This window comes from Phyllopteryx taeniolatus, chromosome 17 (assembly GCF_024500385.1).
Source record: "Phyllopteryx taeniolatus isolate TA_2022b chromosome 17, UOR_Ptae_1.2, whole genome shotgun sequence".
Lineage (NCBI taxonomy): Eukaryota > Metazoa > Chordata > Actinopteri > Syngnathiformes > Syngnathidae > Phyllopteryx > Phyllopteryx taeniolatus.
In genome coordinates, this window is record NC_084518.1 from 21,746,991 (window position 1) to 21,866,634 (window position 119,644).

General features: G+C 43.8%; 5 protein-coding genes and 1 long non-coding RNA gene across 7 annotated transcripts; 3 read left to right on the forward strand and 3 right to left on the reverse strand.

The window, feature by feature from the left end:
* The first annotated feature begins 19,547 nt into the window (after positions 1-19,547).
* On the forward strand, positions 19,548-72,928 carry nlgn2b (neuroligin 2b). The gene is made up of 10 exons (XM_061751394.1): positions 19,548-19,738; positions 36,667-37,399; positions 48,121-48,174; positions 52,027-52,176; positions 62,459-62,644; positions 64,462-64,727; positions 64,818-64,971; positions 65,601-65,967; positions 67,312-67,842; positions 67,880-72,928. Exons 2-10 carry the CDS (start codon positions 36,886-36,888, stop codon positions 68,280-68,282), a joined length of 2,625 nt encoding a protein of 874 aa, XP_061607378.1. The 5' UTR covers positions 19,548-19,738; positions 36,667-36,885; the 3' UTR covers positions 68,283-72,928.
* Positions 72,929-75,481: 2,553 nt separating this feature from the next.
* Positions 75,482-76,817, reverse strand: LOC133467144 (uncharacterized). The gene is made up of 2 exons (XR_009785150.1): positions 76,689-76,817; positions 75,482-76,001 (listed from the first exon to the last, which is right to left on the reverse strand). It is a non-coding gene; the product is annotated as an uncharacterized LOC133467144 (long non-coding RNA).
* Positions 76,423-96,252, forward strand: LOC133467143 (lysine-specific demethylase 6B-like). Of its 2 annotated transcripts, none has more exons than XM_061751654.1 (21): positions 76,423-76,573; positions 81,425-81,461; positions 82,157-82,280; positions 83,135-83,197; positions 83,691-83,910; positions 84,025-84,270; positions 84,846-84,995; positions 85,067-85,345; positions 85,722-87,859; positions 87,942-88,068; positions 88,465-88,570; positions 89,070-89,275; positions 89,743-89,903; positions 89,994-90,062; positions 90,142-90,290; positions 91,235-91,349; positions 91,422-91,609; positions 91,748-91,889; positions 92,319-92,445; positions 92,538-92,708; positions 93,690-96,252. In XM_061751654.1, the coding sequence occupies exons 3-21, from the start codon at positions 82,162-82,164 to the stop codon at positions 93,711-93,713; spliced, it is 4,800 nt and encodes a 1,599-aa protein (XP_061607638.1). In that variant the 5' UTR covers positions 76,423-76,573; positions 81,425-81,461; positions 82,157-82,161; the 3' UTR covers positions 93,714-96,252. The 2 variants fall into 2 exon arrangements, with proteins under 2 accessions (XP_061607638.1, XP_061607640.1); XM_061751656.1 differs by lacking the exon at positions 76,423-76,573 and adding an exon at positions 77,069-78,093.
* A 1,284-nt stretch (positions 96,253-97,536) lies between these two features.
* tmem88a (transmembrane protein 88 a) lies at positions 97,537-100,418 on the forward strand. The gene is made up of 3 exons (XM_061752650.1): positions 97,537-98,004; positions 98,870-99,187; positions 99,954-100,418. Exons 2-3 carry the CDS (start codon positions 98,885-98,887, stop codon positions 100,239-100,241), a joined length of 591 nt encoding a protein of 196 aa, XP_061608634.1. The 5' UTR covers positions 97,537-98,004; positions 98,870-98,884; the 3' UTR covers positions 100,242-100,418.
* A 1,478-nt stretch (positions 100,419-101,896) lies between these two features.
* pcolcea (procollagen C-endopeptidase enhancer a) lies at positions 101,897-106,739 on the reverse strand. The gene is made up of 9 exons (XM_061750806.1): positions 106,501-106,739; positions 105,335-105,443; positions 104,993-105,251; positions 104,471-104,595; positions 104,259-104,395; positions 103,817-104,175; positions 103,670-103,747; positions 102,284-102,454; positions 101,897-102,207 (listed from the first exon to the last, which is right to left on the reverse strand). Exons 1-9 carry the CDS (start codon positions 106,590-106,592, stop codon positions 102,077-102,079), a joined length of 1,461 nt encoding a protein of 486 aa, XP_061606790.1. The 5' UTR covers positions 106,593-106,739; the 3' UTR covers positions 101,897-102,076.
* A 3,479-nt stretch (positions 106,740-110,218) lies between these two features.
* vamp2 (vesicle-associated membrane protein 2) lies at positions 110,219-119,167 on the reverse strand. The gene is made up of 5 exons (XM_061750810.1): positions 118,930-119,167; positions 115,444-115,543; positions 115,180-115,338; positions 114,290-114,341; positions 110,219-114,177 (listed from the first exon to the last, which is right to left on the reverse strand). Coding segments are annotated over exons 1-5 (330 nt in total). The 5' UTR covers positions 118,932-119,167; the 3' UTR covers positions 110,219-114,160.
* Positions 119,168-119,644: the final 477 nt, after the last annotated feature.

A 119,644-nucleotide genomic window follows, 5' to 3' on the forward strand; every position in this document is an offset into this window, starting at 1 on the left:
CCTCGCGATTTATTTCATTCATCTTGCATACCAAATCAAAGCAATACAGCAATATATATCGATTCCGATATGTTCTACTCCTGATACTGGCAATTGGTCTTTGCATACACCTCTTCGTCAAATAATTGCGCAATCATTTTTCCCAATGATATGCTTCCAACAAGGGCGGTTATTGTGTTTCCTGCTGTTCTCTTTTGTTTCTTTATCCCTTCAGCTGCCTGATCATCTCTCTCAAGTCGCTGTCATAGGTCAGGACGTTGAGGTGTCATTTTGCTTTTATTTGTTGTGCACTACATGGACAAAATACTCTTAGCATCTTACCAAGATCAATTGGAACATTCTGTCCTGTAAACGGTCCGAGTAAGAACCTGGTACAGAAACTCTTGATTGTGCCACTCATTGTCCTGACCTTTGGGATCAACTCGAAACAAAATTGTGAGACAGGCCATCAGCGACCGTGAACCTCACAAATGTTCTGGACGACCGGACAGAAACAGTTACACATACACTCTCCAAAATGTCTTCCCAGAAGACTGAAAAGCTGTTAGGGCTGAAAAAGGGGAGACCATGTCCAGATTTTATCTCATGTCTCAGTTCCTGTAAGTGTACACAATGGTGTTGCAGATCCTTTATTCAATTCAGATGCAGATAGGCTGCTGTGGTTTCAAACAAGCTATGTATTTGATTTATTTTCCCTTTGCAAAGCAGTCTGCCTGAAAGCAAATATGAAATTTGGATCAATATGATCTTAATGACCTCTGTTAAAACCAAACATTTTCTGGCTCTCTCATGAACAGAAATGACCATATACCTGTATGACAGTTTCAGCGGTATATATGAGAATATCATTTTTGGAAATAAATGTTTGTTGTAGCTGGTTAAATCATGAGCATGTGCATGATACAAACGGTATCATGAGGTTCGGTGATACTAATCGGAGGGCTAATCCATCTTGCATTTTTTTTCTTTTGCAAGCCAATTTTCCCAGGAAAACCAGGAGCAGAAGCAAAAAGCAAGGTCAATTGAAATCGTTTCTAACAATGCCAAGCAAGGTCACCGTACGTCACGACTTGATTGACAGTTGACAGTGGGTGTTTGGTCTCGGCGGAGGGACGAGGGCGGAGCGCGGCTCAGGCGCGGATTAGATAATGCAGTTTGTATTGACAAGTAAAGAGAAGTAAACATTTTCTCCTCATTCCGAAAATATTTCACCATTCTGAAGTGCACTCTTATAGTCTGGGTTAGGAATCAATCTCCTAATGGACATGATGGTCGTTGCCAAAGGTTGGTCTATGTGTTGCTTGCGTCGCTACTATACGCCAAAAAAGGCTTCCCGTGTATTCTTGGGATGTTTTGCTTTCTTGAGCTTATTGAAAATACCACATTGTCATATTGCATTTTGTAGTCGAAATTACTGAAAGAGACTCTCTAGTTGATAAAGTGATGTGGTCTGATTTCAGGGTCTGAAATTTCAAGTCCACTTTGGGGATGGAAGACGAAAACATTTCAATTCTTACTTTGAGCCAATGAAGTATTATCGCTTTAGTTTTTTTACTTTTGGCTTTCCACACTGCAACTTTTGAAAACATTTTTTAATGACTACACATTCCTGAATATCAGCTACCTTGAATGAATTTCAACTTGAAATCGAATTATTTTCAAGCATTTCTGGAGAGCAAACCTCCACCCTCTGATTTTGGGTAGTATGAGTCCATCAAATGGCCCATTTTCAACTGTTCTCAGTGTAGTGACTCAGAAGGAGCAAACACCTCCCAGTAGGCCAGAAGGTTCGGCTCATCTATTATTATCACTGGTAAAGACTCAGTAACCTAGATGGAATCCCACTGCCAGGTTCCACAAACACTCCCCTCCAAAAATATTGGAACAGTGAGACCAATTCATTTATTTTCGTTGTACACTGAAATGTGCTTTGACATCAATATATAGAATATGAGACAAAAGATAAGCTTTTTTTTTTTTTGTGTGCAACTAACTCCAAAACCTTCCAAGAATAACGTTGGTGGACATCCAAAAGCCAATTGTCAAGTGGGGCGTGGGGGGCTGGGGAAGCCCCTCGGAGATCGCCGCCCATATCAAAACCCGCCACTGCGTAAAAATGTTCTCCAAATAAAATTGAACACAATTGAAATTGGCTATATCCTCAGATTTGAATCAAGCCTCTTCAAGTATGGATACAAATGTAATATTATTCGGGAATTGACAATGTAACTGCAGAGCAAATGGACAGATTGGATCTCCCCTGTGAATGCAATCCTCAAGTCAACAAAATATGGTGACCACTGATGTGCAAACATCTACCCAAACAACAAGAATAATGCAGCAAATCAAAATCACAGTCAAAGCAAGCACGTTCTGAATATTATACCTTAGAGTACACAGACCATTAGTGTGAAGTACATGTACAACTGAGAGGTGCACTAAATTGGAATTGGGCAATTAGTGTAAATCCTGCCTAAGTGCCATTTAGTTCCGAGGACAAAAGATCTCTACTCAACCTAAATGATGTTTGTCAGGAATTTCCGATAAGTATTACATCCTCTTAATCAAGTTAATTGAAATAATTGGCAGATTGAACAATTAACACAGGTTCGTTTACATACGGTATATACTGAAACTGCATGTCACTCCAGCTCAGAGAGCCGGATAATGAGCATCCCGATGCTTTGTACTATGATACACAATGGCCGTGGTGACGTATAAGTATGTTTACATAAGAATACAAACGCATGCACAAACACACACGCAAAGCCAGAAAGAGTTAAGCGCATCAAAACAATTGGCCTAGTTCTGTCTTTGTCTCCCTCCTCCCGTTATCGCGCTCGCTCTCCTTCAATCCCCCTCAGCTCATCACGCTGTCCGCAGATGACAGGAGGCATTCTTCGCTAATCCCCCTCCATTATGCATCCATGTGGAATCTGAAGCTTGCTTCTTGCATACTGAAATGATATTTTCAATGTCCGCGACCCATGGGTGGGTTGCTCATTAACTCTGAGCTGCACATATCGGTCTCCATTTCGCGCTTTACTTTGCTCGTTTCCGATCATTATATGGGAATTGAAGGAGACTTTCTCGCCACATGGGATGCATGTTTTCCCTTATTTGGGACCCTCAACTATCACAATGAGCCTCATTCACCAATCCAAGAAATTGAAATCAGATATAGGTCACTTGAAAGTCGAAAGCAGTAGACGGGTAGAAATCGAATATGCAGTCGGCGCTTAATCGAAATTGGGTATTGTAGTCCATCCAGATCTAATCCAGCCTAATTTAAGTTTTTAGTGAAAGATTCCGAGTGATATTTGTCAGTGGTTTCTGATAAGCATTACATCATCATAATAAAGTTATTTTCTCACTTACCTCCATTTTCACTTTTGCCTCAGGTTAAAGTCTCAGCAGGTAAATCTGTAGGATTAACTTCGCCTTTCACTAAGAAAGTAAAGATTGCTTGATGCATGCAAATTCGAGAACGCGCCTCCCAAACCCAACCTCATCAGATTCTGCCAACAATCAAATATCTTGCTGACTGAAGACAGGATAATTGCATCTTCGCAAGCGTCATCAAAACTTTACCTGTCTTCATTTTAGAATTCTCGGTAGAACTAGCTCATACAATAAATAAATGTGTGTGATCATAACCCTCTAAGTAATGTCTTTTTGAAATGATCCCCAATTTTAATATTACGAAGATCACATTCATGGACTAAAAAGACAACAACAAAAAGACAAGTTCTCTCCAGTTTTCCTCTTCTGCTGTGGATAAAGACACTTTCACAATAAAAGACAGCAACATTACAGTAATTGAATGACTTTGTAAGTTACGCTATGGAGGAATTGTCGAGTCTTTGTGTGTCTCCTGTCCAATTCTGGACATGAACACATTTAATCTTAATTTAGAAATATCTGAATTGAACAACAGATTTATCAATATACCGCCCGCCTGCTTCAAAGAACATCACAATTCAGGGTGTACAGGGTAAAGAAGACAGAAGAAGATTTGGGCAGTAGATGTGGTTCTGTAGCTGAAAGCTGTGGAGTCCTTCGGGATATCAGACGAGCACCTCCCATCGCAGATGTTCTGCTGATTTATCATCATAACATCTCTAAGAGGCTCAAAGCTAACTTCTGGCACCCGAACGACCGCGAGATGTCCTGTGACATCACAGCTGTGGCTGTTGATCCTGAGCCAAGCAATTCATTGATGCATTTTTTTAAATGACAGTAACAGGGTTTGTTTTAGAATACAGTGGACCCCCGCTATTCGCTTGGGATAAGGTCCGGCCCCGACCTCGACTCGCGAAAATCTGCGGATAAATTGATGCCCATTATACTGTAATTGCATTGCAAACAAAATATTGTATTAAACAGGGATATATGAGTTTCCACAAAAAAAATGAGGGTTGGTCCCCCCCCTCCAAAAATAATATAAAATAAATTGGAAAAAAAAAAATCTGCAAATAGGTGAATCTGCAGGTGCCAAACCGCAAATATGTGGGGGTCCACGATACAGAATGTTTTCATGTTTTAATACAATAATTTGTCAGCCGGAAAAAAATAAATCATTGGAAGGTTTGACTCGACGTCAACATCTTTAGCATGAACTCTCTTACTGAGCATGAATTTTTATTTTTTGTATAAATCCTGTTAGCTTTGTAGTTTCTTGCTGCATACTGTTGTTTCACATTTGAGTACAAAAGGTATCAAAATGCTAATGATCAGTTGCGCTCAAATAGGGGGACGTCTTCAACACGTCAACGTGCTTTATGTGAAAACCCGTGACAATTATGTGGCTCAGTGAATCAATTAAATGAGAAACAGAGTTCCATCGGTTCTCCTATGAGATGAGATGTGAAAAATATTTGGAACGTTTGTCTCTCTTTTAATGTTCAAATGTAAATATTGTGAGATACATTTTGAAGTAACCAAATATGCGGTTACTCTGAAACTATATATTGTCAGTCGTCTACCAGGGTTTGAATGAAATATTGCCTATGACATGAACCTGACAGATTTCCGCTTCGCATGTTCACTCCGGCTCTAACACACATTGAGACGGTACCCTTGCCAAAGGTGACTTTGCTTGTGAAAATGTATTTTATTGTTGTCAATAAGGTCTTCAATCACCGTGAAACTTAGCATGTGGTCTTCCGCACGGTGCAGTCTGTTCCAATCGTGGCAAGGGTTGATTTGTTATTGCTCATCTGGTTGCAAGGTGCACAAAATGTACGTGCCATTGAGCTTGCATGCTTTTCTGTTTATAGGCATCATCCATTTCCAGCTGTCAGACATACCAGGTGGTCGTACCGGGGCGCCGTTCTGCCCGTTCACATTCACAGCTGCATACACGGACGGGACAGTCGGGGGTGGGGGTATTGGCGGGATTTATGTATTTATGTGTGCTTTTTCCTCAAAATGCATGGAGAGCTTTACAGCGAATGAGAGCGTGGTTGCCAGGTTTCAACCAGTGGACATTTTTAGTCAGATTACAGCTGGAGACATAATGTGTTTACACCGAGACGGCCGAGTACCGTCAACAGATTAAAAAGCTCAAGATCTTCAGTAGCGCCAACATGACCTTTACAGATGTGGAGGCGTGTAATGGGTGATGAAAATCACCGCGATCCACCTATGAAGTCGTATTCTCACATTATTTCTTTGTCTTAGGATGAAGCCATACTGTGCCTTGGCCTTTTTTCCTCAATGAAGTGTTCCCTGGCAGGGGTGTAAAGATATTTAAGGACATACCAAGAACGTGCTAGTTTACAATGATGACGTTTTTCTTTTGGCCCGAATTCTAATTGCTGGTAATGCAATGCTGTAAGTCTGCCTGCCTTGGTAAAGGTCTTGCCCTTTACTAGTTTTTCTAGTTTTCAAATTGACATTGCTAATATGATGGTGCTAGTTACACAAAAAAATGCACAATATACAGTACGTGTGGGATATCTGATATGATCTGTACGCTCATCTGTCTATGGACAGGCCTCTTGAATGAAAGTATTCTCAATTTTGCCTCATAGTAAATATCTGAGCTACTGTTGCAGTATGCGTAGTTCATCTGAAGCTTCCACATTCCACTGTCCCCTTCAAGTGAGTTTGTTTGATGTTGCACAGCTCTGCTGCAGGACAGTCTTTGAACCACAGGGAAACTGCAATGGATTACTGTAATGGGTTCTGCAGTCAAGTCTCTCTGGGTTTGCTTGTACTACTTTGAGAAGAGCTTCCAGATCTAAGATGTTTTCGATGTGCCAGAAGACTCACAGATAGTTTGCCTAAGGCCCAGTCAGGGGTAATGCCTTGGACTCTCATGTATGTTTTCAGATGTTGGAATGGCTACATTAAAGTAGTACGATAGAAAGGTGCAGATGAAGGCTGACACTAGGTTTTGTAGCGATGTCCCCAAATGAAAATTAGGAATAAGTTCAATACAAATGCAGAGGAAGCAGGGAAGTTCAGGTGTGTCAGATTTTAAATCCGGCTTTAGGTGTATTGAGGTATGCCAGGGGGAAAATTGAAACTGTGTGTGCGCGCCAATCTCTGTTGTGAAACCCAAGTCGGCCAAGGGAATGCATCTTGGATGATTCAGACCTGGGACTGCAGAGGACACAAGGTTCAGTCAGAAAGACACAATGATTCACACCCAACAAGAATAAAAGGTTTATTCAGTCTGATAAGGTTTTTACATTTTTTTCATGAAATGTAAACTTGATATCATGATTTCATTTTGCCCTAGAAGTTAATTCATAGTCTGTGAATGAGACCATTTCCACCTTTGGTAATATTTCAATGCTAGTTTATGCAATCACTGAAATGTTCAGTGTGATGAACAATGACATTCCGGTCATGTTTACTTTACCGCTAATATTTGGCTGGCTACTTACGAAGATGCTAGTGTGTTCCTCCTGCTAATCACGCAATAAAGCTTCCATATTACATTAGGTATGTGAAAAAAAATGAGAGATGCACAATGTGACAAACCTGATCGAGTAGAAATGGTACACAGAATGAAAGTTATTTCCGCGTGACTACGACTTTGCTTCGTTTGGCTCACCTCTTCTTTTTGCTGATTGTAAAAGGTGATTGCAAAGATGCCCTTAAATGGTCAAACAGATAACGTTTTGGCAAAAGGTTGCCTTGGAGTTGACATTGTGGTGAGTCAGTGTGTCCTCAGTAATTACACATGACCGTGCATTCGAGTTATCTTTGTAAATGCAAAATTGGAAATATCGCTCTTGCGTCGGATTTGATTTGACCTTTTTGGTGTACCGAATGTGGTGGCTAGTGGGTGTACCAATACTGCGGATTAGAAAGCAATAATGGTGTACTGGACAGAAACTACACTATATAACAATGATTTACGAAGATGCAAAAGTTGTCAAACTTTACAAAACAACAAGCACCTCTTCTAATAATACTCATTATATTGGAGGAAGGCGGTGCAACAAGTGATGACACACGCAGCAGAGTTCCCGAACCTAGTATGTGAGGGCTGGAAACGAGTAAATCATCTTCAGATGGCACATTTTCCAAAACCTGCGTAGAAAGTCCAGACTGAGCTTTTGATTTGATGGCAAATCAGCAGCTCGGCCACTGAACAAAAGAGCGGGAGAAAAGTCATTATATTCAAAGCCATACGTGGTTATTAAAAAGGGTTTTGTGGTGGCACTTAACCCCTCCAATCATCCTGTATTAATCACACATGGTGTGCAAATAGGATAAACCGTGACAGAAAATATCGGAGATCACATGTCAACCGTTACGTGGAGTCCAATACTCATGTCCATGGTCGGTTGTCCTTGTATGTGCAGCTATGGCCACGGCAGGCGAGCTGATTTTCCAGCCAAAACTGCTTGCATTAATCCACCAACTCTGTCCTCTCCGTTCCCTGGGAGGAGAGCCAAATCCTTGTTTACTCCAAACCCTCATCTGTTGCCACGTTAAGCCTGCCGCTCAACCAGGGCCCTGACTCTGTCTGCAATTAAATTAATAGGATATCGTTTTTCTCCCACCGTGCAGAAATATCTCAACAGATGCCACTCAATTGGTCCGACAGTGTCGGAGCGCACAGATGTGCTCTCGTGCGCACGTGCAGGTCTGGGCTTCCGTCCTCTTCAATGCAGACTTTACATGATTCATTATTGATGTCATACTATTGCGGCTTCTTCGTTACGGGTTTTTGCGCCAGTTTGAAACTTTCGCTGTGCTCCTCGTTGTCTGATCATGAATTGTAACCCATTGGATTTCTAAGAACTGAATACTTTTATTGAGAACACTAACACATTTTGGCTTTCTAACAGTCAACATTTGTATATTCCCAAAAAACTGAAGCTGTCATTTACTAACTTCCTGCAATTCCTCTCCAATTGTGCTTTTGCTGTGAGTGATTTATACCTTGAGTGTACATCGAATTTCATCTGGACCTGTTGTCCTTTCCCAACCAGCCAATTTTGTGCCTTTGTGTTCTACTAGTTTCGAACCCGCATCTATTTATTTCACCCGTTCCTGTTCAGTCTTGGGTAAACTTCCTTCCCGTCAGTCTATTTCTGATTTTTGCTTTGTTGCTCCCTTACTGTTCTGGCGGTCGCTGCCTCCCAACATTTCTCTGTTTCCCGCCTGCTTGCACTCATTTTGTCTTTCCGCATTGTTCCGCACATTTCCAAAGCATTTCTATTCCTTTGCCACCTTCTTACAATCCTTTCGCTGAATATATTATTCCTGTATGTATGTATGTATGTATGTTTATTCATGTGCGGTGCTTAACAAACGACCACCACCCAATTGATTTGTCCTCTGGGCCGCAATAAATGATTATTTTATTTGATAATGTATGTCGCAAGTAGTCTGAATGCCGTCCCCTTCGAATGACTTGTACATTGTCAGCTGTTCTAGGCTCCATCTCACCTGCAACCCAGGAGAAGCGATACAGAAAGTGGATGGATGTATAATACAAACAAACCAGAAAAAAAACATTTCAACTTTCTTCATTGCTTCTTCATTGTTGTTGGACGAAGCCGTCGTAGCTGCAAAAGACTTTTCCCGCTTTGCTTAATGCGGCTTGCGCGGTTCGAGAACGTGTCTAATTTTTAGACTGTAGCCCATCTCGTGCCATCATTTGTCACACCCTGCTAGAAGTCGATTTCTTCTCTATTAAGTGCACTGGCTTTCTCTTCCTGCCTTTCCATTCATCATTCCCCCTGCTACGGTTTCTTTGGACCACTTTCAGCTGCATCATTTATTTGTCATTTGTTCCGGGAATTATTCTTCATCTCCCTTCTTTTAAACTCCTACACCATTTCAAGTACTAGAAACAGTTAGGTACTACAGTAGTGACTAATTACTTAGGACTAGTAGTCATTTTGCTCACCGGGAAGATATCAATATTTTTTTTCTGGTTGTAGTCTTCAGTTAAAAATGTATAGGTGAGAGAAAAAGTTGATGTTACATCACTCCACGCAAAACACTATAATACAGACGATTAAGAGGTAATTAAGGGCACGGGTGAAGAAGCAAGAAGTTGGAAGCTCTTTTCATGCAGGGCAAGAAAAAAAAATGTCAAAGATGATAGAGAATAAGAATGATTACTTATTACCCCCTTGACTCCTAATCCAGTTTACAATAGTCCTCTTCGCTGAAGCAATTTTACTTCAAAGCTTCTGTAGCGCGGCCAATTATGATGCATCCAAGAGTTCCTTTCCAAACTGAAACAAAAAAAGTTGTCAAAGAGAATTCTCATTTCAAGTTGGACCCAGAAAAATACATGTTTTAACTACGTAGTTAGTCAACTTGGACATGTTCCATTCAACATCAGCTTCTTTCGCAACAATATGAGGAGGTTGTGTCAATGACCACCAATTAAAGATCACATCATCCGCATGGTATGTGGTAGAGAGTGTGACACATTGTATTTGGTGACGGGAGAACGGCCAGCCTTGGACTTTGTTCGTCACGCAGCGGGGCCTTGATTATGTCAGATATATTTACAATCTGTTTTCCAGAATGTACGCTAGCTACAATATTAGCGACAGCTGCACATTCCAAGAGCTGTGTCAAAAGGTGCTGGAACACCTACTTCCTATGCGTGCGTTTTGTTCAATCTGACAGTGACATTCAAAGGGAAGCATCATTGAGCATATTTTTGGATGCAGATTTTGTATTGGCTACCACTGGTTTGTACATGTTTACCAAAGGAAGTCTCTGCTAAGAGTAAGTTTATGCGGTTTAATTTTCTGTTTTCAAAATCCAAATTCTGTTTCCACGGTGTTGCTGCTATTTCGTGGCAAGCAAATAACTCCAGTGCAAACCCCACCAGGAGAAACGGCGAGGCTGAGGATAGGGACAATTTTGACGCCAATCATTCCCTCTGTCGCTATAATTGTTCTTTCACGTAGCGAGGGAAAGAAACATTGTGTTCGCTGAGGCGAAAAGACACATTTCCCCGAGAATTACACATTGCTGTTGTCCCTTGCGTTGAATGGAGAGCTTCACTCTAGACACAATTGTCGCATACCAGAAAGATACTCCCGTGGGATACAATAGCTTTATTGTCATTGGAGATTGTTTGTGCGGCCTATAAAAGAACTCAACATATTTACTCCTCACACTCGCGTACACATACGTCCAAACGCCACTACGATAAGTCACAAAACCTGAAAGACATGAATTGAATGGTCTGCCATCAACTCTCAACACAACTGCATCATATGAAATCAAATATCACGTTATGATATGACGCTGTCGTGTTAAAGAGATACGCAGCAGACGACTCGTGTTCATTTAGCTCAGTGATGGTGATAGATATAGAACGTAGTTGCTTCGGAAAGGTGCGACGCATTTCTCATTTGCATTGAAAAGTGACTGCGGACTGGACACACTTGAAACTATGTTTGGCTGATGGTAACGTTTCCATACAGTGGCCTGCATTAGGGACCGACGGTGGTGCTGAGCTCATGTAACTGTGGAGAATCGGAGCATCCGGGCCCCTTCCGTGTCCAAGGTGCATCCCCGCGAAGCGACAGTGTTTGGTGCGGATGGAGCACAGCAGAGAACATTCCGGGAAACTCGGCAGGATAATCTTCTTCTTCGTGGCCGATTGGTTCAGCGCGTGATGTGTTTGTGTGTGACTTTACAGTGTGTCTTGTGCACAATCGCTTTGACTGTCACGACTGCTCCACCTCCTCCTCTCCATCCTTCACCTGCCATCTCTGCATTCGACCCTCACCTTCCCCTCAAAGTCTCTTCGCCCCAAACTACACTGCACTGCCGTTTCGCCCTCATTAGCGCTTCTTTCCTGCAAATTCTCCCCCTCCGTGTCGGGCCAGAGATCTGAAGATGAAAGTGACCTCATGTGGAAGGCACAACCAAGGGAGGGATGGGAGCTTTCTCACTGAGACTGCTGAGGTTTCTCTGCCCCTGGCCATGAGAGGAGATCTGTGTGTGTGTGTGTGTGTGTGTGTGTTGCCGGGTGCTCTGAACCAGATTCTGCTGATTGTGGGAAATTATACCCTCGAATTTCACCTGGGACTCCCAGAACAAAGGCTGCGGCGAAGGAGTGTTTCAGTGGGTGATAAGAGGAAGGATGATGGCGAAGAGCGTTGGAGATGGACACTTTGGAGGGGGAGGAGGCTATGACAAGAAGACAAGCAGGTTGAAGACAGTCCTTCAGGAAAAAAAAGACAAAAAGAAAGTTGTTGTGCTAAAGCCCAGTACTGTCCGTCCACAAGGATTACACAGACAAACAAAATCCTGCACCTATTTTCCCTCTCCTCTATCTTTACAGCCGACTAGCGAGCCCCCATTTGCCGAGCTGGCCCACATGTATCCTTCCTCTTCCATCCTGGTTTCCCTCTCCTTCTTGATAGTCTTAGCCGCACACCGTGACTATCTCTCATTCACAGCAGAACCACTACAGGATTACAGAAAAACGGTTGTGGGGGGTGGGGTGGAGGGGGGAGGGAACTGAAAGCAGTCAACTATCGCCACCTGCAGTATAAAGAGTGGAACAGACTCACAAATCTGCGGCATCCTTGAAAAGAAGACAGCAAGGACATTGGTTTTGTCATTTGTCAGACATCATGAGGAAAAGATGGCAGAGGGAGAAAATAAACCCTGGCTGCTGCCATTTGGGCCTGCCCGAAACAAACTATCCACTTAACAACCGTATGAGGGTAAACATCATAATGTTACTCGTGATTGAGATATTTGCTTGGGTTACTCCAAATAATAATAATAACTTCATTTTTTGACCAAAATTGTTGGGCAGAACACATAATGAATGACAAGTGGGGTTTTTGGGGGGTCATATTTGATTTCTTTTTTGTCAAACTTTTTGTTTTTTGTTCTATATATATATATATATATATATATATTAGTTTTCGGATGACCTTATGAACTAATTTATAGCTACTATAAGCTCTTATAGCCACTGACTTTATAATGGCCAAAATGATCTTAAATGATTTGAATGAAGCAAAGACGTAAGCTATAGTTAATGTCATTTACATAAGTTAGTAAAGAGGGCCAATTGTATTCACTGCACTATTTTGAATCCCTTGCAGAGCATCGCATTGTCACGTGATTCCAGTTTCCATATTTGATCCAATCTAATTGCATTGCAGCTAATGCAAAAGGCCTTCGGCCGATTTGGTCACGGTGAAGAAAGTGGGACGCAACAGCGCATCCACTTGTCTGCGTTCCACATTTGAATCCCTACAGCAGCCTCCTTGTTCGCTCGCCCACAGAGTTTCCCTTCCTGCTTCGGCGCTGTCTTGCCTAGCAACCCGTTACTCCATTCGGCATGGCTGGTCCATCAAAGTGAGGAAACTTCCCGACACATGTGCTCACGCACACTTTCACTATTGCACTTTTCTTTTCCCTCCACTCCACAAATGAGCCGGAGCCGGCGGGTGTGAGCATTGTGAGCCGGCGCTAAGTAACTCCAAAAAGAGGAGAGCAGTTTAGTGCACGCCAAGAATGAGAAGCTGAACGACACCGATCGAGCTTGGCACATCGACACCGTTTCACTGCAGACGTTCAAAAGCCTTTAACGTGATTTCCCTCATCCTATTAAGCACGTAGCTATGGGTCGTGAGACTGTTAAGTGTTGGAGGGAGGGGGACTGAGTGTGAAAGATAGAATGGGAAAATGAGAGGGAGAGATTAGGAGGATGTTGAATGTGGGGAACAAATCCTCATTCCGTTCTCATTTCTATCTGTCGGGCCTCTCGCGACTTCTGTCCGTCATCTCTTGCAGAGTGGACCGGACGACCTTTGATTGTTTGGCCAGATCAAAAATCCTAACAGAGACGGACAGACGGACACGCACGCACGCACGCATATTAGAGCAAAGCCTTGTCCCTCGCAGGAAATGAGGGGGAAGCTCTGTACCCACCGGAAGCGACCGCATGGGCGAGGGGGAAGTGCTGACTATTAACCGTTGAATGTCAATCCACATGTGAATTGAACTGAGCAAATAGCCTTCCGTTTGGTCATCATGTCTTGAAGCTTAACTGTTTCAGTGAGAAGCTGATTATTTCCTGAACAGCCGTCGGTTAAGACACACGATGTGGAAAATTGTCCTTTTGCAGACATGGCCTTTCTATGGCCTAAACAGTTTGAAATGAAACTGTGATGTGATTTAAACATGCACCTTCGACTTGTAATGAAGAAGTTTCCCAAAATGTGGCATTTACTATTCGCAATTACTGTACAAGCGTTAAAACTGCAGGTTTGCAGGTTCTCAAAGGTACACAGAGTAGAATATTGAAAGGTCCTTCTTGATACTAGGATGGGAATACTTACTTTCTTGAAAATATAGGTCGTAAACGTGGCTGGCGTAGCATAAATCCAAGCTAATGTCACTAAGAACTGAGAATAATCCACTGAGTAAAGGAAGAGTCGATCGATTGATCGCTTGTATTGGCCCTGGTGATCGGTGAGCGCGTCGTTCTTTTATCGCATCTTTTATAGGCTCGCATGGCCGAGTGCGGTTGTCTGGCAATCACAGCCGCTATCTCTCCCTCTTGTTGTTTCCCTAGCAACTCAACTCAACTCAACACAGTGTCGCTACCCTTGAGAAAGATCCTGACTCCCCACTGCTCCCGGTGCATGTGTCATCACTGCGAATCTCTCCGTATTGGGTCTGCACCGTATTATTCTCTTCTTTTTGGCCATCCAAGATGATGTGAAATTTCCTCTGAGTTTCGGCTGTGGAGATCATTTCTCAATTACTTGAGCCATCTTCTGCGTTAAGGTTGTCTGCTAACGTCTCCGCCGCAGTGCCTCTAATTTATTGAACGCTCACTCTTGCAAATCAGTTCTTTTACTTGATCGACTCTTGAAAGCCGGCGGTTGCTTCTCTGTTGTTCACAACCAGCAAAATATAGTCTCTCTCGAGATTGAAGGAGAATTATTAGCACAATAATATCTATTTTCACTTTTCGCGGGTATTTATTAAATGATGATACAGTAAGTAGAGCAATAGAAGTCTGGTAAAAAAAAAAAAAACACCAAAAAAAACGATGATAGGCCCAATAGAATACAACTTTTTAATGTTGTCTAGTTTGCAGACAGTTAAAAATCTCAATCAGTGTGTGAGATTCATTTCTAAAGAAGAATATAAAATACACGAGTTTGCTTGCTGGTCTGTTAAAATGATGCGTTAATGATGCTACCTTTGGTTCTGCAGCATTTATTTATTCATTTATCGTTCTATTTTATCTTTTTTAGGATAGCCTGAATTTGATTACGTCTTTGTTTTATCTGATAATTAATGCAAAGTAAAGACTGAGAATTCAAAGCGGTTTTCGATTTGATGTTGTTGTTTTTTTTTGCACAGTTTTGCACAATTGGTGCTTAATAGCTTCACGATGCAGTAGCAATTGTGTGCAGCAGAGTGCGCTGTTTCCCTGCAACTGGGTGCGGGAAGTGCATTGTGACCTGACGATTGCCTTTCTGAACAGCATCTTGAGGCTCATCTTAAATCTCTTGCGTGTTGCAATCATTCGCTTCTTCTCAATTCTGTTATTGTCTGATTCAAACTCATTTGCCGGATTCACGAAACATTCGTGACATGCATCTTCTATGCGGTGTAGTTGTATCTGCTTCGTAGTGACTGAGGGCCTTGTCACAAGGGCCTGGTGCCCATGGTTACCACATCAATCTCTCATCACATCTATGCTGGAGATGGGGTTGCGCTTGCAGATGAGACAGTCTCGAGGCTCGTTTGTGGAATTTTCTCGATTTTGAAACAGGCTGTTGGAAGATGCACCATTTTAGACAAACGTTCTGGGACACCAGGCCATTACTAAGCAACTAATGAAGGAATTTTGAGCCGCTCCACCCTCGGCTCCTATAAAAACGTTCAACTCTTCTGGCAATACTTTCGACATCATTTTAGAGACTGTGTGTTGTTGTGTTGGAAAATGTGTAGAGGGCTTCAACGAGTGACTTTTGAAAAACGTGTATCTCTCCGCTGTTTGGAAGAATCATCGGTGCCTATTTAATCCCCTTAAGTGAGGTCATGCATAACTATAACAATAAGTGTAAGAAGAATGACAAATATGATTGACTGAGCAGAAGCGCTTGGAATATTAATGAGATGAGGCTACGTAATGCACGCGGTGTGAGGGGGGTTTCATCGTTTTAGCAGGGATTCTGCAAGAATGAAACTATTTTGGAAAAACATCATCAACAACAACAATAAGAAAATCAGACCGACTGTGCTCATTTTTAGGAAAGAATAGCTTTGGAAGAAAAATGAGCCTGCACTAACAAAACTAACATAACCATTCCAAAAAATATCTTATGACGTCAATGTCATGTGTCGGCATTTCCAGGGTCAATGGAGAAAGCGACCGCCCTGTAAACACCATGAAAATGCAAATGTTCTCTTTCTTTTTTTGCTTTCATCCTCAATCTCCCTTTTTGAATTCCCTGAGAGTGATATTGTCTCTTCTCAATTGTTCATGAGACCATCCTATGATTCTTCAAGACTCCTTCCCCAGTCCCGTGGGTACCAGGTGCTCAGATAACAATGCGGTGAGCCTGCTCGGAATGCTGAGTGCACCCCACCCAAATTGACACTCTTGTCAATTAAATTCGCAAAGAAAACAGCTGGTTGACGGAGATAAGAAAACCTCCATAGGCTCTGGCGTTTCGTCCGTGAGGGTTACAAAATGCTGTGAGGACCGCGCGATCCTCGTGGACAACTGCCCATTTCCCAGAATCTTGTCCTTGCATTCTTAAGGACTCTGGAAAAGAACTCCATGGTACATTTTTCTGAAAATATTTTGACTCCAACTGTTGCCCAACATAAAGTATCGGCTATTGTTTATTGCTTTTTATTTATTTTTATTATTATTATTTATTTTTTTTTGCTCTAAGAGGCCCAGAATTTGCATGTTAAGTGATTTTATATTTGTTTCAGATGAGACCAAACCAGAAAAATGCAGCAATTCTACTTTGGTGATTATTTAAAAACAATTATTAATAATAATAATAATAATAATAATAATAATAGCAAATCAAATAAAAGCAAAATATTTGATTTAATGTAGTCATCGTCCTTGCACTGTCTTCATGGCTTTGTTGGAAATACATTTCATCTTTAGTGGGTCTTAATCAACATTTTATGATATAATTATCTTTCAAATGGCTCCAGCTTAATAGCTGTCATTTGTGACGATACACTTTGACACGGATTTGATGAGTATCATTTCCCATGATCCATCCATCCATCCATTTTCTGAGCCGCGTCTCCTCACGCGGGTCGCGGGAGCGCGCAGGAGCCTATCCCGGCTATCACCGGGCAGGAGGCGGGGTACGCCCTGAACCGGTTGCCAGCCAATCGCAGGGCACATACAAACGAACAATGTCAATGAACCTAGCACGCACGTTTTTTGGGATGTGGGAGGAAAGCGGAGTGCCCGGAGAAAAGCCACGCGGGCACGGGGAGAACATGCAAAGTCCACACCGGCGGGGCCGGTGCCGGGGATCGAACCCCGCTCCTCAGAACTGTGAGGCGGACGCTCACTGTGCCGCCCATTTTTGATGACCAATCCGATCCGATTCAAGGACTAGAAATTGATTGAGGGACTCTCAGAGCAAGCGAAGATTCTGTTGCGAATCTACGATAGATGAATTATTGATACGAATGACAAATGTATGTATTTCAATGTATTTAAGTTTATTAAAGAGCAAATTCGGAAGCTGCTGTAATATTGAACCAAATTGTCACATCCACCTTATATTCAAATTGAATAAGTATTGGTTTTATCCGCCATTCCTATGCTACTGCAATTATATTTAAAAAGCATTTCAGTGCGAGTACCTTTAAGGAAAACAAAGTTTTTGTGTGTTTTTTCAACGCACACTCTTGATTGTAACTGAAGTGTACAGTTGTACATTATTACTGGATGATATTTTCTGTACGCTCTCTAAACTATGATTGCAACAAGAGGCACTGTTGCGTTGGAGTGCAAAGAAAAAAAGGGAAGTATAATAATCGCCTTTTGGAACGTCAATGCCGCTTGAAAATCTCCAGTTCACAGTCGCTTCAGCTGTGACTCGCGTTTATTTATTATTAAACGTGCTAAAAAGGACATTTATACAGTGTGCTGTCTTTGTAAGTTTGCTCGCTTACAAAGAAATCCACTTTTGTTATGGTTGTTTATTGATTATGGAATGCGTGACAATCACATAGCACGAAATTGAGAAAATGTAAACGATGTATTTGATCCCCGAGCAAAACATCGCAGTCGGTGGGGACGCTTGATTCGGCAAGGACAGCGATGAGATGTTTTTGCGGTCGTTGGTCGCCAGCTTCACACGCTTTTGGCCCCACGCTCTCTGCGGAACTCTCAAAATCGCTGAACGTTTCCTGGCTGCCACTCGGAAACTGGTTTTCTAATGGCTTCCGGTCCAGAGACCGACTAGGCCACTCCGAGACTTGAATATGTTTCTTCTTGAGCCACTCCTTTGTTGCCCCGCCAGTACGATTCGGGTTATTCTCGTGAGGACAGAGCCACCCACGACCCATCTTTAGAGCGTTCACTGAGGAAAGGAGGTTTTAATCTGAAATCTGCCACTTTCATTTCGTCTGCATGTGACAGAGGTCTGCATTTCGTGGGTGGAGCAAGAATTCAAAAGCTGCAAAATTCCCTGACCGCCTCTTCTCTGCCAGAGATGCAGCAGGTCGTGACCGGATTGAAAGAGAAAGGTCGACGAATAACAAAGTAATAAACGAATAACAAAGTAATAAACTGTTGGTGTCAGAAAATGGATACATGGCAGATTGACCATGGCCACGCTCCTTAGTTACTGTCGCCGAATGCAATAAGCTTTCAAAATGAAAATGTGACGCTCTGCGCGCCTTTGTTGTCTTTGTGGTCAGGCCGAAGGAACTCAACTATATTGACGTGACTTGAGTGGTGCTTCGCTGCCATCTCGTTGCATTTTGGTGTCAAGGAACTATGTTGAAGTGATCGAGGAACTTCATTCAGACACAAATATTCCTTTGCCGCTATCTTGTGGCATCTTTGGGAAAGATATAACAAAGATGGATTTGCTCTTTCCCGCAGGCTCGGTCTCAATTGAAGTAAGGCAGGTCTGCAGTGACGTCATTGCAACAGCTTCATTTAAGTAAGTCAACAAGTCCCAAATTTTGGAAACCAAAAGGTGGCATTTTGAGCCACCTTCAATTGCATTGAAATAATCAAATCGCATTTTGTGCAGAACACCCCCCCCCCCCGCCCCCCCGTCCCCCCGTCCCCACACATTGCCTGAGATGATGACTTTGTTTGTTTTTTTGTTTTTTCTTCACGTGATGACGTCAGCACCATGTCACCGAGTTATGCGTCGGACCTCCTCGTCATGACAACGAGCTTGAGATATTGAAGCGGTGTCCCTGTGAGCGCGTGCGCGCGAGAGGCGCGTGCGCGTCGATTGCGAGCCTCTTCGTCGCATGCAGCAACTGACCGCTGCCTCCTCAGATGTGCATTCGAAAGCCACGAACAGCACAGCGTTGTCACACTGATCCAGTATTGTTGAGGATCCGGTACCTCGGAAGGGAGGAAGAGAGGGAGAGAGAGAGAGAGGGAGAGAGAGAGAGAGAGAGAGACCCACGCAAGCGCGTCAAAAGGAAAAAGAAAAAAGGAGCTTGGAGCTTTTTTTGCGGGGTGTCTATTTCACATATGTGAGTTATTATAATTATTATTTTTTGTCGGTCCGGTGCACGGAGCAGATGTTCTGGATCATGATTGGACCAGAGAGGACACACAGAACCCCGCGTTGACTGCAAACAACGCGCTGTTTCGACTCTTATTGCATTGCGCCTCCATTTGGGTTGTTTTGTTTTTGTTTTGTTTTTTTTCTTTTTCTTTTTTTTACGAATCATTCACTCGTCTGAATTTCAACATTCAAGTAATAATAATAATAATGCGCTAGCTTAAAGCAGATCAGCGTGTTGTGTGAGAGGAATGAGAGGAGGAGGGGGAAGAAGGGGCTGCTGTGCTTTTTCTGGGGGGGGTGGTGGGGGTGGGGGGGGGGGGAGGACGCCGGACGGAACCGGGGAAGGTGTGCTGGTGTGCGAATGCCTGTGACTCTCCTGAGAAATAATCACGTCCGCGCAAGAAATGGCCTAGTTCCCAACAGCAGAGGATACTAAAGGGACTTTTGCACGCTTGGGACCGCCGCCATCCTCGGAAAGGCGCCGCCGCTGTCTTCTGAAGGTAAGACGTATGTTGAGCACCGTCAAGCTCCCGGTGAGATATCTTGGATATGTTCATGCTCTGCTGGCGACTTTGCACATTGCGCACGTAGTCCATCTTGACGCACTGGCACCATTTGGCGGGGGGGGGGGGGGGGGGGGGGGGGGGGGGAATGGGAATTGTGACTTTGTTGTCACGTCGCGTGTCGTTTCCCGCGGGAGCCTCAGCTCTGCCTCGCCTGTTGATAAAGTGTCACATCTGAGCAGCAGCCCGCTATGCTTGCATGCATCCGCTACCCGGTCGCGGTCACGATAGACTGCGAAAAAAAAAGGCGATGCCTGCTCATTCCACCCCCCCCCCCCCCCCCCCCCCCCCCCCCCCCCCAAAAAAAATAAAATAAAATAAAATAAAATCAATAAATCAATCCAAATCTTTCCAACTCCATTGTGCGGCTATGCAACTATTATGCTCGTGATTTAATCATTGCGAAAGATCTCGATCATCTCAATCAGAAGCTGTCAAGATGATCTCACTTGTGATGGTGATGTCTTCTCCGGTGGAAAACATCCAACACAGTGGAAACACACATTGACATGCACAGACACACAAAGCCAGTGTCCTACAAGATCCAGACAGGGAATTAAATGCACACTCGCCGACGACCCAGGGGGGGGCCCCGTTAATATTCAGAGGTGGTCGGCCAGAGCTCGGTTGACGCTAGACAACAAGACCTCTGTTCTGACAGGTCACTGATGAAAATGGCGTATTTCCAATTTCAGATGTTTTCTCTCAATCAGAAAGATGGGCTACTTGTTTCAATGCAAGAGGTTGCTTTCTTCAACTCACCTTGCATCCATCAACTTCTTATTTGCTCCAGAGTCAGCACCTTCATAATTACAAATTACATATACAACCAAAAAACCCTTGAGGCAGTTTGACAACCAAACCAAAAGCCCCGGAACTATTAGCATCTCCGTGATTTCTTTACATCCAGGAAGCATCTTCTTTACCCTCAAGGTTCTCAAAGCAGTGCTGCTAATAATATAATGTGTCCTTTCGAAGAAATGAAAAAAAATTAAACAAACAGCGTGACAACATGAAGACAAGTCATGTGATCCGAAATTCCTTTGGATGATATGTGGCAAGTGTCTGGAAAATGACGTGTGCGCGATCTGCCCTCCCACATCACGAGTTGAGAGTTTCTTGTATTATTGATTGACTAACAGTGATTATTTACACAGACGAGAGCGCAACCTTGTCAGATGTCAAGGTTTGAATTCCATTCCCACGCTTCAAATGTTGTTTAAATGTACAAAACAAACCAGCGAACACGACACCGACTTGAAATTTTCATCAGCTCGCTTGCTTTGCGCTCCATACTTTTGCCTTGCACTGCTATTGATTGTAGAATGCCACGAATTTCCCAAAACAAGGCACAGATCCTAGATTTGGCCGTAGATGAAATGGGCCCGTTACGTATCTGCTCTCCGATGCTGCATGACTGCGCGGTTTAATGGGAATTTTCAATTTTAGGACCAACGAGCCTTGTTACGAGACAAAAATGTACCGGTATAAAAAAAAAATATACTGCCCTAGCTCCTTGCCCTGCTGGCTGTTATGCGCTGAATGTCCATAAAACACACACAAAAAAGGGTATCCATTGATCAGTTTGTTTGTTAAAATGGTTGCTATGTATGAGAGGAAGAAAATGAAACAAAGCTATTTGTTATGAAAAGGATATTCCCGAAAATGCTAAACGAGTGTACCTAAATGACGGCAAACCGTAAAGTCGTAAATGCCAATCGCAACTAACAGAGTAGGACCTCCAAATGTCCCCAACCAAAATTAGCTCGTATTTACTTTGTAGAAAAGTATATTTTTGGCAGGCTTTTTTTACCAACTAGCTTGATGCAGCATAATATCCAAACCTCGTTTTCCCAAACGAATCGTCAATCCTGCATAGTTTGTACTATTTTGATGCGTATGTATTTTTACTGCTTCTTCTTGGACACGACCATTGGTAGTTGATGTCAGTCGACCGCATCAAGTAACAATATCTCGCTTTGCCCCGAGCTCACTCCAAAGCATTTTTTACAAAGCACCCTGGGCGCCACCATTTTGGAGCGTGTTATTGTAGGATGTTTGTAACTTTTAGGGAATTTGCACGAGGGCAGCGATACCCCTGTTGCTAGAAAATCGTACAATTCAAACAAACGTCACTTTGCCTAGGAAGAGAAGATGATGTTTGTCACATAGTCCAAGAGGAGACATTTGCGTGGATAATTGCTTATTTCGAGTAAACATTGTTACACATTTCATGATGCCAATGTATCAGACTTACAATTCTGGACGACATTTTCTTCTTCTTCACAATTTTCTGTATTTGCTGTACCTTTTTGACACGAGTCATTTTGTCATAAACTACTGGTGGGACAGATCCAGGATTCAACAATCAGGATTCTATTCCATTTAGGTCAAAAAGAGTTGGGTTCTCGCAAATTCTTTCATGAGAAGAGAAGGATGCAGTTTTACCCGCTAATCTTGCCTTGTCCAGTGTTGTGATACAGCGACTGCGAGACTGGATGATAGCAATGCTGTTTTTGTCCGTGCTGGTGGGTGCACCCCCTCCTCCCATCATCCCTGAAGTAAATGTCACATCACTCTGAGTTGCGGGCCAGTCACTCAACGACACGTCTGCGGGATTGTGCGCACGTAGTGCCGGTCAAGAATTGAGAAAGTCTACGAGAGTCCTCGTCTGACCACTTGTTGGGCTGTCAAGAACATTTTTAAAAATATTACAGTTTGTTTGTGTGTACCTAATTATCAATGAATGCAAAATAAGTTCCTTCCACATGCTTGAATGTATTTGACTTGCGTCATCTCCCCGTCTCTGCCAGCTACTGTATGTTGCATGATCTTTTTAAAAGCAAACTATATATGCTGAATTCATGGTGCAGACTCTGCGATGGGGATTTGGAAATGTACATTTCTGTGTGAAGATGCACAGGTTAGAATGGCCCAGCTCTCAGTCAAGCCACGACCAAGGAGAAGAAAAGTAGGAGCGCTTGACCTGACCCGTTATGTGCGAGCAAAGTGAAGCCGGAGAAGCATCAGTGCAAACGCCATGGTAACCGCGTTGCGTAACCTGTTTTCAACAACATCACAGAACAAACATCCATGAGGTAAAACCAGAACCAATGATGCCTGGAAAGAAAATCGCACCAAACACCTGCAAAATAATGAAAGCTTTTTGGGGGCAGTTATCACAATCTCGATAAGGCATTCAGATGGAACAGTCAGTGCTGTTTGTTTTGATAGGAAACCGATAGTGGGAACCCACCACTTATCGACATACCAGGAAACAATCGTCTTGATATTCTTTTTTCTTTGTTCCATTTAAAAAAAAAAAAAAAAAAAAAAAAAATCAGGCAAATTAGACATAAAAGAAAAGTTTGTGATTTGTTATAAAGCTTTACAATGAAAACGTTTTTTTAAGTGTCTTTCTCACGATGGATCAAGAGAACTGGTGAAATGATTTTACTCGGTCAGGTCACAGGCAAAGTTCAAAGGGCACCAACAACAAGTGCATAATTACGTCATGGCCACGAGGCTCGATGAAAAACAAATGATTCAGACCGACACGAATGTGCTCGCACTACTCTGCATTAAATATAAATGGAGTACATTTGATCTCTTCCGTGAGGTCTGGACACAGGCAGCAATGTATGTTCTACGTGATACTACGGGGTAAAATAACTATCCATTTTTTATTCTCATTTCAAAAATGATGTGAATTTTAGAAGAAAAGATCATAAGGAATGGGCATTCTTTTTTGTTTACGGCACATTTTCAAACAAAGAGCTGAAACTCAATTTTGCCTCAATTGCTTCAAGACATGATTAGTCACGATCAATTCCACAGAGAATTCTTCTTAAAAAAGGAATCAATCAATTATTATGCCCAAGCCCAATACGCATACAGGACAATTTGTTTTAAGCTTGTAATTGTTCTAATTATCACGCAGGGGGGGGGTTGACTCGTTACAAATGAACTGGTTTCTGTTAGACATGTGACCATAATCTGCTTTTGACAGAATTGATTGTGGTATGTATTGTACTAGTTGGCATTCAACCCTCCCTTCATTTTGTGTCCTATGTTGACTCTGTAGTAAATAGGACAAATGAATGCTCTTTCCCCAGTTGTGCACATTTGGTAGATGAGTCAATGACAAATGTAAAGCTAGATCACATTGATGCCGAGCCACCTGAAAAGTGCTTTAACCACACAATAATTGAAGTGAAACACAGAGTCCCATATCTTGTTAAAAAGAAAGAAATATTCCTCCCACATACAACCGGGCACTTTTACAATATTACCTCTGATCTGCTAAGCAAAATCAATTTCTTCTAATTGGGGGTGAAATGTGTTATAGATGATTATATTAGAGAGGCAGCTTGGGATTTGCTGAGTGTAATTCAGGGGGCTTGAATGATTGGTACGTCCGCTACAGTATAGAAGACAAGACGCAATCGGGCACATTACGGCAAAGGCAACTCAGCAAACACAATTAGTGTAATTGTTAAGACTGACGATATTGAAAGAGCTTCCAAACAAACCCATGAAAACAATAGTACAAGAAATACAAGCACCAACCAGATACAAGCAGTTGTTTTTTTTTATGTTAAATAAATGTCAACAAAAAGTGGACGTCACCATTTTCAAATCTGTTTGAGTTGAACGGTAGTCACATTTGAGTTTGCTAGTCAGCTTCACTGTCTCTTGGAGATTAACCCTGTCACCAGATGTGCCACTTGACCGACTCCTCCTCATAGTAGTGTGTGTGTGTGTGTGTGTGTGTGTGTGTGTGTTATTTCTTCTCGTCTTCCATACAGTTCCTCCGGTAACTAGTAAGCAAAGCTCTTGCACAAAGTTGTATTTCAGCTCAACGCCTACAACAAATGAGATGGCCTGATGCTCTAGATTTTATGGGGCAGGGAAATTTTGCGCATGTATATACAAGCCATAACAGAAGCAGTAATATCAATTGGCAGATCATGCAGACCCCTTGAATGACACAGCTTCAGAGTGACTTGATATCATTAAGAAACCCAGCGCTAGCTCTCAACAACCTTGATACTTACAGTCATGGCTAAAAATACTGCCAATGTTTTTAGCCATGGCTGTATTGTCTATTAGTTATAGCCTATATTTGTCTAAAAAAAATAATAATAATAATAATAAATCCTTCTCTCATTATTCTGGCATTTAGCAAATAGAAATCATTTTGGTAATCCTAATTGACCTAAAACAGGAAACGTTTAGTCTCATAACAGTCAGGGGGGGAAAAAAGTGTGTCTTTTTATACATTCATGCATGACTGTACACGTATAGTGCTTTAAACCAGAATCTATTTCAAAACCTTAAGAGATTTCCCATTTTGGGGTCCGTTACCTTTACCTTTACCGCTTTTGAAAACTGTTGTTTGCTCACTCATTTCCACAACAACAACGGTGATTTGGAGATGGCAAACACGAAACTGTTGTTGTCGAAAGCAGGTCTCCGAGTGAAACCTTTACTGTCTAACCACAGTGAAAAGAGACGTGTGCATTAATGAGTCGTTCATGATTGGTGGAACACAATGCTATTGTTTTGTGTGTGCCGCTAAGCCACAAAATCCATCTATTTATTTTTATTTTTCTGTTGCTGTTTGTCAGAACAACAGTTCTACAGGATATGTTTGAGCTCCAGTCTGATTTTCTAAAAAATATTTTTTGGATTGTCTGACTCAAAGATACTTGGCTTCTCTTTCCAACAATATCAGTGTGCTGCGTGTATTTGAAGCAGTGCAAGCAGTCGCACCAAATGTCATGTTAAAATATCATGCCATCTTATTCAACTCCCCTCAAGAGTGGTAGGAGGAAAAAAAAAAACCTGCCACATTTGGTATCCAAATCATCTAAGCAGAATACATCACACGCAAGTTTTGGTGCTCTACTTCTACTTCTACTCATCATCAAGGCAGCAAGCTCATCCCATCTTTCAAGGTATGCTCTCGGTTCAACATGACAGGCCTCTTAAGGCAACATTGAAATTTCAGAAGCTGCTTGTTTTGTGGTTGCTGGAATAGTTTTGCACATGAAGATGCCTCTTCTGAAATGGAATGTCGGTCAAAAGTGCTTGGGTATGACGCAGTTAAGCAGGAGTCATCTTTAATACATGCTGTTCCAAATGATTAGGCATATGCTGTTTTTATTCCATTTCGGAGTTAGGGTGTTTTACTGAGAATACAACATAGTGACCATTCGTAATTATATTAGCACCTGTAATATTTGGAATGTTTATTTTTGCCCCAAATGTACTTTTTGTGTGTGCAAAATGACTGAAAATACAGTGTTCCAAATCGTTCTGAACGACTGTTTAAAAAAACAATGACATGGAGATGATATTTTAAAAAACAAAAATCAACAGACGTTGGTGATCAAGTGACATTAACATAGGGACCTTTCTATGATATCACTTTAGCAACTTCCATGATCCATTAAAAGTGCTTTCCGACACTGAGGTGCTGATTGGAGGTGACCTGCTGTGCACCCTCATAGATTTTCCTTTGAAAAATGCTCTCCAGGTTCTCAAAAGGGTTGAGGTCAAGAGATGACGGTGGCCACACCATGGGGTTTTTCTCCTTCATACCCACAGCATGCACAGATTTCACATTTCTTCCTGTTAGACATTTTGGAAGCCGAGAGCCGTAATTCAATTTCTTGCTTTGGAAGGGGAACCACCTCGAAATATTTTCCCAAAAGTGGGTGTCCAGGATCAAAGGCAAAGTACAAGAGCCTGCTTTGAGTGACCTCCGTGACAAGCAAAGGAGGTGCCAACCATCTTCGGCCATTAATCCCGGGGAATAGTGCTGGGGTCTGCCATGACCCTCAACCCGTACACATTTTGGAAACTTTTTGAAAATGTTGAGTGGTGGTTCACCTTCCAAAGCACGGAATGTAATCACAGCTCTCTCTGCTTCTGACGGGCAACCAACAAAGACGTTATTTCCAAAATGGCTGACAGGAAGAGAACATGCCTAAAAGTAACTTAAAAAAAAAACAAAAACCTTCAATCGAGTATTTATAAGTAAATACAAACTCAAAATTTCGGGGGAAAAAAAATCAATTCATCAAGTTGGGCTCGTTACTTTTTGAGCGCATGGTAGGAAGCGTATTTTGTCAGGCACCCAAAATGACTTTTTCATCAGCTGCAGGGGCCTTATTTTCCCTCCTTATGCATAAAATATGTGACTTGCTAATTAATGGGAAGGCTCACCTGGCAAACTCATTATTAAACTTGTTTGATTGATCTAAAGAGACCGGAGAAACAACATAATGAAAAACATAATGTCATGTGTTTATTTCACTGAAATTCTTTACACATAATAATTGAATAACAGTGTAGATGAAAAACGAGTCAACTTTGGACCCTAAGTATTAAACAAAGTGCATTGACCGCACACGCGATGCAGATAAAATACCTCCCTTATTCAAAGATGCAAGTGTAATTATGATTTGTTTGGTTTATTTTGTTATTACGATGCGAAATCAATAAATCATCATCTTGATGTTGTTGAGCATTGTTAAATAAATAACAGGGCTCGAACACATTCATTGAATTTGTCATTACGGTCAGGGACAGCAAGATTTTATGAAGGTTGAGAAGGCACTGCGGACCGGGTTATGTCACTTGTTATGCTGCTCTCATTGTCACACCACAGTCAGAACTATGAGGGGGGGGGGAAATAATGGCATCCGACAAACAGTTAATAAGTGCTCAATGCACGCCATAGCTGCAGACTTGGTGAACACGAGACAAAGACATTGTGTGTGGGGCTTTCTTCCCAATTATTATTCTTTTTCTTTTCAGTCATCTGAGCTCAATGACATTGATCAAGCTGGAGAACGTCTTTCAAATTGAAATCTTGAAAAGTGAGGCCGATCCCAATGAGATAAAGTTGTGTTGAATTACATTCCGAGAATGAAACGACTGATGCGCCGAGGTGATTTGTTTCGGCAATGACATCATAAAAAGTGCTGACCATTCATGCTGTGAAAAATATGTTTGAGTTTCATCAAAAATATCCATAAAAGTTTTGAGAGCATGCATATCTAAAGATAATAAAAAGGAAAAGGTCATGTCCTTATTGTTTAATGTTATAGTTGATCCTAATTCAGAGAATTAAAGAGCACTAAAGAGCATAATGCAATCACAGAAATGTGTATTTCTAGTCAAGATATGTGTGCATTGCAAGAGAAGAAAAATATGAACATATTTCTTACACTTCACTGAATTAGTTTGCTTGGAGCGTACTTAATAAAGTGCAGCGTAATTCATGGAGTGCATCTGCAAGGGGTACAGTAACATCATGTGAGTATCATTTGTTCTCGCCATCGTCAATTGGCAATCTGAAATCAAAAAATGAAAAAGGAAAAGGTACTGCTTATATTTGGATTAGTTTTGGGATCAAGCAGACCCGTCTCGAAGACTCGTAGGATTCCGGAAGAATCCTTCTAGGGGTGCACGAAAGCGGAACAGAGAAGGCGTTCATTTGCTGGATCACAGTGGTGGTCCGCTCTGATTGTGACAGCGGACAGGCTAACCAATCGTTACCAAACCTCTGGTTCACTCAATCAATTCAATATCGAAATCAAACTCAGTCCTTGGTCCTGCGAGCCATTTTTCAATTTGGTATTTTTGTTGTTGTGTTAGATTATGAAAGAAAGAACAACATAATCATCGCCTTTTTCATTTTTGCCATTTTGGATTGCCAATGGAAATTGGAACGAATGAAGGATCCACACATTTCACCTGTCGGCCAAAAATCACACAAAGCTTTTCACTCCCCCTCACAATTTGTTCAACTCAGTGGTTATGCATCTAAATTCTGTCATGCATGATATCTTTTATAAATGGACTATTCATTATTAAAAGTTCCAAAACGGGACAAACCAGTGCATGAATTTGAAGTCCTGTCTGGTTTGGTGTATGTTCTTTATTGCCAATAACTTCCATTTTAACGTCATTAAAATGTACCGTATAAACTCTACTGGCGTTCATTTGAAAAATGATTCGAATCATCTGTCCGACTGAAACGCATTTGGTCAAGCAACATGTTTGCACTGGCTTTTCTTGCTCTATGGTGCAGATAAACAATAGAACTTGTCAAGCGACATTCAATATTCAACAAGGGAAAATGCAAATTCTCTCTAAAAATTGTGCAATCAACAATTCCTATTTAGCTTACGGTATTTGTGTTGTTTATTTACCTTTGTCAAGCTTATCTGAGGCCGTGGGAGGTGTTGGCCAATATCACGAGAGGGCGTCTGAATGGCTCGTGTCGAACGGCCACACAAGGGAATTGCTTTCCATATTTACACAATACTGCACCACAGTTACACAGAAAAATACCCGTATGATGCATTTTTCTTTATCTGCCTCCTTATTAGTATCATACAAAAAGACTTGGCAGCCATATTTTGAGGTGTTTCTTAACATATAAACAAATAAATAATGAGTCACCATGAGTCACTTAGGCACCTTGATGTGTGACGAAGGAGCTGAAAATATACAATAAGAAAACATACAAAGGAGGAACATTTTTAGATCTCAAAAAAAACAAAACCTGACTGACAGGTTCAGGTTATTAAAGGCTGCAGTGGTTTGTTTTTTGTTCAAATGGATTTGTGATGGAAAAAGAACAACTCTTGTCGACTTAATTGCTACTTGGATCTGTTTGTTTGAATCAAGTTTGATATCTTAAAGAAAATGTATTCCCAAATGCCAGCAGAGCCATGCTGGATATTACTCCATGTGTCATTTGCTCTTATAAAAAGTCTGCACACCCCTGTTCTAATGCCTGGTTGTTGTTGTTTTTTTTTGTCATCTTAAAAATAAGACCAAGATAAGTCATTTGAAAACTTTTTGTGGCCTAAAATCTGTCAAACTGAATTGGGGAAAACAAAGTTGTGGTTGCGCAACTGCGCACACCCCTTTTATAACTGGGACGTGGCTGCGTTCAGAATTGACCAATCACATTCAATGCGGCGGTTCTCCAAGTGTGGTAGGAGTACCACTAGTGGTGCACAGGTCCCCTCTCGTGATATGCGAAAGAATCACTGAGTTAAATGTTCAAAGACTGCGCAATGTTACATTGGCCTCAACTTGGTGAGTAGACGTTTTGCGTCCGCTGTATTTACAAAAGACAATTGGTATGGTGGAGGGCAGCAGGGCTGTAACTTGACGTTCAGCAAACCACTTAACCATGCGTGCCGACCTCATTCCTGCACACACGTCCATTTAGCCTGTTTTTTCCTCTCGCTTTCCCGCTGACATCTGCTCCTACTCCTCTTTTTTTGTAGCGAGCCTCGCCTCTCTCCTCATTTGACCTCACACTCGCGCTGCATTTCTTTGCCTCTGACCTCACCACTGTAAGTCTCTTTCCTCCTTGTTAGGACAGACGCTCCGTTTAGATGTCAGCGTGCTGAGTTTAGAGCAGCACTGTAACTAAAATATTCTCAAAATCAATATCTCTCTGAACGTGTTTATTAAAAAAAAAAAAGAGCATTATTAACTTTGCAAAGATAGAATCTTTGATAAGCATCATTGGATTGTTATATGTCTGCGGTTCCATTGAAATGCACGGTTCTCTTACTGCATATACATTCACTCCACTACAGTTATGATTTTGTGCTTTTCTTTTCAGAGGGGGGGAGGGCATTGTACATTGGCATATTTATATCAAATGTTGGTGTGTCAGTGCATGTACGGTTGGAAAAGTAAATATTTGGTTTCCTTTGAACTCTGAACAGTTGACTTCACTGACACAAATGCTAATGAGAGTGTTGCTAATTTGCTTTTGTCTCACTTGCTTTTCGGCGCACTCTTGCACAACCCCGTCGTCAGTCGCAGTTCACGTTGACGTCAATGACTTGAAAAATGGACGCTCCGGACGCTTGATTTATATTTTGGTGCTACATTTCCGAATTAGGGCGTTTTGACTTTTTCTCGTTTGCGTTACACTCACACCGAGTGCATGCCGATGGTGGCAGAAATTGCCCGGAGCTACAACGCGGTCGGGCCAAACAAACCCAATATGGTGTTTGACGATTGCGTTCGCTTTAGTTAACAGTTTGACCCTGGGTGAAGTCTGCCTGCTGCAGAATGCTCTTCTCGTTAGACTTATTTGACGTAGCTTCTCCACTGGGTCTCAATGGATTCAACTGATGTTGTAGGCATCGAGTGTTCTTTGTCCTATTTGACCTCCAAAATGGAAAGAAGACAGAGCTTTAGTATGTCAACGCATCTCTGTGCTTCAAGCCAGAGATTAGATCAAGTATGGTGCAATTTTGGGAGGGGATTGGGGGCCTCTCGCTCGGTGTTGCCACATTATAATGGTCATGTGTAAAGTAGGCCAGTGTCGGGCACGTCGCTACATACAGACTTATCAATTTCCAATCAGCCAGAGATCCTAAGTCTCTTTTTGACTTTCCTTTAGTCGACACTGAAGAATAAAAGCTGATTGCAGTTTTGCTCGGGGGGCTTAGCATTGAACATGCCTGCCCGAGGATCGTAAGCTAGTTAATTCAATGTCATCCTGTAAATCTCCTTTTAAATTGCACCCCTCCAGACATGCCAATATGGACTGCCTTTATCGCCTCACTGTGTTTCTCCAGTGTTTTCCCTTGCCCGCATTTTGGTGCCGAGTGTGAAAAAAGATTAGCATCTCCGTCATTATCGTTATTTGGAATAAGGAGCAACAGCGCGACTCAAACATCATCGTCATCGTGGCCGGGCCGTGTTATCGAGTCCTCAAGATGCCTTCGAGCATGAGATGATGCGATCGAACCGCTCACTCGAACTACGAGTGTTGTGACAGACAAGCGGCACAGCTAACCATTTTTATATGGCGCTTCATGAATTAGTGTGGCACGAGACTGTACACACGCGCACATGCACACACACTCATTTTGATCACTAGAAAGCCATTCTCATGATCACATTCATGCTAGCCCCACGCCAAAAGATAGAGATAATGATGGGTCCGACTGTGTGAGCGTGCCTGACTTGAGGCTTCTTGGAACGATTTCCATAAATGATCCTGGAGTGAGTCCTGTGTCTAATGAGCACAATCTCACCTCCAGCTCTTCCACTGCAAAATGGATTAGCCACTGAGATCTCAGCACATTTACTGTAAGTTTACCCAGTTGATACCTGGAGTGAAAAGCATGTAGCTCCACTATTTTACGATTGCTTTTATCCAGATTTGTATTGGAAGAGCGACAGTGCGCTTGTTTTTCCTTTCATCATTTTTTCGTGGATGTTACCGCAGGCACTCGACTGGAGCGCAAATGGTGGCGCGTCGTCGTGTTTGTGCCAGAGCCATTGGAATTTACAAACCCAAAATCCAAAAGTAACAGGACAATGTAACGTGCTATTGGCAAACTACGCCATTCTCTCACCATCCATCCGCGTATCCTGTGAGGGGATCATGTGGTTTACAGGGGTCAGCTGTAAATATACTGAACAGAAATATGAATGCAAACCCTTTTGTTTTTGATCCCATTTTTCTGGAGTTGAACTTGGAGATGCAAGATTTTTTGTCCCCTTGTACACAAACAAGAGGCCTAGTTCTCTCAAAAACTGCTCACAAATCGGTCTCAATGTGTGTTAGTGAGCACCTCTCCTTGCATCCACCACACAAGTGTTGCATGTCAAGCTGCTGATTAGACAGCATGATTATCGCACAGGTTTGCCTGAGGCTGCCGACAATAAAAGTCCGCTCTAAAATGTGCAGTTTTATCACACAGCACAATGTCCCGAGTTTCTAACAAGCATGCAACTGGCATTCTGACACCAGAGCTGCCGCCCTCCAATTGAATCTTGGGTTTTCTACCATAAGCCGCCTCCGAAGCTGTTTCAAAGAATTGGCCAATACATCCAACCGGAGAGCGTGTGTAACCACACCGAGGCGTGACCCCGCAAGCGGCATCTGAGACCCAAAACATCCAAACACCTGCTGGTACGATCAGCTTGCGTAACCAAAGAGCCCCTTCCCACGTTCAAGAGCGGCCTTTTATTGTGGGCAGCCTAACGCACACCTGTGCAATAATCAGCATCTCGATGTGCCGCACCTGCGCGGTGGATGGATTACCTCGCCACAGGCACAGGCACAGGTTTAGACAGACTTGTGAATGATATTTGAGAGAAAAGGTCTTTTGTCTCCCTAGAAAAAGTCTTGGGTTGTTCTGAGTTCAGCTCATGAGAAAATAAGAGCAAAAACAAAGGTGTATAATATTCATATTTCTCATATTTTGACTGCTTTTAACAGAACACAACAGAGGAGGCATCCACTTTGATTCAGTTAAAACAACTTGCAAGGCACGTGGGAAGACTTCGGTCAATTATTTCGAGTGTGCATGTGGGGATTCTTTTGGTCCACCTATCCAGAAGCACACAAAGTCCGGACTTGCAGTTGCTGGTCGACTTCAGAGCAAATGCGTTTGACACTGTTGAGGTCAGGGCTCTCAGTTTCTTGCACGACGACGTTTTAGTCGCACAAAGTTGAAAGCGTGCTGTTGTCTTGTTATTCTGAATAATTCAATAATAATAATACTTCTCAATTGAATTGTGTGACACTCCTTTTGCCTGTATAGTGTACAGCGTGTTTTCCCCCCCGTCGAATCCCTTCATTTTTTCAAAGTTGCGTTTTAAGTCGCTCTGTGTGCGTGCAGCGACCTTAATCATTCTGTTGACTCATTGTTTTTATAACCTCATCTTGAAAGAAAATATGACTGCGTATCTCCAGTATCCTCTCAGCAGGGATCAAACGAAGTTATGTTTACAAGCTAAATGAATCAAGTCTGCCAAATCTTTGCCTATTAGCCCCTGCAGCCCCTTCCCTTGCCTTCAAGGACTTCAGTCTCCGTGCTGCATAATTTCGATCATAAATGATACCATAACCTTTTATTTGTGGGCTTAAAGAATCTAATAGGCGAATAGCCACTTTTTGGGGTTCTCACATTATTATCCATTTATCAAAACATGAGTCATTTCAAGGAGTGTTGCAAGTGCACTGTAACCTTTATCCTTATGCTTGTACAGTGCATTTTGCCTGAATAATGTCATCGTTGTATTGACAGCTGGGAACTGTGCATGTTTTGCACAATGCACATTGTGTCTCCCGTAAGTCTTCAATCAATACAGTCTGACGCAGACAAATACCACACTTCACATCAAGCTAAAACACGTTTTCAGTCATTTTGAATGTCAAGCAAAATTGGGGCTCTTTCGGGATAAGCAAACTGGCTAAAGCCGGGATAGGAAGTCCCATTTAAAAGAAATCTTTTTTTTTAGAACGTATCTGACATGTTATTCAGCCACCGCTGTCCTGCTCTCCCGCTGGTCTTGCACCTACCTGCCTGAAAAGCTTCTTCAAACTTTATGATGTTGCCCAAGAGCACTCCTTCAAGTCTAAAATATTAGGGCTCCATGTCACAAAACTTCAAGATGTAGCTTTTGGGAATATAAAATATGATGTCACGCTGCACTTCTCCATACTCGAAGCCATTTTCTTGCTCAACATTGTTTGACGAGGAGAACAAAGCCGCTGTGACAACAGTGCGTGCGGTTTGACCATTCGTTGCAGAAACAAAGCAATTTTCACGTGACACTCCCGTTCTGCAAAGTTGTTCCCAAACTACTTTGACTGTTCCATTTATACACGGGCATAAAAGTGTCCCAGTCACCGGGAGATATTACCCTCTCGCGCAGCTTCAGCTGACAGCGCCACCATTTCTATAAAGCAGTACCAGAGAATCTTACAGCAGTCAGGGGATTTGGGTGTCCGCTTATTCCATTTAATGTGCAAAGATGGAAGTTTAGTGCCAGTTCAGCCCACGGACGGTTGACAAAAACGGATGTTCGGAATGGAAAGTGACTGCCATTCAAAGCGGCACGGAAAAGGTTGCGAATACACCAATTTGGGATGACAATAGACTTTGCCATCATGGAACATCAATGCCTTGTTGAAATGTGTGCCCCATCATTGCCAGTCCATTTCGGGAACACAACAGGAAACAATCAGACATTCGACGCTATCAAATGTTGTAAATGTGCAGCTAGCGTTGAAATCCTACTGGAATTATTAAAGGTGCTCTGACCTTGACCTAAATTGTATTTGTTCAGTAGATTATGCTGAGGGGGGGGAACGGTGTATGTAGGCTACAATGATAATGTAGATAATGTAACGCTAAACGCAGTACAAGAAAAAGGTTAAACATTGGTTTGATGCAACTACTTATTTAAAAATCTCGGATGCGTTCAATTGTTCAGCATGCCGATTGCGTGCTCGGCATTTTGTTCACAAGCATCCAAAGAACAAAATCATGTTCAGGTGACATCCATTTCTTGTCATTGCATACGTGATTGTTCTAAAGTAGGTTAACGTGCGGAACTAGAATTCCTCGATTTGCACAGTGACCTTTGAGAAGTCAGGTTGCTGATATTGCAGAATTGTGTATTTTGTTGTTCATTTATTTTTTCATTTCATGCAATTGTTGCATTTTCCTTTAGTCATTTATTCAGGTTCCTCAAGAACATTCAATTAGTGGATTTTCTTTTTGGAAGAATCCATTTTTAAAAGATATTGTTAGTTAGCCTTGTACGAACTAAAAGAGGTTCCTGGTTGTCTTGACAACCACCGAGGGTCCATGACAGTAACTCAAGTGGCCTTTAGTCCACTAAATATATATATATATATTTTTTTCCCAGAAAGCTCGTTTCTGGTTTTCCTAATGAGACGGATTTGCAGTCACATCACTAATTCGAGCCTCCTGTAGCGCTGCGCGCCATCTTTCGGCTTGATTTCACTGCCATCCCTCGTGTGTGCGGCATGGCAGGGGAAAAGGGGATATTGTGGTGTTGAACAGGATGGACGTATCATGTGGCGTTCAAGCAAATGTGAGTACCGCATAAAGCCTTTATCGCACCTAAACGGCTCTGTCTCCGAAGCCAGAGTGAGATAAGCGCTGCCCATTCGTCTGTAATAATGTGTGAGCAAGAACCAACTGAACTGAGTTGTGAGGGAAAGGAACCGACACGGGCTGTATTTATATGCTTTTATTTGTTCGACTTGTTTCTTTTCTTTTCGATTGGCTGGCAACCGGTCCGGGGCGCAGACCGCCTCTCTCCTGGAGTCCGCTCGGATAGACTGCGGCACAACTGCAAGCCGTGTAAGGATAAGCTTATGGAAGAATTCATTTCTTTGGATTGGAGTCGCTGCTCTGAAGAATAGCATTCATCAGATTTGAATTGTGCTGCAACTGATCAGGTTATTTAGCAATTCTTCTATTGGTCATTTTTCCCCACCATCATTTTGGAGACTTAAAACAATATTATAAAATCACATGTAATGGTGGTAAGTGCACGTAAACATCCAAAAGATAATGTCCTCTGGCTGTTCACATCCATCCATTTTTCATAGTTTTGATCCCGGTCAGCATCATAAATAACTGGAGCCTTTGGGTGAAAGGCAGACCAGACCTTGGACCGGTCCGCCGTCAGTCGCAGGCAACATATCGAGACAGACGACCACGCGCGCTCACGTGAACACACACTGCCTAGCACGGAGGGAAGCGCTCAAAACAGGACAAACGGCAACTTGAAAAGTCTTTTGCAAATGTGGCCGATTTGTCTCGGAGCAGACGTTTTCACATTAGAACATTCCTGCTCGCCTGGCACAACATCCTGCGAGTTCCTGTTGGCTTGTGGTTATTGCTCTTCACCTAACACGCAACGACAGGTTTCGGGCCAAATTGTCCTTTTCACAAAGATTGCTCTGATTCGCGTTTTCCAAATGTTTGCGTGACTCTCATGCGCTGACTCCTTGAACCCTTCCTGTCTCGTAGGTGCAATTGGCTTCCCGACCGCAGCGTCGGACCCATCGAGAGATCCAAAGAGGGAGACAGACGAGCCTACCGGCTCAAACGAGAATGCTACCAAGAGCACCTCAGCACCGTGCCAGCCAAGGAAAACGATGAACCCGTCCCCTCACAAACATCCTCTTTTTGCCTTGGCTCTCCTTTACGACTGTGAATCTGTAATCATCGAGCCGATGTCTTATTGAGATGACTAAAGGAGCTTTTATTTTGGACATGTTGTTTTTTCCTCTCAATGCTGCCAGCCACCAAGGCTTTGGTGGGAATGGTCCACGTAGCCCTCAGAGGAATGCTAAGCCCTGTCGGGTTTGGCTCTTGGGGCTCGTACTACACCTGACCCTCTCCTCGTGTCAGCGAGTGGACAAAACCCCGATAGTATCCACAGGCTATGGAAAAATACGTGGCGTCAGAAAGGAGCTCAACAACGAGATCTTGGGTCCCGTGGAACAATACTTGGGAGTACCCTACGCCACCGCGCCCATCGGCGAGCGCCGCTTCCAGCCGCCCGAGGCTCCGGGCTCCTGGCAGGAGATCCGTAACGCCACCCACTTTGCCCCCGTGTGTCCCCAAAATGTGCACGGGGTCTTACCTGAGATCATGCTGCCCGTGTGGTTCACAGACAATCTGGATGCCGCAGCCACCTACGTTCAGAACCAGAGCGAGGACTGCCTCTACCTCAACATCTACGTACCAACAGAGGAGGGTGAGTGAGCACAACGCAATGTCTGGCTGTGGGTACAGCTGGAGTACATTTCTGCGTCACAAGGTCAAATGTACACGAATGGAGCTCATTATTTTGGGTTTCTACTCCTACTCCGTTCCGTTTCCAGGTCCCAAAAGTGTACAAATGTTCCCGGGCTGTAGTTAGTTAGGTGTCAGGTGTCGAGTCTCATCGCTGTTCCACCCGCAGCACCGTGCTGTCCTGCCCTCCTTTTTTTCAACATATAAGATGAAATGAACCCGAGCCAGTTCAACTCCTCTTTGCATTTTGAATAATTCCCCCCAAAAAGAAAAAACAAGTTGATGAAGTGTGAACGTCTCCGTCTCTGTCTCTGTCTCTGTTCGTCACCCCAATCGATGGCGGCTCTTTGCTTCAAAAGAGAAAAGACTCAGTCCCTTCGGTGCACACGGAAAGTCTGTACTTTCTTGGCTGTGTCACATTTGTTTGAATACGTCTCCAGTATGCCCTTGGAGAAGTGTCATTTTGATAATAAGTTAGTCGGGATTTTATTTTCAGGGGGAAAAGACATGAATTTTGTAGCCCAAAGAAATCCCAGGATGTTACTGTAATCCCCTGTGCTGTGTTATTGCCAATCACCATTCGTCATCGAGATGAATGCCTTTGCAGATTCTTAAGCACTCCGAATCTGCCCTGCGCTAATACTCAACTACATTTGACTTATATTGTTCAATTTAATGAATTAGAACATTTGATCAGAAAGCGTATTCGGAGCAGCTTTGAATGAAGGCAAAATTGAGTGCACCGTAAACCGGACTATTTTTCAAATTGAAAGTGTAAAGCAGCCTTGGCGCTACAGAAATGCAAGCTATGATTCTTATTATTATTATTATTTAAAGATCTACGGAGAACTGATCTCAACCCAATAGAACATGATTTCACTTAGTGCACAAATAAGCATCAAGTGCATATTTTGTTTTCATTTCATAATTTCAAATGATCCAGGGAGTATGCTCTGAATTTAGGGATGTTCATGGGCTCCAGATTTCAGGCAGTCATTGACTGCAAAGTCATTTACATACAAGTCTGAAAAAGAATGATTATACAATGTCAAGGTACTCCGCTTAAAAAGATCTCATTCCTTATTGATTAATGTTATATTTTTGTGAAAGATCTACAATGACATTTTCTGCTTGATTTCAAATCCACTGTGGTGGTATATAAAGTATTAAAAAATACTCGCTTTAGCTTTTAGCTGACTTTGTAGCAGTTATGCACGAAACAATATTCTGCACATTAACGAGCCTCAGAGGATTTTATGACTGATATGAATTTCTGACATTTGCTTTCAGATAAACCGAAAGCAAGGTCTTTTAATTTCACTTTTCTTTCAAAGCCTGATTTTCAGACAATAACAAAATGGATGATAGTTCTGTCGAGAGAAATGGGAAAACCTTTTTTTTTTTTTTTTTCCCCCTTTTTTGTCCATTAGTCCATTTTAAGAAGTGAAAATATCCAAATCTTTGATTGATCCCTTATTGATGGGAGGTTGAGCTCAGCGATATGTCTCGAAGGAATAGACTCAACTTCTTAATTTGATTTTTCTTTCCGCTGAGTCGCTCTCATAACAAATATATTCAAATTGTATTCAGTGTAATAACTGTGCTTGACTGAAGGGTTACCACATCAGTACTTTTCTCCATATTAGTTCTTAATAAGGTCAGAAAGAAGTGGTAATTAAGGCTGCTAAGATTAGTGTAGCAGCTAGGTGAGTGGAGAATTCAAATAGAATAGAACACCAAAAAAAACCTTCTTTTGGCCTCTCGGGGTAAAATTAGAAAAAAGAAAAGAACAGCATCATGCAAAACCTGCTTGTTTTAATGGGCTCATTGTTTGTTGTTTATTTAATTGGTCGGTAAAAGAAAACAGGATCAAAGTCCAACTTTAGAAGCAGTTCTAATGAGTATGCTCGACTCATGATAAAAGGTTTTTTTTTAAAAAGCAAGAACAAAAAAACAATGAAAATGTGTATTATTGAAGTATCAAATAATTTGAACATGAGACAACATGAGGTTCACCTGCTCACTGAGACATCATGTCAAAAGTACGAAAATTTGGAAGTATTGATTCACCTTTCATGAGATTGTTTGAATTATTGGGGTTGTAGTTTTTAATGGTGTAGAAATGCATTGCGTTATATTGAGTTTGTTTCTAATATTTTGGCGACCTCATTCAGCTGTGTGTGTGTTGGGGGAACTGTTCTAGACATATTTCAGAATGATACGCAACCACAATAATAAACATACAGCACATACAGAAATCCCTCGGCAATAGGTGAAATCAGTTTGTTTTTATTTAGACATTTTTGGAAAGCTGTATGAACGTCCACAGACTCTTATTAATCTTCCCCACACTCTTATTAAGCGCAACAATACTCTTATAAACACTTTCGACACTCTTAAACATACAGGAATTCACAGTAGCTCTGTACACAATCTACTTTTTATTCCTTGTAATGTGTTTTTTACATTTTTATGTTTAAGGCGCAGAAGCGAGTATTTTACAACTTTTTTTTTTTTTTTTTACATCATACAGTCAAAATCCCGTGAAGTGGTAAATTATGTGCAATATGAATGTGGGGGGGGGGATCTGCAATGCGCTGAATCCGCAATAGGTGCACCGCAATATAACGAGGGAACGCTGTATTGTTAAATGAACGCCTCTTTTGGGTCAGTCAAAACTGAACCTATTTGGCAAAATGTTGTTCGAACTTGAGAATGGATCTCGTCAGGTTGGAGTTTGTGCATGTGTGCTCTTTTTTCACTAATAACAATAGCGGAGGATTCAGAATATGCGGCGCTCGTCCCAGCAGAATAGGTGTACAAATGAGGCAAAGAATTTGACATGCAGCCCTTCTGCTTGTCACAATCTGTCACTTACAGTCAGGGGTCACCGCTCACAAAGCTGATGCAGTCCCTGAGGATGCGCGCAAAAGAGAAATAGAGCTTAGAGGAAGATAATTCAAACGTGTCCCCTTCTTTCCGTATGTAACCGCCACGATCCCCCGATTTGTTTACGTTGCCCACGGCAGACACGTCTTTAGCTGTGCCGATTTGCTGCGAATGCTTTCACGCGTGGCCGACTCTGACACATGATGCTGCCTGGAACCGCTCGGGAACCTCATCGCACGCCTCTCACTGGAGGTGCAACCGGAACAGTCGCTCATTAATCACGTCGAACCATATGCCGGCCTTTTGAAGCTTCATTCATTTCAAGTCATGGAAACTGCACGGGTTGAAATGCAGGATTTGGCCCCCGAGTTCGCGTCGGAGCGAACTTGCCAAGACATGCGCTCACCTGCATACGCCACGAGGTACACCTGCACAATCCACTGAAATGCAAATAAGAACTACCGTACATTGAACGTTGTAATTCTACCGAGATAGCTAGCTAGTCTAATTCTGTCCCTGGTTGTTATTTAGTAAATTGGTTCATAGGTTCGTTGGTCCTGGGACATTACACGGAAGGATTTTTCAAATCTTAAAAGATGATCCTTTACAGATTCCACACAGGAAGATAAATAATCCGTTTTGGTCGTACTGTGTGTGGTTTGCGCTGATAATCTCAGAACACCACACACATAAAGATTCTCTTCCGCCACCGATCCAGAATCCTGTCCTCCAAGACAGAAATCGTACGTGATCTAACAAAAACGAGGAAGTAAACTCAACTCTACCGAATATGCCGCACCGATGTTTCACGAGTGTTGCCGACGGGACCGGAGGCGGAAGAGTTGGAGACTGGTGATGTCGTCAATGAAGACTTGAGAAGGAGTTGTGTTTATGGCCGCTTCCTTGTTCTTCGCTCAGGTTGCTTGTTGATTGGCTGACATGAAACATTAGGTTTCATGTCACAATTCATGGAGTTGGGACTCTGGATTCTTACTATTATTGCTCGTGAATATTCAACGTTTGATAGTTAGGATTGTTGGGCCGACCCACGTCGGACCCTATTATTGAGACAAATTGACTCTTAACAAGCATCTGATAATCTTATAGGATAATCTTCTAAAACGTAAAATAGTCTGGCATCTGGCATCTGGCGTCCTTGGCTGGAAAAGTGAAAAATCAGGACAAAAACATCTTTGTGCATAGCAGGCCTTCGTTGAATTACAGAGAAACTTCCTGTTAGTGGTTCTGCTCGTGCAAATAAAGCTGCTGATTTAGGGATGTTCTCCTTCTGCTATTTCAATTATTGTGTTTTTGAATGATGATTTTCAGACAGTCCGGTTGACCGAGGCTAAAACGCAAAATCTGGATGCAATGCTGTCACCTGCTAATTTTCATGTACGACAAAGGGTAAAAAATATCCTTCCCTTATTAGCTCAGAGGATTTAAGACATAGTGCAAGTGTGTTTGCGTGCGTGCGTGCGTGTGTGCGTGTAGATGTGATGACATCATGTTGTTGTTTTTCATCAGGCCACAAACTCGTAGCGATGGAATCGACAGAGTCACTGGTGGTTCCAGCCAAGAAGCGCACTCCATTTTGCGCATCCCCAAAATGACATTTGTAACATTTTAGAACATCTTCCACGAACCAAGACGAGGTAATGAACACATGTATTTTTCCTCTCCAGCCTTCTCGAATTTCTATTAGGTCGCTTGTCGTCACTAACGTAGTACTAGTAGTGAGCAGTGTGCTTGTTCTGTGTGGGAGCTAGTTGCAGGAGTCCTAATCCAAGTCATAGATAGCTCGTGTGTTCCAATTCAGAAGCTACTTGTATCAAATTGACTTCCAAATGGGGCCTGCGTGGTTTGGGTTTTGATATATTTCATTTCCAGAGAAAGTTGGCACATGTCCAGTCATGCACTGATCAGCTATTTCTTTTTCATGACCTGAAATAGTCTCCGTGATCACGTTCTTTGTGCTATTCTTTGCACAAAATAGGTCTCTTTTTCTCTCTGCGTCTGTTAAACACACACACACACACCTCCCCCATCATCTGGAACCAGCCCCGCGTCTCTCCTCCATCTTTATATGCAGATGGCGGCAGAATGGGTCAGTGTTCTGAATGCAAATGAACCCAATGCCCTTCTCCGGCCGGCCTATAGCTGTATTGAGCTGCCAGTAACCATCCGCGCTGTGAATATGTAGTATATTTGTGACACGGCCAGACTCTAGCAGCACACCTGCACACTCTGCGACCTTCCCCCCTGGTTCACTTGCGAAGATTCTGACTCTTGTGGGCGGATCCAGCCGCTACGATGTTCCTGATTATAATTGGTCACAGTCCTAATCTTTTATGACAGGCTGTTATGACTGAAGTGGGACGTCAGAGCGGGAGAGCAGCTGGCCGGAAATTCATTGGAAGAAGATGAAGAAGAATGTGTATATTTGAGAAGATTGCCCTGAAGAGGGCATCCAGTCTTCGGGAGAGACAAGATATTTTCTGTTTGATTGCGATGGAAGTATCACGTAAAGATAATTAGGAATCACATCTGCCAGTTTCCACTCATAGTTGTAGAGGGCCACGCCAACATGCTACCCTAACTCTGTTAAATATGAATGTAGGTTTAGAAAGCAATACATTGTATTGTTTTCATAAGCTTGTACTTATGTAGCTATGGTATATGTTGGCATAACTGGGGAATACACATTTTAATACAAACGGTAAAAGACCGATACATTCAAATTGCATCACTATTTAATTCACATTCAGACATTCAAAGAAAATTGTCTCTAATTTTTGTGTGTGCTGACCTTCTGAACACAAACCCTTAACTTCTACTCGTCACGCTTAGTTGGAAGTCCCAAATCGTGACCAGGGCAAAATTCCCCTTTTCCCTCGACTGCGCCCGTTTGATCTTTTTTCTATATCTAAGCGCACAGTGTTGATTTTAAAACTATGAATAATGTTAAAGTGGCTTACGATCATATTCAATATACATTTTAGGAATAAAACCTAGCCCTCTTTTTTTTGGGGGGGATGAACACCACTGTGTTATAACGGTAATCAATCTGGTGGTACTTGGAGAGCAAACATTTTGTTTATGTTGTACTTAAACAAAAAATAATAATTCAGAACCCTTATTATATATTTTTAAAATTTCATTTGATTTGTTTTATGAAGCTGGAGAGTAAAAAAAAACTCCACACCCGTGGGAGGTTTGATCCCATTTGCATGAACACAAATGACCTGAGAGTTAACCTTTCGAAGTCTCACAAAGTGTATGAACGAAGCATTTTAGCGGGCTTCCAAATTGTTTGACTTTCAGGCTTCCACTGCACACGTTGAGCATACTTACAAACAGAATACTTAAATCTGCTTTTCTTGGGAGTTTTTTCTTTTTCTTCCTTAGCTTCTTCCTGCAGTGTCTTGCGCATCTCACTGCCTTATATTTCCTCAGGACACACCTCAACGAGAAGGCCTGAGATCCTTCATTTTTATTGCTGCTGGAGCAGTCATTTACAGTGCTGTGCTCTTTATTAAAACCATATTTCAAGTGAGTAGGGTGTTCAAGAGGCTGCGGGGTACAGTAGAAGAAATGGAGCTCGGGCTCGCGTGCACACGGATCGGCTGGATGCCGGGGTTGCTGTGTCACGCACCTTGTCAAGCAGACAGGCCACCGCAGACATGACATAGCGCAGCTTCCTCCCATTTACTGCAGAGAGCAAATGGAGAGAGACAGAAGACAGCTTGCACCGCGGCCACGAGCTCACTGGAGCGAGCAGAAACGCTACTGAATGAGAGATGAAGCCACGTCAGGTCAGAAAAGAATGCCGGGCAAAAAGGAACGCTTGCGTATTGGCCAGAGCCTTCCTACCGCATCATGTGACACATGTCGGCCTACCAGCAGGCGCTCCTTCTGGGGCGAGATGCTTATGACCCGGAAAAGTATGTTTCTTCTTATTATCCTTTCATGCGCTCAGTTTGTGTTCACTCACCAGTAGCCCCCTCTCAAAAGAACAATTTCATTGAATGCAAAAAAAAAGAAAAGAAAGAAATTCCCTCGGGCACATTCTTGTGTCATTGTGTCTTTTCCTATTGGCCAATTATCTCTGAACAGCCTTATTGTCTGAATACTGAAAGAGTCGACTGTGCACATGACTATAATGATATTCTGCAACAAAAACAAGTGCTAAATGCTTGACATTTGAATGACGGAAAATTGAAAAGACAGCATCATTCTCAGTGGATTCGAAATCTATCGAGTGAAAACAAAATTTGTCTTGTTGGTGGAAAATGGGGGCAATTTTGCAAGTTAGATTTGTTACCTTTGTGACGGCTTTATTTGTGAATGGTACAGAATGACAAACAAAGCAGTGGTGTGGCCTCCAAAGTTCATTTTATTACTACTAGTGCAAGAGATGGAGAAGAATGCACGTTTCAAGCCGAAGCGTGTTTTCGCTTGGGACGGCGCCATCATGTGTGTATTAAATGGGTCTTTTTCTTGTGGATTTTGGTTTTTTTAACTTCCAAACCCCCTAAATGTACACAAATGAAAAGAATGTTAAATGACTGCATAGCTGTGCAGCTCCTAAACAGACAGGAGAAACAACATGCAACAATCTCCCGAGAATAAGTCAAACTAAACTTAAATCCTACATGTATAATAATTTGGAATACCGCTTTTAAAATATACAGTATATACACGCAAGAGAGAAAGTAGTAGATCTCTTCAATACTGAATATAACTCAAACAAACACACACATACTGTACAGTAAGGGAGTTTATTTGCCGGAATCTAATGGAAGAACTTATTGATCGAGGAGGGTCTTTCTCCTGTGACATTAAAGAATGTTTGGGAGCAGTCTTGAAGTACGAGGGAAGAATGACAGCTATGGCCATCGTGTGCCGCTGTGAGAGTCGCCGTTATGTGTTCAACATCAAAAGTGAACTAGACTCACTTCGGCGATAGACCGTAGACCTGAAAGTGGATGATGTTCTTGATATCGTGCCGGAGATCGCGACTCTGGTTTCCTTCCACATCCCAAAAACATGTTTGTGTTTATGTGTTGCGTCGGTATTATATTTACTAATTTTTCGGGTTTTTCTGTGCGTTCAGTTTAACGGAGCAGGAAGCTGACAGGAAACTCATTTGCCGATCACTGGGCGAGATCGGAAGTGCTTCCGGGTTCTCATCCACATAGTCCATTGGAGCGCGTTAGATTGTTCTTGTTAGCATTTTTTTATCGAGTTAAAAAAAGAAAAGATTGAAAGCGTAGGGGTTTTTAACTCATTCACAGTATTTCCAAAGGCCATTTGTTGGGTTGGAATCCCGAAACTCGGTTCCTAATCTCATGCCAATGTTTTTCTTCCATATTGATGAATTCCGGATGCGGCGCTTGTCTAAAATGTCGTGTGTCTCGTTCGAGTGGACCCTATCCTCACAGCCAATGCCGCTCTTCATAGGCATTAGAAAAGGAATGAAATCAGACTCGTTGGCATTAAGAAGAGAGGTGTGGTTTTAGAGTGGTGCTAAGTGGTGGAAAATTGCTGACAAGACGGAGGACTAATGTGCCTTTCTCCCCATTAGCGGTCCGCCTACCTGGCTGTTGTCTATTAGCAGCGTAGCCCGGGACCAAGTGTCCCTTCTCTCTCTCTCTCTCTCTATTGCACTAAGTACTATCTGGATCAAGCGTCTTCGTGGTGGTTTAGGGGAGGATGCAGGAAATCCATTCGGCATTGATCTTTTTTTCCATTGAGAAGGAAGATAAACATTTGATGTCAGGAAGTTGGATTCATATAGACATATGGCATGAACATACTGCATTGCTATGACAGAGTGTCGTTTTAGTGCCTTTATTTCTATTATGAACTGAAACCTTTCATTTTGGTCTTATGTAGACAGTAGACACAAATCACCCTAAATTCTCCCCTTCCTGCGTCAGACATGAAAGCACACAATCGATCAAAGTGTTAAGACAGGAGGCGGCAGTGGCACAATGAGAACGTTGGGAATGTGCTGCTGCTGGGCAGGTGGCAACAGATGTTTAGGATCTTGTTAACATGCTTTGTGCAGCATGTGTGGATTTAATGAGTGTGGGTTTGTGAATTACAGAGTCCTTTAATGGCTTCCTTGAAGACTGGCCCGTACACATAGTGACTTCAAAACAAGCTGAGGGCAGATGACAAAGCAAATGAACGGGATCCTTACCAGGGAAGACTTAGCGGCCTTGACACGCTAAGGTGTTGCTCGGTCACATTGATAAATGCGTGTTGTTGGCTGTGCCCTGTGGAGCGTTTAACTGGCTTTGCCGTGACAACTTAACGTGGGGCTCCTCTTTTTGACCTCGGTGACAGGCGGGTTGTTGTAGTAGTATCTAAAGCGCCCTGACAATAAATGCCGGCAACGCCCACAGTTCGGTGGGCGTTGTACGCAGTATTCAACTGTGCGTACACGGTCAGACGCTGTTGTTGTGTTTTTTCAGTGTTGTTGTGACAGTGGCGCCTCATGCATATCATGCAAAGGCGCAACAGCGTCCTTAGGTGAACTTCAGCGCCGCAGTTTTAGTCGGGTGAATAGATCCGCATGGACGGATCGCGCGGCAAATAAAATGCATATGGCGCATATGGCGGCATGCGGTGCGATTGAGGGGCAGGAAGCCAGACATTCCCATCGCGCAGAATCCTGGAACGAATGTATGACAAACTGTAACATTTGACAACAAATCCATTATTCAGAGGTCTTGCATCACGGGAGAGATAGAAAAGAGATACAGTTAGAGACAACAAATATATGTACAAGCTTTTGAAGAGATGAGAAACACAGGTAGGAAACAACCACGGCAATTCACATTTTCAGAAAAAGCCCCGACGTCGACTTCTGAAACCCTCACCGAGCGAAGTCGTGCGGAGGACAGCCACAGCGGGATTTGGGTGTTTCTTAGCTTCAGCCCGTTGCGCAGCACACCTGTAAATGTCTGTAAATCTGCACAATGAATACACAAACCTACGCAAAGAATTGACGAGCAATATGACAAAGCAAGAAACATTCCCATCCCACATCAGATGCCTACAGAACATACTGTCCAAATATTATGAGAACTAATAACAACAACAAGGTCTGGGGGCTCCTGTTGGTCGGCGGGAAGAAAGAAGCAGACAAAGAAGACGGCGGGCGAGCTGCCAGTGGGCTTTCTCCACTGTCCGCTCATTTTTTGGTTTTGATTTGCAGCTTCCGAATAAATCTTTGTACGACAAAGTTGAGTTTTTCTCCAGGGTTCCCGTGTGCCGCTTGACTTTTGTTCACACCGAGCTGTACAGGCGTTGGATAGAGTCGCTGGAAAGCTAAGCCCCGCTTGTCCTGTTTGAGACCTTTCAGCATAATATAGCATATATTTGCTTCAATAGAACTGCAGGCTTTCTATTTGTGTGGAAAGAGTATATTTTTACACGCTTATTTTGTCCGCTCGTCACAGTCATGGATCGACTTGCTTTTGAGAGTGATTCTTTGAATCTTCTCTTTTTTTTCTTCTTCACAAAGCAGCAGTGTCAGGAATGATTCGGCGAACGATGGAGGAGAAGCGGCCCTCGGGGGTCGTTGATGAGGCAGCCCGTGACAACATGCTAAGCACTTTAAACAGTTGACTTTTAGGTTTTCCCGTCATAAATGCAAGTGTGTAATCCTCAGTAGCAAGTGTATCATTAGCGGTGGATGGGAACACAATGTTTGCCATTATGCTCTTTTTTCCGTGTCTGGCGTGTTTGTGTTGAATTTTGTCTTTTGTCCCTTTTTCTCAGGCCCACTCACGAAAAAACTGGATGAATCTACATCGAACCGACCACGGGATGAAGGTATTTTAGTTGCATTGTGGATATTTTAGTCATTGAGATGTTTTTCAATGTCCTTCACGCATCTTATGCTCAGTCATCACATTGTTCTCCCACGTGCGCAAATGCGTTTTTCCACCGTTATCCATTGTTCTTATTTACGCAGACATCTGCTATGCTTGATTTAGCCAAATGTTGCTTTTGTGCACAGAGCTATTTTATCTTCATTTATTGAAGAGATGCACCACAGGCTGATTCAAATCAGTATTTAGCCATCGTTAACCATCTTATTTATGCAGCTGTCCCTTTTCCACACAGTGTGAACTACAGCAAAATACTCGAAGATGTTTCCTTTCAAAGACAGAATCACTTACTAGCTTGATGATGCAGCCAACTCAGCGCAGGCAGCATGTGCATCTGTTCCCATTCGCGTGCCCAGAAATATTGTACACAACAAAGTATTACGCACACATGACGCGCGTTACCTTTCCATTCGTACGCGCATGCTTGCTTTAGCACTTTGCATGTGCGAAGTTACGCCTGAGCGGATTTGCTCTCATTTGTCGCAATGTGTATATTTGCACCGTCCGGGGAGACAAAAATCCATGCCGGATTACAAAAACTGGAAGCGAGGAAAGGAAAAAATAGACATGAGCTCGAACGACAGGAAAGGAAAAAATAGTCATAATGACGAGATGACATTTCTAGAGCTTTTGGACGTGATAGAGATGTAGAGAAAGGGGGGAGAAGCTCGATGAGCACCGGACTGGTAAAGCTTGACATTTATGTCAACACTTCGGATGGATCAGAAGGGGGAGGGGAGGCCAGAAATTCCGGAGTTAATTGCTTTGCTTTGGAGTGGCCGTTGTACCCCAAAATCCCAAATTCTTTTGATCTTGTTGTGTTAAGTTGTGTGTGCGTGTGTGTGTTCTAATCGTTCAGTGCCGATGATAACACACATGCATCCTTTTTTTTTTTTTTTTTTTTCCATCTCAGCGAGTGAAGGGAACAACCATTTTTGGAGAACATGGACGACATAATATAATATGGCCATTGGCAGACATGAACCAAAACAAAACGATTTATTGCAGACACTCAACGAATGATCAAATTCAATACTGCGGTGGAGAAAAGAAAAAAGTACAGGTGATGATTTTTTTTTCTCCATTAGGATTTCATATTTAAGTCCACTTTGACCTTTTTCTTATCCACCTCTCATTAAGGTATTGTAGCTATGCATGAACATTTGATCTTTTATTTCTCAATGAATGGATTTTTGTTTGTTGCCATTTAGAACACGGTCTTGTGGTTTTCCGTTTTTGTGGCAAGTATTTCGCCCTCAGAATATTAGAGTGAAAAGTTAGAACCAAACACTGACAATACAATAGCAACATTTTTTTTAATAATATTGTACAATTATACAGTAGATAATATGTGCGATTGCAAAATATTGTTGATAAGCTGGAAACTAGCAAAATTCTGTGTCGTTAAAATGTCGTTTCCAAAAACACTTTGGGCCTTGGCATGGCAGCTACATGTCAAGTGATTCGTCGGTGTTTTTCTGAGAATTGAATTTGCAGGCATGTGAGTCTCCGATACTGTCCTGATAAAGCTAGCATAATTGAATTTGTTTACAGATCCTCTGGGAAATCAGCAGAGTTTTAGAATACACCAGAGAAGAGCAGCGCTTCGAGTGTGGCAAAGAAAATTGTGGAACTGTCTGCTTCAGTCACTGGTGTGATCCATAAAATGTTGCAGCTCTTAGTGTCGTGTACCTGTGTGTGTGTGTGTGTGTGTGACTGAGAGTGTCGCACCCAAGACTTTGTGCAACCTGAGATTCAGGTGGTGATGCAGACGGCTGTGCAAAGACGTGAGTTGAATCTGTTACCACGGCAACAAGCATTCAGTGAGTCGGTGCAATGGAATGGCTGGTGCAGTTCTATTAGCGAGAAGCAGTTTCCATAGCGACTCAGCATCGCAGCTGCCGATGCAAGTATTGTGCATGTGTGTGTGTGTGTGTTTGTATGACTGCAGTGTGAATGTGAGTGTTCATTAGCGTATCCCACTGTGTATGACGGGCTTTTTAGCATCTCATGTTTTTTTCATCCTCGCTATCATGATGTTGTTTTTCTGGTGTGAACCTTCCATCCACGTCGTCAGCCCCCGCAACACACATGCACGTAGAAAGACGCGGGCGTGCGCGCCACACACACACACTTGGGCTCTGTCACGCTGTCCTATTTCCATCCTCTTCCTCTCTGTCTTATACTTCTTTATCTCGCTTCCTCTCCTGCTATCTCCGTTGCGGCTCCATCACAGAGTGCTTTGGCTCATCGGGGTAAACAGATGCTGTGGCTGTTATTTATGTTTCCACTTGGTCTGCCTTTCATACAAATTATCCACATGGCCTGCGCGGCGCAGACGCTCATTTTAACCGGGCTGCACCGGCAGAGCTGTCGGAGCCCGGATTCCGAGAGCGGCGAGAGGGGTTTTATTGGCAAAGGGGAGGCGGCGAGGCTGATGGACTCAAAGCCACCCCAAACAGAGAGCGCAGAGGAGATGGCTGCACCATTTCTTCAACACATGATGGGAGGAATTCTAATTTTGGAAGGTGCATCCCTGCTTGGGGCAGCAGATAATTAAATAAAAGCAACACAGTGGAAGCTTGGGCATTTGCACTTACAGGCCACAGCATTAGGTACAGTCAAAAGATGCAATGTCCAGATTTGATTGACACGTCATTCATTTGAACACACTTAGGCTCCATTCACACTGCAGGGCAAGACGCCCAATTCATATTTTTTGTTGTATCCGATCTTTTCATACGGTCGTTCGCATTACAAAAACAAATGCGACTTTTGATACGCCTGCGCACAAAACAGGACATCACGTTGCCCACACGCACAAACACGAGGCGTCGTGTTTAAGGAATTCTATAAATATGGCCCGCGTCCGTCTAGGTCTTTTGTACTGACCAATTCTTCTGGCAATTTTAAGGATGTTGTGCAACCGGAGCCAACGTTGTCAACATGATTTATCAGTTCGAAAGCACCTTCTTTTCGCTGCTTCGTCCGCCATTGCTTTTGTCGCGTCTGTTTTGTCAAACAGTTGTGACGTTTGTCGCCTTATGATGTAGCATTGGTCAGATGAGCGCAACCTTCGTGTCCCCGGGCGCTTCAGCTGCCCCCTGCTCCAGTGTGTTCCACTAACATGTGTATGTGTTCACTGTGATGGGTTCAATGCAGAGAACACATTTCGTGTGCATGCATGCATGTTCATGACAATAAAAGAGGATTCTTCTTCTTCTTCATATTGCACTCGCATCAGGCACATATCCAAGTTAAATCCACATACGAAAAAGGCCCGTGTTGGATATGAAAAAAAGCGGAATTGTACTGCTCACATTGACGTGGAAAAAAAATCACCATGAGCAAAACAAAATTGGAGTTGACCTGCAAGTGAACACAGCTTTACTTTGCATTGAAGTAGAACTGCACTGTGGCCGAGTAAGACTTCAATTGATGTCGGCCATTATTAGATGTGCGTGCAGCTTTCATAACCTTCGTATTTTGCTATTGATTAATGGCAAAACACAATTATGTTTTTGTACCCAGTTACAAAAACTAGAAGAGATCAATTGAATGAATTATGAATTCCCCAATGTATTATTTAGTTTTTTTCCTGTCATCATCTGTTTTCTCTAAACACACTGCACTCAATTTGCACGTGGGATGTCGCTCCTCAAAAGTACTCTAATTACAAGGAGTATCTTATTTTCTAAAGTGGATTTGTTTTTGTTTTTTTTGGTTGTTGTTTTTTGTGTGTGTGTGTGTGTGTGCGTGCGTGCGTGCGTGCGTGTGTGTGTGTCGTCTGCAGATATTCGCGATCGACGTAAGAAGCCGGTGATGTTGTTCATCCATGGCGGCTCCTACATGGAAGGCTCCGGGAATATGTTTGATGGCAGCGTCCTTGCGGCGTATGGAAATGTCATTGTGGTCACCATCAACTATCGACTGGGCGTGCTCGGTAAGTGTGGCGTTACACGTTCTATTCGGCGCGGGACGCTTTTGTCTCTTTGACTTCTCCGAGCCATTTCACCTTGGCCTCGATCCCTGTTTGCCAGAAGTTTCTGTCTCATACTAAAAAAGGCAGAGCGGTCGGTCGCAGTCATAGTTATGGATTTTTGATTTTAGGTTGGACTGGACTTCTCATGAAATGTGTGGAAAATTGTCCATTTGTATGCTGAAACGGACACAACACTTCATAAATGTCCACGGCGGCCATATTCCGTTTGAATGCACAATATTTGGTCCTAATTTCCAAGAAATTGGAGTAGGCGGCTTAGGTTTCATCCATTTTCTGTCGCGCTTCTCCTCACGCGGGTCGCGGGCGTGCCGGAGCCTCTCCCAGCTATCATCGGGCAGGAGGCGGGGTACGCCCTGAACTGATCGCCGGCCAATCGCAGGGCACATACATACAAACAAACAACCATTCGATTTGGAGTCTTCAATTATGGTTTGTTAATAATAGTTTTCATTTATGACATTTAAATTCGGTTTGGTGCAAAACCTTTGTTTCCATGAGAACCTCTTCTTGTCCTTCATCATGTGTCACCTTTCTTATTGCACTTTGGAGACTTCAAATGAAATCAGGTTGGAGTATGTTATACATGATGCTTTTGGTTTTTTTTTGCTCATCACAACGAAAGCGCAGATGATGAGGATCGTTTTTTGCCGTTAAGTCACCAGCTATATATAGTGTTTGCTGATTGTTACTTATTTTTACACGGAATAGATTCCACAATAACCGGTGCTCATCCGAGCTGAAAATGAAACTTGAAAAATCAATTTGTGGTTGTGTTAATGTGAACTCGGGCAGCATAAGAAGACAGCGCCTGCCTTGTCATATGAGTTGGGACATTTCGAACCACAAAGTGACTGCCGTGCATTCCGCCGGGGAAAACTGCGGTGAAATGTGCGTCTGTTGCAATCAGTGCTTTTTTGGGGATAAAGTGGCAAATGTGTCCTTCGTGTCCCCGTTTTGCAGTGGGTTCACGTGTTTACATTCGCCGTCATCTTTTGCACACATTCTCTATGTGCGGCTTCTCAGTTGGGTAATCAGATGTTGTTTGGTGCACCGTGCCTGTTTCAACACTTCTGAGCAATGACAAACATGGCGATGAGAGTAGTTTAGGATGCCGTCCAAGAACGGCATTGCGTATTAACACAGGCTAACCCGATCCAGGCCGGTGGGGAGAGGCCCAGGGACAAGGACAAAGTGAGTTGGAGAACTGCAACCCGCAGCTGTACGCTGCTCACTTCATCAGTACGATCCTTTAAAACATGCTGTCAGACAAAATCCTAACCAGTTGAGCATGCGATTGTGACCGCAACCTTTGGAATGAAAAGTTCTACTCACTCACATTTTGACAGCGATGTCTTCTGTGGTGGGTTTGTTTTGCTCCAGGCTGTACCAACACATCGTATGTTATGTCCTGTGTGAGCGTTCAAGGCGGTGATGTTTGATGTGCACTCATGCATTCTACAGTATGTTTACTGCTCTGCAAGCATCCCATTAAGATGCAGACAAAACACACATTTCAATGGGAATAGGTGAGGAGTGATTGTGAGGCATGATGCAGTGCCCTCGATTTTTGTTGCAATCTGGTTATAATTTCCAGAAGGTCTCGTTCCCACAGATATACTTCAAATAGGTTACTGCGCTGAAGCGATTGTCCTTTCGTTTGTGTGTGCGTGTGCAGCATCAGTGTAAATGTACGTTTTGCCAATTTCCCCATGTGCATGTGATTTAGTGTATATCTGCACACAAGGATTATTTAGTTTGGGTCCCGTGTATGAAATATATAAATAATGAATAATGCGACGTCCATCTACATTTTGAACGGGGTTCCTCTCTGACACTGAGAAAAACCTTAGCCTGCTGTATTTCAATAGTTTTCTGCTCTCATCTTTGGTATTATCCTGTGCTTACATGGCAGCAAACTCGCTCATGCCAACTTCATTTCATGCGACGCCTGCACCTTTAAGAGGCTGACTTGGGATCAGGAATAAGGAGCAGGGAATGGAGGCGGATGAGCAAAGGAGAATCATAGAGAGACACAGAAGGGGGAGATGGCACAGCTCTAAAAATAAACCCTCAGAAGTGCCAAAGTATTCATTCAAAAGGAGGCTGCACCAGTTGGTCTGGTCCGACTGCACCGCTACGTTTGCGCTTGCGCATCCTGCCACATATGGACACGGCGCTTTTTCTCCCAACCAAAAATATGGAACCCTGCATTTTGCGATCAAATAGGAATTACCGTGGGATCAGAGGTGTGGTGATGGTTGAGATCCTTCCTCACCTTCTCCTGCCTTCCTCCTGCTGCAGGCTCAGAGAGCCTTCTGATTTGTGCTGCACAGCCATCTGGTCGCACTAATTAACTAATTAATGAACTCTGCCATCGTGAGCACGTTTTTCACCTCAGGAAGAAGACACGTATTCCTTCTTCTGGATGCCGCCCAAATTCAGCTTTCTCCTCGCGAGCGCCTGTCCTGAAGTATTCTTCTATGACTATCGCAACTTTGACAAGCACACCTTAGAAACAGATTTGTGATTTTAAATATGAATGGGCTTAGGTATTGAGCCACTAGTCCTGTTTAAGCAATTGTGCTTCTTTGATTGTTTGCGGTTTGCCTGACATTGAGTCTCTGTTGAAATGTTTTCCCGCAGATGATGGCGCCTTTGCTACAAGGTGTGTCAGAAAACTTTCAGGGCAAAGAAAAGCGGATAAAAGGGGCTGCAGCAAAAGCGGCGCTTTTTTAAAAAAAAAATATTATTACTATTATTATTATTAATCCAGGGCAAAAGGCCAGGTGCTTGCGAACCACTTGGAGTCTATGTGTGCACATTCCTGATTCAATTGATCGAAAACAAATAACCCCCGGGTTTGTCTGTTTGGCACTAAATTCGCACTGTTCCTGCTTTTCCAGTTAACTATGTTGTCCATTGTGGATAAATAGCTCAGGAACGTTGATTTTGCTTTCGATCAATTTCAATCTGTCGCCTTTTGAAAATTCAGCTGTTCTTCAGCTCCAAAGTTGCCCTCCTCCATCTTCACAAATGGAGCCGCGATGATCCCACTCTGCAAGCGATGGTGGACACGCTCTCAATTCCCTGACAGACCACTCACGCAACCAACATCATTTGGGTAATTGCAAGTGGAAGCACGGGTAAATCAAGACTTTGAAAAGCTACCGTTTTTACTTTTAATCTATTAAATATGTCATGTTGTTTAAGAGTTCTGGCTTGACCAAACCTGTCACATTGCAGACAGACTGTCAGACACTCAGCTGGAACCATCGAGCAAAAATAATGCCGTAAATGCCACATCTCACACTTCTATTTTCATTGTGTGAAAAAGGCCAACTCTCGCATCTACCAACACCAAAAAAAAAACAATACCACAACTCCATTCAGGTGTACTGTATACCATTGGGATCCATATTAGATCACACATCACATCTACTTTTTCTGCTAATTTGTTGCATCATTTGTCAGGCATCCTGAAATCTATTTGCTTACTAAAGGAAAATCGGATACTGTTCATCTTTAAAAAAAAAACCCTCTGATGGGAGCTGTGAGCGTGAACTCCTAATGTAGCATCCACATCGGAATAATTGGACCACTAATGTGTGGTGATGAATGTAAAATTACATTATGAGTCATTCATAAGCACGTGCAGTTGAGAGGATGCATGTAACAGCAAACATGATTAGCGAGTATATTAGGAATTCAGCTGCCATTTGCCTGTAGAATTGGATTTAATAACAACATTTTTGGATTCTTCAAAAAACAGCAACACATATGTTGTTTTGTGAATGGAACACTTCTGGCCAGCTTTCTCTTTTTGCAATCTGACGCTAATAATGCTTTGCTCATTGACGACTCTATTTGAATGCACAGCTCATTGCCACTGGAAAGTGGGAATTCAAACCCCACGTAAGGATCATAAGGAGGAGAAAAACAGCAAACTCAAAACACAATGGCAAAGAGCCTGGCTTGTTGATATTGCAGTCAGAGTGCGTGAAGATTGTCACTACCTCCCCCCTGTGTCGCTCATGCATCCCATCTCTGGAGTCCCTCTCACAAGGGTCACCTACCCCAGGGGTCCATCATCGCCCGGGCATGCGGCCAATAGCCATCCCTCTAATGCCACATGTTGTGCGGAGGGGCACTTTCGCAGCACATCGGAACTTTGTACCGCGTAAACGGTACGGTTCGGTGCAACATCGTCAAAGCAACCCTGCAAAAACATCTGGAAATGTTGTCATGTGCATGCCAGATCTTTGTTCCCAAAATATATTGCTTGTCCTCCTGGCCCCCTTCCAATAATAAGACCCTGCGTTGTGCATGTTTGTCGGAAAAGCGTTATAAGAACAAACAGCCACTGTGCTCCGCCATTGTTGTTTTGGAAATAACGTATTTGTGCATGTCGAGACCGAAATCACACGTGCAAAATATCCTATTCGGCGTTTCGTACTTAATGCTGTCATTTCAAAAACTTTGCTTTTGGAGAAATGACACCAATGAGCGACCATTTTTTGCCATCGGCCCCTTAGGCTTTCATTTGTACTCAGTAAAACAGCACAAACTGTACGTGTTTTGGATTGACATCATTCCCTTTGGGATTCAGAGGTAAGTTAAGTTCAGTTAAGTGAAAGCGGAGGTCAGACGAATTTGTAAGACTCTGGACAAGTTGTGTGGCCATCACTTCATTGCTAGAACAGGAAGACAAATCAACAATACAATAAAGGTCAAAATACGAAGCACTGCAGTAATATTGTTGAGATTAAGAAGAGAGGAAGAAGATGTTCATATTTTCATCAGGTACACGGACAAGGAAAGACTATAGTTATGTGTTCTGTGGGTTTATGTTAATTTGTATGAAATGTATATCAAATTGATATACAAAAATAATAATGCAACCTCTGAATATAGAACAATTCCTTGTCTTGGTCCTTGAAAGAATCATTGATTTAAAACATACTTAAAACAATCAAACATACCGAACTAAAGGAAAATATATCAACCAATGGAAAGAAAATTAAGGAAGATACAAATGAGTTTATTGTCATGGTTCCAGTCTGCGAAGCGTGGCTCATTGGGAAAGGACGAGACTCGAGCGAGGAGCCAATGGCCACTTAAGGTGGCGGCGGTGAAGTCTGCGCTCTCGCCGGCCTCAATTGGAACGGCTGTTGTCGGCACCGAGCTAGTGCAGGGAAAGCTTAAACAGAGCCTGAAGGAAGGAAATACGCGTTTTGACGTGAGCCGGGCCCCGCCGTCGTTCCTCGCGAGCGCGATGGCAACTTCCTTCTGGGGCTGGAACAAATGCCTTTTATTTTCATTCAGTCTATTGGGAAACTTTGCATCAGTCTGTGAAATGAGTTTGTAAACAAATTAAGTTTGTACAATACATTTTCATTTACTTTTGAAAAACGGGGGGACATTTCTTTCGATCGTATTGAATTTTTACAATGTATGCTCAATAGGCCGCAGCCGCCAGCCGCCTCGTTATGGCCGCCGAACCGATCAGCTCAGTGCGCAGTCAACCTATTCTGTTTTTATTTACATTTTACACAATGTCCCAACTTCATTGGAATTGGGCTTTGTATTAGCAAAGGCAGAATATTAGTCATGCATCTCTTTCTTTTGCATATAATCCCTTCTTTTGACTGCCTTCAGCCCTGATTGAAAGGTTAACAACTTTCCCCACATCCGCGCAGGCCATTACCAAAAGCGAGCGTTGAATATGCGTAAACTGCTGCTGTCAGCACTTAAGGAGCGCAGTAAGAAGTCCAACTCAGCAAATGGTAGCGAGAGAGCAAACTCAGTGAATGAAAATGCATAGTTGTTTGGACATCAATGGCGGACAGCAAAGGTAACATTTTCTGTCATGTTCCCATTGAAAAGATGACAGGAGAGCCATGATTTGCATGGAAGTTCACAAAGTGTTTGCGTGCGTGCGTGCGTGCGTGCGTGCTTGTTTGCATGAAGCTGTTTGTGTGCTTGACAGCGTATGTGCTTTAGCAAGTATCCGCCCATACCATTTTGCCTGAAGCGCTGGACAGTTGCCAGGCAACGGCGGCAGGAAGCCACCGAGCAGACACTCAGCCACCGAGCAGACACTCTCTGGTTTTGACAAGAGGCAAAGGTCAGCAACGATACCTCTTCAGGTCAGCGTCGTATTCGGGCGAAAGTGAGTCAATTGCAGGGATGATCTGAGGATAACACTTTTTATTGTGTTAGCACACGCCGCACTTTAATTACTGTACAACTTACATTTGTAATCCTATTAACGCTATGGATCAGTGTAATCGTGCTTCAGTTTCTCGTGACTCTTGTTTTTTTCGATGACCACCGTTTGTGCTTGCAAGGCGATATTTCGATATGCGCAGTGGGGTAGGATAGCGGTTAGCATATCAACCTCGGAGGTTCGAATCTCGGTCCTGGCGTCCCCGTGTGAAGTTGGCATGTTGTCGTCGTGCTTGCATAGGTTTTTCTCCAGGTACTCCGGTTTCCTCCCACGTTCCAAAATCACATTAGTTTAGTTGAAGACTCTAAATTGTCCACAGCTGTGAATGTGTGTGAGAAAGTTTGGGTTTTTTTGTCTGTATGTGCCCTGCAATTGACTGTAGAAAGCGGATGGATGGATGGATGGATGGATGGATGGAAAACGAGATACTCAAAGCTTCTTAATATACATGAACTGTACCAACATGTCTGCCTTTGAAATGATCAATAATAGTTTTGCTTGACAATTGCTTTTGTGGTTGTAGTTTGCATTGGCAACTTTTCATCGGTCATTTTTGGATGAGCTCTCAGTATGATGCAATGGCTTCGACACTACAAAAGTCAATATTGTATTACTCTGACAGTGTCTTTCTACAGTCAGAATGCAGCTGCAGGTGTACCTAATGTTTTGGCCCCCATTGAAGCCCAAAAAGAATCCAGCAACAGTAAGATGTTGACATTTTTAGGAACAGTACCTATGAAGGTAATGAAGATAATGACCTCGAAGTGGAACAGGTTTGACCAATTCAATTAGCATCAAGAGAAAACAGCCCACGGCATGGCAAAGAGCCACACGACAAATGGAGGCCCACGCTAACGCAGCAACAGTAACAAACATCGTCACCTATATAATCTTGCTATTCATAATCATCATTTGAAAAAATACAAATTTACAAATCCTACCATTCTGATGAGATCTTGCAAAAGAAGTACTGTGCTCCTTTTCCAAGACAATTTGTTTGCCTGTCTTGTAACATGGTGCCAATAAAGCTATCGGCACCATGTTGCAATGGAATTGTAAATCAGCTGTTTAAGAAGTTGATCGCAAGAGAGGGAAGAAGCTGTCGGAATGTCTGCTAGTTCTAGTTTGCATTGATCGGTAGCGCCTACCTGAGGGAAGGAGCCGGAAGAGCCGGAATGCGGAGGGTCCGAGAGGATGTGGCACGCTCTTGTCTTAGTTCTGGCAGCGTGCAGGTCCCGACAATCCTTTCAGCAGTTTAGATTTTCCGTTGCAATCGACAGGTTAGGGCAACAAAATCACTCCGGGTTTAAAGTGCTGTCAACAGCAGTGTAAGTACGCTGAAGAGTGTGGATTCAGATGGGAATGTTATGGAGAGGTCAATTTGGGAGATTTGAGTCATCGCTACTCATCGCCACCATCACTTGCATACAATTGTCAACTTTCAGACACTTGCAAACACGCTGCGGTTTTGCACTCGATCGAATGTTATCCCTGCACGCCTGCTCAAATTGTAGGGGGGGGGGGGGGGGGGAAGTCTTTTCAAAGATAACTACAATGGCTCTACGTAACGTAAGACTGCAAGACCTAATACCAGACACGTGCGCAGACATTTTGGGAGGCAAGTGCTCAAGCCAAATAAAAAAGGGCACCCATCACCAAAGTTGTTAATACCATTTTTTTTTTTTAAAGTAGTATCAATTTAAAGTATGTATTTATTTATGTTAACAAGATCAACCAACGAGGTGTCTATTAATAATTTGTGATACACAAAAATGAGAACAAGATCAATGATTGTCTTTGTTTTTGTTTTTTTTTAAATCCACTATTAGTTAACCTATAACCTGTACAACTCAAACAAATATAGAGGGGAAGTAAAACGAAACAACTGAGATGATGTAGTTGCACAAGTGCACACATCCTCCTTTAAATGGGGATGTGGCTGGGTTTAAAATTAAGCACATTCAGACTAATGTTAAATGGGATTCAGCACAAACCTTCTACCACTGAAAGTGCCTCTGATTAACCTCAAATATATTTATTCTCCCAAGGACTCAAATAAATGCCCTTCAAATATCAAAACACTGTGGGTGGAATTGAAGAAGAGAGGCCTCATTTTTTGTTTTTAATATTGATGAAGTAATTAAAAAAAAGATGGGCACTTTTTTTTTTTTTTTTTTATCAAGTGCAAAGGAGCAGGTGCTTGAGCACCACGTTGGGTCTCCGTGTGCACGTGCCTGCTTTGTGCCTGCTTATCCGTGTTGCGGTTAAGTTATAATTATAAGCGTCCGTTTTTTAAGTTTTATTATTTAGCTAGTAGTATTATCACATGGACAATTTAAAAACAATGACATAAAGAGGATCCAGGTGAGGAAATCCCATCTCAATGTGCCCTCTTCACCAAGGAGCAGATCACAGACCGCAGCCGCGGGACACCGACTCCGAGTCCCCAGTGCAGTGACGTAAACAGGAGCTTCGAACTACTAAGCTCCAAACATTCTTGGCATGCTCAGGTGTTCCCCCTCGCAGCTGTAAATTCAGTTCAGATGTCGACGTATCTACAGAAAGACGCAGCACGTTATCCTGCAAGCAGTTGGTTGTACGTCAGACTGAGGGTGCCACATCCTTGTAAGGACCAAGCGCTCAGAAATAGCAGACTCGTGAGCATGCAGCGAGTCAAAGCGGGTCAGGTGCTGTGACGACGAGCTTGGCCCGTTGAACTTTGTTTCCACAATCGTAGCGCATGGCACATTAGATTTTGCTGTTTTGGAACAGCAACAGAGAGATTACACCTAGGTGAGCTGAAAATGAAAGATTGTCAATGTCGGTGGGGGTCATTGGTGGTCTCGAGCAGTCATCCCAAACATTTTTTCACATAAAGCAATATTTTGAAGGAGCGGTCCTTCAAAACAGAAACAAATCGAAAGAAATTCTGAAAAGTACAACTCACCATTACACTGCATGTAGTTGTTGTCATAAGTGGTGGTTCTTGTTTCTCTTCCTGTCTCTGGATAATGGGAGACGATGACAGCCAAAATGTTGATTTTATTTGTGTACACTCTATAATTATTGGGGTCGCCATTATCGCAGATAATCCCCCTTCATAAAGATCGGATGTTGGAAGTGGAAGCGAGGTATTAAGTGCTTTTTTGGGGCACTTTTGAAGGTTTCATTGCCTCCTCTGCGAGCCTGTCACCACATATTACGCACAGCAGGCAGGATGTGTGAGAATCACCGGTAGCGATAAAACCCTATTTTAAGTAGGACTGCTCGTATTGTCTCTTACTTACTGTTAGCATACTTTTTCTTTTCTTCCTTTGTCTGATCATTCTACTCTTCCAGCTTTCCAAAGAGGCTCTCAAAAGACATTCGATTTGTTGTTTCCTCATTTGTGCTAGGTCGTCTTCCTTTTTTACTTCCGTATGACGTGACCGAGAAGAGCTGTTCGATGTGTTCAGACCTGATTTTCAAAACAAAACTTCTTTCTGTCTCTGATGATCAATCAAATTATTATTGTTATTGTTCCGTCTCAGTACCAAATGTCCCACGGACTGGTACCGGTCCGCCGCCCGGTGGTTGGGGACCGCTGACCTAGAAAACATTTTCTCACTGAACAAGACAATTTGTTGGAGCTTTCCATGGGACACATTGAATATTCTGAGCACGCAAACACCAAGAACCAAATGTTTGTTTCAAAAAGACGAAACGAAATGGATGAAATATTCACCTCGCAAAGCCTTTTTGTACGATGAATACATCCGTATCGTCTACTGGCCAACGTATGTGTAAAGCAGCCTGACTATCATTTCGGTATTGTTGCTCTCCTGTGCAACATTGGTATGTTGAAATCACTCAGATTGATGTGATTTTGTTTGTCGAAAATCCCACCAGGCCCATCATTATTTTATACTCTTCCTCTGAATTTCTGTTTGTACACAATCTTTTGAACTGTGTCATTCTCCCCCACTTAGTCTGTGCTTGTTGCAATTTACTTTGCAGGCTTTTTGAGCACAGGGGACCAGTCTGCCAAGGGGAACTACGGTTTGTTGGATCAGATCCAGGCGCTGCGCTGGCTCAATGAAAATATCGGCCACTTTGGAGGAGACCCGGAGAGAATCACCATCTTTGGCTCGGGAGCTGGAGCTACCTGTGTGAACCTTCTTATCCTCTCTCACCACTCTGAAGGCAAGGATCTGGCTTGGGGCGCTTTGAGTCACCCCAACAGAGCTTTGTAGACTGAGGAATGCAGTAGCTTGTCAACAGGCGGTACACTCAAATATACTCACTTGGTTCCTTTTGTTTTCTTTGACGAAGACGCAGACAGTTACTTTGAGTCCCCCCCAAAAAAATAGCTGCATGGGCTACAGAAATGAACAACATGAGGCATACACAGTACACTTGATTGTTGATCACTTCAAATATCTTTTTTCACACGATGTTAATGTGAGGGGACGCGATAATCGGACATCATAATGGCAGCAATAAAGAATCCAAACGTCGCATGAACACAATACTCACCTCGGGGCACAAGCTCGATCATCATTCCAAACGCCACCGTTGCAGGTGGGTGCCGGATCGCAGAAACGCACCGGTCGTGCGTGTCCAATACAATAAGTCTCGCAAAAGAGATATGGCATGTTACAGAGCCCTGAATAATTGACTATCCAGACTTTATGTGAATGGCAGAAATCGAAAACACCCACCAGATGTTTGATCCCTAAATCTGAGGAACTAGCGCTTCATACTTTAGTCTCATAAATCAGATTAATATCAAACTGTTAGCCCTTCGCAGTGACAAGGTGACTTTGAAGATATTTGATTTTAATCTGTATGCATGAGTGCACACATCACTAATAATCCCGACTTGGAAAACAGAGACAGCTGGCTGATGAAGTTCGGTATTGAATTTAAAGCATCATACATTTCTATCAAATGAATCCCTCTTTCATTTGCCCTATGTGAAATGTAATCAATATACACACACCACAGACACTTTAGTAGCTGCAACTACACAGTTTAATGATGTTAAAGTTCAGTTTGTAGTGACACTATCGCTGAGGTTAAATAATATGTATAACTGCACTGCAGCACACTAATTAGCGTCTGTAATATATCGGTTACTTAATTTAGACACATGAGAACGGGAGCGTATTCATGTTCGCAATATCCAATGCAACATGAACATAAGACAGCTTGCACCGATACTACTGACAACGTGAAACCGCTCCGAGGAGCAATTGTGGCGGAGTCCGTTCCCTTCTCCTCCCGAAGCTGGCCTGGCTGATCAAACCCGGGGCCACATTCCTTAGCACTTCCCCACAGCTGCATTATTATTTGGCTTGCGACAATTCTTTTCCGCTGGATCTCGTTAACGTCCCTGCAGGGCTACCTCATGTAAAATGTAAAACCAGTCAGAGTCTATCATGTTTATGCTTCCAACAAAAGTCGCTTTGGAATCGGGCTAGAATTCCGAGCGGATGCAGACAAAGTCGGAGCGCTTTTTAAAGGCGCTGCGTGTGCGGAAGAGAGACGAACCGAGCCGAGATGCTGCTTAATTGATTTCACAGGGAAAGGAGCGGGGGTGGGGCGCGTGCAGAATATGCTGCGTGTATGTGTGTGGGGTTAATTATTAATGACAGAATCTGCAGATAAAAAAGAAGGACAGCAAGCCACTTTATATAACTGGCAGCCGTGCAAGCCGTGTATTTCTCTTTCTCTTCCTCATCCTCCTTTCTGCAGCCCTTTTCTGGCTCCATCCAACTCTGCGTGCAGGCTAGTCATTGTTTACTGTACCTTTTAACGCTGTCTCGTCTCGTGTATCACACAGTTGTCCTAGCCCAATGTGCATAAATATTCTTTCTTGGTTGCAATGAAAGTAGCGGAGTTGCTTCTTCGTCTTGCTTCAACTCGCTGTAAGGCAGAGAATGCGTCTTCTGCCGATAGCAAAAGGGCGGCAGTGTACAAACGTATGTGTTCTTTATGTTTTCCTGCTTTGCGTGTAGGTTTGTTTCAGAGGGCCATTGCGCAGAGTGGCTCCGCCATTTCCAGCTGGTCAGTCAACTACCGACCGGTCATGTACACCAAGATTCTCGCTAAGAAGGTCGGTTGCACTCTGGGGGATATGGCGGAGTTGGTGGGCTGCCTGAGGAGGAAGAGTTTCCGGGAGCTGGTGGACCAAGACATACAGCCCGCACGCTACCACATTGCATTCGGACCTGTAGTCGACGGCGACGTGGTGCCCGATGACCCCGAGATTCTAATGCGGCAGGTCAGCGCGATATACTTGCTTTTGTCTCCATACGTTGTTCTTTTCATCGCATTCCGTGTGTGAACGGTGTGTTGTGAATTTTACGACCAGGGTGAGTTCCTGAACTATGACATATTGCTGGGTGTAAACCAAGGAGAAGGTCTGAAGTTTGTGGATGACAGCGAAGGAGAAGATGGGATATCTGCACCCTCGTTTGACTACACCATCTCCAACTTTGTCGACAATCTTTACGGATACCCGGATGGTCAGCTTCCTTACTTGGCTAAGTAACAAGTCACACGCCTAATTTACAAAATGGTTTGTAAATGGAAAAAAGTTTTTGTTACATTTGTAGTCCTTGTAACAAGCAAATGTGACAATTCCCACACTAAGCTAAACATAAAAGTCTGAAACGAGCATCCGGCGTCTTTGGAAATGTGACGTATTTGTTCTGCTCGGACGTTTGAACAAATTCAAATTTCAGTCTGTGTAGGTCTTTCTTAAAAAAAAAAAGAAAAAAAAAAAGCAGACAAACGCTTACAAATATTCAATTGCTCATACGATATATTGACTATTCAATTGTATGCGAAGCTTCCTTAAGTCACTGATGGTGTGGAAAATATGTACAGTAAACTTTTCTTATAAAATGTGATTTGACTATTTCACGCTCATAATTAATGAATTAGATTGCAACTTTTAACACGACTGTATTATTTGTAGAAAATTCTATTTCAAATCCAAACATTTTCAGTTTCCGGCAAATGAAAGAAAATGCAAAAACTACCCCAATCTCTGCAATTTCTGTTACACACCTGTATCCATTATTTCCCATTCTGTCTCTGTCTCTGTTGACATGTTTGTTTGTTTGTTTGTTTGTTTGTCTTTTCCTCCCAGGTAAAGATATACTGAGGGAAACCATCAAGTTCATGTACACAGACTGGGCTGACCGGGACAACAGCGACATGCGTAGGAAGACCCTGTTGGCGCTCTTCACGGACCATCAATGGGTGGCTCCAGCTGTGGCCACCGCCAAATTGCACGCGGATTTCCAGTCTCCCGTCTTCTTCTACACATTCCACCACCACTGTCAGACAGAGGCGAGACCTGACTGGGCTGACGCAGCCCACGGAGATGAGATCCCCTATGTGTTTGGCATTCCCATGGTTGGAGCCACTGACTTATTCCCATGTAACTTCTCCAAGAACGATGTCATGCTCAGTGCTGTGGTCATGACGTACTGGACCAACTTTGCCAAAACGGGGTAAGAATAGTGCAAAATTAACAGGACGCCTTAAATATTCTTCTATTAAGTAATGCACAAGCTAAACAAACTCAGGCAGGTCAAAGTTGTTCTGTTCCAAACTGGTGGCCATTTATTTCATTGACTCAATGGTTTACAAGTAGTCGCAAAACCCAAACCAAAAAAGTTGCATCGTACGTCTCATTGAAGTTGTATTTTTTTCTTAACTTCAATTGTTAACTCCAGTTCATATTCAGATAGACTAACGAGGAGGGCATTTTTACAGATTTCTTTTTGGGAGGTAGCCTCCCACTCTGAAGTGTATTCTCAACAGTAAACGCACACAATGGCGAAGTCACGTTTGAATTAGAAAATGTCCTGATGACTCATCCACAGTGATGAAACCTGATGACAAATATCTTTGTAGAGTGCACAGAGCTCAGACAGACGAGTTATTCTTTTTGATGATTTTTGTGAGAATCCTGCATTATCTAATCACATGCGCAGCAAGCGAGCCAGTGAGAGCCATATTCTTTGTTATATTGTAACTTTGATCCTTTTTTTTCCCCACATTTGACATGGAAGACTGCACAATATTATGCATAACTATCGAGGTAAAACATTATGTACCAGCACTTTATCTAATGATACCCCACATAAGATCTGTATTTTTTTTTTTTTTTTTTAATCTGCTTGTGAATATTAAATTAAATTGAGAAAAAAACCAATCATCCAACATTGAGATCATTGTTTTTATTTAGTTTGTTGCAATAATTGTTTATTAGAATAGAAGGTCATGTGAGTAGGTCAAGTGCATTTCTACAGTCAGCGTAGTACAAGCACAATAACGCAATGTGATACCGGCTGGATATGTATTGTCAGTGTAGCTAATTATATGTCGCGTGAGCGTGGAGGCAATGTCCTTAGATCACGATCGATGTGTATTTACTCTCGCATGCACTTTCACAGTACTGGTAATAAAAACACTAAATCTATCACATATCGTATTATGTTACTTATCTGGCTTTCGTTGCTGTGGAAATTAATATTGTAACAACTGGATATACTACTGGGCAAATTAAATCCTTCGAATAAAAATCGGCAAGCAAAGTATTATTGTAAAGCCAAAAGGGGAAAATGGATGCATGGACGGAAAAGGGAGTTTTAGAGGTGGCTACGCTATGCCTGTTGAGACTCGTCACTGGTGTGGCAATCTTTGAGGAGTCTGAATATGATTAGTGTTGTAACATCACTGTGCAGAGTGCATCACTTTTTTGTTTTCTTGTTTGTTTGAAGTAGTACCCGTGTCGTGTATACCGCAGTCAAAAAGATACTAAAGGCAATCACCTTCATTCTGTTTTCCAGTGACCCTAACCTCCCAGTTCCTCAGGACACCACGTTCATCCACACCAAGCCGAATCGTTTCGAGGAAGTCATCTGGACCAAGTTCAGCTCCAAAGACAAGCAGTACTTGCACATCGGCCTCAAGCCACGCGTCAGAGACAACTACCGGGCCAACAAGGTGGCCTTCTGGCTGGAGCTGGTGCCGCACCTCCACAGCCTCCACAAGGAAATCATCAGCTCCAACACCACACGACTGCCGGCTGGGGAGAACCCCCACGGTAAGGTCAATCACAACACCGGTACCCACTCCACACCGCACCCCGTAATCTCCGCCTACCCGCCTGAGCCGGACGGTTCCGAGAGACCCCGCAACACTCCCTTCCCTCCTGAGACGAGGGACTATTCCACTGAGCTGAGTGTGACGGTGGCTGTGGGCGCGTCTCTCCTTTTCCTCAACGTGCTGGCCTTTGCTGCCCTTTACTACAAACGAGACAAGCGCCACGAACTCATGCAGAGGCGTCACCGCCGCCTGTCCCCGCAACGCGGCGCGACCATGGGCATGGGCATGGGCATGGGGCATGGGCATGGGCATGGGCATGGGCATGGGCGTCGGCCTCGGAGTCGTAGGGGCCCCGCCGCACAACGACCTGGCCCTGAGCCAGGAAGAGGAGCTGATGTCACTCCAGATGAAGCAGCAAAGAGTGGAGCTCGAGCACGGCACACCTCTCCCCTCCCGCGGCATCCATGGTGACCTGGAACCTTTGCGGCCCCCGGTGTGCCCACCTGACTACACGCTGGCGCTGCGGCGGGCGCCGGAGGATGTGCCGCTCATGACGGCCAACGCCATCACCATGATCCCCAGCACCATCAGCAGTATGCAGCCCCTCCACCCCTTCAACACGTACCCTCCCGTCCCCGCCCCGTCCACGACCCCCGTCCCCAGCCACAGCAACAATGCCTTGCCGCACCAACACTCCACTACTCGTGTATAGGACCCGGCACAACCTCCGCGGGCCCCACTGTGGGCACACGCCGCGCATCGTCACCCCCATCGCCCTCTACTGGTCTTTACTCGGTATTTCTCATGAAGCCCTTAAATAAAGCTGCAGTTTGTAAGATTTTAAGCAGTGAGTGACAAATACCTCTAGAAATGTAATCACTGGTCAAGGTTGGATTGAGCAATTACAAATACCATTGTGCATCAAAATCTTATTCTTCCGCTTGGTTTTACTCACCCGTAATAACAAACACCGAGCTCGAGCTTCCTCAAAGTACAAAATGTTCGGCTGTTCATTTGCTTAGCCCTAATTTGGTCCCAAATCTCCTTCTTTGGTTAGAAACTCCAAGGTGAACTAAGGACACGAAAAGCAGCGGTGTGGCCGCGGTGCCGTGGCATTGCATCGAAGCACTTTAGTAGGCATCCAATCAGATTGCTCCGATGTCAGGCCTGCCTGCACCGCTCACAGCCCGTTGGGGACGTATTTTCATGGTATTTGAGGGTCATTAGGAAGCGCAGTGATATGTCAACTAGGCCTCAGTTCTTTTCTTTCATTGGCAGGTCAGCTCAGTGCATCACACTCTGCAGTTGGTATCCTTCTGCTAATTTCAAACAGAGCTAATGACGACCAGTTCCCGTCACGTTCGAATTAAATCAAAGAACACAATAGAAGGTTAGTTGGATTCTTCTTCAGCTGAAAACTGAATGAAGGTGGAGAACGGTGAGATAGATGGAAATGGCTGCAAGGTTAAAGCACTTGAGAAGCGGAAAATCAGATTGTCACCCACACAACACTTGGGGAGTGTATGGAATGGTATTTGGGGATCGCTATGATGTGGTGTGATGTGTTTTACCAGCGTTACAGTCCTCAATTCGTTATCTTCTTTGTAGCTTCTAATTTAGATTCTTCCAATTACGCGTCATTTCCAAATTCATCATTTCACCAAAAACGCAACATGAGGTTCCAAGACTGAAAAAAGGGAATGATGCGACAAAGTTGCCACGGTGTCGCTGGGAGACCGCAACGCCGTTTGGGACCGAACGTCCAATCGGATTGCTCTGAGGTCATCGTCGACTCCACACAGCCCCTATACAAATATGCTCCATTTTGGTGAAATCTGGGGCTTGCAATTACAGTATATGATGGGATGGGTGAACTACTAGTCCTTAACTTATTTCCTCCCTTATTGCCTGGGTGACGTCTCTGTGCAATGACAAGCGATTTCTGTCTTTGAAAAAAGCTCAACTTAGTTCCGTTACAAGAATCCTCTGTAAACTTGTGACAATTTCTCGGAGAAGGTCTGAGCTAAATAGAATCTGTGACACATTTTGCATAATGTTTAGTTGGTTAGCCCAAGTCTTCAGAAATGTGGGAACGGTCAAAAGAATTCCGTCATTTATTGAAGCTTTGCCGGAAACAATCTACAGTATGCCCAAACATTGCGTCTGTCACGAGCCAGTGGTTTCTTGAAATTTACAAATTGCAGCTTTAAGGCCCAATCTGGAAGTGAGACTCGCTCCCGCGTGGTAAACGACAGCTGGTGCCGCTGTCTGCGTTTTGGTGAAGAAAGACGCAAAATTGACATTGGCTTTAAAATTGGATTTTCTACCTCAGTCTCGGATATGTTGGTTTTTTTTTTTGGGACATTTCCAGATTGGGACTTCAACTTTTGGGTGGTACGGGAAGTAAGCGGATCCTATTTAGTCTGTGGGGCGCAACCTGGATTCTCACGGCATCTCATCCCCGGTGGCTCGGCTCACGGCCATTTGTCGATTTGTTTCTCTCGAATTCCATATGTCTCGACACCGCCGACCCCTTCCTCTCTTTCAGTTTCTCTGCTGCCTCGTCGCATCAGCCCCCTCTTTCATTTGATCAATCCATTCACGTAATCTCATCAAGACTCGTCTTTTATACAAAAAAAAAAACCACAAATGTAAATGATGTATTATTAATAAATTGTAAGGATATGAATGGGGGAAAAAGATATTCTGATATCTCATTTTTACCAGCATTTTTGGTGCCAAGTACTGTGACAAAGTTCCTCTCTCGCTGGCATCCAGTGGACTGCCTGAAGAGGTCAGGTCCGCCCTGACTGTATCTTAACTGAAGGAATTACCATCATAAAAGTGCCAACCTTTTCCTTTTTGTTTTTGACAAACACACGCAACATATCCACTGTCCCACTGTTCCACTGTGGATGGTCTCTTCTTTTAGAGAACATAGATTCCCTATGTCCTCGATTAAGAAAAGAAAATGGAGTTTTCTCAACTACGTTGCATGATATTGTTTCTCCTTAAGGGTGTGGATGGGAACATTTTCTTTGGGTTTTTTTAACGAGTTTGGTTACATGAGTTCATCGATTTTGTTTCTTTGTGAAAGTAATCTTCTTATTTCAAACTCAGCTGCACTTTGTGATACTTCAACTAATATTAAAGTATTAAGAGATGAATATTGTGTAAAACTATAACAGAGTAAATATTTCCTCGTTATTTTATTTGGATTTCTTTTCAAGTCCTAACACAGAGGCTCCGCCCCATGACCACAAAGACTGATCCCTCGAGCCTCTCTTTGTTTATTTTGCTCTTTCTCTTATCTTTTTGTCAACAACGGTGATGTTTGCACAGTTACCGCCTGTGATTGACATGTGAAGAAAACACCTTATGTTACAGCAAGTAAAAAAGAAACCTGACATGGCTGTAGTCTACCTTAGGTTTGTGCAAGTGACCAACATTAGCCACATGCTTTGCGTGTTTGAAGACTGCCTGACACCTCTTTTGTTGCTTTCCTCAACCAAGCGGGAGAATGAGATCTATGTGTGATGGTGACAACCTTGTAAAGTGCATTTCACATCACTTGCACAACTGAACATGGACAGTTCTGAAGAAAACCCAGTGACATTTAGACTGGACTGAATAGTGAGTCCGTGATGTGATTGGTGAATTAGCTTGTCACAGCAATCGATGCACAGAGGATGCATTTTTAAAAACCTGATTTTTAAAAAAAAAAAAAAGGGAAAAAAATTCTTTAATGTCAGGCATTACCGATAGTCCAAAATCAAGGCGAGTGGGATTCTCTCACTGTAAATGTTCTGCATCTTGTGTGCTGAGGATAAGAACGCACGGAAGGAAGCACAGGACTGCCATTCCTTACAGGACTTGAGAGGACACGGAAGGAAGAAAAGAAAAAAAGATACAAAAAACAACACACGGACAAACCTGTACATCTTTTAAGTGTAAGAGGACAAACTGGAATTTGTAAATATTATTTGTCGTTTGGTTTTGATCGACTGGGCCGAACCTTCCGTTTGTGACAACAGGTGCAAAGTTTAGATGATTTCCATGATTTTAGCTCTTGTGTATGTTGAATTTGTCTCTTCTTCTCGAGCTCCTGAGCAAATTCCCGAAGGTTATGGCCACATGAGTAGCCGACCTCAAGGGAAAAATACTTCATAACAAGACCTGGCAAGAGGTCAGCAGCTCAATAGGAGCATAAGGAGGAGCTCAGGTAAGCTGTCGGAGTGACTGGCCAAGGCACGGGTGTCAAACTCAAGGCCCGGGGGCCAGATCCGGCCCGCCACGTCATTTTACGTGGCCCGCCAAAGCAAATCATGTGTGTCGACTTCCGTGATTCTTGCTCAAATCTGTTCCAAATTTTTGTATAGTATTCATATGTAATAAATAGTAATGGACTATTGTAAGCATGTTTTGCCTCCAAACCCCTTTGACAGTTACTTGAACAAACCATTATCCTTGACTTCTAATTTCAAAACTCGTTATCCATCAATTTGTTGTCTATGTGTAATAATATGATGAGGCGATTAAACCTTGATATGGTTTTACGATCATAATGGCCCTCTGAGGAAAACCGTATGTACAATGTGGCCCGTGACAAAAATGAGTTTGACAGCCCTGGTCCTGAGGAGTTACGCGGAGTTATCTCATCGGTTGTGAATGCAGCTTTTGAGTCCTTTTGTTGGTTGTAAAGCCAAAGGACAGATGAAGAAGAGAGAGGGCAATTCTTTGAAATGTGCTCCAAACAAACAAAGCGTAGAAAATGACTTGCGATGCTGTTCAGTTTAATAGTTAGTGTCTCACATTGTCTTGAATTGTCATACGGTATAACCCGTCATTGGGAGGTGGTGAAATATTTGGTCATATTTCAGGATCCCTTCATGGTGATTGGTTTGCTTATCGTTTGCAATTTTGTCGTTTATAGGTTGGTTGAAGGTTTGTTAGCGCTTCTGAAGCGACATCATAAGAGAAGTAAATACAAGGTCTGGAAAAGTCCTCGGGAAATGGAAGCACACTCAGCAAGTTTACATGTTTACACTAAACAGTTTCGATGTTGGCATTTGGTAAGGAGAAGGGGGGGTGAAGGATTAAAAATGTGGCAATGTATTCTTAGTAGCCTATGACATTTGTTGCTGGACTGGTATCAAGAAGGCTTGCACCTGTTTGTCTCGTTCATTTCGTCTGATTCTGCGACATGCTTTGAAGCTCCCGATACCGGGAGAGAGCATCATGACCACACAGGGGTTCAAATAATTCAAGTTCATATTTCTATTTCAAATAGAGGCTATTACACACTGTATGTTGTGTATCTGAACTGGAAAACATTAAAAACAAACATTGTTAAACAAATTCTTTGCCATGATCCTTTGTTTTTTGTTTGTTTGACATTGTTAAACCGTATTTGCAGTCAGGAGCTATGTCACCGCTTTTGCCAATGTGGGAATCGTGCACTTTTAAAAGGCAATTCTTTCAGAACTGTACGAGTTGACCCGAAAGACAACAGTCAGCTCACACGCGCTCTTGTTCCTGCGCTGCTGAGCACATTTGGTCACCAGAATTTCACAGCTGTATGCCGATTTTTTCATGGCCACCATAAGTTGACCCATGTTATTGTTGACAAAGGTTAAAACTACACACCTTCTCTCACAGTTATTTGTTTTATATTGTCTTTATCCCACTGGCAATACATCCATAATTAAATCAGAATTGTTTTCACGTTTTCCATCGGTGTCATCGTCTCCATTTTTCCTGAATTTCGAAATAATCGTTTTGAAATATTGCTCCAATAAGAACTTTAATGAATTCCCCACAGGGTAGAATGACTTCATCTCCTTTGTCTAAACTCAAACTAACATTCATCATAAACAGATGATATTGTTCAGATGACTGATGCAGACTTGATTGGCGTCATTTTTTTCTCTCTCTCGTGCTCAATCAATCCAATTACTTGAGACGATAATAATAATGGTTTCCCTGTGAGCAACGCTCCGGAAGTACTGCTCGTTCATCACTAGATGGCAATGTAACGTCGCTCCAGGACTACCTGCTTTTGATTCAAATGCCCACTGCTTAATATATATATATATATACACACCGCATATTCATCGACTTGAATAAACAGTTAGCCATCGTATACGGGGCAATATGATCAGACGTGCTGCGGATCACATCCAAAATGTATTGTAATCGAAATCAAATGTGCTGTAGTAGCTGTCCTTTATTGCTGCCCTCTGTTACTGTTACAGCTTGCATGCCGATGGAAACTGGTACTCAGATGAATGGGAGCAGCAATTCTTCACGGCCCTAATAAATCATTTAGAGTGACCGGGCGATGCGATTCATCCAACCATCAACCAGTTTGCCTTTGCAATCTAATCTGCGGCGATGCAGTTATCTGAGCGGACATTTTTGCTCAGCTCTGCTGCAGAGTGCGGGCGGGACACCTGCTGAGGAGTTTGCTGAATGATTTGGATGCGACACTCTCACAATCAAATGGAATCATCAGATTTGGAATATGATACAGAACTGAATCATACCCACATACAATATATGAATCATTTTGCACATGGTACCTTCAAAATGTAGTCGATCTGTTCATTTCTGATTGTATCGTTCTCCTCGCATTCCCTCCGCAAGCCAGAGAACCAATTGGTTATTGTAGATGTGCTGTTCCAACCTCAGGTCTGGCCTCGTTGTGTATTTCGCATGTTCTCCCGGTGCTTGCGTGACTTCTCAGCCGTTACGCCAGTTTCTTCCCAGATTTCAGAAATGTGCATGTTGGGTATCTTGAGTGTGAATCCTTTTCTACACGTGGGATCACCAGAATGGGTGCTCAATAGCACCCCTCCTTAACGGAGGTTTCCCTAGAAGTACAAGCCAAAGAACCATTTGGGAACTATGGGAAACTTGTATTTTGTAATGGATTTGTTTTTTAAGTGAGCTGCGTATTTAGTCATTTGGGGGCCCAAGACAAACCCTGCCATAGCTCTCGAGTTCAAAGATTTTGAATATTACAACAGGAAAACGCCCAAAGTCACTTCGAATATTCATCATCAACTTAAAAAAAGTGTCGATATGTGAAGGTTTTCATATTTCCTGGCCTAGAGTAAGTCCTTAAAATCAGTCTGCTGCAGTTGACCACTTGGACCGCTTCAATACTCACATCTTCATCTCGTTACACTTGTGTCGCTGTCCGGTTCATCTTTACCGTATCCTCCTCGGCTGACACTGACAGCAGTGCTACTGCAACTGACAAGGGTATGTGACCGGGAAAAAAGATTGAAAACTTTGGTGCTTGTGATTCATGAAAAGGGAAAAAAGGTTCGTGTTTCCTCTCGCCTTTTCTTCTGCGCTCCACTGCAATGGCCGCTTCATTTTCACCAGCAAGTCTGTAACTTTTTTTTTTCCTGCCCTCTTCGTGAATCAAGTCTGCACATGCACAGTAACAAGCTCAGAACTGGGAAGATGTGCCAACCATTATTTACAAAACAAAATGCCACATTTACACTAATTATGTTTTAGAACGTCTGCCGTGTTTAGGGAATTTTAAAATGATCATGCAGCTCTTAAAAAAATCTATAAAGTCTCTGCTCTTACACAAACAAGTAGCACAAGGCGACTCTTATTTAATAACGTTGGGAAATTGACTAAAAATGACCACCTTTTGGAAAGGCATTGCAACGAGGGCGTTAAATCGTCCTGTGCAATTTGATATTGACCACTTGGTGGCAATGCAGGTTCGTTTGTTGAGCCTTCCTGTAGTTTGTTGCGGGAAATACTGGCCACTACTGTACAAATACTTTCTCCGCACATGTAGTATGGACGATCATAGTGAACTTTTTTTTTAGGAAGCATTGATTGCAGCGGCGTTTGGTTTTGTAAAATCAAGAAAAAACGCGAGTGTAATCTTCAATATTTTTTATAACAATTAAATATGGATTATTAGGTGGCATGTTGACTCCCTTGCCGCCTGTGTACACGTTTTTTTGTTTTGTTTCGTCGGGTATGCAGGGCCGAGGCGCACATCAACCCAGCAGGGGGCAACATACAACATATTTCGGCATGAGAAGCGATCCGCGTTAGTTCTGCACCAAACATTGCTGATTGGTCCAAATAATCACATGACTTCTCGTTATACCCAATCGGGATTGAGCGGATCCAGGCTGTTGCTATGGCACGTCAGAGACAGCTGCTAGCTGGTTAGCTTCTCTCTCAGCATTTCAGCATTTTTTTTTTTTTTCCTCCTCACCAAGCACTGTGGACTCAAGGTGGATGAAATGAGAATGGGGGCGACGGGTGGTCGCTTTCCACATAATCCACGGCGGCTAAGAACCTCCCCCTGCCCCCTCCTCCCGGTGGTTGTTCTGTCATGTGGGCTCAGGAAGCACTCGCAGCCGGGAGAAAATGGCCGGACCCATGAATACTACATGAACACACGAGAACGAAAACGAGTCGTGAATTCATATTAAATGTCACACTCCCTCCAAAGTCTTTAGTATGTGCTGTGTCCCCATCTCACCCGCTTTGGAACGATACTGACAAATAACAATTAATTTTGATTCCATTTGTGTTCTGACGAAAAAGTCTGCTACGCTAGCTAGCTGTAGCCGTATAATGAAGCTATATAACGCAACATACATAAATGTGGCATAGGACATATCAATTTCTCTGTACTGGCTGTGGTCCAGCTATCACACACACACGTCGAAATTAAAGGGCCCCTCCAAGCCCCTCCCCCGCACTACTATAGCTCACACATGCTCTCCTCTGATTGGGTCATATCTTGTGATTGGCAGCTTGTTGGCCCGCCCTCTTCGGGTTGCTCGGTGAGCCCTAGCATCGGAGTGTCGGACGAGTGGAAACAGGAAGAGGACGAGAAGGGGGGGGGGGGAGAAAAGAGAACGGTGGAGAGGATCGGGTGAGAAAAGGTGGTGAGGAGTGAAAGGGGCGAAGAAAGGGGTGTGTGTGGACCGAAAGACGGGAGACAAATAAGAGGTAAAAGTCGACTGCACACCGATAACTTCATCGTGTTGGGTTTTGCCTCTGCCTCGGTAGACACAGTTGACATGGTGCGTCGTAGTCCGCACAAGTGTGTTGCATTTGTGTTTACCTTCTCGATCGGTGTCTGTCGCTATCCTGGGAGATGCCGCAGAGTGCTGCACATTCAACACACACGTGCAGAATTTCAAGAACGCTGGGTGTGAATTTGTCACATGGTGATGGTGGGTGGGTGGGTGGTCGGGGCTTAACTACCGCAGCGTTGAACTGTTCAACTTAAAGTGTTACGTCTATATGTTTCGTGTGGGGGGTGGGGGATGGTGGGGCAGTGCAGTGCAGTGCAGTCGTACAAATCCACATGGTAAACGAGTGCAATATCTATTTATCGCCTTCTTTCATGGCACCTGATGCCTCGTCGCGTGCCAACTCTGATGCACATGCGCGTGCATCCGTGCTGTAACCGGTGTCATTGTCTGCTACACGACATACAGTATGGCACGCTTGGCTAAAGACACCCCTCCTTCTCGCTCTTGACCTTGCCTTGGTACATTCCAGAACCCCTCAGAGAGACGTGCTTTATGGAGCATACACCGGGAGAGGCTGCCATTATAGAAGGGGATACAGCAGAGGCAGGGAAGCAAGCCTGATGGTTATTTGTAGGGATGGCATTGCTATTCGGCTCCTACTGTACATTCTCCCTCTGGGCTGCCATGTTGTTTGTGCGTGAGATCTGGGGCAGGCTGTCTGTCTCGTCCATGTCAGTGCCGACTGTTGCAGCTTCTCGCCTTGTCTCCATCTGTTCTCGTGGCGTTAGCAAGCCTGGAAGTCACTGGAGACGGTCCTAAGTCTGGCGCAGCCCATCCTTCCTTTTACGGTATTGGATCACAGTTAGGCTCCCTGCGTGCGCACACATGCACGGTCTCGGCGAGAGATGCACGGAGGCAGTGTTTCACCGCAACAAGCGAGCAGTGTCAGATTTGTGAGAGGCTCGCAGGAATTGTTCCATCAGGGAGGGATGAACAAAGACAATTCAAATAGATCAGCGGACAGTCTTTCAGCCGACTGCGTCGTTCTCCATCGTTACCCAGCTCTCTTGTCAAAATCACACGTTCTGCCCTCCTAACTTTAGGCCTTACTGGCAACTCTAGGCTAAATTATCATTGGTTGCCAGGGATACAAGGACACATTGTGCAGGAGAAAAGGGAGGGCGAGGAATCGAGATAAAGGGGAAGAGTAAGGAGCAGTGTTTGCAGCTATCCCGACAGAAAAGGAGGCTTCCTTAATCTAGTTATAATTCTAGTCGAGGAAATGAGGCAGAGTCATGTGGCGGAAAAAGACGAGAGGATGATTATCCACCTGTCAAAGACGACGACCACCCCGTCCCACTCTTCTGCCTTTATCTCATGTTTTCGTTGAAGACGGTCACAAATTTAACAGCGCGGATCATTGGGGACGCGTTTGCTGCCGAAGAAACACACCACGCTGAATTTGACACAATAAACCAGCAGCTGACAATGGTATTTCCTCACTCTTGTCCGCCGCGTGTGTCTTTGCCAGATAGTGGAGGGGCCGGCATTTCTATTTAGAGGCAGCTGAATTTGGACTGACTGACTGACTGACTGAGAGTCCATCCCCTCTTTCGGGCTCTTCTTTCACTCGGAGGTGAACGTGCTCAATGTGACGTTTCCACATGGCTTAACAATTGTAGTCTTATGTTCTTGCATTTTGTAGTTTAACATTACTTTAGTTGTACTTTACAATAATCTTGTAATCACTGCCCCGCCCCTTACTGAGAGGAATTTCTATTTTGATTGCATTATTTAGTTGCTGTAACAACCGGGTAGTATGCCAACAAACACTTTGCAAGTATGATGTAATGCCTTGACGAAAACATTAAACCAATACAGCGGTGGTGGCGAAACGTAAAACAAAGCGAACTACACTTTGTGTATTTAAAACAGCCAAACAACTGGAAAGAAAGCCCCCGCTATCTTAATGCATCCATGTTGCAGCGTGTTAATCCTTTAATTAACGGATTGAACACAAATGGATGGATGATGGATGAGGGCTGTTTCAGTAGACAGACAGTATGACAGCACTACTACTACCACCGGTCATACACTCTTCGTCCTTTGCGTAGAATGACGACGACTACTACGGTTTGATTACATGATTGATCGAAGCCGAACTTGCTAAAATGTTGTGTTCTTGTGGCTGCTGTCTTCGGACAAAAGTTAAATACGTATGATTTCATTTATACAATTACCATACATGTTAACACAAATGAAGCCTAAACATGGAATGTCGTAATCTTTGGTGGCCCTCTTCGCCATTCACCTGAACCGGGAGCAAGACCCGTTTTGCCCAGTGTGGAAGTAGGTTGTGCATATTACCGGACTGACGCGTCCTTCCATCCATTCTCGGTACTGCTTATCTTCACTAGGGTTGCAGCTGTGCGGGTGTTGTTCTCCTTAAACAGTTTGTTGTTGTTTTTATGGGGAAGGTGGAACGGATTAGGGGCATTTCCATTCATTTAAATGGGAAAAGATGATTTGAACTAGAAATGTATGGTGGTCACAGACTTCATTCAACTCTGTGATCTCAAGCCACAACCGTATAGAGATAACACAATACTGAGTTTTGATTCCAAGTGCAGTACTTTTTAAGAACAAAGGATGTTCTTAAATAGGCCGTCAATAATGCGTATCAAAGTGATGTAGAGTCAGCTGTTAGGCAAATAAAGGTTTCAGCCGCAACATGATTGGATTTATGGCTGTTCAGCTGGAGTGACAGAGAAATGACCAGGTTGGCTTTGTGACGTCACAAACGAAAGGCGGCTTTGACGACAAACTAGTCCAAATAGCTTGGAAACGGCATTGTAGTCTGCCCAGATTTACAAATTTGATATTGTGAGCAATGCAATCTTCCATACTTGTTAATATCTTTTTCTACTGAGTATACTACACTTATTTCCTAACATAAGCCCTCTTTGCACGTGACATCATTTGGGCCTCAGAGCTCCATTCCAGATGTATGGAGTTAACCCTGCACAGATGGGTTTAATATTGGTCGCGCACACAAAGCTGTTGCGTTGAGTCAAACTGGAGCTGACGGTCAACTCCCCCTGCATCTCTGCAACAAGAGTGTGCATTCCACTGTGCAGTAGTGGGGCTCCAAAACAGATGGAGGGTATCTGTGTAATGCGTATTCCTCAAAGCCTTTCATGTTGAAAGAGTTGTGAGATGTTTTTTAGCTGGAAAACAAGCAAACAAAGGTTGTCCTGAATTAAGGCCAGACGTCTTTTAAACGCCACTAACTACACTGTAGGATAACGCACTTCCTAAATTGATATTTGTAAACACATAAAGAATATGAAGGTCCTAAAATGACAACAAACGTGTTGTGTGTTAATAATAACGATTCAACTATTTGCTCGCATGTTAACACTGGCCTGATACTAAATTATACTTGGTGGCAAACAAGCAAGTTCAAGCAAGGTCAAAGTCATAAACAGTTCATTTACAGGAAGCTTATGTTCTTTAAATGAGAAAGAGGATTAGAGTGACTGTAAGCGAGCATGTTTGCTCAGCACGTTGCGGCAAGCAGTCGTATAGAAAGTACACACTGAATGTTGTGGCGTCATAATTACAAGCGCATGGTAATATATTGCTGAATTATGAATGCCTGTTGTGCCCTCTTTCTTCTCCAAGAATACATCTAAATGAAATGGTCTTTACATGGCCTAAAGCCAAAGCAGTAAAAGATGTCTGGCTTTCAGTTGCTGTAGCAACCGGGTAGAAATTGACTCTTGAGCGGCTTCCTCACTTACCTCATCCGGCACGCACAGGGAGCTTTTTAAAGCATGGCTGCGCAATACTATAAGCACACCATACGCAAATGTGGATGGAAAAACCTTAACCGCTGCAGGAATTGTTGCGCAGCAGCTTGGTATGAAAGCATATATTGTATGCAAACAACCGCAGCTGTCCAATCTTTTTTTAAGTTGCCAGGAACAATGAGTACAACAAGGATGGCTTAGAGATGCTGGTAGACAATACTGATTCTTGGCAACAGTTCTATTTAATTACGGAGGAAAAAACAACAACATGAAGACAAAAGTGAAGTCTTACGCCAAGGCATTCATGCATGCAATATGTCACCTGCAAAATCACAAAGGGTGCTTTGTTTTGGATCGTCTCACCGAGCTCTAGAATTTCTACTCGATCCAAACTGGGAAATTGTTCCCACATATGCATGAAAGAAATGTCATTCGGAGATATTCTGAGATCTTAGTTGAAACATTTCTAATGGGACTTGCCATGTTCAATTCGAAAGTGCTGCAAAAGCTCTCTGGATCTGGATCTGGATGGGGTGTACATAAAACATGGTTCAAATTCAATACAAGATTTGTAGGTATTCTTTTTTGTATGGTTTGCCAATTACGGATTGATGTGTCCAAAACCGAAGACAGGAATCGGTACACAAACAAAATGCTGATTCAAACCTCCTCGGCCGAGGGAATACATGACTTGTCAAACCGAGTTGCTGAGTTCACTGGCGCACTATTTGAATGAAAGCAAGTCTGGATTCTCTGATCTGGTAGCTTTGAGATCTTCTCACTCAGCGGATGAGTTGGTCTTGTGGGGTCCAACTCAACACAACAGCTGTTGCACATTTTCCGCTTTGTTTGGAAAGTGAAGTTCTTCACCATTTATGCCATGTGTTTGATTGTTGGATGACTGCTGACTGCGACGGCATGCAAATGAAAAATGTGCAACCCTGGAAATGAAAAATATCAAATAAAATCAAATGCAGATACGCAATGACTCGTGTGTCTTGTCTTTTCAGGTGTGAAGTGGAGGGCCTCCTGAACACAGACAGACTGGTAATCCACAGAGTATTTGCTTCCTGTGTGCCAATGCTACTATATTGGGATGTTCTCATTACATTACGACATACAGTATGTTCTATATAAATGTCGATGTACATTTGCAAAGAAGAGCTGTACCAAAAATTGTTGCCTCTAAAAAGAAAGATGTCTGCTGACTGCTGTCAGAGGGCTATAAATTTAACAATGTTGTGTTGCTGCTGCTGCTGCTGTTGTTTTTTTTCTCAATTTATTCTGGTTGCATTTTATAATGGTATAGCAACTGCACTGCATCATAGTAGAGAACAATATGAGAAAGTCCAAATGTTTTTCAGAATTATTGTATTTGATCTCAATGGATTGTTGAAGTGTGTATTTCCAGCAAGAGCTTCTGACGCTGTATTTAGGTTCCAGGGCGATCTATGATCTGAGTGTATGTTGCGACTTACTTGCTGTTGCCACTGGATTTTACTGACGTGAATAGAAGATTCACAAATCAAGATGTTAACAAAATAAACCTTCATGCCATGTTTCCTCGTTATCTCTGGGTTCTTTTTACATTGATAACATTTCTAACAATACTGCTACAGAAGGTTTAACAAAAAAAGACATGACAGTGGGTCATCTCAGTGATGCCCTTTCTGAATTTGATCGCGTATCACACAAATCAGGATGACTTTGTATCTTAACGAGAAACAACATGTCGGTTGCAGGCTGCATGTATCACCCGGCAGAGCTGTACTCTGGCCGTAAAACATGGCACACCTACCCAGATGGAGGACCAAACAGAGGACAATGGGCCCCGCTAAACAGTCGGCCTTGGAGCCAAACGCAAAGGTCAGCAACAGCACGACGATACACACAGACATTGAATCATTAAACATACATTTAAATCTCAATCTTTAAGGAATAGTTCATTTGCAGATCCCCAGAGAGTTAACATATGATTGAGTTCATCCGGATTTACCACCCCTGTTTGTATTTTTGTATATATATATATATATATATATGCAAATGCACTAACAATGCTTTTGACACAATTTTGCTCCCATGCCAGAGGCAATGGCTAGTCAACAAATCCTCCCCAGCTGGTGTAGCGCCAGCCTCGGTGTTGATTGAAGAGTGGCAGCGACACGGGCTGATTAACTGTGATGAGCACATTCAAGGAAAAGCACTAAGCTGCAGCTGGCCTTGGGCTGCTTAAACAATAAGTGAAATAACCCACGGCATCTCCTCTCGCCACTGACAGAAGACTCAACAGTACATCACGAGAGAACTGAATTGTATCTTACTGTAAAGCAATCAGACATTATTTATTCCCTCTGTTTATAGTCTTAACAAAATGATACTAACAGCTTCATTTTCAGGAGAACCAGCAAATGCATAGGAAGTACAAGATGAGACGCTAACCTTTACTGTATATTGTGAAAGGTCAATGATTCCATTCATGATGTGATTGCGGGGTTGCTTTTGTGATGGACTCTTGAAATAATCTTTCAAAATAAAGAGTATGTATACTCTACATGGGAGAATGGAAGCAGCTGATGTCTGACTAGCAGTCTTTATACCTGATCTAAAACATTAGCTGGAAGGGACTTGTGGGTTTTTATGACATAATGGTTATTTGTATGTCATCCGTTTCACGTGGCATTATCACCTGAAGACTTAACAGTTGTCTGTTGCCACTACAGATGCAACGGAGGACGCGTTCCATCCGATCATCCCATTTCCCCGTCAAGTCCTCCATATCACAGGTGAAGAATAAAAGTACAGTGAGTTAAACACTCACCTTGCATCTTCCATGTGAAATGATGACTGTACACATTGGCGGATTTGGACAGTCAACTCATAATCAAAGTCTAAATCATTGAAGTCTTGCCCAAAGTAGGCATAATAAAAGCTAATGCAAACATTGTTGAAAGCAAGATTTTTTTTTTTTTTTAAATTAAAAAGCATAAAAAGTATTCAACTCGATTATTTTGGTTACCTGATTGAGCTACAGAAGCTGATCAAGTATTCAAAACTCTCCAGAAGCATTTTTATCAAATGGCTTCTCTGAAGTTCTGCAGGCGTAACAAATGAAGTGTATGGCGAGTGTGTATTCTTAATGTGTAATAGGGGAATTTTGGATTATTTAAAGGCCCCTTTCAGCCATACCGTGTTTTTGTTGTTGTTGTTGCGATAATTACCTTCAATTCATCCTGCACCGTGATGTTTGTTGATCAGTTTTGTTGCCTGTTTGCCAAGGGGGGACCGAGCAGTCCACTATGCCCCAGACAAGGGTTCCTCTAAGGGGCACAGGCAGGCTCTGCATGGTTGGGATGGTAAAGAGCAGCCATTTGAGGCCCAGAACTGGCATCACAACTCTGTGCGCTCATTCCACAACCGAGCTGGCACCAACAATGGTTATCTAACAAGACCAGGACAACGCTACATAAACTGGGACAGCAATGTCAGCAACTCTTTGGTGAGGCCTTTTAGAAGGGGCTTGTGAATGAAAGTATCTTTTCAAAGAAGTAACTGCTGTTAGTCCACTTAACATTTTGATGAAAGACTGTGATGTTTGTCATCTTGGCTCTAGCATGGGAGTCCTCGCCTGCACCGTAACAACAGAGAGCTGCAGTCCCCCCCAGAGAGATGGGCTCCTTCAGACTTGCGCAGAACCTTCCCTTGTCGAATGATCAATGACAGAGCCGGGCCTTGGAAACGACCAGCCTCTCACCAGCGCCAAGCGCAGATGCACCAGCGTAGTCCACCCCCACAACACCCTTCATCAACAAGGGACGAGTGTCCAGCCAAGAGGAGCCGGGACTCGGGTCCTGATCAGGTATAGGGTATTTACTAATCACGAGCTTGGCAGTCTTTGCCCTTGAGCGACAATCCCAAAGGGCTCATGATGTGCAAGTGATCCTTGCAATTGAGAGTGAGAAGCAATTCATGTCGAAGCTTGGATTTGGCCTCATCTGAAGTAGAAACAATATGCCGTAGTACCACCCACTGGTCGTTTACCAAGCACTGTACTGGAATGTCAGAGGAAAAAAAGACTTTTATTTCATTGTGTACCTTTCTTTTAGGCTCCAAAGATTTTGTGAGAATTGACTTTCACATCTTAAGACCAGACTGTACCTGTGCCCCTTCAGCCCCCTTAAAGTCTCTCAAACGTGCCATTCTATTGTCGTCACAAGTCACAGAGCTCACTTCCCTTCTGCTGAGAAATCATAAGAAGGAATTAGCGCATGTGCCTGTGAGTAATTGAAATGCCATTTTTCTCTCTTTCGCTACGGCCCCTGGTTGTTGGAGACCCCGGTTAGATCACATCTTTGGGGATACACGTGGACTCTTACTGTCTGTCCTCCTGTTTCTGGCAAGGTTGCCTGAAAGATTGCATGTTCCTCTGTTTAGTCATCTCATCCTGGATCAAGGCATGTCGTCGCCCATCCCCCGCTCCCACTGCGCCACCACCGTTGCAACCAAGGTGACTGGAAGCCTCCTCACGACAGGACAGGTCCTAGCCACCCCTCCGACCACAGGACCTCAACAACACAGCAACAGGTATACTCGCTCGCTTGCTCGATGAGAAAGAAACTGTAGGTCATTTCTGATTCCATGTATTATTTATATAGGAGACCTCGAAATCACGTGCTGGAGGACATAGCTTTTGCAACAGCGACCCAACAGTCCAAAACCAGGGTTGCAGCGGCAGGGCTTCACATAACGGAAACGGTTATCGCAAAATGTCTTCACCGGCAGAACACACCCGTGTGCCTTACAGCCACCCAAATCCTCATTACCACCATCAGCGGCACGCTCACCACCCCAGAGCTGAACAGCACAAACCCCTGACGCGCCGCCTTGAGGAAGGGGACGAGGACTCAAGGAATCATCTCCACAAGCAAAGCACAGTACGAAACTCTTGATTTGAATTGGAAGAATATTGGTCAATGCTTGTTGGTACCATCCAGTGTGCATTTGTTTGGGCTTGTTAAGACATGTTTTGGGTGTCAATGTATTTTTTTCTTACCTCAACTAGAACAGAGATTTCAAACCAGACCTTCAAATCCAATGAGTAACCTCTGACCTTAACAATCTTGATGAATGGACAACAAAATCCCACAAATCCAATCTTTCAGAAAGTCTTCCCATATGAGTGGAAGTTGTTACAGCTGCAAAGGGGAAACCAGTTCTATAGTTTCAATTTTCACTCATAGATGTAAAGACCGAATTTCCAAATACTTAAGTCTATGTGTTAAACTGCTAATAGATATATTTACTCGACAGGAGATTCGGCGTAACGCAAGAGGCATTTCAAAAGATCCAGCCACCCTGTGGTCTTCTGCAGAAGATTCTCCCAACTATTCCTCCCTTCATTTGAAAGATTCTGCTCACAGTCCACGTGTTAGTCCTTCGTTACACAAAGCAGCCAACTGCAGCAGTCAACAATGTAGCCCCGGCCTCAGTAGGCAACCCAAAGTCCAGGGAAGCCCCGCTCGCAAAGAAAGGTTCTGCGCAACCTCGACCCCAGCCGGTCCAAAAGCCAACTTTTCAGATGTCCAATACAAGAAGACCTCGCAGCTTCTCTACTTGTCTCCCCGCGGCAGCTCCAGGATAAACAGGCCGGCAGAGGCGTCGCAAACTCGAAGAACAGCCGGATGCATAAAGAAAGATAAGCTGGTGAAAAGGGAAAGAAGCGACAATGTCGAAAAGGCAAACAAAAACGCCGAAGACAGAAAAAAACGGAAGAAAAAAGAGCAAAAATTAGTTGAGAAAAAAAAGAAAAGGGATAAGGCGGCAAGGAAAGAAATGAAAAGAACCCTGAAAGCTCAAAAGAGAGAGAAGGAATCTCACGGCTCCCCTCCGATTGCCAACTCCGCAGTAGAGGGGCATCTTTCCGTTGGTCGATCTTTCCCTCCCAAGGGTACTTCTCCACAGCCATTGCGCCCAAAAAAGCAAAGACACCGAGGCCCCACGACAAAAAGCCCAACCAGGAAGGACCTCCCCGCATTCACTTCTCGGTCAGAACAAGGACCAAAAGCAAAAGCTAAAGATAGCCTGCCTTCCCTTTTGTATGAAGCCTTAGAACCTCTCAGTGCAGGCCACGGCAAGGAGCGAGGAGGGCCTCTCCGTGCCCCGGATCTCCAGCCGGTGGGTGTGATGGGAAACAGCGACGTGGGCGACAACCTTGCCAACACTCCTCCTGTACTCAGCTGGCAGGGCTCACCGGTATCGGATGTGGGAGAGGATGAAGACGAGCTGGAAAAGGGAATGATAAGCAGACCCGTCCTCCAGCCCAGCCCCACTCACTGTTTTTCTCCTCTGCCCTTAGAAAGCGACAGTATTGATCATGTGCTTAAGGAGTCTGTTGAAAGTCAACTGGCAGATTTTTCGGAACCCTCTGATCCATCAAGTGCGACTAAACGTGTTCTTGAAGACGAGAAGAAGAAAGTAATTCCAGAAAGGTCCGGCTCTCTACGTCCGGAGCTTCACCATAAAGCAGGTCTGGATGATGTTTTCGAGAGCTTGGCCACTTTGCTCAGTGGTCAGAGGGCCGCATGTCGAGGGGGTCCGTTCGGGGGGTCTCCTGCTTTGACCGCTAATGGGGTTAAGTTTGCTTCCTCTCTTGCTCTGGGACCAGATATTAACTGTCGGCAGCGGCAAGATTGCGGCCACGAGTCACATCCTGCATCCTCCTCAGAAACTAATAATCAGCCTGCTTCCCGTTTAGAACAACGCGGTGAGACAGCTCAGTGGGAGCCGATCACAGACGAAATGGACGATATCAAAGACAGACAAGACAAGGATGAAGACATCCAAAACGAAAAAGAGGTCTCGCTTTTGGACCACTCACTCAGTGCCGAGCTGAGACTGACCACCACCCACACCGCCTCTTTGAGCCACCTCCTTGTCTCGAGCAAGGACGAGAGGCTAAAGAGTGAGGCCAGAGCTCACCGAGCCCGCCGCCTGAAAATGAAGATAAAGAAAGAGAAAAGCACTCTTCGCCCCAAATGTAAACACAGACATAACAATCGCAAACCCCCGCCCAGCAAAGCTATGCGGAAAGAGAGCGTGCAACGTGGAAAAGCCGAAGCAAACATCATAACAAAGAATAAAGAAGATGATGTCAGTGTGCTTGAAACTGCTGTTTCATCAGGAGCCGGCGGAACCTCTGATAATAAAACCTCAAGCGCATTATCAACTATCGGTGCATCCAAATTATGCACCGCTACACCAGCTTCTGTTGACCCGCTCAAGCTCAAAATGTTGTCCATGGGCTTCACCAAGGAGCTGAAGGTCCTCTTGGTGAAGATGAAGATCGATGGCACGCACGCGTTCAACATGGCAGAAGCGGAAGAGCAAAAAGTCCCGCTTTGCCAGCTCAGTATCCAAAACACAGCCGCTGAAGTGGTGAGCGCTTGCAGGTAAGTATCCCGAGGACAATTGTTGTTGATTTGATCTTGAGAAATATTGTAACACACTCTTTGTTTTCTGCTTTTAACACAGGGGGGCAAAGGTTAAGGACAAATTCATGGAGTCATACCTGCTTCCTTCGCTCTCTGTGAAACCCAACATTTCCATCCAGATTCCGATTCCCCGAGAAAAGCTCAACCCTCCCACGCCAAGCATCTATGTGAGTCCACAACACAAAAACAAATGACTAAACGTTGGGAGCTTCACAATAGTGTTCACATTCGACTGCAGCTGTCATGGAGGTCACGTGTGTGTGACTGATTTCGATTGTAGTTAGCACCGGTGTAAAACTCGTGCATTTGAATGAGGAAAAAGACTCAAAACGGAATCATTTGGTTAACTTCATAAGTTCCTCTGTCAATGTAATGCAACAACCATAATAAAACTCTCCGCAGCAGTGTCAGAGGATTGTTATCCTGGTAAAAGCAGAATTTGGGATTGTGATCTTGCGTTGGATCGATTTGTGTCGTGGGGCGTGAGTGAACTTGGCGTCACGACGCTGGCGTTCGAACCGCTCGATACAGCACATTTCGTTCGACATCTTTGTTGTTTGCAGTTGGAGAGCAGGAGGGATGCCTTCTCGCCGGTCCTGCTTCAGTTCTGCACCGATCCCAAAAATGCGGTGACCGTCATCAGAGGCCTTGCCGGTTCTCTCCGCCTCAGTGAGTTTGTGCGCCACACAAATGCTGAGGCTACTTACACAAGAATTGCTCTTTATTCTTTGTGAAACGGGATTCCCTCTGATGTCATTCATATGATCGGTCAAGACAAAGGGGCAAGGCTTTTGCGTATCCCATCTCAGGGGAGTTTGCCCGAACACAATATCAGATTCACAAAAACGTACATTCCAGCAGGCCAGTGCCAGGCTCAGTGACCATTTTATTGGATCTTACCAGATTAGACGTGTGTGTTGAAAACCTTTCGGCATGATGTAAATGTAAAGATCCACATTCTTAAAGCAGTATTCACTTTTACATGTGTAGTAATTGAGTGTATATTCTTCTTTTTGACACGGCCTTTTGGCGTGTCATGTCTGAAAATGTCACGCTCCCACAAAAGAACACCGGGTAGCAGCAGGTTTTCACTGGCCTCATCTCAAGCCAAATCAGATGGAGAATCTTTGGACAAATGTGTTGCTCTTTGTTTTGTGTTCTATGTGAGACCTTGGCTTGTTTTCCACCAAATCTCTGGTGGAGGCCAACGCAGAGCATGCGGTGGAGGTGAGGACGCAGGTCCAGCAGCCTGCCGATGAAAACTGGGATTCCCGCGGCTCGACGCAGACGTGGCCCTGCGAGAGCAGCCGCTCGCATACCACCGTTGCCAAATACGCTCAGTACCAGGCCTCCAGCTTCCAGGAGAGCCTGCAGGTAGACATTTGCTCATGTGCTCATTCAACGCGCCATGTTTAGTTTGCTATTCTTCTGTGTTGTTGTTGTTGTTGTTTTTTTGTGTGGAAGTTAATGCAAACTCAGCATTTAGTCTAAAGCATTACGGGGCCTTGAATAAGACCTTGAGTGAAATCTGAAGTATTCTTGCTCTGTCATCAAAGAGTAATAGAACAGCAGAAGTTCATTCCGTAAGAATTAAGCTTATTAGATTGCGCAGGTGTCAACTCACGTTAGGGTCAATCGATGTATCTTTTGGGGAAACTGCAAGAGCTGGTCTTATAGTCATCATCAGATGACGATTTCAAAAAAAAAAGAAAAAAGAAATATGAAAATAGTCATCTATGCCTTCCACCCCGCGGTTAACAAGTCGAGTGGAATGGAATGATGGACAGATTTTTTTTTCCGTTGGCCAACCTGCCAGCTCAGCTCATGTAGATGCTTTATAGGAGGAGAAGGAGAGTGAGAACGAAGACGAAGAAGAAGAAGAAGAGCAAGATGACTCTTCAACATCAGCCGGCGGTAAAGGCAGCCCACCGGCGACTGACATGAAAGCCACTTCTGCGCTCCCCTCGGGCAAAAACGCCACCGCCAACACACACACCGCCAGGTTAGCACAAAAAGACATCAGCTGCATTTATCAAGAAATTACATTTGGAGTTTTGTGATATTCAACTCGGACTTAACGGTTCCTTCCCAGCTCAGAACTGAAGTCTGTCGGAAAGATAATCAAATTCGGGACCAACATAGATCTCTCAGACCCCAAACGGTGAGTTTTTGGAAATTTTGGGCATTCAAATAACTTCAACGTGGAGTTTGTTTCACAACATCGGCCGTATTTCTCCAAGTTGGAAGCCTCAGCTGCAGGAGCTGCTCAAGCTGCCGGCGTTCATGCGAGTGGAGTCGATCAACAACATGCTCAGTCATGTCGGTCACACAATCCTGGGCATGAACACCGTCCAGCTGTACATGAAAGTTCCGGGCAGCCGGACACCAGGTCAGTGTGGCTTTGTTTCCTTTATTCTGTTCTGTGCAATGTCTGGGCCCCCCATCAGAAGCCATTTATGATTTCACATAAAAAAAAAAGACGGCATCTCTAGGTTAATCGGCAAGTAAGTATGTAGTGGACTCTAAATGCAATAGAATTTGGAGATTCTGTCATAACACTGGAAGTCAACAAATAAGGTGCGGTGTCACACCGACGTTACTGTTTCGAGCCCTGTGTCCAAAATACAGACCCGAACTGTTCTCACCACACAATGTTTTGCCATTGTTTATTGTATGACAAAAACACTGTGTCGAGTGTGTATATTCACTCGCGTGCAATTGTTACATTCCCAGTTTCTTTGTTGCCCCCAAAAAAAAAATGCATGTTAGATTTCACACGGTTGAGTACATTACGCTTCGCACCTGTAGGAGAAGACCTCTCGGTTGATTGCGTGAATGCTGAGAGACTCAAGCGTTTACACTCCTTTTGATTGCACAGTGTCCTTTTGTGCTTTCAACGGCACCTTGAAATAAGACGCATTATTATTATTACGATTTCTACACTGTGAAAGGTCCTGAACGGTGTGTCATTGCATCAGCATTTCATCACCAATTGATGAAAGGTTGCTTTTAAGGAGCCCAAACGCCGGACGCTGCCATAGCAATGGCAAATATCATAGCCCTAACAAACTAAGCATCCGGCGAAATTGCTCTGATGATGTCATTCCCCGTGCCACCCAAAGCCCCTTGCTGGCACAGATTTTTCATTTTTGTTGGGATTGCTAAAATGGAGGCTGCATGAAAGTCCCCCTAATTGATTCCTTGTTTGACATTTGAACTCGACAAAAGGATCTCTCAGCATGCACGTCCAGCTGAAAGAATGGAACTTTCTTAGTTTGAATGCTACTTTGAGCAATTGGGTTCCAAGTTTCTAATGCATTGTTTTGTCCTCAGGTCACCAAGAGAACAACAACTTCTGCTCGGTCAACATAAATATTGGACCGGGTGACTGTGAGTGGTTTGCTGTCCACGAGCACTACTGGCAGGCTATCAACACATTCTGCGAGAAGTGAGTGAGGGGGCTTGGTCTTGAACAACAGGAGAAAAGGAAGAGTTTTTCTAAATTCTTCTTCTGCCTCAGGCACGGAGTAGACTACCTCACAGGGTCCTGGTGGCCAGTTCTGGAAGACCTCTACAGCTCCAACATCCCTGTGTACCGTTTCATTCAGAGGCCGGGCGACTTGGTGTGGATCAATGCCGGGACGGTGCACTGGGTCCAAGCGGTGGGCTGGTGCAACAACATCGCCTGGAATGTGGGACCTTTAAACTGTGAGTCATTTCAATCCACCCTGACCGCAAATCCCACCGAAGCTGCTGGATAGTCGTCTTGTTTGTACGGATTTACAAACGATTGTTCCTTTTCCTTTTCTCTGAGCGTGACTCTGTTGTGGTTGTTGCGTCGGTTAGCGTACCAGTATCAACTCGCCCTGGAGCGATACGAGTGGAATGAGCTGAAGAAGGTTAAGTCAATAGTTCCCATGATCCACGTTTCCTGGAATGTGGCTCGCACCATCAAAATCACGGACCACGACACCTTCAAGATGATTAAGTAAGACGCTTGTTCTTGCTAATCTTTTCGTTGTTATCATTCTCCTGCAAGACTGTCCCTTTTTTTTTTTTTTTGGAACGAATTGATTTGTACTGTATGATTTTTGCCACTCTACCTGAGAGCTACAAGCCGCAGTGGTAGACTTAGGGTACGGCTAGTCACACCGGAGTCTGTTGCCTGATTCCTATTTAGTAATCATTTCACGAATTTAACGGAAATTGATTTTCTCCCCCCAAAAATGAGTATGTATACTTATTGTACTTTGGTTATTAGCACGTTGCTCGCTGTTATCTTTCCTAATGGATTGACTTAGAAACTTTTTACTTAGATGCCACACTGGAGTTAGCCGTTCCAAACCGTACCGAGATGAGCTATGCCGAAGTATACCGCGCGGCGGAAATGTAGTTTGAACGGTCCACTCTCTGCCAGACACTGCCTGCTGCAGTCCATCAAGCATATCCAGATTTTGAGGGAACAACTGACGGCTTCTGGAAAGAAAATCTGCTATCAGAGTCGTTTGAAAGAGGAGCCGGCTTACTACTGCAATGAGTGTGACGTGAGCTTCCCAACTCGACGTTTTTCTGAACATTGTTCGCTGTGTAGTTGCGTGCGTGCGTGCGTGTAATCTCCCGTTTCATGTTTGTGTAGGTGGAGGTGTTCAACATGCTGTTCGTGACCAGTGAACACAGCACTAAGAAGACATACGTGGTGCACTGCGAGGACTGCGCCCGAGCCAAGAGCGCGTCGTTGACAGGAGTGGTGGTGCTGGAGCAGTACCGAACGGAGGAGTTGATGAAAACTTATGACAGCTTCACACTGGTCAGTCTCATCTCCATTCGTGTTCCAGCCAGCCATTTTCTGTACCGCTTGTTCATGAAGGTTGAGACTGCTTCATATTGCAATCTTTTCTGCATAACACGGATGTAATTAGTCCGTGAGCATGAAATTGCTGTGAGTCCATCGCACCAGCAGGGGGGGCTGTTTTATGAGGGAAAAGTAGCTGCGCTGCACATTTTGCCATCTGGATGTGTGACCAAGAGTGAGCTTGGCATGTTTTAAGAGTGCATTTTCGAATTTAAGCAACTCTCTACGGCTCAGGGGGTCTTCGGCTTATTGTACCGACATACGAGGTTACGAACCGCGCAAAAGGAATGCGTATGCTCAGCGGCGCGCAAGAAGGCACTCGCAGTTACCGCCATACCTGCTGTTTTTTTTTTTTTTAAATCTGAATTTCCTCATATTCATGACCTAAAAGTATTTTTCTTTCAAATACTCTATCTACTACTGAACTACCACATTTGCGTAGGTAAGGGGTAGATGGCGCATGCTCTGACAAATGCTGCTGTAGTAGCCAGACTCTGACATACTGAAATACATTTTACATCTCACAAGCCTTTTTATTTCAACTTCACGCAATCTCCTTTTTGTTTTTTGTTGTTGTTGTTGTCACATCAAATTAAGATGGGACAGGGTGTTTGCTTGATGTTCCTATTTTGACTTCTTGTGCTTCCCCATATATATTTACGGGACCAAAAAGAGCTCTGTCAAATATGGTTCTTTCTACATTTATGATGCGTTGACCCTCACCTGCACTGCATCAAACTTGTCTGATTTCCATATCATCCTTACTTTATTTTGTCTTCTTACTTGATTACATTATTATTCTTATTTTCCATTATTAGGCCTGTCACCATGGGCCTTCTGCCCTTTGTGCCTTTGAGCAACAAACCGAAACCCTTGTTCACTGTGTTTGACATTGGTGTAATATGTCGCGCTGCTTTTGTTCTTCTTTCCCTTCAGGCTCCATCACCCTTATCAAAATGAGGATGTCGGCGTTTGCGTCTTTCAGCCATAACCAAAACTAATGGCAGCACAAATGTTGCCTTTCCAGGCAATCTGTTCCTGCAAGCACGTTGTGAATCAGCCAATCGACGTTTACGCTGTTGTTTACATCACACAAGAAGGTATAGAGGTACAGCCAATCCAAGTACAGCTCACTGTCTTCCCCGTACCAGCTGCTGATTGGACTTGTGCGTTGAAATAGAATGACTAGAATGGTAATTGTCATGGATGGGAAAAAAAAAGGTGAGCACTGCTAGCACTGAAAATCAGGTTATATACATTCAACGGACTCTGCTGTGATTCAAAAGCGTCAAGTAGCCAATTTTATGTATCAATTCAGGTACTTTTATGCAAATTCCGTTTTTTTTACACCAATCTAGTTATTCTATATGTCCATGAATTTGCTGTGATTCTATTGTACCAGCAGGGGAAACCGCTTCACGCAGTAGCTGATTGTCACATTTGCGTCATATCGATATTGATCCCAGTTTGTGTTGATCTTCAGGTAAACTTTGACATGTTACTTACTCAATGCCTGTAAACTTTCTGAGGTGCTATATTCCAATCTTGTTTATTACTGTCAGATCAGTTCAAAAAGTTCCACCAGCCTGGAAGTACACCACATTGGCCTTGTGAACTGATTTATGAGGAGTTGTAATTAGAGTGTAAAACTATGCGAATTTGCTTTGATTTCACTTGGAAAAAAAAGATTTCTCTAAAATACGGGTTTGTTAGAGAACTAATATGGCTGTGTTCTTAGTTGGGGATCAAATAGTCGATAGAGTCTATTGATATACCTGAAAGCAAATGTGGTGCGGATTTTCTATTTGATTTGTTTGGTACGGGAACAGAATCCCAATTTTATACCTCTTTGTGTTGCTTGCTTCTTGTTTTTTTTTATTATTATTTGACACGAACATAAATAACTGTACATTGTGAATGACTTTATGGGGTAAAAAGTGGAGTGCATCGATGAAATACAGGGGGAATCACCAATTTGGTTGGTTTGTTTTTTTGAACAAAAAGGCCCTCCAAGAGAGTACATGCGTACATATCCCCTCATTCTAAATGTCACTGGATATGTAATGAACATGAAGGTAAACATGTTTACCTTGAGTACATTCTCTCACCATCAATTCTGTGTCATTGCAACTTTTCTACTCCGCAGTTGACAATTTGAGATCCTTTTTGATGTGCTGTATCTCGGCCCATTTAACCTGGTCACAATTTGAAAACGGAACCCAACTCAACGTTCTAAGTTCTCAGTAACAAATTTCAACAGATTTTGCTGTTAGTGGAAAGTCTCAAACTCGGAACATCCCAGACTTTGGCAGCTCTTGTCAAAGGTCATCTTGCAACTTTTATTAGTTTTCATATTTTGGGCTCCTTTGAAAGGACTACAAAATGTTTTGTGTTCTAAAGTAAACCACTTATTTTAATTACTAAAGGGTGTATAAATCCGTGTAAGAATTTGGGGAAAGGCCTATTGTGTAACATTCCAATTGAAATGATTTGTCCCCTGCTATTATTCCTCTCTGCACACCATATCATGTACATAATATATCTGTTTTCTAGTTGACTTGACTTCTATAGTTCTCTTTGGAATCTAATTTGTAAATGGTCACATTTGTCATTTGTCATCCTCAGTCGCTTGGTTGTTTTTTTTTTGTTGTAGTTGTTGTTGTTGTTGTTGGGGGAGGATATAATACTGAACTATCCTAATTCACTCTACTTTTATTACTGCACTGGGAATTTCTTCCCACTTTTATACCTCTTTTGTTTTAGGATGATTGCAGAGAAAATTGTACATTGTGACATTATTTATACTGTACATGCCACATGCTTTTCTGAAATATTTATTGTATATGGAATGGTACTCATTCATGGGGCTACAAGGTATTTTGAAGCTGTAGTATGGGGTTGTTGTGGATGGGGGAAGTGCAATGAGGGGTCAGTGTAATCCCCTTGGTGCTAGACCCCCCCCCCCCCCCCCCCCTTTGCTTCTGTGCCCCCTTCACGTCACAACACGATGATGGGAAGCAGTGATACAACTCAAGCCAACCTGCTGGTGCTTAGAAACATTTCAACACAGTTTACTGTAACTAAAATCAAATCTTTGTACTGTATTTAACTCAAATACTAATTATTATTATTATTTTTTTTACCTTTTCAATTGTGTGAACTTCTTATGTGGCTATATTGGTGACTTTATAAGCATTAGTAGCTGTAGTTGTAACCCTTGACACATTGTGCAGAGACTTCGGGATGTGACTTTTAAAGGCCAAGGTTTTGTTTTTTGTTTTTTGTTTTGTGTGCGTGTGTGTGTCTTGTCCTCATTCTGGGTTGTTATTTGACAGATGTAATGTTTTTGTTTTGTTTTCTCTCTCTTGATTTCTGCTGCACTTACAGTTTCAAATAGAATATGTAGAAGAAAACCTGAGCCGGACCTGTCTTAAATCCCTCTGTGATATTTCTGTGACATATTGTATTGTTCAAGAAAATAAAATGTTTTGATAAATTATTCCAAAAGGAGTTATATTTTCTTTCTCAGGAATATGGAGCAATACAGTACGATATACCGAACACAAATATGAACAACATTTATTGTATGCACACGATAGGCCCGTTTCTCTCAATTTTGGTTGACAAATCTGTCTAAATTTAGGTTAGCCTGTGGTATAGTGGTCTGCCTTTCAGTTCTGAGGTTCAGGGTTCGAATCTCAGCTCCAGTCTTCCTGTGTGAGTTAATGGATGGCTGGATAATAATAAGAATAATAAGAAGAAGAAGAATGCATTTTTCCAGTGCAGGATAATAGTCACCCCACACACGTAATTGATAAACGTATGGCGTTTTCCCCAGTATGAGATCATACACAGTCACCGCACACGTACGCTCGCTCGCTGCCGGTCAGTCATCTATTGTTAAGTTCACTTTTTTTCTATTTTTAACATTTACGTCCATCCTGCGGTTTGAAGAAAACAAAATGGCCAACGCCGCACATCTGGATGAGGCCTGCGGATGCAGCAAGGGATATCCTGGTTCCAAGGACAGGAAAAGCGGTTTTCCGCTAACAAGCCTCAACCCAGCAGAGCCTTGACGGGGGCACACGCACACACAAACAACTCACAGTCGTCGTTCATTGCAAAACCAGCTATAGCATCCACGTTGTTGTTTTCTATCTTTTTGTGTGTGTTTTTTTCCAAAGCCCAACATTGCCTCTGGGTGTCTGTCTACATTTTTCCCCAAGCTTTTAAAAGGCCCATCTTCTCTCTAAAATAAACACTGTACAGTATGTACAGTGTATCAGCCTTGTGAACATGAAAAGAAAGAAACGATAATGCCCGCAAATGAGACTTGATATCGTAGTACTGATTCCCCCCTTTGAACTGAGCCCCCAATGGCTTCTTATCGGTCCCACAGTGGGCTTTTTTCTCCACCAAATGAGTCCGGCTCTACCCCGACCTCATTTCCTTAGCCGCAGATCTGTTATTCATCAAAGGGGTCAAAGGTCACCGCTCTGCCATTCCTGCTCCTGGGAAACGCAGCGGCTCTTCGCGCCCTATTGTTTTACACGTCGGGCTTTTGTGGGAAGTTTTCAAGTGTGGCTCACAAGTTCCAAACGCCGAGCTCCAACGACCGCTATTGTAAAACGGGCTCAGCTGCTATCCATCACAAAAAGCAAAGGTGGAAAAAGTCAAACGATGTGCGTGGGGCAGCACACCCTCTAATCCTCTAATCTATTCAAATAAACACTCTTCCCTCCCCCTGGATTCCCATCTGGGCTCTGGTGTTATCACACTGCCCGGTCCGCTTCGATGGTGCTCAGGATAGGCGCGCGCACGCACGCGCACGCACGCACGCACGCACGCGCTCATATCTCAAGCTGGAGTCAGACTGAGGAAACAGAATGCCAGGGAAGGAAGCACTGAAGTCAGTGCGAAAGCAGATTTCTCCTGAAGCCGACACAGAGACGGCGGAGGAAGCGACGTCTTCTCTTCAGCGTTGTTGCGATACCTCGACCATCGAGGCCTTACGAGAGCAAGCGAAAAACAAAGGAGAACATTTTCGATTCCGTTAAGTAGGCGCCCGCCTGCCGCCACGCGGATAACACCGACCGCTGGATTTGGAATTCCACAGAAGACATTCATCAGGAGGAAATTCTTGGAATTCTCCTCATCCCGGCAACGCACCTCGGAAATTTCAGGAGTTCCTTCACTTTCTTCGGAATCAAACCGCAAGCAAGAGGACACATCATTTGGGTGAAATCCCCCAGTGAGTACAATTGAACAGAAGATTTGGTTTTTTTTTTTAACTAAACCTTCCAGGGTTGTGGAACAATTTGCATGTATTTAACGGTGAAAATAGAACACATTTGAAAAAAGGTTTCAAATGTTTTTAAATAAAAGTTCCTTGCGCATCGAGAATTTTCTCTGTCAAATAAAAAAATAAGGAATAGTAAAAAGCCTCATGTTCACACTGTCTTTGCCAGGGTTTGTTGTAACGAGACGTGGAAATACGACGTCACCGAGCTGAAAGGCAGCCATCAACGCAATAACGTTGTTGGGGCTGATTAGCGATGAGAAGAGTCGTTGGGCTCGGGCTCATTGCTGTTGCTGTTGTTGTGGGCCATCGTGCAGTTGCGGAGGTGGGGGGGGGGGGCCGAGGCAGTGTCCCATTTCCTCACGCTTCAAGCTGGAGTGGCTTTCCGCAAAGTTGGAGTGGCAGTTTCAGTAAACAATGAAAGGACAGTGATTTATTATTGAAGCCTGTTCTTTTGGCAATGGAATGACATTTGATTCTAAACAGAATCCTCTCGAATTAGTACTTGTCTTTTTGTTATTGGATGAAAATCCCACATCTAACCTGATCCTTTTTTTTTTTAGCGTCTGCCTGTTTGTGGAATGTGGCTGCATAGGCCTTGCATGCGCGACCCTTACAAAACTGCCTCGAGCCCCAAAATTGACATCGCAAAGTGGGTGCATCTGTACACTCGGGCTTTTTTGTTTGAGTTTTGTTTCTAGTGTCAACATACTTCCAGGACACGGAAGCTGGTTTCATACAATTTACCTTCACGGTTAGCTTTCTGAGGCCGCAGCGTCTGCGATCATTTTCCTGAGGTTCTTTCATTGTGCCGCAGCTCTCCACCAGAAACATGAGTCTGTCACGGAACGGGACATTGGAGAAGACATCGGAGCCGCCCCACTCTGAGGCAAGTTCCCCCTCGAGAGGTGCCGGGGTGGTGGTGCCCCCGCCGTACACCACGGGCGGCGGTGACGCCTCCGACCCCCCGCCGGAGTTGAGGGGCTCCCTGGACTGCTGGGCCTGCTCCGTCCTGGTCACGGCTCAGAATCTGATCATCGCCGCCATTAACGGCTTGTTGGCCGGCATCGTCTTCGGCACCGTCCTCACCCCGGCGCTCGTCATGATTATCTTCGGCTTCCTCTGCCACTCCACGGTCAGTCTGTCCGTCTCGTGTGCCAGTGTTGCCGACCTTTGTTGAGCCGAGGCACGTGCGTTGTGCGTTAGAAAAAAATCTCACGCCTCACAATTTCACAGAAAAGTGACAAAAACTGCAATTCCCATCCTAGCGAAAGATGGATTTGTAATTGTTCTGCCTGCCTGTCACTATATGTCGCTGGCATAGATAGATAGATAGAAAGTGAAGTCGTACAATTCCTCTATTCGTCAGAGCACACATTCAGGAGCCCAGCCTCCTGAATGTTAAACGGTTGTTTTCCTTTCGTGACTTGATACTGTTTTGAAAAGTCTTCCTGGGACTTCCTGGAGATGAAGTTTCAATCTTTTGCAGCTGTGACTCACAGCGTCGGTGACATCGCAGACCAAATTTAAAAGATGTAATACTTTCACCACCGGATAGTTCCTTAGGTAGAGCACGCCTGCAAGACAGAAAGAAATTCTATAGCATACGCATTGTATGCATTTATGCGCGGCTCAGTAAAGGTTCGGAAACACCGTACGTCGTTGCGCAGCTATCGGCAGACGACGACGATAGGGATCGTTTTTTTTCTGGTCTTCAAATATATTTAGAATGGATATGAAATATTGTTTTACAAGTTGTACAAATGAGTGGGAAGTGAGTTTACATGTGGAACCGCATGATAATCACATATAAATGGTAATAAGCGTCCTCAAATGACGGTCAAAGGTTCTGGTTCTTTGTAATGAGTAAGAAGTGATTGAAAACGGGCCGTTTGCTTCAGGTGCAGCCGCACGGAACCTCGGTGTACTGTTCGGACCTGCTGGACGATGCCGGCTGCGTGGCGCTGCTGGTCGTGGGCTTTCTGCTGCTCACGCCTCTGCTGGTGCTGGCGCTGGCCGCCTTCTGTCGTCTGGCCCGCCACCTCCAGCTGGGCCTGTGCTTCATTCCGTACAGCCGGGCCGTGTACAAGAACCTGCCGCCCGCTCGCCGCAGGGGGGCCGGAGTGGGCGGCTGCTGCGGCATGCCGGAGGCCTCGGAGAGGGAGGGCAAGGGCAGCGTTTGGGTGTGACGAGAGGCGACCTCTGACGTTAGCGGAGAGATGATGGATTATTATTTCTTTTTTGGAATCCATTGTGCAAATCGATTCACTTCAGTCCATCATTGCAAATGGATGTTTAGCCAATAGTTTTGTATACGATTCCTGTATTTTGTAAGATATTGTTTTTCCAATAAAAGGTTTTCTTCATACACGTTGCTAAATGTTGAGCAGGTAAGCAATACAATGTCACTGTAGGAATCGGAATATTCAGTTGCAATGTTCTCGGAGGAATCGAGGTGTTCTCAAGTGTGACGACATTGTACGGGTCCATCTTAATTACGTCACGGTCGCGTAACAATGTTCATATTTTGAGTTCAAGTGAATTATACATGAACGTGGGAAAAGACGTTGCATCCGTGATAATAACTTAGCCTTTTTTTTTTTTTTGGGGGGGGGGGGGGGGCGTCTTACGCCATTTATTCACACCTCGGTCAGTCTTGACACCACAAGATACATTCCAAGAACCAATAGAAGAGCTTTTCGAGGGGAACAATGCTCAGGTTTGCTTCCCACAAATGACGGAGGTGGCCACAAATCTGCTTGATATTTGCTTCGGAAAGATTTGTTGAACGCCGTGGTTGTGCTGTGCAACTCCCCACAAAATGGCAAAAAAACGAAATCTCTCTGTGGCACGGTGGAAACCTGGCGAGCACACACAGCACACAGTTCAAAGGTCGTGGGTTGGAATTTGCACTTTGGCCTTCTTGTCTTGACCACCAAACAACCATTCAGCTCATCTTTGAACCCCGATCGCATTACTTTGAAACCCTAACACCGTATTGAAACCGTACTTGGAGACGTTAACACTAACTGTTAATAATTTAAAACCCTAACCCTGTCTTGAAACCCTAATTTGAAAACTTGAACCCGGTTTTGTAACCGCAAACCTGATTTGAAGCGCTACTTTGAAACCCTAACCCAGTTTTGAAACCCTAATTTAAAACCCTAACCTCGTTTTGAAACCCGAATCTGAAACCAAAACTTTGTTTTAAAACCCTTTTTAACCCTATTCCTGTTTTGAAACACTACTTTGAAACCCTAACCCTGTTTTGAAACCCTAATTTGCAACTCTAACCACGTTATGAGACACCAATTTGAAACTCTAACCTCGTTTTGAAGCCATAATTGGAAACCATAACCTTGTTTTAAAACCCTACTTTGAAACCCTAACCCTGTTCTGAAACCCTAATTTGAACCCCTAACCTCGTTTTGAAACCCTAACACGGTTTTGAAACCCTAACCTCGTTTTAAAACCATCGTTGGAAACCTTAAAGCTCATTTGAAACTCCAAACCTGTTTTGAAACCTTAATTTGAAACCCTAATTGGAAACGTGGAACCCTTTGAAAAGTCCAAAAAATGCCCAGCTGCATGAAAATTCCCTTTTCCACCAACAGGTTCAGGAACTTACTAAGAGGTTAAGAAGGTACGAAGAGGTTTCCTTGCGCTTCGGAGACAACTGAAAAATGCTTCAGGTCAAGTTTCCGTTACCATTTCCGGCCGCTAGATGGTCTCCGGAAACTCCCTGTGCTGTCCCATGATTTTACAGCAGCTCATGAAAAAAGACAAAAGACAAAAGAAAATCAAAAGAAATGCTGACACAGTGACTGACACATGCACTGAGAAATGAGATATACAAATCCTTTATTCATATATAAATTACAGGCAATGTGGAAGGATTTGTGTTTCTTTAATGGGGTTATAAAATGACTGCCATGTTTTCCCAAGATATTATAACCTCATACAGATTCCGCTTTCGACTTAATCGCATTCATTGCGTCATTGTGTTGTGGGCAGATTTGTTGCGTTAACACGGCTGGTTGTTGATGTTTGTCAATAATTTGTGATGCGGGGCTTTGTACGGCGCTGTGAAGGCGCCAGGTTGCAGGCTGCCGCGCCCGTTCTCGTTCACTTGCCCCATGATGATGTAGTTTCCACCTGTTGGGGAAACGCATGGAAGGACCGGGTCAGATCACCGGTGCGGCGTGCACGTATCACACACGTGCGCGTGTACCTCTGCGGAGCAACGGGCACTTCCTGCATTGTGACACCAATCGAACCGACATGGCCTCTCCCGCTTGCGTGATCGTTAGCCGCCCGGCTTTGTAGGCTTTAATGAGGGAGACCCCGATGAGCAGGGTGCCCCGGGGCCCGGGGGCCAGCGAGGTCACCTTCCCGGTTATCACTATTCAATACAAAAAAAGACACACACACACACAAAAAAAAGTGGGCTCGGTTCCAATGCAACATTGGTGATTCATTCAGCTTCAGCCCGAAAATGGGCTACAAATGTCACTTGCACCTTCGCTTGAATGTTATCATCGCACATCAATAACTAACTCGGTTCAATCCAATTCAAACGGAAGACAGTGGTACTGGTTGACCGCCTGAATGCTTTCCGACAGATAGAAACCAAAAACTAAACAGTGAGCTACGGTTCAAATGCAGCTAAAAGCAGTACTGGTAATGGGAATTGTGTGTTGCTATTGAGCGCTTGAAGTTGAAAATGAAATGTGCGACATATCCCGCTTTAAGACGGACGGGCACTACTGGTGGAGCAAACCATTTTTGAAGCATTGGAGCATATATGTAGTTTGACACTAGAGTTCATAGAGTTTAAAAAAAATTGGGGGTGGGTCTCAAATTTGACAAGAAATTGGGCTAGAAACACCCATGACTGCATGTATTTTACAATACTGCCTTTGACTAGTGGATGACATTCTTGCACACTAGTAGGACAACGTTTGCATACGAGTGGGGCCGCTACTGTGCATGTTACTGGTGAGCTAAAACTCCAAGTGGCTCCTTCCAGTAGGGTCCAGCAGGCGACGAGTGACCTTACTAGCTGCCTGTTAGCATGCAACTAAATGTTACGAGTAAACTACTATGCTGCTCTAGTAACTCTACTAGGCTTAAATAGTAGTCACGTGTCAAGCACTGTTAGCCTGCATTTGAGCTTTTGTAGATCCAGCTTTAGCTCCATGAACTAGTACACTCTTTGCCCCCACTAGTAGGACAACTTTGGGATTAACTACATGTGACTCGTGAGGCAAAACTGCGCACCAGTTTTAAAAATGTTAACAAGAAGAATTTTTTACAGCTATATACAGAAAGCCTATTATCCCATGGAATTAAATCATTGGTTTTGTTAATAATGAAATGGAAATATATAAGAACAATAACAAGTTAGCAGTGATTTGTTTCCAAAATGGTTATGAATTACAGTCAATGAAACTCATTTAGGGCCAGCCCTCCCAGTTCACATGGATATTTGACTTCTGAAGCAGTCAGTGGCACTGAATGTCTTGGTTAAGATGAAACATTTTACATTTGCCAATGACGCGGACCATCTGTCAGGGTGCAAAATCAAATGTCGCCCACAAACAGGTAGGAGACTTACCAAATTCGCTGGCACAGAAACTGGGCTTGATGGTTCCATCTCTTTCACACACTTTGGCACACAGCGGATTCTGAGCGACTATAAAAACAACATTACAGTATGCATATCGGCGCATCCCAAAAGAGAACACCCCGTCTCCTCACTCACCGGGCCGTCCCCCATTTGGTCTCGCGTCAACCACTCTCCTGTCCTGACCCGAGGTACCCGCCCCACGTCCACGCGCGGGGCTGACGGGTTTGGCCGGCCGAGTTGGTTCGGGCGCAGGAGGGCGGACGTATCCGGTTGTGGTGACAGGTGGCGGCGCCGCGCCGGTCGGGACTACACGTACGGCGGGTTTGAGGGGAGGCCTCGCCGGAACGGACCCGGCATCGGCACCGGCGCCGTGCGCTACCGATGGCTCGGCGCCACGGGGGAGGCTCGTGTATGTGGCCAGAAACCCGTCAGATGTCACACTGAGGTCAGACACAAACTGGACCAGGAGCACGTTGCCGTTGGTTGTGATTGGCCTGCATAGAGAAAAAAAAGAATAACAGTAACCAAACAGAACATGACTGGGAATTATTTGTTGAATCACTTCTGTTTTTCTTACTGTGGGGCTCGATCTCCGCAATATTTTCCGATCAGCCGCGAGTCGTCTTTTTCTCCGCCGTTAAAGAAGGCCACATAGTCGAAACGGCAGTAGGTGTCCGACTCCAAGACAAATTTACCAAATTGAACCTGGATGACCTGGTATCCAAACAGAAAGCATTCAAGACCTAACGCAAGCATTTGGAATGGAATGGTGCAGGTTCCGTCGCAAACCTTATCCGGCTCCACAGTGATGAGCCAAGAGCAGCTGGTTCCTGGCGGATACTTCTTGATAGGCCAGTTCGGCGTCATGATCTCGCCCTGCGATTTTGTTGTCTTTCCCCCGCAAAACTGCTGATCTAAAACAAGCCACAACACATCACCACCCCCCCCCATGAGGAGTTTTGATGATGGGAAGATGAATGAATGAATGAATGAATGTATAATATGAATGCACAAATGTGCACAACTCTTTAAGAATGAACAAATCCCATGCAAAACATTTGACAGCTTCCACAATCTAATGACATTAAAACGCTCAGTTTGGATTGACACTGTTGAGCATCGTGGTTGGCGTTTGCACTTGTGGAGCGCTCACCGCACCACATCAAGGAGGCCGTTTCGACTTTGAGGTGTCGTGAGCGAGTTATTGGATCTTGTTCTATTGTGACTGTTAGACGTTGCGGCTGCTGAGGCAAGATTCCGCTCTACTTGACTTCATCAGTTCTGAGGGGAGAAAAATAAAGGAAGACCTACCCTCAGCATATGGCTGGACGCCACTGAAGTAGGCCACAAAGCCTCTACCGTGGGTCTCCTCATCCGTTACCATCTCCAACATCATCGCGTTGGTGGTGGAAATAAGAGCGCCGGGCCGGAAGGTTCCACAGAAACGGCCCAGTTTTTGCACCGTGTTGGATTTGCCGTTGTAGACATCCAGGTAGTCATAGCGACATTGCGAGTCTGCCTCCAGGTCGAAAATGCGGAAGGTGAGCATGACCACTTTCTCCTCCGGGACCTGGCAACCGGAGAGATCCACGGGGTCACACGATGAGGGGGAGGCAGTCGGGTGCTGTTCGGACTTGTCGCAGGGTGACTCACTGTGATGGTCCAGGTGCATTTGCTGTTTGGTCTATAATGGCTCGGGAAGCCCTCGCTGCCGACAAATCCCGAATCTGCAACGAGCGATCCTCCGCAGTGGAAGACGGGCCTGCAACAAAGGTCGCGAGTAGACAGTACAGAAAGAACAAGCTTTGGCAGAGAGACAACAATTGCAGGAATGCATAAACTCGACCCCCAAGTTTTACAGTGTTGACAGAAACTTCCGTCGGGAGTCTCAAACTGTGAAGTGCCTTTGGCAAATGCTTGAAGTTTGGAATATTCTGGGGGAAAATAGAACACTCGGCTACTTTAGTTTGAAATTCCAATGGATTCCAAGAATGGTAACTCGAGTAGAAAGAAAGACATTGAACTAATCTTCATGACAGCTTAACATCGTAGTTCCTGTGTCATAAACATCTTAAAGAGCTCCGCGGGTGTCGGAGATAATTGCACGGAAGGGAGCAGTTCTTGTATACAGTCGCAGTTGCTGAGTCCACAGCAGTTCGTCTCTTATCTGCTTGAGTTATTTAGAGATTAATGCAAGAGATTTTCTTGGGCCTCGACACTTGACAGACAGATGCATAAAATCGCACAAGAGAGATTATGTAGATTGTTCGTTTACCGGGACCCTGATGCAAAAGGTTGCATTTCCTCACCACGGTGATGGCGATACATAACTTTCAAAAGCAATGAAAAAGGTCAATATGTTTCATTCATATCGTTTCACACTCTTGTGCCACTCACTTCCTTGTGTCATTTCAAGTAAAAAAAAAAAAAAAAAAAAACAAGCGCATCCACTTTTACTCGAGTTTTGGCCACAGTGTGAAAAATGTGTGATTTAAAGCAGTGAAGACAAGAAAAGTCATACGCTTGGCGATTACAGCCAAGATGTCCGAAGCTGGAGCCAAGTTGCTCGGATTCGACCCCACGGGTAGAAACCAAAACATTAACATCTGGTGGCTCAGCCGCTCCGGACGCAAAAAAACCAAAAAACAAAGTTTGCCCAACTGGAAGATTTCGCCGAAGAGATAGCAAAAGAATTCGGACCTCGACCATATATTTTTTTTCCATGGCGAGTACGACATCAACACAGTCTGGAACGGCTACTTCATCTTCCCAACAGCTTTTTTTTTTAAGCACACCTTCTCCACACTGTGTGAGCTCACCTGGTGGAGTTGGTCTGCTGGGCTTCTTGCGTCCACCCCGAAGTCAGAGACAAGAGCACGGAGATGCCCCACATTAGGCCTGCCGACACCATGATGCGCTCACTGAGATACTATTTGAAGAGAGGGGGAGTTTGCAGCATGAGGCAAGAGGTTCAGGAGCAGGCTCGAAGGAGGAGCAACCTAACGATCGGGGGGGTTGGATAGTTCTCGAAGGGATCGAGAGCAAATGAGAGATGCTAAAAGGACAAAGATTGCGAGAAAGAGCCCATTTGGGGGGGGGGGGGGGGTGATAGAAGGCTTTCATTAAAGCCAGATGTTTTCTCTATAATAACAAAGGTTTGGATGGAACGGGGAACGGGAAAGGGGAGGGGCTTTGGGGGCGGGCTCAGAAGGAAGTGAGACTAAAGTCATTTCTCTGCCTTTTCCACTTTGAAATGCATAAAACTAATGATGACACCGTTTCCTGTCCCTGGTGGCTCTGACTGATCGTTAGGACAATTCACAGCTTGCGCACAGCAACGGGCTTAATCGCTTACCAAGCAAGCACCACTCCAAATCTTCACGTTCCAGTGAGCTGAACTTGTGACAGTGTCGCACGTATACTTCTCGCTTTTTCAAAGTTAGCGCAAAGCGATGCTGACGGCATATTCCTATAAAACCGATGCAAACCCCAGGATGTCCTTTGGCTCCGTGCGGAATCTGAGCCAGAGGGTGTCCGCGATCCACCGAGACAACACCGACACCGACACCGCAGCAGAGGAGTTCTCACGGATGAGTCGAGCCTCCGGTGGACACTGCTGAGGCCTGAGGCGGGAAAGCTGTAAAAGCACAAACGTTCACGCACCGCTGACCTACAAGCGCTTGATCAGAGTCTGGAACAACCGAGGCGGCGGACAGCCAATAAAAACGCAAGGCACACTTTCCACAGAGTCAGTATCTCCAGTTACATGTGGCGTATTACTTAAAATCACTCTTTTTTTTTTTTCACTTTGCAACCTGCATGAAATGATTTCTGCTGCCAAAGCAAAGACTTTTTTTTTAAAGAGGGCTGTTGGGAAAAACAACGATGTCCTTCCTGGTCACTGCTGCGCTGTGTTTGCCTTCAAAGTGAAGTCTTGATAAGAGACAGCAGAGGCAGGAATGCACTGACGATGGCATCACAGTCAGTGTGCAGCCACTGCCAGTGCATACATGTGTATGGGGGGGGATTTCGTGACCTTTACACTTGGCTAAGAACACAAGGCAAGGGGATCTGCAAAAACTCCAGACAGAGCTGTATGACTGCATACAGCCAAGAGTCGCAGGGAATCGCAATGGGGGTGAGTGGGAGGAGTGAAAAGAGTTTCGGGGAAAAACAAACTGGGGGGGAAAAAGGGAAGAAAAAAAAAAAAAAAAAAGGATCTGACGCAGTCAAGTCATATCGCTCGGGAAGCATTGCAACTGTTTCCTTTCTTTTTTTTTAATTCATTTTTCATTTTGGAAAAAAAGGAAAAAAGACAACTCATTGTCTGAGAATCCCATCTGTTTTCTGTCACTGTGGTTCCACTCAAGTTCCCTGCGCAGATGAAACATTTATGTCACACATTACAGTAGGCCAGTTTCCACTATTTTAATACGTCGAAACGTGCAAAGAAATCTATTGGAATCTGCTAGGAATCAACTGGAAACAAGCAAACAATTTTGTTGCCACATCGCTACGGTTTTCCTCAGAGAGCCCTGAAGACGATGAAAAGAAATTCATCTTCACATAACCATATTATTTCGTCGTTAAGCACATACTGAATTTGAAATCAGAAGTCGTGCAAACTTGTGAAGCGCATGAGGCAGACGTGTTAAACCGAGTATGTCAAACTCAGGCCCGGGGGCCAGATTGGGCCCACAATGTCATTATATTTGGCCCGCGAGACCACATCAAATGTGTATTAGAGCTGGCCCGACATATATATAGCACATGCGCCACTAATATTCCAAATCCCAGAATGCTTTGCCAGCGTGTCGGCCAATCGGTCTCGACCGACGAGCGCCCCTTCTCTTTCCGTTGCAGTCGTTAGCAACTACGCTACCGGTCTCCTCGAGCAAATTTACACTTCCCCTTCCCAACGAAAGGTGGAAAGCGGTGAACTTCCGAGACAGGCGGGAGGCAGATTGTCTGTTGACTCGAGTAAAAGACAGACCCGTTTGTCGTGTGGGCAGCAACGTGGCTGCGACAAAGAATAGAACATCATTCAATTCATGTTTTTTTAAATGCCCCTTATCAACTCCTAGGCAAGGACTGTTAATAGTTGGAAGTTTGGATTTTTATTGAAGGACAGTCTTATTTTTGGGGGGGTTGTTTTGTTGTTGGCCTTTGAAAAAGGATTGACATCAAAAAGAAAGGTAGTTGGAGAAAGATAAATAGAAGATGGAGAGACAGAAGAATTCATGTTATCGATTTAAATACAAAACAACAAACAAATACCACTGATGTCTTTTATCGCAAATTTGATTTCTCGTGTTCATAATATTAAAGTTAGTTTATTCCAGATTCAGTGTTTAAGCAAAATGTAAGTTTGTTGTCATATGATAAACTAAATTTCTGCAGAGAAGGAAAACGTGCACATTGCAGTGATTTTTCATGAAATATTGAGTTTGGCCCGCGACGTTGTCCCTATTTTGAATTTGAGTTTGACGTCCGTCCCTGTGTGAAGCCCCCTCCTGTCCGTAGCCGTGCATTTCTTAATTTACTGACATCTGCTGGTTAAAACGCGGAACTGCGGCCTGGGAGCAGTCGTTCGATTCTCCATTTGCCAACTTTTACGTAATTAGCCAAGGCACATACTTTACATTGCAAAAGTCTTACGGCACACCACCAAACAAAAATGTCACACACACACATATATATATATTATTTATATATATATATATATGTGTGTGTGTGTGTGTGTGTGTGTGGAAGTAATCTCTCATTTCACTTGCAAATTTGAAATCAGGGCCTTTGAATTGAGCACCAAGCTAACATTCTGCACAGGTGAATTGTACCTTTTTGCCATCTAGCGGAAGAGCATTGAATTCATCTGCCTGTCACTATACGCCGCCAGCATAGATGGTAGCAAATGAAAACATTTGCCCAGTTGCGCACCTGATGGTATCACACAGGACACAAATGTGCAGCGACACACTAGTTGGGAATCACTTCATCCTGTTTCAATCCCGTTGGAGTTCACATGTTCTCCATGCGGTCGCGTGGCTCTGAGGATTCGGGCTTTCTCACAAAACATGAAAGTCGTGCACGTTGTGTCAGACCTCCTAAGAATGCGCAAGCGGTCACAGCGTTGCAGCCTTCCAGCGCGCTTCTATTTCAGGATCGTGGGTCATGTGACACGGACCACACACACACAGGCTGTGAATAGGGCTATTATGAGGCCTGTTTAGTTTTCATGCCTTGCTTTCAGTGTCATCACGACACCCAACACACGAAACGGGAAGGCGTTTATGGCCGATATATGGATGCAAGTACGTGGCCTCGGTGTTGACCGAAGCCATGTTTGGATTTTCACTACGTAGACTTCACTCGGGTCGTTCCAGGTTATCATTTGAGTCCGTTGTGTAGCGCACATCGATTATTACAAAAAAAAGGTATCACTTTGCAGCCACAAATTTATAATAATTCAAGGACATCACATTGCATTTGATCAATATTTTGCACACGGACAAAGAAGCACCATCGGCCACAAGACAATGTTTTCCAATATACATATATTTTATGATGTTCATCAATATAATAAGACATTGATAGATTTACACTACAATTATTTTATACAATTTAGTTTTCCATTCAGTTTCCTCTCCTTTAAATTGAGCCAACCTTGCTTAGTGTCTTATCCCATATTCAATGACAGCACAACAAATCTACCAATAAATAAAAGCTCAACAAAAAGTAAGAATGCAATCAAACTGAGCACATTGCCCATGATCCTCCAGTTGGGTCCCTCCAGTAAGACCAGACAAACAGGGGCAATGCAGACCGTCACGCGTCATGGGACCCCTCAGTCCCGCACAGAAATGCAAATCTTTCCTCAAAAATCAATACATTTTCAACAACAACAAAATATACAGCATTGAATGGATACAAACAGCAATCTGATGTAAACAGCAGAATGAAGTCTTAAGCTTTCCGGACAACTGAAAGTCAAATACTTTTCCTCCGCGTTGATTTCAGTCATCTTTACATCTGCCCATCAGTGCTTACCCAAAATTCAGAGACATTGGGATTTCCCCCCCTTAATCAATGCAAAAATAAATAAATAAATACATACATAAATAAATGAATGTGGGAATACAAAAAAACAATTTCTTTTGTGAAATATTGTAAGCCATCCAGTGACCATTCAGAAACTCAATCAATAGGTTCCCTCCTAATGCTACACTCAACCCATTTGGCGGGGGTTTCGCTTTGTTTAACAATAGAGCGCGCATACTCGTTCCACGCTTATTCCAAGCTGGAATTGAAGTCAAAGCGGCAAAAGTGCGTAACGGCTTCATTGTCGGGAATCGTTTCGGATCGCCCACAAATGAGCCGAGCGCAGCTTCAATTTGAGATAACTGAACATTCGGCAAAGACGGCATCGGGCGATATTCTGGCAGACTGCGGAACAGATGTGCTTCCCGGAAGAATGACCACGACAAACACAAAGTGCCACGGTGTTAAAACTTAGGCGCACGTGTTTGCAACGTGAAAGAGCGCTCGCTTCCTTTTCCCCGTTGTGATCAAATTGGTTGAGTAATCACAAGACAACAGCTGGATTTTCCGGAGAAACACGCGCGTCCTACCCCAATCGGTAGTGTCGGGTCACCTCGGCAGCATGGCTGAAGGCCCGTTGGCCCGTTGTTCATTACACTTTTCCAGATTTCTAGTTGGCTAATTCACTTTTTTTTCCCGTCCCCTTTAAGACTTTGAAAAACAAAACAGGTGCCTGTAGCCCTCGAAACACGTTCATGTTACAACACAATGCCGATTTTTCACCAATATTTGTAGCTAATTAACTGTTTTGCACTACGAAAGTTGGCAGAAATGGGCAACAAAAACGAGGTTGTGCTATTATTAGTTAAAGGATCCTGTGCCTAAAAACTGGTTACAGATTAAACAAGCTTTTGTTTTCGACTTGAACGCACAAGGTGGGAGGGGGGCGGGGGGGGGGGGGGTTGATGCATGCGGTCCTTAAGTTTTGGTTTAACTTGCATAAGGTAGAATGCCACACTCACTGACTGGCCTTGCAGTCCAAAAGAAAATCCTGCACTTGCAGATAGCAAGATTAGGGATTTTTAAAAGTGTAGAATTTTTTGGGTGGGGGGGGGGGTAAACGTTCAATTGTTTTTGATGGCAATCTTCGGCACAAACCCAGACATCAGGTCTTTGGTAATCTTTTGTTCTGGTTGTTGGTCACACTTATATGTTAGCTCGGTGAGGGGTTTGGGTTCTGTGAGGGGGCGGGGGGCTTGTACAGGTTAGGGGCGCGGCCCTCAGATCTGTCATCACCTCTACACTTGTGTACTACAGTGGGCAAGGAAACAAACGTGCCTGTACTCAAAGAGATTTAAGCGGCCTAATCTGTCAGGATAAACTCGGGATATTCTTGGGGTAGAGCTATTCTCACACACGAGTAAAGGTGGTTGATCTACCTAGCTGCTTGCTAACATACAAAGCCCAAGGCTACTTCATTCATACTTAATGTGAACTGGTGCAGGTTCTGACTGAGATTGGAAAATCTAATGCTAATTTCTAGTCTGAACCCAGTCAGCTAAAAATACAGCCAGTTCACCTATTGCTCAGTTAGTTATCGGCTGGCCAAAGAGTGGCCATACGTCCAAAACCACATGAGCTAACTTGTTTTCCAAGTGGACACGGAAGGGTGCCAATGACAAGAGATGCGCAATTAACAAGAGCAGCGCCCCCCCCCCCCCCAGCTTGTTGCTTGGCAGTGTATAACGCACACAGCTGAATTCTATATATATATTAAAAAAAAGGAAAGAAGGAAACAAAACATGTACAAACACGCACACACATGCACACACCGGACAGACACAGAGGAACTTCCTGTTACCGGATGCAAACTTCCTCTTCACCTGCCCGTTTCACACGATAATAAAAATATAATCTATTATATTTACTGATGCACACTTATAGGGAGAACCACTTCAAACACTCTTGACAAGGAATGCTTTGATTTGATTTGTTTATCCTCACCAAATCAACTGTGAATTGTTGGCCTTTTCAAATAAATACAGAAGTAAATAAAGAAATGAATACACCAAAAAGGCCGACGTGTTGCTCTGTGTGCTCTTCAATGGAGAGGTGCGGTGGCTGCGCGACATCTCTCTCGGCCCGGTTACAAGTCGCTTTTGTGCATTTTCAGCCGCTCGAGTTCTTTGGAGCTACAGAACGTCAAAGTAGACGCCGAGGCTTTTTGAGTGTGTGGAACGGGCCAATGACACTTTGACTTGACTGTAAAAATAACACATTTTCTGTAAGCGATGGGGCCACTTCAAACCTACGCAATAACCTATTTGCACTAGCTAACATGAATGATCGATACAACAAAATGAAATCCTAATCCCGCCAAATTGACTTGTAGGCCTTAACATTTTTTTCCCTGTCGTTTGTATGACCGACTTCTGCTTTTAGTTGAACTATAATAACAATTACATGTGCTACCGCAAGAGCATTTTGCACTAGGTTGCAATGAAGGAATGTTTTCGAAATAAGACACTACGCAATATTAAAAAACAAAGAAGAAAGAGAAAAGAAACATCTACAGACATTGGTCCGACGGTACTATGGCAGTTTTAAAACGATTGGGCGTTCAAGCATGCTGCAAGACACGGCCGGAGAGCCGAAAGAGAAATGAGAAATGTCGGAGGGGAAAAGACTTTCAGAGGAGACTTAATGGTCAGATTTGAAGGGCGAGGAATAATTACAAGGCGATAGTTGAACGATTCATGCGTTACTTGGTGATGATCAATACTTGTGAGCAGTGCCGTCGACCTGAATGAACTCTCAAGCAATTTCAACCTGTGACCGCAAAAGATTTTTCCGAGAACGTATTCAGTCGTGTGGCTTATTCAGATTGTGCAGAAATACAGCGAAAAAACAGCTAGCGGGGAACCGGACCGATGATTAGAACATGCGAGATACATACTTCGATTAATAGGCAGTAGTCGACGCTGAAGCATACAGAAAATTAATACAAAAATTAAAAAATACAAAATGCACACACACCTACAAAACAGTATATATATATATATCAGAATAAAACTCTACAAATGACTAGATACAGATCAGTCAAGTAACAATTATCGTTGCCAATCACGGTTTCCTTTGCCGGTTGTTGCATCATCATCATCATCATCAAGTGTTTGGCTCTCAAGTGTTATGGCAGGTTAAGAGAAGCCGAGAGGATCCAGAACGGACGCGGACGAATATTTGACAGGGGTCCAGAAGCCAGGTGCTGGAAACGAGGGAGCCCTACATGGATGGCCCTGAAGGGTTTAGGGGTGTTCAATTGAAGCCGATAGGGGAAAAAGATACATTAACTCATTATCCGTAATTCCTTATGTCGTGAATTTCAGGGTTCCTTCTGACGCGAGGACGTTGGGATCAGACTGGGGTACGAAGTGACTCTTCTTAGGTGCTGAAGTACACTGCAGGTAGCAAACAAAAAAAGCCTATGAATCACATCACGGTCTGTTTCTACTACTTCCTTGAAAAGTCATTCGTGATTGCCGTAAGATAGAAAGAATTCTTCATTCTCACCGATAATGACAATGAGGACAATCAGGCATATCACGCCCAGGATAATCATCATCTGTAGTCGGAAGATAGAAAATAAGTCACATGATAATACGGTAACATGTACAATTGGTCACGCTAACAACAGAATTTTGGGTTTCAAATTACAGGCCATCATCATCATCATCATCATCATCATCAGCATCAGCAGCAGCACTGAGCGGACATACGGACGGCAAATGCATATCGTCGCTGTCGAATGGAAACCCCGCATGCCCAAATATGGTCAATTGCATATTTTTGCTCCAAAATCCATACTATTGATCTGTCCCCACCACTTCGTCTGTTACTTTTAGGCAATAGTAACCACTTTCAAGTGATGAAAAGAGCTTTCGAATAAATGAGCATACAGAAATAATGCTCTTGAACGCTCAAAATGTCGTAAAACTCCGCCTCCAATCTTGTTGTGTGGAAGCGGTGCGGAATATTTGTTGCTTGAATTCAAGGTCTGGATGTTTTGGTTTTTTTAGACAATCACGGGAGAAAATAGGTTCGACACATTTGAGCATGCACGTTTTGTTAAAATCGATCGCTGTGAGAAGCTCATGAGCTGCATTGGAGGCAAGTTTGCATGCAGATTCATATCTGTCAGCTGGTAGTTTTATTTATTGCATCACTCGTGGCTATAAGATATTTGAAAAAGAGTTTGGGAAGATGACAAAACACAGGCGTTTGTTTTACATTTACGTACCGCCGGAAGCTTGCCGTAAATGCGGATCGTGATGAGGACGGCTGGCGGCCGGCGACGTAGTCTTCCAATTGAATCAATTGGCTGCTTCATAAATTAGCGATTTTTTTTTTTTTTTAAGCTATCATATTTGTTGCTTATTTTAAGCGTGTGCGCATGTGCTCACCTTAGCGTTCTTCCACCAGTATTTATTCTTCAGTTTTGCAGCGCTGGTCTCAAACTGAGAGGCTCCAGCCTGCAGAGCATCAGCCCTGTCGTCCAGTTCGGACAGCTTCTGGTCACGCTCCAGAACCTTATCCACATTTACACGCATGATATCCACCACCTGGCGAGAGACCAAAACATTACAGTTCAAAAGATCTTATCTTTTGGTTGTAATCAGCAGGTAGCAGTGCACAATCAACGCCGGCCAAACATGACTTGTTCTCACCTCGTCCACCTGTGCCTGTGTCTGCTGCAGACGGCGGTTGCTGGTGAGGTTGGGAGGACCCTGGCTCCCTCCCTCTGCGGGGGCTCCAGCTGGGGCAGACCTGATTTCATGGAAAAAAAGAGTCACTAAGAGTCAGTAGAAAAGAGAAAAGAAAAAAGAAACACTGCTTTGGCACCGGCTGGTAGCATCTTGGTGCCGAGCACCGACTTTGACCTGATGGGACTGCTGACTTCGGGTAACCGGAAGAAGTATTTCAATACTAAACTAGAGACATTAAGGTTACTTTGGAATTTTCAAATGCAGTTCTAAAGAAAATAGTAGGATATTATCGCTGGTTGATGAAGTCAAATTCGACTTATTGCCTTCCTTTTCTGAATAGAACAAGTTATGATTCTTGGCTGACTTGTCAGAGAAGTGCAGTGAGCCGGCTCAAATTTGGGTAGAGGGACGTGAAATCAGTTTACAATTCCTCGATCCTCTTCAAAAAAGCGAAAACAGCGAGAGCTCACTGAAACTGAAGCGGTGAGAATGTTAAGAAGCACTTGATAATGTTGAATGCGCTCTCATTTCCATGACAGGTGGCAAAAGCAATTTGTGAAGCACAGTAGAAAGTTCATACTGTAAAAAGTTTCTTCTGTATTCTCTCTTCATCTATTGACCAAAAGGAACGTTTTGATTGAAAATGTCTGGTCAGAAAACACGTGACCTGGCTGGAGAGAGTTGAAAGGTTGGCGGCGAGTCACGGGTCAGGCTAACAGCAATTCTTCATTTCTAATACAAAGCTTTCTGGGTCAAAGAGGTTCAACAGCACATCAAGTCATAACCTGATTGAACTTGAATCTCACATTTTACTAACAGTGGGAGAATAGTTTTACAAAATCAACCACACTGCAAAAGTCAGTGTTTGCTAAGGTTGTTATTTGTCAGCGTTACCATCATAACAACACGTACTCGCTCTGACCCTCGTCACACCAGAACAATTACATTCCCGTAATGTCGATTCCCTCAGAAGCCAATTCTGCATCTCAAATATGAAAGACGGAGAAGAGTCTGTGATAGGCGACAGTTGCTTCGGGGTCTGCAGGACAACCGCACATCTCGCGCTGTTGCCATCACAAACCACCAGGGCGACGTATGACAGTTGAACCCAAATGTTCCTACATGTTCAGTTGGCACAAACGTTTGTAGCGCAAATGTATGGAAATGCAGAATTCGGGATAGGAAGAATGTGGTGGTAAAACGGGGACACAGACAGCAATAGAGAGAAGGACAAATATATGGTTGGTGAGGACCATAATATACATTTCCAAAAATATGAAGTGAAACCAAACAAAAGCATCACGAGCCGGGAGATTACATATACAATGCCATCTGGTGGCATCTTGGTGCAAAGCAACTGTGTTGAAGTGAGGGGAGGAGCTTCAATTCGACACCCCGCAGCCTTGTCTAATAGAACGGAATTCAATGATTGAATTCAACACACACACACACACACACACACACACACTTGGTCTGATAGATTTGTCTATGTCCACACTCCACGATAAATACATACATACATACATACATGCACACATTCATCCCGTGGCATCCTGAACTAATGGGACATTAGACTTGTAACTCCCTGTAAATAAAAACAATATAAACAAAATCAGGAGCAGTTCAAAATCCTAGTTTTTATCTGAACGTGCTCACTATGCTAAATGATTGAAAGTGATGCCTCATCACAAATACGAGCTGTGACAAAAGCTACTTCCCAACTGTGTAACAAAAGTGTGTATAAAGGTCGCCGCAACAGCAACATGCATTACTAATCCTTCAACAACATCAAATCCTATTGGATAGTTGGCCAAATGGTCAGCCCTGTTTTATTTTGGGCAATCCTAAGGGGTGATATATTAATTGATCAAAGCAGCCCGGTACTCATTCCGCATTAACAGAAGGCTTCCACGGCGTCTTTTCAGTCATCATTTGCTGTTTTGCGTTTTTATCTTGCGCTCCAACGGTCGCTTCTCATTTTCAGAGGCAATCAGTGACATCTAGTAAATTTACCGTTCACAAAATGTCAATTATATGTGTTTGTTGAACCACAGACACTGCAAGCAGCCCCCTCCCCCCACCCCATCCTTTTGTCCCTCCCCAAATTCCACTCGGAGCGGATTCTGATGAACAGCAAGATCATCAGACCTCATAAGGACATCTGGCCTTACACACTGACTTGGGAGGATGTGTGTGATCTTCCTCGAATATATTATATTCAGTCCTCTTTAGGGCTTCAAAAAATAATCTGGTTTTATTGAATGAATGCCTCTGGTGGCCAAGCTTCTATAGATGGATGTCATTTTACAATACACAACTGACAACTGAGGGGATTTCCGGATGGTCGCTGTCTTTCAGCACTGGAGAGAGACAATTTCAGCACTGAACAGCGCCACAGCTGAGAACCAGAATCTGTTGGCTGCCTGTCTGTCGTGACCTCTTAAAGCGTGCATTCCTTTCAATTGTACACAACCAGAACGTCGGTCACATGGAAGTCAAACATCACGTTTCACGGCCTATACATACTGAGGCTGCCGACAGCAACAGTGGGGAGGTTTCCTCGACAGGGAGGAATGGATTCAAAACGGTCGCAAATCAAGATTCAAGGCAACACAGGGGATATGCTAAGATGGTCGGATTGTAGGGTTTCGTGCCATTTCCACAAATGCGAAAGCTTGACTTAGCCATCTTACGCTTGGTCCGTCGTGCAATCATTCCTCTCAAAAACACTTGTTACTACCTAAAAAAAATAAAAATTAAAACACAAGAGCAGAGACGTTGTCACGGTTAAGAGTGGAATATGGCGATATATAAAATGAGTTTGCCGTAAGCATCGACGACAGAGGCTAGGCTATCCCCACCCCCCGCTGCAGGTTGCAAATATCGCGTCAACCAGGGCCAGGCCTCATTTGCAGCTAATAAAAAAAAAAAAAAAGAAAATAAAAGAAGCCATTGTATTTCACGCCTGGTTTTACATTTGTCAAGCGACGTTGCTTGGGTTACATGCAAAATTGGCCTTGTGGTCTCTGCCCTAAAAAGAAGACGAGTTCCACAATATGCCCTTGATGTTTCGAGAATTTGCTCCACCGTCACCCGGGAAATGTTCGACAAGGCAAAAAAAACAAAAAAGGGTGATTTGTGTAAAGAACGTGGCCCAAATAGATACGATTCATTAGCGTGTGTGTTGAATAATACAGACGATGTCCTTTCGAGCAGAACCGGTCCAAACTGGAAAAATAAATAATAAATAATAAAAGTGCGTGCGCGCTTGGCTTGCAGTGAGCGACGTCCAAAGATGAACACGACTCGTCTTTCGCCCCCGAAAAGCCCCGAAATAGCGCGATTCAACGCGAAGACAAAAGACTCGCTTCAAGGTTAGCGCCAAGTGGCACGTTCTCCATTCCCGGACTCCTCGCCTCGACGTTCGCGTTTGCGAGCTACACTTACATTTTTTGTGTGCGAGGCTTGGCGAGACAGCTGTGCCGAAATCAATCCGGGCTGGAAATGTTAGCGCGTGCTAAGTGGCTGGCAGATGGCTGCGGATTGCGTCGTCCTCGCGCGCTCCTCTCAAGCCTCTGGCACGGTGCGAATGCTTAGCCTGCCCTTTCCCTGCCTATATAGCCGCCGAGGAGGGGCACCGCTTTGCGTGCGTCCGTCCGTCCGTCCCCCCCCCACCCCACCTACCTCTTTGAGCTAGCCAAAATAGCCCTTTGCCTCTCCCTATGTGGCGGTACCGGCAGACGCTTACTATAAGTGACGAGAGACCGAGCCGCAGTGAAGGTAAAACGAAACACTTTGGACGAGCTGGACAAAAGATGGCTCGGTGACGTCAGCCGCGTCGAGTTTCGTGTCAAAATGGGTGGCAGGGGACTTCGAAAGGAGCTCTTTTGTAACTCGAGGCAAGACAGTTTTCATCTATACATGTCAACATTAATTCACCTCCACGCGCGTATTAAATGTGACGCTTATAGCGCGGTTAGAAGGTGCCATAAAGCAGCTTCTTTTCGTCGTCGACGAAATGGCGTACCTCGAGAGGGGGCGTGGCTGAAGTGCTCCAACTCCAACATGCACAACCCACCTGAAAGCGTCCTTTCATTTGATTCAATAGCCTTCATATCCAGTTGAAGGCCCGTGTCCTCAGTCGTAAGACCATTCGGCGCAC

Excerpts from the sequence above, each read along its gene's own strand:
- vamp2 (XM_061750810.1), bottom strand. Across the intron at positions 115,339-115,443 it reads CACAGGCACAGGTGGACGAG|GTGGTGGATATCATGCGTGT; the intron begins GTGAGAACAAGT and ends GTCTCTCGCCAG. Across the intron at positions 114,342-115,179 it reads ACTGGTGGAAGAACGCTAAG|ATGATGATTATCCTGGGCGT; the intron begins GTGAGCACATGC and ends TTCCGACTACAG.
- pcolcea (XM_061750806.1), bottom strand. The coding sequence starts at position 106,592 with ATGGTGTCGGCAGGCCTAATGTGGGGCATCTCCGTGCTCTTGTCTCTG. Across the intron at positions 105,252-105,334 it reads AATGCACCTGGACCATCACA|GTCCCGGAGGAGAAAGTGGT; the intron begins GTGAGTCACCCT and ends TCCGGTTGCCAG. Across the intron at positions 103,748-103,816 it reads ACCAAATGGGGGACGGCCCG|TCGCTCAGAATCCGCTGTGT; the intron begins GTGAGTGAGGAG and ends TTGTTTTTATAG.
- tmem88a (XM_061752650.1), top strand. The coding sequence starts at position 98,885 with ATGAGTCTGTCACGGAACGGGACATTGGAGAAGACATCGGAGCCGCCC. Across the intron at positions 99,188-99,953 it reads GCTTCCTCTGCCACTCCACG|GTGCAGCCGCACGGAACCTC; the intron begins GTCAGTCTGTCC and ends CGTTTGCTTCAG.
- LOC133467143 (XM_061751654.1), top strand. The coding sequence starts at position 82,162 with ATGTATCACCCGGCAGAGCTGTACTCTGGCCGTAAAACATGGCACACC. Across the intron at positions 84,271-84,845 it reads GGGACTCGGGTCCTGATCAG|TCATCTCATCCTGGATCAAG; the intron begins GTATAGGGTATT and ends TCCTCTGTTTAG. Across the intron at positions 90,063-90,141 it reads GATCTCTCAGACCCCAAACG|TTGGAAGCCTCAGCTGCAGG; the intron begins GTGAGTTTTTGG and ends TATTTCTCCAAG.
- nlgn2b (XM_061751394.1), top strand. The coding sequence starts at position 36,886 with ATGACTAAAGGAGCTTTTATTTTGGACATGTTGTTTTTTCCTCTCAAT. Across the intron at positions 64,972-65,600 it reads TCTTTACGGATACCCGGATG|GTAAAGATATACTGAGGGAA; the intron begins GTCAGCTTCCTT and ends TTTTCCTCCCAG. Across the intron at positions 67,843-67,879 it reads TCCCCGCAACGCGGCGCGAC|CATGGGCATGGGCATGGGCG; the intron begins CATGGGCATGGG and ends CATGGGCATGGG.